Source organism: Lynx canadensis, chromosome D3 (assembly GCF_007474595.2).
Source record: "Lynx canadensis isolate LIC74 chromosome D3, mLynCan4.pri.v2, whole genome shotgun sequence".
In the NCBI taxonomy this organism is placed as follows: domain Eukaryota; kingdom Metazoa; phylum Chordata; class Mammalia; order Carnivora; family Felidae; genus Lynx; species Lynx canadensis.
In genome coordinates, this window is record NC_044314.2 from 10,767,551 (window position 1) to 10,911,729 (window position 144,179).

Here is a 144,179-nt window from a genome sequence, read left to right on the forward strand (position 1 = left end):
AGTTTGTCATTTAATTAGTATTAAAACATTACAAATTTCCAATGAGTACTTTTCATTAATTTAATATGTATTTTATTATATCATCTTATATCATCTTAGATTATATCATCTAAGCAGGATTGTTATTTTCATAGCCATATGCAAAATCTTTCATAAAATGCAGAAATGTATTAGGGATAGTATTATATTTCAGGGAACTTAAGCAACACAAAGACATGTAGTTGTGCAGTATAACTCAGTCTGCAAACAAGATGTTATGTTCTAGAATTCTCCATGATCAGCTCTTGACAAATAACATATATTTCGCATTTCATCACATACCCATTGAAGGTTGACATCCCTATTTTACCATATGATTCTATTGGGTTTTCATCTTGGTTTCCTCCTTTTTGATGCTTTAAAAAATTATTTGTGCTTTTCATTTTCAAGAAATGGTTTGGCCGGAGTCTTATTGTCCCTGTATAACTCTAACCTTAACTCAACATCTTGCAAAAGTAAAGATGATAGATGATTGATTAATAGAGATCTAAAACTAGGGGTCAAGGGTGACGATTCTACATTTCTGGGGTTATATTTCTGATTTCCAGTATTTTGAGTTGTTTGTGTATTGCCAATTAAATATGTTTTTATAGAATAGGAATTTTATTATTTATGTGCTTATTCATTTGCCACTTTCCTGTGTCGTGGGGTTTATGGGGTTTATGATGGTTTAGTCAAACAAAATGATTCCTTGGATGCAGAGCTCCAGAGTGAGATCCACTCACAGAAGAAAACAGTAACAAAATAAGACAGAAAATACGAGAAAAATAAAAGAAGAAAATATGGATACAGATAAACAGATAGATTTTAATTATATGAAACTAAGAGCTGCTGCAACTATAATTTAAAAGATAAATCTTCTAAGACACTACACATGTTATCATATTCAGTAAAATATTTCTTTACCAGGAGCCAAGTTTTACTGAGCTTGACAAAAAAGAATTTGTTCTTGTTTGAAATGTATGGAATAGCTAATGTTTTGTTTACTGTTGTTTTTCTTATCATTATTTTAGTTTCTCCTATTTATCATTGTGATATATGTGCATTCTTTTTTTTATGTTTATTTATTTATTTGAGAGAGAGAGAAAGAGCAAGCGGGGGAAGGACAGAGAGAGAGGGGGACAAAGAATCCTAAGCGCTGTCAGCACAGAGCCTGATGCAGGACTCGAACTCATGACCTGTGACATCATGATCTGAGCTGAAATCAAGAGCTGGAAGCTTAACCAACTGAGCCACCCATGCAACCCATATGTGTGCATTCTTAAAACAAGTAGGAAAATATAGCGAATTGGACTTTTAGTAAAGAATAACATCTATAAATCGTACACAGCAGGAATTATTATTTTTATTTTCAACTTTTTACACAACGTTTACAGTGAATACACTTGGTTGGCAACTAGATTCAGCTAACCCCCCCCCCCCCCCATATTTGGGAAAATTAATCTGTTTCTGTACGAACTAGTTCTTACTCCTGGATGCATGAATGGCTTCATGTTTCTCAACATTTCTCTTTGGCATAATTTGTTCAGAGATGGAGACAAATAATTAGTCAGTAAAACACAAGTGAAGTGTCTTGGGGTCTCCTGGAATAAAATTATTTACTCTTTAGCACAAGAAGAGAGAATGAGCCTCGATAACAAATGGCAATGTGAAGCCACCAGATCAACTAACCCTTAGCCTACTTTATCTTTCTATGCATGTGTCACATTTCTTTATTGTTTAAGCCTTTTTGGACATTTCCGATTTTTCTTTTTTCTTTAATGTTTATTTCTTTTTGAGAGAGAGTGAGAGTGAGTAGGGAGGGGCCAAGAGAGATGGAGACGCAGTATCCGCAGTAGGCTCCAGGCTCTGAACTGGCAGCACAGAGACTGATGTGGGGTTTGAACCCATGAACCATGAGATCATGACCTGAGCCAAAGTCGGATGCTCAACTCACTGAGCCACCCAGATGCCCAACGTCTTTGAATTTTTCTACCTTCACGCATCATGAGTTTTTCTTAAAACCATTCATGAATATAATTTTAATTTGAGACATCTATGCTCCAAGACTGTAGCGATGAGGATGTAGACTTTATGTGCTATCCTTCTGACCACAGTTGATTGGACTATGTCCACATATCTAATGAAGGCACTAGAATAGTTTATGCTGTGAAGTAAGTAGACCTAAAGTTTCTGATTAAAGGTTGATCTTCTAGGGGTGGGTCAGAACCTGAATAATGGGTGGTTTTCATCTTCTGTCCACTATTAGATCTGAACATTAGCTGCTCCAGTCTTCAGTTAGTCAGTAGATTTACATTCCTTAATTATCTGGTTTAAAAAAAGAAATCAGGGTGCCTGGGTGGCTCCGTTGGTTAAGCACCCGACTCTTGATTTCAGCTCAGGTCATGATCTCACAGTTTGTGAGACTGAGCCCCCCACTGGGGGCACTGTCAGCATTGAGCCTACTTGGGATTCTCTCTCCTTCTCTCTTTGCCCTTTCTCTGCTCGTGTGCACATACACTCTCCTCTTAAAAAAAAAATCAGTAGTTCTTTAGGGCATTGGTGAATTGTAATATTTTAATTCAAATCTTTCTTTTAGAGTAACTCAATACAGTCCTGGCTAACAACACCTGGAACATCATGCCATGTTCCTCAGACCACTGGCAGAAGACATTTGTAGAATCTACCCAGATGGCATGGAAAAGCTGACAGCTGTTTCCCAGAATGTTTGTCTGTAGTTCTCAGAATGTTTCTCTATCTATGAAACAGCATCAGTGTCTCAGGAATTACCGCCCTCCTTCATGCTTATCCTGTGGTATGGAGACCTCCCATCATCCTAGTGTAATGGCTTTGACTCTCATCTGGATAGTAATGTACTTAATTCTGAGACGTTCCATTCTTACACAGCCATGTTCCATTCACCGTTCACAATTCCATGCTCTTTCTGCCTCTGAAAAAGACTTCATGTACTTTTCCTTCTGATATGAAGAAAATGCTGTAGAGTAAGCCCTGAGCTTATACGGTGACTAGTCTACATTCTTAGTTGTGTCATAGTTATGGAGCCTGCCGGATTCCAGGCTATCTCCGGAGAGGACAAACGTTTCGTAAGTAATTTAAAACACTTTGTGTCTATGTTAAAATTGAATCTAGTTTGTCACTTTGCATAGATGTTTTGTAACATATCTCCCACTAACAAAATCACCAATCTCTATTCATGGTATTCCACCTGAAACGTATTAGTTCAGAACCCTACATTCTTTACAAAATTTACTCCCGTCTCAGTGTAACTTCCACAGTTGTGATTATCCTTTTACTGTGATAGAATAATTGGGCTGACCTGTGTTTGCTCCCTTATGCCATAACATAAGCCCTGGAACATGGTGTTGAACATACAGTCTCAGGTCGCACCAAGTGCAGTTGTGACCCAAAGTGGAGGTCAATGTGGTACCAAGACAGGAAACAATATCCCATAAAATGTGAGATTCCTACATAAATCCTGGAACACGGATGAGTCTAGAGGATGTTATGCCAATGACCTAAGTCATTCACAGAAGGACGAGTACTGGATGACCCCACTTGTATGAAGTATCTAAAGGCATCAGACTCCTAGAAGCAGAGGAGAATGGTGATTAATTAACAGGGCCCGGGCGGGCAGAAATGGGGAGTTGCTCAATGGGGTAAAGTCTCAGCTATGCAGGATAAATAAGGTCTAGACATCTGTGTTTAAAGTACACACTGGGTTATGTACTTTAAAATTTAAGAAGGTAGATCCTAAGTTAAGTGTTCTTAACACAATTTTTAACAAATGCTTAAGGAAAAAAAAGCTCATTTTTGCTTTTGACCCACGTTGCAGAGGCATCTAAGTTGTTTATGTACCAAATGGTAACTAGTAAAATATGTTGCTTATGAATTTACATATGAAGTAAGCATAAACCAGGCATCACATAATCGATTTAGTTATTACTGGCATTAGTTGTAATCCCTTTCCTACTATCCTTCCTTTGTTATGATAACAAGCAATGAACATGCATACAGTCCCAATACTGGAGAACACAAGTGGCTGAAATCTGTGTTTGTCTCCTCACAATAATTGCTTATGTAAACCTTAACAACATTACGTGTTTCAGACATCAGTTATAGTTTTAGCACTGTTTCGGCCTTAGGCCCTGTTCCTATTTTCGGACCTCTCTCATTTGGTACAAAAATACTTTAGCTGAAAGCAGCTTTAGTAATCAACAGATAGCTTATTATTACGTACTTCATAATAAATAACAATAATTATAACAAAATCTAATCATAAATTTAACACAATAAGTATATTTAGGTAATAAACCGAGGAGAAGAAAGGGATTTTAATTTAGACATTGCCCTCTTTCTGTATTTTATTTGATTCCTGAGCAGAAAGACTGACTAAAGGAGCGGCCAGAACGCACAGACACAGATTGGGAAAGCTCTTCTGTTTTTAGTAACTTTTGTGCATGTTTTAAATCGATCATTTGTTTCATCAGCTAATCCTCAAGCGGAGGGCATGTCCTTTCCACTCGCAGAAGTTGAATTCCCTCCTTATCACCTCCAGCCAATGCGTACTTTATTTTCCTTTTGCTTGTTGTTAGGAAAAAGGAGGCGGGGGGTGGGGAGGGACTGTTCATACCACTTGCTGGAGCTGTCTGCATTTTCATCCAAGCCTATGAACGGACATCTGAGTGCCCTTATGATATTTTGCACAAAAGGCTCAGTGTTCATGGCTCTGCTCAGAGAACCCAAAATAGCATCCAGTAAGCAGTGACATAGTGACACAGTGATACTAAAAGCGCAGGCATCCGCAACTCAGAGCAGTAACCCGGATGTCAGGTTGGACGAGAAGCTGGTGAAGCAAAGTAAGAAGCCTTCCTCCTGCTGTTCCTTCTGCGTTTATCACGGATTTGGAACCTCAGTGTGGGCAGACCTCTTAGAACCTGAAGATACACAGGTAAGAATGTGATAATTAGGCATATTGGACTTCTATATATTATCTCTTAGTGGATAGAGGGCCCAAAAGTACTTGAAAAGCTCTTTGCTAGTTTATGGTCCATAAGGGGAAAAATGTTCTACAATATGTAAAAGCATGACACGTATGTGAACTTTTTCAAAACCAAATATTTGTGAGAATATTTTCCATCTCTGCACTAGAGATTTGAGGAAAAATCTAGAACATTAAAACATTACATTTATTGGGGGGAAAGCATCACTGCTGTTTCTTTCCCTTTCTCCAGGATTTTGTTTTATCATATGTTTATCTCTATACTATCAGATGCTATAAACCATGAAAGCACCTTAAAGGGATGAGAAAAATATAAAGTAAATATTTTAATTAAATTAATTGTTGATTAATTAAATTAATTATTTATGATTATCAGTGTGGAGCTTTCCGCGTATCTGAATACAACTGAATGTTTCTTTGAAGGACTATCGTTTCTCAAAGTTGACATATAATTTTATTTTCTTCCCCTTTGCCAGTTGTTTTGGGTATCAAACTTTGTACTGACTTTAGAAAAGTCTTAAAGCAAAAAGCTTCGGTAATGAAGAATATTATAATAATAATACTAATAAAAGGAATCTGTTGGGCATATTATCAATACGGACACATATTCAGGAATGTGCACATTTTAATTTCAATAAATTATATCCATTACATGTGATAAAACTAATTCATCAAATGTGAAAGACAAAAATGTCTAAGTTAAGAATATGTAAATTGTAGGAGAAACTTAATATTGTTTCAGTTTTAGTTTATAACAAGCAATTTTTAGTAGGGTTACTAATTTTAATGAAACATCTCAGTGTAAATTTGCCTGAGGGATTTAGTAAATCTGTAACTACAATATAAGAAACACACAAAGAGGTAGAAACAAAAATATCTAAATAGAATGGCAACTATTTTCTTTAAATACATTTCTGTTTTAGTTCTATGAATTCATTTTTTGAATTAATATATCTGTAGAGAAGACATTATTAATGTAAAATATTTACAACTTTAGCAATATATATTTTGGATCCATTTGCAATAACAAATAATGTAATAAAATAATATACATTTATATAATATCCTTTATTCCACATTTAAAAAACTTTAGATGTTTAAATATTGCACATATGCACATATACATACTTCTAAGTTTTAATTTAAAATATTTACATTTTAATATAAAGTGTACATTTCTGTTTTCCAAATTTTGTAACTAATACAACTATTCCCAAAAAGTAATAAATATTATGAAATTAAAAGTGTAAAATTATTCAATCTTTACAAATAACCAGTTTATGAAATCTAGAAGTCATCTGATCTCTTATTCTTTACACGTGTTTTAACAATGACCAAAATGTCTCAGATCATTCTGTAAATTATATCTGTATTTTCCATTGTCAATTTTAGTAAGTTCTTGTGCCTTAATGAAATATTGAAATATTTATACTATTAGTGTCTCTCTCTCTCTCTCTCTCCCTCTCTCTCCACACACACACACACACACACACACACACACACACACACACACACGTTGTAGAAGTCTTAAAGGATATATTATCTATTTATATTTTTGGTTTTGTTTTATCCTCTGGAATCTTTCCAATATACTTATCCCCAGGGAGCTGTTTTTTTTTTTTTTAACAAATTCAATCAAATTATCATAAATTAAGATGCATTAAAATCTTTAAAATGATGTGCACACATGCTTCTCAAGCGTTCTTAAGATATCTGGTTCATCTTTCAGGAATTTGTCATAATGAAGACATATACAATTTGATAAATGATAACCTATAACTAAATATAAATTGATATTGAATATTTTTGACACTCACGCTCTTAACATGTTCTCTTTAAATATTATATTCAAAGTGTTACTGAGTAGTATTTAACACATTATTGGGTAGTAATATAGTAGAAATAAGTGTATCACATGATTTAAAAGGACATGTTGGTCTTTTCATATACTTTTCTTTAGGTTGGGATTTATTGCTCCTGACCTAATGTTTGAGAACAATGATAATAAATATGAGGAAAATGGAACATTCATATTTTGTTGTCATGACAATTTCCTCTACTATTTATAATCTTCCAGTACCTATGTCTTTGCTTTGGCATAATAGGTTGAGGGTGAAAAAGAAACAAACATGAAACATAATAACCCCACATGAATCCTTTCTTTCTAGCATTGCCTTTGACAGCTCACAGACTTGAGAAATGAGTTGCTTTTGCCAAAGTGACCAGAAAGGTGTTTGACACGTGCTTGAAAAACCCATACTCAAAGAGTTTTCAACTCTCATCACCACTCACTTGAAAGGATCAACTTAAATGTTCTAAAACCTGCTTTTCTGCAACTTACAACAAATCAATGTCTTTCTGAAATGATGCATGCTCTGAGATGATCCAGTAAGAGCATTCTGGTCTCACTTTAAAAACCACTTTAGAATTAGGAGAGCAGAAATATGTTTGTCAGAAATTCATCGCACTAATTACTCATTAAAAAGACATTCAGAATCATCAAAGAATGTTTTAAAGTTAAGACAAAGTATCTAATTGTTGGAGGCTTTGCTTTGGCACACCAAGTCAAGTTTAAAATGTTACTATAGGACAGTGACTTAACAAATTACAAGATCAGTACATCCACATTTTATCTGTTCCTTCATTCTAAGAACTTACATGATAAATGAACTTTGTAAATTTATAGGATAGTATATTAAAGTGGGAAAAATTCTGGCACATCAGTTATAGCTTAAAATAACCTAGGTAATTTTCTCTAAGTGCAAAATTTAGAAATGTCATTTCTGTGGAAATGAGCAAATTATACATATAAATCACAGAAAAGGAAAATGCCACCATTTTTTTCTGTTTTTAAATTGGATTATAGCTAAATTGTTTCCAAGGGTTTGCTACCATTTTTTAAAAAAATTCTAGTAGAGATTGACCTTTTTTTGATGAAGAGATAATGCTGCTAAATTCAGAGACAAACGTAAAATGTAACAAGGAAACTAAAGAGATAAAAAGAAAAGGGTATACATGCATCTTTCTAAAAACTTTTTAATGGTATTGTTCTTTGTTATTAAGTAAATACTTCATGACAATGCTTGAGATTGCTTTTGAACCAGAAAAGCAAAATATAATGATTTCCCCATAATATTAGATGAAAAAGAAAGGGGTCATAACATCACTTTTCAGATAGAAGTCTCTCCCTTCTAAATAAGGCTTTTGTCTTCAGGTGCATAGAGGACATTGGTTACTCTTTGGTTATTTTCTCTCTTGTATCCAGTGTCTGTAAGATATGCCAATTCTATAAGTATATCAGGATTTGACTCCAAATTAGTGGTTGATAATAAATAGCATATGTGTTTTCGTATACACACTTATACATATGTGTCTATGTATTTGTTTATGTATTTATATATATAAATTTTAAATATTCATGAATTTGAAACATATGCATGTGCACACACACACACACACACACACACACACAGTCATTTGATAATTTCAAGACCACACAAATTATTTGTTAAAATTCTATGCCTTTTCTTTTCCCCTCATCTTTTTTTTTTTTAATTTTTTAAAGTTTTTATTTTAATTCCAATTCGTTTACATACAGTGCTATACTGGTTGCATTTGTAGAATATAATAATATAACACTCCCATACATCTTCCTGTGCTCATCACAACGAGTACACCTACTTAGCACACCCATCACCTACTTAACCCATTTCCACACCCGCCTCCCCTTTGGTAACCATCAGTTTGTTCTCCGTCGTCAAGAATCTGTTTCTTGATTTGCCTCCCTCCCTCCCTCCCTTCCTTTTGCTGATTTGTTTTGCTTCTTAAATTCCACACAGGAGTGAAATCAAGTGGTATTTGTCTTTCTCTGACATTTTGCTTAGCATAATAGTCTCTAGCTCCATCCATGTCCTTGCAAATGGCAAGCGTTCATTCTTTTTCGTGGCTCAGTCACATCCCATTGTATATATGTGCCACATCTTTGTTATCCATGCATCAGTCACTGGACACTTGGGCTGCTTCCGCAGTTTGGCTGTGGCAGGTAGGGCTGCTCTAAACATTGGGATGCATGTATCCCTTTTGAATTCATATTCTTTCGTATTTTTTGAGTGAATACCTAGCAGTGCAGTTGCTGGATTGTAAGGTAGTTTTATTTTTACCTTTTTGAGAACCTCCACACTGTTTTCCAGAGTGGGTGCACTAATTTGCATTCCCACCAACAGTGCAAGAGGGCTCCCCTTTCTCCACATCCTTACCGACACCTGCTGTGTCTTGTATTTTATGTCATTTACATAATGGATTATATATAAAGTTACTTCTATGAAATTTAAATTGAAACCATTTTAAAGATACGGAGTAATGTTGTCATTGTGTGTGTATATTAAACTAATGTTTAAAACACACAGCTCTTAGGGGCGCCTGGGTGGCTCAGTCGGTTAAACGTCGGACTTTGGCTCAGGTCATGATCTCAAGACTCATGGGTTTGGGCCCCACTTCAGACTCTGTGCTGACAGCTCAGAGCCTGGAGCCTGCTTCGGATTCTATGACTCTCTCTCTCTCTCTGCCCTTCCCCTACTCGTGCTCTGTTTCTCTCTCTCTCTCTCTCAAAAATAATAAACATTTTAAAATTAAAAAAAAAACACAGCTCTTAAATCATACGTATAATTTTGATGAGATTATGTGACATTGTATTATAATGATATTATTGAGCATTTGCATTGAGAAGAGGAACAAGCAATACGTTTTTAATGCTGTATATGTGTGAGTTAAGTATCACAAATTTTAGTAAGCTATTAATTAGCTGCTTTCTACATATTGTGAAACAAAATGATGTTAGGATTGCCACATTAAGAAAATAAGGTGAAGGATTATTATGTGTAAGAACATCATCCCTTGGGGCACCTGGGCGGCTCAGTTAGTCAAGCGTCCCACTTCAGCCTGGGTCATGATCTTGTGGTTCACAAGTTTGAGCCCTTTGTCAGGTTCTGTGCTGAGAGCTCCGAGCCTGGAGCCTGCTTTGGATTCTCTCTCTCTCTCTCTCTCTCTCTCTCTCTCTGCTCCTCTCCCACCAGTGCGTGCTCTCTGGCTCAAAAATAAACAAAAATATCAAAAATTAAAAAAAAAAATTAAAAGAACATCATCTCTTCATAGAACATATTAACTTTTTACCCATTTATAAATGGAGCGGCTCATAATCTAGAGAACTTAAGTTTTAGGGAGAAAAAGGAAATTTATTCACTCATTAATTAATTCATTAATTAATTTGTCAGATTATACTGAATGCTTCTACATTTAAACACTGAAAGGAAGCATGTTTATCTTCTCTGGCATAAAATGCAGAGGAATCAAAAACTTAAAAAATCTATATCATCTTGCTTTTGAAATCCATTTTTTACATCAAATTAACTATATTCATGTTGATTTTCCTTCTTGAAATCTATATGTATTTTTAACTCATCCCATCTCTTGGAGGTACACTTTTAGCATTTTCTAGTTCTAAATATGTATCTCTTTTAATTTTTCCTATATACATTTTGTTTAGGATTAAAATGATGTACCCAAATCTCTTATTTTGGGAATCATAAAGTAGAAATTTATTTACTCTGTAAGCATGCCATTCATGTTAAAAGGATTTAAAAATCTCCCTTGAGGGGCGCCTGGGTGGCGCAGTCGGTTAAGCGTCCGACTTCAGCCAGGTCACGATCTCGCGGTCCGGGAGTTCGAGCCCCGCGTCAGGCTCTGGGCTGATGGCTCAGAGCCTGGAGCCTGTTTCCGATTCTGTGTCTCCCTCTCTCTCTGCCCCTCCCCCGTTCATGCTCTGTCTCTCTCTGTCCCAAAAAATAAATAAACGTTGAAAAAAAAAATTAAAAAAAAAAAAATCTCCCTTGAAAGGTGTTTCCAATATTGTATTTACTAAAATACATTACTTTGTCATTTTTTGTACATAGCTACTAGCACATAGTTGTAAAATGATATCTTCAAAATGTAAAATAGTTGTGTTAAACACTCCACTAAACTAGTCCATCTGGTTTCAAATTTTGTCTTGAAAATTAATTTTCATGACTATGTACTCTGAATAAACTCAACAAGATAAACTAAAAATGTAAGCTACTAAAAAAAATTGTGGGCTAGTCATTAAGTTATTTGAACTTTGTATTTAAAAAACAAAACAAAATAAATGATATAGAATTTTTGGCTTTTATGTTTTATATAAAGAAACTAAAAAAAATGAGTTTTTTATTATAAACTTGAAACTAAAATAGTTATTTAACAAAATGTACACAAATATTTTGTACCAAAATAATTATATATTCTCATTTACTTTTTAAAACTAGTCCTTTGAAATATACATTCCATACTAGGACTCAAAATTTATTATAATTTTAGTCCAAAATTTTTGTGGATGAATAAATACTAAATTAAGCTCTTAATTAATTTTTTTAGTTTTGAAATTGATTTGAGTATCATCTTAATACATGGAATAATCTGAGAGATTAAAAGTTGAATTTTCTGAATTTCTTTTTTTAACTCTCAAGTCACAGAGAAGTGTAAGGAAATGATTATAATTATATTACTATTATTTACTTATATATTGTTATTATTCATAATAAACAGAATTTACTGAGTGGTTACATTGGTACTCGGTTTATTTTTTTTTCTTTGCAACATTTTTGCTTGTTATTGCTCATTTAATTGTCCCAAAAATGGAATCTCAAACACTACATTTTCTATCTTCAAACATTCGTCTTTAACTCCAAACTTCCCAGGGAAGAGTTCCCACATCTCTCCTTTTCCTCTATTAGCATCTACTTTGAATGAGTCATCTACTCTTGGAAACCAGTTCTAGACTCTAGTCATTCTTAAATCCACTCTTTTCTGATTCCTGACAATCACTCCAAAAACTTGTCTTTAGCTATTCATGAAGACGTACCACTTTTTAGTTTGCTTTTTAATTGACAAACGGTTTAAGAAACCTAATCTGGGCACTTTGGGTGCATGTTAGTTTTGGCGCTGGGTAAATTACTGCTCATATTGATGTGGCTTCCTTTGGTGACAAGTTAAGAGAGATTTCTATTTTCATGTTCACCTGGTAACATTGATTGTTCCAATTACATACAACTCACTATAGAACTCTACTTATTAATACTGTGAGTGTTGTCCCCTACTAAATCTTTCTATTATCCAACGACCCAACAACTATCATTGTCATCGTCCTGTCTAATCTCTTTAAACATTTGAGTATATGTGTCAAAAGTTACTTAACTAGCTTTAACAAATAGATTTATATTTTTTACACAATAATATATTGGTAAACAATGTTTTGCAGCAAAATTTCTAAATAACAATTTGCTTCTTTAGGACTGTGTCCAGGCATGAGTTTAATAGATAAAATGGCGTGAAATACTTAATACTCCTAAAATATATTTTCTAATTTTTTAAAAAGTATAGTTTCAGCTTATTTTACTTGCATGAAAAGCAATTCATGACAACAAGTTATGGATTAATAAATTGGAGGTTATAGGAAGCAAGTGCATATATTTGAGAGACTTAAGAGGTAGAATTGACCATAGATGAAGCTTGAATATGTGTGGAGGTAAAGCAAATGTGGAAGGGGGATTCTTTATTCACTTATTCAAGTGCCAGTGTTTGAGCGGGTACTGATTTTGTTCAGTGAGAGACAAAACATAATAATAAGATGAACAAGCAATAAAAGATAACGGTTTCTATGTGGGTCATAGACTTTGAAATGTCTCTTAGAAAGTAGGTCTATAGATTAAGAAAGAGATAAATATGGACTGTTGGTGATCCTTTGTGATGCTTTGGTGTCTAGATGTTAATTGAAGCCATAAAATCCAAAGATAAATTATCTCATTATAGAATAAGCAAAATATTTCTTAAGAATGGGACACCTGGGTGACTCAGTCAGCTAACCATCCGACTCTTGATATCCACTCAGGGCAGGATATCACACTTTGTAGGATTGAGACTCACTTTGGGTTCTGAGATGACAGCATGGATCCTGCTTGGGATTCTCTCTTTCTCTTTACCCCTCCCTATTTGTGCATGTGTGTTCTGTCTCTCTCTTAAAAAAAAAATGGAACTCGAGTATTTAGGGAAGAGGACAATCAAATAAAATAGAGATTCTTGAGGTGAAAGAGGAACTTGCAAGTGTATAGAGCTTTGCAAGCCAAAAAAGAGAATTTTTAAAAAGGAGTGGGGTTATGATGAAGGCAACATTGTGCTGCACCACTAATTTCAAAAAAAAAAAAAAAAAAAAGAAAGAAAAGTATTTATTGAAGTTTGTTAAAGAAATAAAGGGGATCCTTCTCACCCAGGATGGGTTGGTTGCATTGTAGTATTGGGGGAAAAGCCAGATTGCATTTTTCTGTAGATTGGATGAGAAAATGTGGAGACTGCGAATGGCCACTTATTCTGTAATAATATTTGCCTTCCATTTCTTCCAGATCTACTTTTGTATGTTGTGCCTTTTGAATTAATCTTTTCAGTCTTTTTTTATCCTATTTTCTATATCTGTGCTTTGTTTTTGTACTTTCTTAAAGATTTTTTTTCCAAATTTATCTTTCAAAATTTTCTCCTACATATACCTTTAAAAAATAGCCAGGAATTACAGTTCCTGTCTAAATACTCTTATTAAGAGCAAGCTATGATCCTTTCCTGGAGGATGGAGGAAGTTTCTTTTATTTACGTAAGGAGATTTTGATCTGTCTTTCCTTTCCTTTCCTTTCCTTTCCTTTCCTTTCCTTTCCTTTCCTTTCCTTTCCTTTCCTTTCCTTTCCTTTCCTTTCCTTTCCCTTTCCCTTTCCCTTTCCCTTGCAAGGGAAAGGGAAAGGGAAAGGGAAAGGGAAAGGGAAGGGAAAGGGAAAGGGGAGGGAAAGGGAAAGGGAAAGGGCAAGGGCGGGAAAGGGAAAGGGACAGGGAAGGGAAATTGGAGGTCAGGGAATGGAAAGGTGCGGGAAAGGGCAAAGGGAAAGGCGTAAGGGAAGGGAAATTGGCACGTGAAATTTCATTTCCTTTTCCTGTCCCTGTTCATTTAACTTTTCTTTCCTTTACCTTCCATTTCTTTCTTCCCTTTCCCTTTCCCTTTCCCTTTCCCTTTCCCTTTCCCTTCCCTTTGTCCTCTACCACTCTTGGCATTTGTTTCTGCTTCTTTTCAGCTATATTTTTATGCTTTGTATTTGGTTTGGACTTTTTCTTTCAACTAGAGTCTTGCCCCAAATGGGACTTCATGTATGTGTAAGAATAAGGAATGTAAAAATTGTTTGGGAAATCTCTTTTTGTATAAGTGAGGAATGGAGTCTAAATACTGCCAGACTTCATGAAACATTTTTCTGGCAAGACCAAGGTGATTGATTTAGAGATTCTGAAATATCATTTCGTTTTTTCTCTTGAGGATATATATTTCTCCATCAAAGAAAGTTGAAAGGGGGTGCCTGGGTGGCTCAGTCGATTGAGCGGCCTACTTCTGCTAAGGCCATGATCTCACAGCTCATGGGTTTGAGCCCCACATTGGGCTTGTGCTGACAGCTCAGAGCCTGGAGTCTACTTCGGATTCTTTGCCTCCCTCTCTCTGCTCCTCCCCTGCTCTCTCTCTCTCTCTCTCTCTCTTGCTCTCTCTCTCAAAAATAAATAAACATTAAAGAAAATTTTTAAAAAGAAGGTTGATAGGAGGCAGATAGGCAGGGGAGAGAGAGACAGAGAGAGAGAGAGACTTCAACTTACAAGTTGATAGAAATCAACTTTTGTAAATCTATATTTGGAAGTTACAATGGAACTATATGGTAATGGTTTTATCCTTCTGATATCTCTGGAGTTCTTAGGTTCTGTGACTACTTATACACATTTCTACTCCCGTCTCCTGCCAGATCCTGGCATTTCACATAATGTAAGTTGGACGCCATTAGCCTTGGGTATAAAAACCTGAAATTATTTGTAATCTTTAGGATGTATTTCCCATTGTCAATTGCTGTGACATTGAATGAGCTCTTTCCTGCATGATTTAAACAGTATGCATATTGACAGTTACTCCTCAGATTTTTTTATTCTTGTAGCAATCGGGACTTACTAGTGATTCTGTTTTGTACTTCAGGAAGAGATTAATTAGAATTTTCCAAAGAAACCTGGGAGTATAAATATTTAAATAAATGGTATCTTTTTGTGACATAATTGTTACTATCTTTATTGAATATTTAAAGCATAAGCTTCAGGTCCAGCTAATTATTTTTATGTGACTTATCACAGCACACCTAGAAGTTAGGCATGTTATCTCATTTTACAGTTGGAGAAACTCAGTCTGATAGTGTTTAAGTACTTTGACTGGTGTCATGCAGCTATAATATTATAGAGGCACAAATCTTTACATTTTATACAGATTTTCCTTAACGGTCAGCATTCATTTAATAGTAAATGAAGATTTAAGTAATATAATTAAGAAAAAGAACCAGCTGGAAATTATACAGTTCATTTGACATAATTCCTTATTTCATAACCTACCTTTGTCTATCCTTAATCTGTATTACTTCTCATAACCATCTATTCTAGGTGTAATTTGGCAGCCAGAACGTTACTACTGCATGACCAGGGCATAAAGTAAAAGTTTGAGGACCCCTGCAAATTGTTCTCTTGAAGAAAGAGAAAAGCAGGATAAGGTGGGCGATATGGACTTGAATATTCAAAATGGCCACGTTTTCCGTCTTGCAGAGCAGTCTCCAAGGAAGTGACTCCCTGATAGTCTCCTATAGGTAACACAGAGTGTGCCCAAGAGGGTCAACTCAACTGTGACAAAATATGAGAAATTCTATTGAAGTTTTACCTCATACCATTGCATTTCAACTTTGAGAGTATTTTTTATGAAATATCTAGATAGTGGTAAAAGTTATAGGAATAAATGATTAGCACCTAAAAACGTATTACAGCATTGGAGTTTACCCTAAGTATTTTTTTCTCATAGGAGAATTGGGAAACTGCCCTAGAAATAAATCCTGGCCAGTATCTCCACATATATTTATGTTCTAGAATAGCATCCATATTTGGAAAATGGCTCCTGCAAGTTTAAGGGTACCAGCTCTGGAGGAAGTAAATTGCTCGGATTTAACTCTGGCCTGACCAATTATTGCATGGCTAAGCAAAGCTATTTCTATGGGTTCACTATCTGCATTTATAAGATAGCAATAATAATGGAACATATGCCATAGAATTGTCGTAAGATAAATCAGTTAAAGAATGGCACACTCTTTGTATACTAATAACCATGAGGTAAGTACCCAGTATATGCTGGATAAGATGTTGATGATGATAACGATGATGGTGATGATGGTGATGGTGAGGATGAGGATGATGGCCGTGGTATCCTTGAACTATCTGCCTTAGAATCACGCTGGAGCTGTTAAACACACCTAAATGATGAATCTGAATCTGTGGAGTGTGGTATCCACATTTCACTTAGCTTTTCGGTTAATTCTAGTGTGAATAAGGTGAGTGCATCATTTTCCAAAAATTGAGTGATGGAACCAACCAAGTTATTGTTTACTTTACACTGATTTAAAGAACAAGGGATCCTTTGCATACGTAATAAACACTTTAGGGACACCTGGGTGGCTGGGTCAGTTGAGCATCTGACTACTGATTTCAGCTCAGGTCATGATCTCGTGGTTTGTGGATATAGCCCTGCATCAGGCTCTGAGCTGACAGTGCAGAGCCTGCTTGGGATTCTCTCTCTCCCTCTCTCTGCTTCTCCCATACTTGTGTGCTCTTTCTCTCTGTCTCTCTCTCAAACTAAGTAAGGAAACAGTAAAAAAATGCTTTAGGGGTGCCTGGGTGGCTCAATCAGTTGTGCATCTGACTTCATCCTAGGTTGTTATCTCATGGTTCTTGAATTCCAGCCCGGCATCAGGTTCTGGGCTAACAGGTCGGAGCCTGGAGCCTGCGTCAGATTCTGTGTCTCCCTCTCTCTCTGACCCTCTCCTGCTTGTGCTTTGTCTCTCTCTCAAAAATAAATAGACATAAAAGTTTTAAAAAAACACTTTAAAGTAGAGAAAATATAATCACCTCCTTCATGTTTTGTCATGTTTGTTCAGATTTTAAAATAATATTACTTCAGTTGTCAAATACAGTGCTTTTGCATGGTGGCTAAAATGCTTTTAATACTTTAACCAGTTCATCTGAATCAGGTACTATTTGGTTCTATGATAGTATTTTAGGGGTGCCTGGGTGACTCAGTCAGCTGGGCATCCAATTTCAGCTCAAGTCATGTTCTCACGGCTCGTGAGTTCGAGCCCCACATTGGACCTCTGTGCTGACAGCTTGGAGCCTGGAGCCTGCTTCGGATTCCATGTCTCCCTCTCTCTCTCCCCCTCCCCTGCTTGCATCCTGTCTTTCTCTCTTTCAAACATAGATAAACATTAAAAAGAAAAAAAATTTAGAAAATTATGATAGTATTTTATAAATTTTTAAATTGTGTATTCTACATGCACACACATACACACACACACAATGAAGTATATGGCTTTAAATTTTTTTCCATTCACTAAGATTTAGGTCTTTAAAAAGTCATGTTTATATTATGCCTTTTTCAATACAAAATTATATTTTCCACACCATTTGGCAGTGGTGCTTACTAAGTATTGCTTTTGATGGTAGAATACATTTATAGCTATTATAGTCATAAAAAATATGTACTGAAAACAATTGATAATTGAAGAAAGGAACATTTAGATGATATATTTGACCATGTGTTATGTAGTTACTAATACAACATCAGCAAAAAAATGTCAAATAGAGGGTAACTGTCTTTATTTACTGTAGTAAGCAATGGCTAAAAAGATTTTCAACAAGTGAAAAACAAAATAATATATACTTAATGGAAATTGAAGACAAAATAAATAATTTTGTAATACATTCTTGGGACAGTAGAATGCATTGTTGGTAAGAAGAAAAATATTTTTCCTTTCCTTGTTTCTATGGTGATACATACATTCAATTTGCCAGATATTATTTATGTGATGAAAATAATGAACTCGCAGTGTTTCATATTTATCCAAACAATGTTTTGGGGAAAAATGTCTCCCTTTGCATAATTTTATGATTGTGGAAATTCTCATGCTTTACATGCATGGTAACTGGTGATTTTGTTAAACCATGATTTATTTCATGGTTCAAGAAATCTTCAAAAGTATACTTTGTTCATTGTTCTATGAAGCTTTTATTTCCTAAATTTGTTTTTTTAGTTATTTTTACCATTGAAAGTCATTATTTATTGGTTCTATACTATCTGAAAGCCGTATATTCATTAGAATTAAACTGATAATAAAGGAAATTTGGGATATATATTATATTTTCTAATCGGTGGATCAGTGGCATATCTGCATGAATAATAGTATTCAACCTGTATAGAACTACACACACACACACACACACACACACACACACACAGCAGAAGCCTTTAAAAAAAAACATTCTGTTTGTTTAAACATAATTTTTGTTTTTGTGTGTAATGAATGCAACTTTGATTACTTTTATTCACAGAAACTAAAAATGAATCAGATTCAACTAATTATGAAGATAAAATCTACTTGGGATCAATTAAAAATTAAATCTACTCTCTATAATATTGTATGGTGATCCAAATCACAACAGTTCCTCAATTCAGTTTATATAGGTATAATATCCTAATGCCAAAAAAGACAGTGTAGGAAAGAACTAGTAGAATCATTTTTCATATGATATTAGCTGGAAATCATCATATGCTATATAGTCTATATTATATATCTTAAAATTTATATTTTGTGTAACATATATATATATACTGCCTACAATATATACCATAGGTAGTTTGTAATATATAACATATATAACTTACACTTTATAGATTATTAAGTTTTTATTATGTATTATATACATACAAAGTGGTATGTATACATTAGGAATGCAAGAACGTGTCAATATTATTGAAACTATTCACTCTATTCTATACCCTATCAGACCAAATCGAAAGAAAGAAACCACCTGGTAATCTCAATTCATAATCTCATTTTATAAAAAAAAAAAAACAACAACACATATTTATAACAAAAACTCTTTAAAAACTAGGAATGAAAGTAACTTTTTAGCATATTAAAATATATGACAAAACCCTCAATATTTATCCCACTTAATGTTTAAATACTAAAAGCCTTTCCATGTGAAAATGGGGAAAAAACAAACATTTTGGAATTCTATGTGTGTGTGTATGCATGCATGTAATGTACTTTTATATTATTGGTTATTAGGTATCGTGAGATGAGCAAGTCCTTGGCTATTTATTTCCCTCTGTGTCCCATGTGCCCTTGGCTTTTCAAATTTTTCTCTCTGGCACTCAACTCAAGCATGTGGTTATAGCCTCTGGGCTTGAAACTGGGAATAGAAATCTACAGGACTGGACATACAAGTGTCTACGCACAATAATTCAACTAATTTTTCCTGATGTAAACAAGTTGAATTGAATCCATCAGTCAGATAATAGTTAGGAGGGTCAGATTTAACAGTTGGGTTAGTGGGCAGGAGAGGTATAATTAGAAAGGAAGAAATATAATTACTACTATTATTGGAGATTTAGGTATACCTAAAATATTTTACTCTCTAGAATATCAACATAAATAAAAGGTTAATATTTGAAATCAAAAGAAAAAATTAAGCTCAATATGAAAGAGTTTAAGTATTTGCTTCCAAAATAGTGAGGAAATGGCCAAATAATTAATTCAGTACCTAAAATTGTGGAGAAAATATCCTAAAAAAATCCAGACTGGGTTAGGTTGAACTAGAGAGGCCATGGCTTGACATATACACAGGAAGAAATTAGCTGAATTATACAGACTCTGGAGATTTGTACCCTATTTAACTACCCTTAATGTCTTAACTTGGAAATGGCTTGACTTGGGCCGCTGTCTGAAATAATGTTTTTGAAATTAATATGCAAATGTACTTGTCCCTGGGCACATCATCTTTCTCCCCCACTCTGACCCTATTCAACTTCTTGTATTCTTTCAGGTTAGGCATTTTTATCTCTTTTATTACTCTGACAAGACTTGATTCCAGCTACTATCTATAGCTGGCCTTTGTGACTCCTTTTTTTCTCATTAGTTTATATAACCCCACTTTGGCCTTCTTTCTTCTCTTTTTAAACGGAGGTTTACAATTAATATCTCACTGATTACAAAGAAAATTAACAAGAGGAAACACGAAGTACCTCTTATGGTTCCAGGAATATAGTTGGGGGTTTTATTAGGGTGCTAGGCTATGTAGTCAAGTAACTGCCCACCTTTCAGTAACCTCATACCACAAATATTTAATGAGACTCATGGGGTTACAATATTCAGTTCCACACAGTTGCCAGTGCCCCTACCTTGATTGAGGTTCTATCATCTCATAACTACAGCATCTGATTGCCAGAGAAGGGAGAGAGAAAGACAAAATAATTATTCACAGGTCCTTCACTGCTCCAGGTCTGAAGTGATAGCCATCACCTTTATTTATAAATGGTTAGAAAGCTAATCACATAACCCAGCCAAATTGTAGGAGAGATATTGGTATACAATAGTATATGTACCACAGTGACCAAAAGATGTTAGTTATTTTTTTTTTTTTTTTTTTTTTTTTTTTTTTTTTTTTTTTTTTTTTTTTTTTACTCTCAGGTCATGTTCTCCTCCTAACCATGTCAGTTTGGTAATCATCCCGGGGTTAGGGATGGATTACGTCATCCTAAAGAATTAAAAGTAAGCCTTTCTTACAGCAATGGAGTGAAAGGAAACATCCCATGGCAACAATTACAATTCTGAGTATGGAATCACCAAGTGCCTACTTAGAATCTTCACCTGTAAGTTTTGCAGGGAGATACCTTTAGTACTTCGAAGCCTACCTTTGACATTCCCTAGACAGTCTCTCTTGAAATCCAGTCGGTCATCAACTGTCGTCAATGCTGTTTCCATATTATTGATTCTGTGACTCATCTTCTCTCTTTCTGCAGACTGTGATTAGTCTGAGTGCCGGATACACTGGCACCTTGAAGTGAGGGACAAACAGTCACAGGCCTGAGTCAGTACATCCAGGGAAGCAACATCCCAGTGTCTGGAATTGCAGATGGCCTTGAAGCACTGATTCAAACATTCAAAATATTTAATTAAAAGCTAATATCATATTAAATGATTAATTTAAAAAGGATTAAAATAAATATATATATGTATGTAAGTTAAATATAAAGGCAGACATTAACATGGGAAACAACATAGTAGACAATACAGATTTCCCAAGATTTTTCAGCTGAAAGAGTACAACAACCTAACAGTTTCAAGATAGTTGCTTTTGTATTTCAGTAAGTGGACAGGGGTTAAATAGATTTCCACAAATATACAGTACCTTTTTTTTTTTTTGGAATGAATATGGAGGTGGTGTTTGACAAAAACAATTCGAGCTCAAGATATAGTCTATAACCTGTCACCAACCACCCATGCTACTGCTCTAACAGTAATTATAAAGGTACTTATGGAATAAAAGGGGACTGTTAATAGACATTTCAAAGTCTACATTTTTTTCCCCTTTTATAAACACATAACTCCTTAAATTAAAAGAAAGGTGGGGGAGCGCCTGGGTGGCTCAGTCGATTAAGTGCCTGACTCTTGATTGTGGCTCAGGTCATGATCTCATGGTTGTGAGCCTGAGTCCTGCGTTAGTGTCTGTGCTGATCGTGGAGCCTGCTTAAGATTCTCTGACTCTCTCTGTCTCTGTCTCTCAACCTCCCTCCGCCCTCTCCCCCACTTGTGTGCTCTGTCTCTCTCTCTCATTTTGGGAGAGAGAGAAAGGAAAAGAATACTTCCCCTGTAATAATTTAACTGCTCACAGCCCTCAGAGCTGCGTTTTATTATTTGTTTCACACTGAGGTTTTATAAAATTTGCTTACTTAACACATTTGGATCTTAATATCAGAAGTTAGACATGCTTAATTAAATTGTGGGAGAGAAGGGTTTTATCTTACTTTTATTAAGTAGCATTTTAGAAACCATGATTTTGAGAATTTTCCTTTTTCCCCTAAGCTTTAGGATTTCCTGACCATCGCAAATTATTAGGCTTTTGATATATCATTTTGACCGAGCCACTCAACGGTTTTCTAAAGATGGAGACATTATATTAATGGCCATCTGTTTTTCCCTATGAGGAGCTGGCTTAGTTGAGCTTAGTTTTTTAGCTTTCCACAAGCCTTTCAGAAGACATTATATTTTTATAAGTTTTCACAGATGGAATAATTATCTTTATGTAACTAAGACGAGGTCATAGAAAAGACAATTCATAATTAGATTCAGTTACCAACTGTATAAGTGCATAGATTATAATATTTTCCATCCCTTAAGTCATAATTAGTCTTCTTTGAAAACATAATTGTTCTGAGTCACGCTGGGATTGCTTTCTGCCCGTATACATCCATACACTATCACATACTATTGCAAGCATGACAATGTTTATTTGTCAGTCACATAGCCATGTTCCAGAATAAAAAAAAAAAAGACTTTCAAACCATTTGAGAATACATGTAGAACCCATGCATTACGTGCCATGTATCCTACGCATTTTGTGATGGCCATTTATAACGGCTTTTATTTTCATATGTCTGTCTTGTTTGAAGAAATAACAGCTGAATATTTTGAAGTTGAGAAATAGATTGTCATCACCCACTTATAGGTAGCTACTTTCATGTAGTTAAAAGCACTTACATAACAATAGGTGCCAGGCAATATCTAGGCGCATGGACTCATTTAATCAAGATGACTCCATGGGAGTGTCGCTGGCGTGGTCTTCGTTTTTCAAATGAGATGAGTAGGCAGCCAGAGTTTAGACTTCTGTAAAGACACACAGCTAGTGGTACGGCTGGTGTAGTCATTCAGTCCTTCCTTGGCTCGTCAACCCACCAACCTGCCTCTGGAGAACAGCCCCAGAGGCAGCCGATAGTGGTCTCTTGATCGTCAAGATGGTACTAAATAAACCCCAAATAAACTCGTGTAACATGTTTGTTTGTTTGTTTGTTTGTTTGTTTTTAAAGAGGCTCCCAGCATGGAGCCACATATGGGACTTGAACTCATGACCCTTAGATCAAGACCTTGAGCTGAGATCAAGAGTCAGATGCTTAACCGCCCTAGCCACCTGGGCGTCCCAGTCTTATAATTTATTACATAATTATAGGTAGACATGTAATAAATATTAAAATGTGATACACATGAGGAAAATTTTAATTGATCTATAATTTCTCAGTGCAGATATGATTACTACCTGTATTTGAGGGCATCGTCTTTCAGGCTCCCTCCACTGAATTTGTCAACATAAGTTTTTCCTAAATTAATGGATTCATTTTCTTTGCATTTAACTTATTTCCTTCACCTATCGAAGCATTACAGCCATATTTCCATATCGTTAAATGACTTTACAGCCCCGTATGTAATGGCTGAATAGCATGATGTTAATATGAATTTTGAAATTTGTTTTTATTCACTTGTTTCTTTGTTAACTGTGAGACCAATTTTATGTATCTCTCCAAATGAATAGATTTAGAGTATTCAGGGAATTCCCAGTGTTTTTCAATTACACAGTGAAACTGAAAGCATGGATAAATATGTGCAGTTTTATCTCCTCGAATAATGTAAGTGATATTTTGTCAGATATTAGAAGTAAAGTATTGCTTTCTCGCCCTTGTTCTTTTTTTTTTTTGCTTTGTTGTTCTATGTTATATATTTTCACAAGAACATTAAGAGAAAAAAGAAACTTCACTAAAGAAAATATTTGACTGCAGCCATACAGCCACAATATTTGACTGCAGTTTGACTGCAGCCCCACAGAAAAGTAAGTGTAAGAAATAACATATGTACATGCAGTGACCAAATTAAAATCATTACAAATATGGCAAAGATATAATTAAGTCCCATGCAGAGTAATTGCACTGGCAACGTGTAATGAAGGATACGGTCCAAAAATGGTTTTAGGCAAATCTTCGGCGCGCAGACATGTAGCAATTCAGCCTTGAAATGATGAGACATCATGTTTTGGTAGCTTGTGGAAGGTGGAAAAATGTGGGATACCAGATTTTTTTAAAACGAGAGTTTGCCAGTGGGTGTTTCATCGGTTGGAATCTGTCTCTTCTCCTTCTAGAATATTTTCACATTCAGGCTCAATTTTGTCATTGTTTAGCACTGAATATGGTGCTCAAGAATCCACAGTCCTCTCCACTGCTGAGAACAGAGTTCCTAGAAGCCAACCCAGGGATGAAATGGCTCCACGACTCAAGACATGACACAAATAGTGAATGGGGAAGGCCGTGATGCCAAAGAGGGCTTGAGAGACTCTTATACAGGCACTCTGACTTCGTATTGCTTTATCTGTAGCAAAATGCTTTTATTTGTGCCAGTCAATATGCAAAATATGTTTAACGAGAGTTTATAAATGTGACAAAGAAAGACCTTTTACGTCTACTTCTACAGAGAAAGAGTTGGCACATGTTTTATTGCAAATTTGGTCCAGAAATATCACTTCTTCTCACTTATGTATGCAAGCTACATCCACTTACATTTCTTTCTATATTTCCTATTAGCGGTTACGAGAAAGCCCTTTGAAAGCCTTTATGGGTGGTGTCACTCTATGAAGTTGCCAAGTTTCACTTGATTTTTAAAAAGATCACAAATAGGATCAAGTTTCTATATTTATCCAATCCACATTCTTCTAGCTTCAACTTTTATCTTCTCCCACACAGACACCAAATCCATCATTCTGACTTATTCTTCCCTTTTTTTGACCTCAATGATCTTTAGAAGAAGCGGGGAGAGGTACTCTAAAAGGAGATAACGGAAAACATTTTATTGTGTCTAGTTTCAAGATTGGTCCAGACGTTAAAATGCAATTGATAGATATTTTGTTAATTCAAATACGGTGAACTACCACTGACAGATGTCATGCGCATTGTTAGGTATCTACGTGTTTTCTTTCTTCCGTTCAGTAAGGCACAGTATATACTCTGTGCCCTTAAGATTCCATTTCCAGTCTTACCTCTACCGGTAAATAATTATTTGCTACTGGACAGGTCACTCAAAATGTCTCGATATAAATTTCTTCATATGGGGATGCAATACGTTAGAGAAAATACAGTTTCTAATATTCAAATTATATGATCCTAGTTGGACATAATATGTTGATACTTACTATAATACTGTTATTCAGAGATTAGTATTATTTTATTATGTAATTTTGTGTTAATAGCAATGTCATTTAATTTTTATACATTATGTATTTTGAAATATAGTTCATTCTACTTTTTACTTAATGTTTATAAATATGCCTAGGGACTGGAAATGAAATTAATCTAAACAAATTACCAGGAGACACAGTATTAGCATTTTTCCATATTGAAATATTATGCGGGTTTTCACCCCCACATTCACCTGACTGGAAAATATAACAGGACTGCAGATTTAGGGCGGAAATGTCACTCCTTGTTTCTCTAGGACCCATTTCAGACACACTAATTGATAACATTTTTCCTTATTAGCCCAGACTCTGCCTTGAACTTTTCTCAGTCTGGCCCTGCTGACAGCTGTCAACGCTCTTCAATCAGAAGTGGACCATTATTTGAAACATTTTCCCTTCCCCTGAAATGTGTGACCATTACAGACAATTTGGCATCTAGAAGAGTATAAACAAAGCCATAATATTCCATAATTCACACATACCTACTGCATGTCATTATTGTATTTGTATAGTAAGAGGCTCAAATAAAAGGGTATTCATGTCTGTTTTATTATGATTTAGGACTATGAAATAAGATAGTTTAGCTTTTAATTTTAAATTTCGTTGTAAAACATTTCAGTCATTTACTTTATCTGAAAAAATATATAAGATAGAAAAATCACCCAGATTTAATGAGTGTTATTATTTGACATATTTACTTGAGATTATTTAGAGGGAGAAAAACGTGACAGAGATTTCTCAACTTCTTTAAACCCGTTTCTTTTCCTACTGTCATGGTATAAATACCATAATAAATCTTGCATATCATTTTTCTTTTCCTAGACTTTACAAAATCTGTGTATGACAATAGTCTCTTAGGGCATCATCTTATAATTTTGAAACACTTTATAATTGGTATCATATAATACCCTGATTAGAACTTTTTTTTTTCACATATCCTTTTTCCAAATTAATCCAATTTGTATTTGCCTCATAGTGGACAAATTTGAAAGTTTCTCTATGTATAAAGCAGTAAAAAAAAATAGCTGTTAGTTTATACATTCAACTATTTTTTAATGTTTATTTTTGAGAGAGAGAGACAGAGCCTGAGTAGGGGAGGGGCAGAGAGCGAGGGAGACACAGAATCTGAAGCAGGCTCCGGGCTCTGAGCTGTCAGCACAGAGCCTGACAGGGGGCTCAAACTCACAAACACAGGTGCCCCTAAACTAATTTTTAAATATAGTAGATTTGGCCAAACTATTCCTCAAAATGATTGCCCAAATTTTCAATTTCATCAACATTGTATTGGAGTCTGTTCTTCATGCATTTTCATCAATATCTGATATTAAACTGTTTAATGATTTTTGTCCACCAAATGGATTTAAGAAGTACAGAATAAATTATTATTGTTGTTTTAGTATACAAATTTTAAATACAAGTGAAGAATAAATAATAGCTATGCCAATGCTCATGACCCAATTTCAAGAATTAATTATCAAGCCTGTGCATGGTTTTACCTGCTCCTAAATGCTCCTACTCTTTCTGAAATGCTTTAAAAAAATTCTAGATGTCATGTTATATCCAACACCAACATACTTCAGTACACATGGCATGACCAAAAATAGGGTATGTTTTTATATAACCACAAAGAAACTTCCGCAACTAATGAAATTCACAATAGTTTCTCTTTTATCATTTAAAGATATTGAATTATCATGAAATATTTTCACAGATTGATAAAAAAAAGTAACTATAAAAATAAGTTTGTACAAAAGGAACAGCAAATGAAGCCTAAAGCCTAAAGCCAGCAGAAGTGAAATAATAAAGACGAGAACAGAAATAAATGGTATAGAAACAATACTGTAGAACAGATCAATAAAACTAGGAGTTAGTTCTTTAAGAGAATTAGTAAAATTGATACACCCCTAGACAGGCTTATCAAAAATAAAAGAGAAAGGGCTCAAGTAAATAAAATCATGAATGAGAGAGGAGAGATCACAATAAACACAACATAAATACAATTATAAGAGAATAGTATGAGAAATTAGGTGCTAACAAATTGAACATTCTGGAAGAAATGGATAAATTCCTAGAAACATATATATGACCAAAACTGAAACAGGAAGAAATAAAAAATTTGAACAGAACAATAACCAGCAAAGAAATGAAATCAGTAATCAAAAATCTCCCACCAAACAAAAGTCCAAGACCAGAGGGCTTCCAAGAGGACTTCTATCAAACATTTAACAAATTAATACCTATTCTTCTCAAACTGTTCCAAAAAATTAAGATGGAAGGAAAACTTTCACAGTCATTCTATGGGGCTAGATTCCCTTGACTCCAAAACCAGACAAAGACCCCAAGAAAAAGGAGAATTACAGACCAATATCCCTGATGTACCTGGATGCAAAATTTCTCAACAAGATACTAGGAAACTGTACCCAACAGTACATTAAAAGAATTATTTGCCATGATCAAGTGGGATTTATTCCTGGGCTGTAAGAGTGGTTCAGTATTCACAAATCAATCAGCACAATACACCATATTAATAAAAGAAAGGGTAAGAGCCATCTGATATCAATAGATGCAGAAAAAGCATTTGACAAGGTACAGCATTCATTTTTAATAAAAACACTCAATAGAGTAGGGATAGAGGGAATATACCTCAACAACATAAAGGCCATGTGCAAAAGACCCCGTATGCATTAAGACCCACAGCTAATAGCATCGTCAATAGGGAAAATTGCGAGCTTTTCCACTAAAGTCAGGAGTAAGACAGGGATGTCCACTTCCACCAATGTTATTTAACGTAGTACTGTCAGCAGACAACATAAAGAAATAAAAGGCATCCAAATTGACGAGAAAGATGTCAAACTTTCACTATTCAAGACAACATGTTACTCTATATAGAAAATCCAAAAGATTCAACCAAAAAAAATTGCTAGAATTGATACAAGAATTCAATAAAGTCGCAGGATACAAAATCAGCATTCAGAAATCTGTTGCATCTCTATACACAATAATGAAGCAGCAGAAAGAGAAATCAAGGAATCGATTCCATTTACAATTGCACCAAAAAACCACAAGATACCTAGGAATAACCTAACCAAAGAAGTAACAGATCTGTACTCCGAAAACTGCAGAACACTTGTAAAAGAAATTGAAGAAGACACAAACAAATGGTAAAACATTCTATGCTCGTAGATTAGAAGAAAAAATGTTGTTAAAATGTCTATACCACCCAAAGCAATCTACACATTCGGTGCAATCCCTATCAATACAACACCAGCATTTTTCACAGAGATAGAAGGAACAATCCTAAAATTTGTATGGAACAACAGAAGACCCCAAACAGCTAAAGAAATATTGAAAAGGAAAGAAAATCTGGAGGCATCATGATTCTGGACCTCAGGTTACAGTACAAAAATGTGGTCATCAAGACAGTATGGTACTGGCACGAACACAGACACATAGATCAATGGAACGGAATAGAAAACCCAGAAATGGGTCCACAACTCTATGGCCAACTAATATTTGACAAAGCAGGAAAGAACATCCAATGGAAAAAAAGACAGTCTCTTCAACAAATGGTGTTGGGAAAACTGAACAGCAACATGCAGAAGAATGAAAATGGATCACTTTATTACACCATACACAACAATAAATTAAAAATGAATGAAAGACTTAAATGTGAGACAGGAAATCATCAAAATCCTAGAGTAGAACATAGGCAGCAATATCTTTGACCCTGGCCACAGCAACTTCTAACTAGACACGTCTCCATAGGTAAGGGAAACAAAAGCAAACGTGAACCGTTGGAACTTCATCAAGATAAAAACTTCTGCACAGCAAAGGAAACAATCACCAACACTCAAAGGCAACTTATGGAATGGGAGAAGATATTTGCAAACGACGTATCTAAAAAGGGTTAATATCCAAAATGTATAAAAACGTGATACAACTCAATACCCAATAAACAAATAATCCAGTAAAGACATGGGCAGAGGACATGAATAGACATTTTCCCAAAGAAGACATCTAGATAACTAACACACGTGAAAAGATGCTCAACATTGCTCATCATCAGGGAAATACATCAAAACCACGGTGAGTTACCACCTCACACAAGTCAGAATGGCTAGAATTAACAACACAGGAAACAACAGGTGTTGTTGAGGATGTGGAGAAAGAGGAACCCTCTTACGCTGTGGATGGGAATGCAAACTGGTGCAGCCACCCTGGAAAACAGTATGGAGGTTCCTCGAAAGGTTAAAAGAACTCTGCTACGAGCCAGCCATTGCACTACTAGGTATTTATCCAAAGGACACAAAAATACAGATTCAAAAGGGCACATGCACCCCAATGTTTATAGCAACATTATCAACAATAGCCAAATTATGGCAAGAGCCTGAAGGTCTATCCACTGATGAATGGATAAAGAAGAAGTGGTATATATATACAATGGAGTGTTACCATGCCATCAAAAAGAATGAAATCTTGCCATTTGAAATGACATGGACAGAGGTAGAGTGTATTATGCTAAGTGAAGTCAGTCAGTCATAAAAAGACAAAATACCATATGATTTCACTCATATTTATGATTTAAGAAACCAAATAGATGAACATAGGAAAAGATAAAAAAAGAGAGAGAGGGAGGCAAACCATAAAAGACTTTTAAATACAGAGAACAAACTGAAGATAGCTGAAAGAGAGGTAGGCAGAGGGAGGGGCTAAATGGTTAATGGGTATTAAGGAGGGCGCTTGTGATGAGAACTGGTATAACATGTCAGTGATGAATCACTAAATTCTCCTGAAACTAATATTACACTATATGTTAACTAAAATTAAAACAAAACCCTGAAATATTAAAAAAATAGGTTGGTGCAAATCAGGTTCTAGATAATGTCCTTTTTTTATACTTATTCTTGTGTGTTTTAAATATCTTTGAATCTAGTACAGCATGTTTCCTAAAACCCCTCACTTTTTTTCTAGATGAATGAAAATATAATAACATAAAGTTGACATAAATGTATTTACCCAACACTATAATTATAACTTCACATCACTGTTAGTGATACTTTTCCAAATTTACACAAAATAGCATCCTCATTAGGAAACTGAGCTTGTTCTGACTGCTTTCATTATTTACTGGGTATCAAAAATATAGATTCACAATTTCTAAACAACAGACATTATTATTTGGATTTCAAATATTCAACATTAGGATGAAATCCATCTTTAGTTTTCACATCAGTTGAATTTCATGACCTTCATTAAGTAAATATATAACGAAGAAAGCATCTGCTTGAAGGAGAGGCACCACAGAATGCCCATTTATGACAATGTGTTCTGTCTTAATTAGGTGTTTTTTAACAACTCTTCTAACAAGAGCCAAAGCCCTAAAATATCTCTCAAGGTTGTTCAAAAATATGTGGAGAAGATTCAAAGTGAAATCATACAGGAAACTCGTAACAGAAATAGGGAGTCTGAATTTTCTGTTGATTGTATAGTGTTAAACTCTTTGTAGATTTGACAAAATTATTTTTCTTCATGAGTCCCAAAGAAACAAATCCAGTTTGGTTATATCGAGGTGCTATGTCAATGTGGTAAGTGCAAAGATATTCCATTTCCTATAAGGGTGAGAATTACCAGTCATTTCAAAGAGAATTGCATGATCAGTATCCATTAAATAGAAAGTTTTACCTGTAAAATTCAATAGTTCAGAGTTTCTCTTTTAATATTTAAATAATAGAAGATATCTTTCTTTTTTTATTATTTTGAGAGAAAGAGAGACAGCTCAAGGAGGACAGGAGCAGAGAGAGAGGAAGACCGAGAATCCCAAGCAGGCTCCACTCTGCTAGTGCAGAACCCGACATGGGACTCGATCCCATGAACCTGAGAACATGACCTGAGCTGAAACCAAGAGTCAGATGCTCAACCAACTAGATGCCCCTAGAAGATATCTTTTTTCTTCATCTTCTATATCATAAATAATCAGACATTTGTACTCAGACACAATATTTTTGTATTTATTTTCTAAAAATAGCATCGTCTCTTTGTTAAGATGAAAACCATTTCATACCCTTCGTAATATAAAATGGTAAATATCTTGCACGGGTTTTCTATTCAGAGTGTTTTTATAACTTCAGCATAACCGATTATGAAATCCTCCAGGTTTCAAGATGAGTTGTCATTTTGTCTAGTTAATACTAGATAAAATGCTATAACTTGGGAAATTGGGTAAGAAAATTTATTGCTATTGAAAAAGGGGAGGAGAAGATTACATTTTCCCCCTGCCTTGACTTGTTTTAATGGGGTAGTTTGAGTTTTACGGAGATAGAATTTTTAAATTAAAGAAAAAAAAATCTAATTTCAGTATCAACTGTCAATCAAGGAGATTGCCAGATCAACTTTTCAACCTTCGGGCAGATTTATGACTACAGCTTAAAATGGACAGTGCTTGGGCAGAAGTTTCTAATTATGCCATTCAAATTATTGCTGAGCTGCAAAATATAACAAGCGTAATTGGATGATAAATTAAATGTATATTGTTGTTCCTCCTTTTATGGATGCAAAAGTTATATCCTTTCTTTAGCAATTATGTGAGCAAATGTTATTTTAAATGTAAAATTTTGTTGTGTTTCTTGTTCTTTCGGAATATGTAAGATACCTAACGCGTAAAAAGATTCTAAGGGAACACACAATTTTTGTTTGCAGCTACTGTTTCCTCCGAAGAATACCAGTTGGAATCAAACGAGCAGAATGGATTATTGCTTATTGCTGCCTTTTACGTTGGGAATTTCTCTCCTATGGCCTTGCTTTATGGCAACAGAAATCTCTCAAACAGAGGAAGTTAAGCACCCAGCGGATTCTCATTTGAGAGTGAAGCGTGGTTGGATGTGGAACCAGTTTTTTGTACCAGAGGAAATGAATAAGACTAATTATCACATTGGCCAGGTACTGATTTTATCAGAGTGTTACAGGAAATACTATTATGTAAATCTAAATGGATGGGTTGAGGAAGTTTTAAGGCATTTGATGCGTCGTACATTTTCTCGGTGGAACCCTTAGGAAGCTTTAGCCATAGGCCTAATTAATTGTTTCTGATTTCCAGGCACCTAAAATACCTGCAAAACTTGAGGAGGAAGGAAACCTCTGATTTTCAAATTTCACTTTTGTCTCCCATATGAAAATAGAGCCCTCATTTATCAACATCTGGAAATGTGATGGTGTTATTTTTGGTAATGGATCAAAGCAACCACACTGAGAATAATAACGTTTACCAACAGTATTTAGCCTGAGTTTCTATTATGCTCAGTAGGTGTTGATTTACCCATCATTAATTTTTCATGAAGCAGATTAATACCAAGCCCTTTTACAGTTAAGTAGCTTCAAGAGCATACACACTTCATTTGATTATGAAGTATAAAGAATAATTATTTTTACTTTCTTGTAAGATATATGTATATATCTTTAAGATATATATATATATATATATTTAAATTTCCTAATGAGATAGAATGTTCCCTATTTATGTTTTTGGTTTTTATTATCATTCAATATTCTCTAAACAGAGGTAATTACAATAACGTGTCCTTGTTCTAAGGATCTTTCTCTAGATGAATGAACTGAAATAAGTTTAACCACTAATTAACTGGCACTAAAATTTAATTGGGCCCAAAGGGTGAAGCACTCAAAATTCATGAACTCCCTTTCCCTGGCCCTTTCAGGAAAGCTTCAGTGTTAGCACGATGTCCAGATTCCAGAGGAGTTCGTCTATCACCTCCGGTGAATGTGTATGTGTATACTCCACCAAAGGCTTAGATTGGGATCTTATGCAAACAGATTTCAAACATTTGTGCATGTATGTGTTCCTGCTGTGAGTCAGATTTCTCATCTCTTTATTCTCTAAGATGACTCCAGGTAAATCACAGGCAGGATGGCACAAATGAGGTCCGCAGTTAAGTGTCTGCTGGTTAACTGAGTCTCTAGTCGCATTTGCGGTGGAGTCCACGGAGTACCATATGCTCTGCCATCAATGAGTGGGGTGACAGACTCACACAGACGGGGAACTTTTAGTGAATGAGACTCTGCAGGGAAGTGCCTCAGTACAGTCAGAGCAGAGACTACCTCCCTGGCTAACTGTCACATTTTCTAGTTTGTGTTTTTGTGCTCCCGGTGCTCCCGGCACATCTCCTGTTCCGTTCACGTGGTGGTTGGTTTTGCCTATTTTTTCATTCTATAAAAATACTTGTGAAAATATTCTAATGGATGTTTTGCCTTGAAACACTGTCATTCGACTTAAATAACCCACAGGTAACTGCTTTAAAAGAGAGTAATAATGAATACCTAGGTGTTATCATTAAAGAGCTGGTGAAAATTAAATGTAGCTGATGTGTCCAAGATGACTTTCTTTTTGCACTATTTGTTAACAGAGATTAGGTTTGGAAAGCACGATTAAGTAAAAATGTAAAGGCCTACTGATTTGCCAAATCAATGGTAATTGCCTGGTTGAAAAAAGTAGTTTTGAATAGAAATATAGAAAATATCATGACACTGGAGGGGCGCCTGGGTGGCTCAGTCGGTTGAGCGTCCCACTTCGGCTCAAGTCATGATCTCCCACTTTGCGGGTTCAAGCCCCATGTCAGGCTCTGTGCTGACAGCTCGGAGCCTGGAGCTACTTCAGATTCTGTGTTTCCCTCTCTTTCTGCCCCTCCCCTGCTCACGCTCTGTCTCTTTGTATAAAAAATAAATAAAAACATTTAAAAAATTAAAAAGAAAGAAAATATCATGACACTAGAATTCATGAAATTGAAATATCTTTAACTTATGAATTTTGTGACCTTAAAAGGCAGATACTTAATATATATTCATGTATATTTAAGTAAATATATATACTTTTTTTTTATTTTTATTTTTTTACTTAAAATGGGTCCATGAAAAGACCAAACTCACTGATCCGTGAAAATTATACTGTGCAGATACTTGGAATACATTTACTCATTACTAAATTTGACTTTCATCATCCTAATATTGAATCAAATTTTCAAATTATATTAAAATGATACCTGAAAAACATAGGACATACATAACTTTCCTTTGATATAATTATTGGAAAGGACACTGTTTCCCTTAATCTCTTATTAGTAAGTCATGGAGACTTCCTTTTTATCTTATGAGTAGTGAAGAACCATCACATTAAAAGAGCTATAGCTCTTTTATTATAGCATTATTATTATTATTCCCAATCTGTTTCTTCCATTGAATAGCCATGTTATTCAACACATTATTAAAATTATTAAAATTAATTGTTGTAGCTACCTTCAGGTATTCCACACAATCACGTAGAAAAATATTAATTAGTCCATTGTACCTTGAACTATCAGAAAAGTTATGAATTTGTTTAAGATTGTGTTTCTTGGTTAGCTTTGTGAATTTTCAGGAAGCTCTTACTTTAAAGAAGGGTTTATTTGTAAATGATGAATCAAGAAAACCAGGGATTCACAATAATTTCAGGATGATGGCATACTTCTCTTTATGTAAAGGTAATTTAGATATGAACAAGCAACCAGTGTTGCCTATATCATAATAACCCTTGTGGTTTTTTTTTGTTTTTTTTTTCAACGTTTTATTTTTGAGACAGAGAGAGACAGAGCATGAACGGGGGAGGGGCAGAGAGAGAGGGAGACACAGAATCGGAAACAGGCTCCAGGCTCTGAGCCATCAGCCCAGAGCCTGACGCGGGGCTCGAACTCACGGACCGCGAGATCGTGACCTGGCTGAAGTCGGACGCTTAACCGACTGCGCCACCCAGGCGCCCCAACCCTTGTTTTTATATATCAAATTCAGAAGTCCATTAACATTATGAACGAACAAATTCACTTTGCTTTTAAACATAAAAACAATTAGGGTCCAAGAAGAAAAGACATATTTGACAATTGAATAGAACATGTTGGGAAGAAAGAGTTAGATCTAATTTGGCAAAACTCAAGCCATAAAAGACCATTTTACTTAGTGATTTGCAGGAGAGGCTCTTGGGGTCAGACAGACCTGTTGTCTAAATCATAAACTTATACAAAACCATGACTCTGTGAACGTTTAAAAATTTTTCAGTCTCTCTTTCTCTGTAGAAATGATAATGTCATAGTTTTTATCTCATGATCCTATGAGGATAAACTGGGAAATCATATAGAAAACGATTTGTACATTTTATATAGCATGTTATAAATGCCAAAATGGATGGCTCAGCTATCATTACCTTCCCAACACGCTCCCTTATTTTCTTGGTAATATTTTCCTATTTCCTACATGTTTTTAACCTAGAGATAGAATACCACTGTTCATCTAGACTGTTATCTGCCTATCAGTCTCTAGGTCCCAATCTAACGCAAATATCTGAGAGCGTGGTTTTGGTGACTCAGAATGTAATCATAGAGTAACCATGAGCCACCAACTTTGGTGTGCATCGTTTATGAAAGGCACTTTGTTTTTCAATTATTAGTGTCTAATTAGAATAATCTATTTAGAGTAATAAGATCTGTACAGTTACTTATACTGAAATACCAGACTCCTCTGCTTGATGACACAATTTAATCTTAAAATTAATATTTCACCTGATTTAATATCCTATGGGAATTACATGGGGTTATTAACATGGGGGAAAATGAACAGACAGGAAAATAAAATCATTAAAATTGATTTGTCCATTTAAATATGTCTGGAAACTAAATTATCCCTCTTTGCACTTGCAGCTAAGATCTGATTTAGACAATGGAAACAACTCTTTCCAGTACAAGCTTTTGGGAGCTGGAGCTGGAAGTATTTTTGTCATTGATGAGAGAACAGGTGACATTTTTGCCGTCCAGAAGCTTGATAGAGAGGAACGATCCCTCTACACTCTAAGAGCCCAGGTAATAGACAGCACTACTGGAAGGGCTGTGGAACCTGAGTCTGAGTTTGTCATCAGAGTTTCGGATATCAATGACAATGAACCAAAATTCCTAGATGAACCTTATGAGGCCATTGTACCAGAGATGTCTCCAGAAGGTATTGCATATTAATTTACATCAAAGATATATTAACAATTACAACAGATTGAAATTTTTGAGCTAATGTTTTGGAAGCGAATTAGTTAAAGTTCAACACTCGTACTTCCCTCTACAAACATGTTAAGTCAAATAATTTTAAAAATTAGACTATCATTTAAATTTTGTAAACAATGGTACTATATTTTAATACATTAGTTGTCTTGTTAAAATATCTCAGTCTTCAAGGCAATAGAAGAAAAGGGTTAAATATGTGGTTTTTAGTGATTTATAAAATTCTTTAGCTTATTCACTTACTAGTTTCTCCATTACAAGAAGGTATTTTCCAAAACAAGATATAATTTTGTCTCTGAAAAAAGTATGCACGGCCATCTGGAAAGATATGCACGTATAAATCATAGAATCCAATTTATAAGACAAAAGTACTATATGCTTCAAAGTCATGGAACATAAAGACTAAAAACAAAAAAAGGGGTCGAACGCCTCTGTGCAACTGTATTTATTTTCAAAGTTCCTTTCATACCTACTGTTATTTTTATAAATATCTTAAATATAATGCCTGTAGAAGCAAGTGGTTTCCATAAGATATAAGAACTGACTGCACTGAAAATCAGAAATGTCTTTCTAATAGAGGGGAATTATGGTGTGGCTGTGCAAAGTTTGTCCACTCATTCATTCATTCAGAAAATGTTGGCAGCACAATATATAGTAAAATTAAGTTCATAGAATTTTCTTAAGTGTAATAAATTCTATTCAATAATGGTCATTTTAAATTATATTAACATGCTTTAAAACTGCTTTACCTAACATCTGATTGATTAGCCAACAATTCTAAAAGTGTATATTCTACTGTATATTTTCCTGATTCTTTGTTTTTTAACAGTCCGGGAAGCAATTTAAAGACTTCTTTCTACGTGCATTCAGAACATAGGTCTTTACAACATAAACAAATTTAGCTGTGAATATGTATCAAGACCGATTATTATTAGACGTAAACGACACATGAATATTGCATTTGGTAGCCAGGCAGTGAAACATTTCATTTCTCTCCTCCTCCTCCTCCTCCTCCTCCTCCTCCTCCTTTTTTTTTAAACAGCATACATTATGGACCTAACATTTACTAGCAAATTTTGTAAAATGTAATTTTGGAAGTAATTGCTAGTATGAAACCTATATCTTAGTTCTAACACAGCGAACAATAACTATTTTAAATAAGGTGACCCTTGATGCTTTCCATTATGAAAGTGTTAATTATGAGTGAAATATGATGATGATTAATTGACTGGAGAAGGTGGGACTTTTAGGAAATGATATTTGAAGTGGATTACAAAGAATACAGTCATGCCATATTCTAGAAAAAGATTCACATCGGGGTAGGATAAGAATTGCCTATATCAATATGGGAGTGATTGATAGAGCGAGTCTGTAAGCATGACGATGGATGAGATCCCCTTGGCAGAGAACGTAGGTAGAGAAGAGAAAAGCATACTAGGTGAGCTGATTAAAAAGGGGGTTGACTGGGAAATTAGAATGAATGAGATTGGTCAGTGATAGAGGACAAAGAAAGACATGAAAAGAGGTGTTACAAAGGAAGAGATCCTCCAACTCTGTTAAATAAAATCAAAGTGTACTGACTGTAGTGACTTTTGATTTGGCAAGTAAGAGGCTCCTAGTGATTTTGGTTGAATTGATGCAGCTGCAATATTCTGAAGATTATTCTATTGTGTGAATGAATGGAGAAGAGGAAATTACAGCGAATTTAGCCAACTTTAAAAGATGTTATGCCACAGGGAAAAAATAGAGATGTAAGGCACTAGGTAGAAGGAGATAAAGGTAAAGAGGATTTTGTTGTTGTTACTTATCATTATTTAATCATTTATTAAGGTGGGAAATTTAATATCACAGTGATATACTATAGGGAATGATCCAAAGAAGAGTATTTTTGAAGAAAAATAAGGGGGCTTTATCTGCTGGGAACCTATTCTCTTTTTTTTTATGTTTATTTTTTTATTTTGAGAGAGAGAGAGAGAGCGAGCATGAGGGTGAGGGGCAGAAAGAGAGTGAGAGAGAATCCACCTGTGCTGTCAGCACAATGTCTGATTCAGGGCTCTATCCCATGAACCATGAGATTGTGACCTGAGCCAAAATCAAGAGTCAGATGCTTAATGGACTGAGCTACTCAGGAGCTCCTGGAAAACTATTCTTGGGAAAGGAAAGACCCATGGAATCCAGGGCAATAATAGAGGAGACAGATTTCAATAGGTTAACACTTTGGTTGATATCAAACCAGTTCATAAGTGATTGTTTCTATCCATTAAGTATGAGACAAAGGCAGTAATTGAGAGCAAAGGGGTGGATTTTTAGATACAGAACAGAAGGTACAAAAAGGCCAGTTTGTAGAGTTGGAAAGTTGGCCTACAAAGAGATTGCAGTGTGTGCATACAGTATTTGCATCATGACATCAAGTGTAGCCACGAGGCTGGTTGATTCAACAGAGATCACGAAACTTTGGTTTGTTCTATATGGTATTTGGCTAGTGCATATCTCTTTGCTTTGCAATTCAAGGTTAATGTGCCTATTAACTTAGTTCATCTGTGTAATTCAGTATATCCTGTGAGAGTGCCAGTCAGGGTTCAGACCCGGTATGGAATCATAGTAAAATCAATGAGCACTTTTTATTCCTTTCTGTGGGAGGAAGGGACAAAGAGAACAATAGTCAACTGTTATCAGAAATGTCATCTACTATGGAGAGAGAGGAATATCCCCATTGTCGTGTCAACTGTTGGGTAGATGGTTTCCCTCTGAAGCATTCCTGTAATTATTAACTTTGCCTTGAAGAAACCACTTAGAAGTATATGCAATTTTTTTCTGTTTTTCTCAATCTCAATGCTTAAATAATGAATAATATGAATTACTTTACCTGAACCTATACTTAGTTCTTCATGTTCTTTCCATATCATTGCCATTTTATAGGTTCTTGAGTTTTGATCTTGCTTCCAAATTCCCTACTCACCTATTTCATTCTTCACAAAGCAACAGGTGCAAACATTTTATCTGTTGTCTTAACTATTTAGTATTGTATTATAGTCGTTTACCAATTATTATATTTGAATCTGTACTTTGAATTTATTTGGTGAAGCACTGAAAGGAATCTACATTTGAGCATTGTCATCATAAGGGAGAACCAAGAAAACTACAAACTACTTGTTGCTTATTAAACACATATTTATTCACAAGTAACAGTGGACTTTTACTGATTACATTTCTATTGGAAATGCAATTACTCTCAAAACTAGAACTACCAAGTAGAATTGAGAAAAAACATTGTTTTTCTACTTGTCGGTCTGGAATTATAAAATTATTATCCTTCTTCCACACAAAAAATACAAGATCTAATAGGCTAAGAGTCCCACAGTACCTTAAGTTTGGGGTGATTGAGTAAAAGAATGAGTACATGGATAGGTGAAAATGCTACAGAAGTGAGTAGATGAGGTTTGGAAGATGAACAGAGATATTGGTAGATATAAAATCCAAGGACAATCTGTGGGTGTGAGTTGAGGCACACAACGATCAAAAGTGCTGCAGATAGCCTTCGGATAGTGATGACTCCATTTTGAAATTTCTTAGTGCAGAATTCCTAGAAATATACAACCTACCAAGACAGAATCATAAGAAATAGAAAATCAGGGGCACCTGGATGACTCCAGGTTGAGCATCAAGCTCTTGATTTTGGCTCAGGTCATGATCTGATGATTGTGGGATCAAACCTTATGTTGGGCTCTGCACTGGGTGTGGAGCCTACTTAAGATTCTTTCTCTCTCTCTCTCTCTCTCTCTCTCTCCCTCCCTCCCTCCCTCCCTCCCTCCCTCCCCCTACCCTACTCATTCCCACTCTCTTGCCAAAGGAAAAAAAAAACAAGAAAAAAAATCAGAGCAGATTATTAGTAAGACTGGATCAGTAACTAAAAACATTCCAACAAACATGAGTCCACCATAAGTTGGCTTCACTGGTAAGTTCTACCAAACATTTTAAACAATAATTAATACCAATCCTTCTCAAACTCTTCCAAAAACTTGAAGAGGAGGGAACACTCCCAAACTCATTTTACAAGGGTGGCATTGCTCTGAGACCAAAACCAGATAAGGGCACCACAGGAAAACTACCTGTCAGTATCTCAGGTGAACATTGATGCAAAAATTGTCAACAAAATTCTAGCCAGCCCAATTCAACAACACATTAAAAAGATGATATAAAGATGATATAAAGATGAAGTGGGATCTATCTCTGGGACGCAAGGATGGTTCAACAACAGCAAATCAAATATGATATACCAGCTTAGTAGAATAAATCATATATAAATCATATATATAAATACATATATAAATATAAATCATATAATCCTCTCAACAGATGCCAAAAAAACACTTGACAAAATTCAACATTTTTTCAGGATGAGAAAGGCTCTCAGTAAATCAGTTACAGAAAGGACATACCTGAGCATAATAAAAGCCACATATGACAAAACCCCAGTGAAAATCATACTCAATATTGAAACACTGAAATATTTTCCTCTAAGATCAGGAAAAAGACAAAGATGCCCACCCTACTTTTTTTGACATAGTACTGGAAGTCCTGGCCAGAGCAATACTCTGTACCTAAGTATACTCAGTGGGGAAAAACAATGGTCATTTCAACAAATAGTGTTAGTGTTGGGAAAACTGGATATTCACATGCAAAAGAATGAAATTGGACCCTTATACTACTCATAAAAATGAACTTAAGGACTAAAGATTGGACATGAAAGCATAAGAAAAAATGTTGACATTGGTCTTGGCAATGATTTTTTGTATATGATACCAAAAATAGAAACAATAAAAGGAAAAATAAGCAAATTGGACTGCATCAAACAAAAAAGGCTTCTGCACAAAGAAACAATCATCAAACTAAAGAGGATACTTCCACAATGGCAGAAAATATTTCTACACCATCTATCAGTTAAGAGGTTAATATCCAAAATATAGAAGGACCCCCATACAACTCAATAGCAATCCCCCAAAATAATCCAATTAAAAATGAGCAGAAGGTATGGATAGACATTTCTCCAAAGAACAATACATATGGCCAACAGGTACATGAAGAGATGCTCAATATCACTAATCAGTTCAGGGAAATGCAAATCAAAACCACAAGAAGATATTACCTCACACCTGCTAGAATGGCTATGGTCAAAAGGACAAATAAGTGTTGGAAAGAATGCAGAGAGAAAAGAGAAACTGAGCGCTGTTAGTGAGAATGGTAATTGGTGCAACCACTATGGAAAAGAGTATGGAGGTTTATAAAAATTAAACATAAAACTACCATATAATCCAGCCAACTCACTTCTGGGTATGTATCAGAGGAAATGGAATCACTGTCTCAAAGAGATATCTACACCTCCCCGTGCATTCCAGCATTATTTACAATAGACAAGACATGGAAACAACTTAAGTAAGTGTTCATCATGGATGAATAGATAAGGAAGATATGGTATATATATATACACACACACATATATATAAAGAGAGAGAGATAGATATATATACACACAATGGTATATTATTCAATCATAAAAAACATGAAATATTGCCAGTGGTGACAACATGGATGGACCTTGAGGGCATTAAGCTAAGTGAAATAAGCAAAAGAGAGAAAGACAAATACTATATAATTTCACTTATATGTACACTTTTTAAAAAAATTTCAACTTGTACAAACAGAGTAGAATGACGATTGCTGGGTCTAGGACTTGGGAAAATGAGGAAGTGTTGGTCAAACTGTAACATTACAGTATTACATATTGGAAGGTTACCAAGACATTAGGTCTTAACTATTCTCACCACAAGAAAGTAAAATTGTAATTATGGAGGTATTAACTCACTTTATTGTGATAATCATTTCTCAATATATTTGTGTATATCATTCATCACATTGTATGCCATAATTGACACAATGTTGTATGTCAATTATATCTCAATAAAGCTTGTAGAAAAAGAAATTCACTTTAGTAACGTTTACCATCAAAATGACATAAATATGTTACCCACTATAACAAAAAAGTGGTTGAAATCAATTTAGATAATTTTACTTCTTGACCTCATAAATTATAATAATAAATTTCAACATGTAGCAGAGAATTCTCAGAAACACAAACACCCTGATTTCTTAAAATATATCGAATTTGAAAATTAAACTGTATGAAATTTATATCTTTGGACATGTGAGTTTGAATGTGATTGATATTGGGATGGATTACTCTTTGCTCTCTGAACATATTGTTTGCTTTCTTAAACACAGTTTATTTATTTGACTTAAATTTTCTAACATTATGAAAAGTAGAGGTGTCAAAAATACAACACAAGAATAACAAGAATGACCTAATTTTCAGGTTCTTGTAGACAGGAAAACGAAAAAAAAAATATTTGAAGAGTATTTTTCACATTTAAGGTGACAAGTGGGAAAATGTCTATTTTTTGAGTTTCACTTGGAGGTTCTAGATTGTAAAAGTAATTGCATCTCAAATATAAACACAAGAGGGATGGGCCAATCAGTCCCTGTAAATAAATAATGATCCTCATACTAATAAAATAAGTTCCCAGTGTGAAACAGTGAGCACATCCACGATTAGAACATTATTTCTATCATGAATTTGAATTCTGAACATTATAATTTGACTAAGTTATCTACTGTCTTATCTGTTTTAATGTCACAAAAATCACAGAATCAGAATGTAGGTCAAAATATTATCACTTCCTTTGGTCTTAAGATTGGCCATTATGCAATTCAACATCCTCTCAGTAAATTTGCTTCAGAGTAATCAAAGTGTACTCATACTAGAACTGCATGTAAAAATAGCTTTCCTATTAGACAATTTATATCTTCATTCTAAGAAAAATCTGTTTAATATTTTTACCACTGAACTTAACGCACCAAAATTACACACTAAAATAAATGAGTCATTTTGAAATCTACCAGTTCAAATCTTGGCATTCAAACATATATTTAACTAGGGCACACTGTTTATTGAGTACTCTAGAATAAATGGAAACTTTGTATATAAAATGTCCTTGTCACAAGTTGCTGTCTTTTCTACTGCCTACATGATATCTCAATTAACCTGCATATCAAAATTTATCACTCTTTTACATTTTTATGGATATCTCCCATAATCTCTATAAAGAAGATAAAGTATTCAGTGTGAAATATGAGATATCATCTAATAAAGTTTTGTTACTAATATTAAACCAAACTTCTGAATGAGAATCATTCAGTCCTCTGTAATACCTCTGCTTAATACTGAATGAATTCCACATAAATCAATATTGATGGGGTTATACTATTCTTACATTAGGTTTTACTCTTGATGGGAGAATAAGTCTAACATGTCGAGAAATCGTATTCATGCTGTCAATAATGCTTTTGACCTTCAAAAATTTTACATAGACTTGTAAGTTTTAGCACTTACGAATAATTACAAAGTGTCATTTCTATGTAGGTTCTCACATACAATAAATATTTTGTCTTATGTTAATATGCCGTTATCTCACCATAATTTTGTAACTTGTGTCACAGCAAATGAAGTATATTGGCAAACTGAAGTATATTCCCAGTTCCCACGGTTTAGACTACTAAACTACGATTTTCCTCTCAAGAATTTAGTACAAGTTTACATCCTGTGTTACCTATGTAATAGTATATTTTTGTAATATAGTATTGCTGAGAAAATGGGTAAAGTCAAATATTGTGTTAAATTTTTCATAAAGTCCTTTTGCAAAAAAATAGCTTTAAAGAGAGGATTTTAAACATGCCTGATTTTCCATGGAAACTGCATCTGGCTTAACCCAAGGTTTCCCTGGTCACTGTGTGAGCCAGGAGATTAGAGAAGCTGAGCATTGTGTATGAATAGATAATGATGAAGGGCCACCTTTCAAAGGTCATGATATGCAAGACTGAGCAAAAGGACATGATATTGAATGGAGGTTCCATCTCCCTTGTAGTGCACAAGGAACAGTTGGTGAGAAGAAAATATTGAAATATAAAGCAGCAGATGAAACTACTAACAAATAAAACTACCTTGGCCAAGTAGACTAAAGTCATGACCCAGACTTTAATAGATTTGAATGACCCATCAGTAGGGTCTGTTGCCCCGTACGCCAGACTGGGGGATCCAGTTAAGGCAGCCAATGCCCTGTACCTTAAAGGTATGGAAGTCAGGGGACATCGCCATTGCCCCAGTTCTCACCTTGAATTAACATGCTGTGCTTCTGAAACACTAAACCCCATCATGCCTAAGGAAAGAGTTGTTTACTGGAATTTGCCATGAGATGTCTCACCAGGATGGGTAAATTACTCCACCCCTCTGGTTGAAGGAAACGATTCACTCCTCACTGGGATACCATTGTCCTGCTGCAAGCCGGACCAATTGAAACAGAATATCCCTGGAATGGAACACACACCATTAAAAGAAAGGGAAAGGTTAGGGTCCTGAGCTGGCATATCCCACCACCAACTCATCTCCTTACCTCCCCCCCCCTTCCCCCCCCCCAGCTAACATGAGGTATGCACAGCCAGGTCAGTTTCCTAAAGCTGCCAACCTCATTCTCAAGGCCAGGTGGGCACATTGTTTCCCCCCTAGTACAATCATTTGGCTGCCTTTTTTGTTCCCTCCGTTGGCCTCAAGGACGTTATGACACATAGAGGCCCCTACTAAATTTACCCAGCAAGGCTTGAAGGATAGCCAGAAGAGTCTGCCCTTATTGAATACTAAAATATCTCTGATGATAAAAGCTTCCCACCCACCGCCCCCCACAGTAAAACAGCCGTGCACATTTACAGCCTCGCAAGGAGGCACCTGTGCCATTATTCAAACAAATGTTAGGTGCTCATGCCTGATGACTCTTGTGAATGTGCCATATTCATTAAATCACATGAAGATATAAGTGCGCTGACCCCAGCTCAGAGGACTTAGTAAATCAATGGTTCAGGTCATGGGATTCTTGGTGGTAAGAGCTGTCACTTATTTGGGAATTATTGTCTTAATCAGTGTTTTTCTTGAATGTGCCTGTATCACCTGCCTTCGGTGCAGCCAGAGATACCCAATGAGCCACCTCCATGCTAGTGAAGCCCCTTGCTGATGGCTGAGGACACGCTATGGAAGAGGGGAGCGTATAAGATTGTAAGAGTCAGTCGTGAGGTTGTGGACAGTTGAGGGAGGTCACTGAGAGGATGTGTCTGCCATTTGACCTGCATGCCGGACATGGGAGATCGGAGGCTCCTAAGCCCCTCCCCTGTCCTTGAAATGTGACTTCCACTAGTGTTTTCCTCTCCCAGAAGCTACCCCAGGAATCCAGCTTTGAGATAGAAATGCGGTGTTGTCACTGTCTGGATATTACATAGGACTGAAGCTATATATGACTGACTAAAAGCCTTTATGACTTTCAAGACTTGGTGGGCAGGTCGAAAAAACTACTCGTCTTGAGGACACCCAAAACAAGCCTCAGGAATGAGTTCTCTTGCTCAATACAACTACCACCTGCCAATCTGGAGTGGCATGTGTCATGTTTGGTCTCCTCCTGTCCTCCTTGTTCAGGGGCCGGTTTCAGATTACAGCTAGGAAGATCTGGAGGAGTTTGTGAAACTAACAGTGACCAGACCTCCAATTTTACCCAGGACAACTCTGCTTAATCCTGTTTTGTTGTTGTTGTTGTTGTTGTTGTTGTTGTTGTTGTTGTTTTTCCCTGGCATTTTGTCCGGAAAGCACTTGGCCCAGAATGTTTTTTTCTTTTATTATTATTAGTAGGTTCATTATAATAAGCCAGAGTGAATTTGGGAGACATTGACTTTGTGCTTGTACCTCTTAACATGGGGTGTGACAAGTAGTGTCCGAGGCGTGTGGCTAGTGAGTAAAGTGTCTCCTTTTAAGACATGATTAAATCTGAAAGGCGGCTAGTGATAACCCGGGACACTGTTCATAAAAACACAATTAAGCCAAGAGGCTGATTAAATAATGCAAATACATGTGAAGAATATCTATCTGGTGATATACTTAATGTGAAAATAATCTGTATAAAGCATTTTTCATTAATGTACATATATATATCAGTTGTCCTTTAGAAATAACTTTATTACTAGGATATACTTTAAAGAAACTTTAATTAATTTTTTTTTAGTGTTTCTGTGTTTTCCAGAGGAAGAGAGACAGAGAACAAGTAGGGGCGGGGCAGAGAGAGAGAGGCAGACACAGAATCTGAAGTAGGCTTCAGGCTCTGAGCTGTCAGCACAGAGACCGATGCAGGGCACAAACCCACGAACTTCAAGATCATGACTTGAGCTGAAGTCGGAATTAACCGTCTGAGCCAACCAGGTGCCCCGAGAAACTTTAATTTTTGATCCATTAGTGTAGTTAAACTGACTTTGTCAGGTTTTAGTGAGAGCACAGTAAAATGTTGATGAAAGGAATGGAGACGCTAAACAGGTTGGTTCATACGTAGGGCATGTACCACCCTTCTTGCACTGATGAATAATGAATGCGCTGTTAACAATAATATTCTACTGAATTCCATTTCGGTAGGGTTAGAGCAACCTGTGCAGGCTGGGAGAAAGGCATCAATGGGTATGTCTAAAGACATAAAGAATTTGTGCCTTGAGACAAATATCAGGTTATCAATCACCCAATCCTAATCAAGAAAGGCTGGCTTTTGTTTTCTTCTTTCCCTGATGTCATGCAAAATAATTCCTATCTTTATGGAAGTTTCATTATTCTATTTTTGTTATACACTTCTCACCTTTATATCTAGAATTTATTTTAAGCCGATTTTTGTGAATGGTGTAAAGCAAGTGTCAAATTCTAGATCAAAAGAGAGATGACTGATGGATGGCTGTATAAATGGACGCAGATACCCAGGGGACCCGGTAGCATTTATTGAAACGGTTCTCCAGTGCTCACCTGTGCCATCCTTGCATGAGTGAGCTCTCCATATGTGTATGATTTTGTTTCTGAATCTCTAGTCAGTTTGTCTTCTTTTGTTCTTCCAGGGGCTTATGTTCTATTGTCTTTATTGCCATAGTTATGTCATAAGCCCTGCTTCCTGTTAGTACACGTCTTCCAGATGTTCCTTATCAGAGATGTCTGTCTTGCTTAATCCTTTGCATTTCCATGTATATTTCAAGTCAGATTTTTAATTTATCCAGTAAGACAACTTGCTAAGATTTTGATTAGGATAGCATTTACACTATGGATCTGTCTGTTGGTATTTCTAGATGGTCATTTCATAAACCCAGTATTTTGGTCCATGTTTGATCATTAATGTCTCTTTATTTTCTTTGTTGAGGTCTTTAACAACTTTTGTTTAGATATTCCTGAGTATATTTGTTTCTTATATATATTAGGTATTTAATTGAACTATTTTAGAGATATATATTTCTGGTAAAAATAAAAATGGACTTTTGTGTACCTTGTTGTGTTCCTATGACCTTCCTAATGTAATGATTTAATATTCTCTAAAGTTTTTATATGTATATTCTGCTTGATTTTCAAACAAAAATATTGTTTTTGAATCACTAAAACATTTTTTTTATTTTTTTTTTTTTTTTTTTTTTTTTCATTTTTGAGAGACAGAGAGAGACAGAGTGCATGCAGTGTGAGGCAGAGAGGGAGGGAGACACAGAACTGGAAGCAGGCTCCAGGCTCTGAGCTGTCAGCTCAGAGCCTGACGTGGGGCTCGAACTCACGAACCGCGAGATCATGACCTAAGCCAAAGTGGAATGCTTAACTGACTGAGCCACCCAGGCGCCCCTGTCATCATTTTTAATCTTTCATTTCTATATGCATGGCATTGCCTCATTTCATTGTCTAGGAGCTTTCCTACAATGCTGCCCAAAATAGCGTGATAATAAACTTCTTGCTTTTTAACTACCTCAGAAGGAAAAGTTTTCACATCTCACAGGTAAATATGATTGCTGTCAAAGTTTAAAAATGCCCTCCATCAGACTTAAGAAGGTGTCTTTTTCTTGTAATTCCCTGAATTTTTATTGCAAATGGAACTGGGATATTTTCAGATGTGTTTTATGTATCTAATGAGAATTTTTGTCTTATGTTTTTCTTTGTTAAGCCTTTAATGCCACGAATTATATAGGTTCATTTTCTAATGTTAAAACATCCTTGAATTTTTGTAATGAAAAATTCAAAATGCCTTCTCCTATGAAAATAAACATTCTAGGGGCGCCTGGGTGGCTCAGTCGGTTAAGTGTCCGACTTCAGCTCAGGTCATGATCTCGCGGTCCGTGAGTTCGAGACCCTCGTCCGGCTCTGTGCTGACAGCTTAGAGCCTGGAGCCTGTTTCAGATTCTGTGTCTCCCTCTCTCTCTGACCCTCCCCTGTTCATGCTCTGTCTCTCTCTGTCTCAAAAATAAATAAACATTAAAAAAAATTTTTAAAAAGGAAAATAAACATTCTAAAACAGTTCCTTAAGCATGCTGACTTGGGTCTCTCTGAACTATGTTCTTATCTAGAATAGTCCCCGTAATATTTTAGAAGCAACTTAAATTTATAGTGATGGGTGGGTTGTTGTTGAGAAACGGGATGGCCAGGAGACTGGAGCCACAGTCTTCATAAAACTGACCAGAGCGATTCTTGCAATAAACAATAAGCATGTCATAAAAGCAGTGATTATGTAAGCCTGGCAAGGCTGCTCTATGCGAAAGGGCATCTTGGTGCTATTCATTTTGATTTCAAATGTGAGTAATGCAGCTCTATGATTACTGACAGATAAAGGAAGAGTTACACATGTTTGTATAAGAATGAGTAGAAACTGGAAAGCTATTTGTTTAAATCACCCAGTATCCCTTTACCTATATTTAACTGGTAACAGAAGGAGGAGGGGACAGGGGGACTTTGGAACAATTTTGATTTTTTTCACTGAAGGACACGTTATTGGTCTTATAGTGATATTTTGCTTAAATTTTGTGTATGGCTAATTCCTAACTGCAAGTGCATGTACACATGTGTTCTCTTACAAATGACAAGGAAAACATAAATGGAAAACATATATATATAAAACATATCAATTTTTTTTAATTTCTTGACTACTCTGACGTTTATTTATTATTACAGTTTATGTTACTTGACTAGTGAAGATTTCTGCAGTATTTAAATTTCTGATTAGGAAAATATGTAAGCTTCTCTCTTTTGACTTTATATTTTTTTAAATGTTTTATTTATTTTTGAGAGGGTGAGCACTAGCAGAGGAGGGGCAGAGGGAGGGTGAGGACAAAGGATCTGAAGCAGGCTCAGAGCTGACAGCAGGGAGCCCATGTGGGGCTCGAACTCATGAACGAACCCTAAGATCATGACCTGAGCCAAAGTCAGCTTCTCAACCAACTGAGCCACCCAGGCACCCCTCTCTTTTGATTTTGTTTTAGAAAAACCTTTTAGAAAATATCTAAGAAGGTTTAAAGTGGTTTAACCTGTATTTAATGAATTGTGATGTCATTGAAAAAGCAGCAACTAAAGCAAATAAAACAAAATCAGATAATTAGAATGATATTAACATTAGATAGCGTTGATAGCATCTTCAACACATCATATCCTTCTGTGTGTGTGGGCGGGGAAGATCATTTAAGATCACGTCTTTTAGGAACTTTAAAGCATACAATACAATATGGTGGCCTAGAGTCACCATGCTGTGCACTTGCTCTCCAGAACTTATTCATTTCCTAACGGCAACTTTGTTGGTTTTGATCACCATTTATCCAGGTCTCCCAGCCTCTGTGAGTCAGCAATTTACCCTTTGTTTCTAGAGATCAGCTTTTCTAGATTCCACATATACGTGATATCTTTGTCTTTCTCTGTCTGCCTTATCTTGCTTAGCATAATGCCCTTAAGGTCCATCCATGTCATGACAATCGAAGGGAACGTATTGTAAAACACTTGAACCTAAGGTGTTTACATTTTGAGTGATTGTGCAGTACAAAGCAAGTGCTAAATGACTAATAAAATACTACGACGAAAGAGCAGATACTACATACATTTGAGGGCCACGGTAAAAGTTTCAACAACTTTATTACTGACAAGTAGAAGGGCTTCCCATTAGAATGTCTCGGTTTACAAAACAAGATTGTAATGGAAACGTGAATGATGTTGGTAGTACAGGAAATCGCATAGACTATTTGATTCTGTGATATTCATGTTGCCATTCTTACTGACCCAGAACATGATGTTTCCATAAATGCAGATTTTCAACAAGACCTATAATGCTATCCCAACTTTACATAAAGATGATTAAAAAGCTCAATACTTTTAAAGGAAGATGTTTAATTTAAGCATTAAGTTTAAATGTACAGATACTTCTCATTGTGTTTTACTGATTGTTATTGAATTTCAATTAAGAACATTTTATGTCATCAATATGTGACAGGGTTTTGCTTTGTACTATACCAAAAAAAAAAAAAAAAGAATTCTTCAACGTAAGTATGTTATAGAAGGGAATTAAATAAGGAAGATACTTGTGCCCATCCTCAACTTGATACTATTGCAAGCTCATTTCAATTTTATTCACATTTTATCAACATTCTGTGACTTTGAGTCACAGTTCACAGAGTGATGTTTAAAGTGAACTGCTTCCAATTTCCTTTTGATTCTTCCACTAATGATATAACACACTTTTGAAAGATCATGAAATGGACATTGTAATGCATTGTTAAATAATTATATTTCATTATAGCTTAGATCTTTGTTTAAAATTCTATATTATATATAGAATTCATATATATATATGTGTGTGTGTGTATATGAATTCTATATACAATATAAAATTTTAACAAACATCTAAGCTATACACACACACACACATATATATATACACATATATATACATATATATGTATATATATGTGTGTATATATATATATATACACACACATATGAATTAGGGCTCTTTTGTATGAGATTATATTCTCTTGTCTATGCAGAATGATATCAGTTTTGTAATTCTGAACAAGGAGGGCTAGGTTTTCATTGTATGTCTTCACCTTGCTTGCTAAAGAGAAAATGCCGTATAGAACTGAATTCATTGTTCGATAAGACCGCAGTCTTAATTTCTTGTTACTATTCATATTTTCTTCAGGAACATTAGTCATCCAGGTGACGGCAAATGATGCTGATGATCCTTCAAGTGGCAATAATGCTCGTCTCTTGTACAGTTTACTACAAGGCCAGCCCTACTTCTCCATTGAACCAACAACAGGTATTTCTAAATGAAACAAAGTGCAGTTCAGCAGGATTCTAAGTAGGCAAATGTCAGAGCAAAAAAAAATCTGCTTCCAAACGTGCTGTACAGTAGACCTGAAGTTTCCAGAAATAAATGGGTTGTATTTTAGACACTTAATTTTTTTTAGTCCTTTAGCTGATTTTTCTAACTTTCAGAGATTGAATTTCCAAATCCACACTACAAATCACTCGTATATAAGGTATAAAACATATGCAAAGACTATGACAAAACACTTAGAAAGAGAAAAAAAAACAGTTTAAAAATACGGTGAAAGACCTTTAAAGCAGTTGACCAACATTTGATGTACAGAAAGCCTACAAGCATATTAAAAATGCTCATCAACCCCAGTCGTCATGGAAATGCAAACTAAAACCACAATGAGATTCACCTTCACTCCCAATTCTCTCTGGAGTCAAACCTAGGGAGAATACTGGCAGTGTCTCTTTCATACGTTCTATGTTTTCTATAGGGATTCATATAACAGATTACAGTTATAAAACACTTCAGTCCACAATTCAAATGCTATCACAATATGGTCCAACTTATCTGTTTTTGTATTTACAGGTCTCACGATTTTTAATGAACACTTTTCCACAGATACATTGAGGATTGGCCATTCTCTTTCTTATGTTTGTGTTCATGGTCCCCAAATCTTTAGCCCAGCATCCCGTTGTCTTCTGTTCTGCCCTTTCCTAGTTTTTTTTTTTAGTGATAATAATTTTTTTACTAAGTAATTTTTTAGAAAATTTTCTATAACATTTTCTAAAATGTAGAATTTTATAGAATAAATTTATAGAATATTTATTATATTTATTATAGTCCATCTTGAATTTGAAAATCTGTTTATAGATTGATCTGTATTATGAACAACTGTCGGTCAAAAACAAATCCTTCTTCATGTATCATAACTTAAAATAGACTTTAACATCACAGGTGCACAATATATCTTGCATACATTTGGTGTTGTAATGTACGCATTTACTTATAATTAACTTCTTTCAAATTTAAAGGAGAAGTTAACTGTAGCACACTAACATTATGTTAGAGAAGATAGCAGAAAATCGTTTGAGGTAAAAATAAGACATTCCTCTTTTTTACCCAAGAGTATATGAACATAGCATTTTATTAGGGGTCTACTAGTGTTCTTAGTATTGTGTTGACTACTCTAAACTCCAGGCAGAGTTGGTATTTAATTTATTATTTTATTGTTATTTATGCTCTCCAGGGCAGTGTCTAGCACATTGTAGTCATTTAAAATGTATCAAAAGAATGAGTGTATGATGGAATTCTTAGGAAATTAACTGGAAAGATGCATGGTTAATAATGAAATAATAATTGAAGTTTTATTACATGTTTTAAGGAATCATAAGAACATCTTCTAAAATGGATAGAGAACTGCAAGATGAGTATTGGGTAATTATTCAAGCCAAAGATATGCTCGGTCAGCCAGGAGGACTGTCGGGAACAACAAGTGTGTTAATTAAACTTTCTGATGTTAACGACAATAAGCCTATATTTAAGGAAAGTAAGTAGAAAACACCGTGAATTTTCATTACAATAAAACTATACATGTGCTAAATACACACAGATGTTAGGGTTTGCATCTAAAGCACCGCCACAGCACTATATAAAATAAATGTATTAATTATTCGAAGGTGTGATTATTTTCATTAGTGTGAAAAGTCAAATACAAATGAGAAGGTAATGTGTTTTTTTTTCTAATTGCTTCCGTAACAATTTCCACAAACCTCGTGCCTTAAACAAATTGTTACCTGAATGAAATATGTCACAGATGTCACCAGATTAAGTTCAAGGTGTCTGTAGGGCTATTTTCCTCTCTAGAGGGTCCAGGGGAGAATCCATTTCTTTGGATTTGGTTATTGGCAAAATTCAGTTCTTTACGTTTGTAGGAATAAGGGCTCTGTTTCCTTGAAGGCCGTCAGCGGCAGGACACTGTTAGCTCCGTGAGGCGTCTTTCTGGTTCTTGAATATAACTCACACACCTCAGACACATCAAAAGGTGTCAAATCCTCCACACGTCGCCGTCTCTCCAACCCACACTTTGCCTCTTCTTCACTTTCATGGAGTCATGTGATCAGATCGAGTCCCCTTGGACAAACCAAGACAATCTCCACATCTCAAGGTCAGCTGAATAGCAGTATGAATTCCACCTGCAGCCTGGATTGCTTTTTGTCCCTTTACATAATATATTCATAGGTTCTGGGGTATTAGAACACGGGTATTTTGAGGAATTCATTTTTCTACCTACTACAAGTGATGATTTCAAATGGTAATTATTTTTTATGTTTTATGTTATCTTTATTCACTATATTTAGACTAAGAACAGGAAAAAAATTTGCCCATTTCTATATTCACCTATGATTTATATTACATATACGTATATGAAATTTCACATGTAATAGAGATCATATGGTATTTGTCTTTTTCTGACTTATTTCACTTAGTATAATGCCCTTGAGACCCGTTCATGTTGCAAATGACAAGATTTTATTATTTTTTGTGGCTGAATAATATTCTAGTGTGTGTGTTTGTGTGTGTGTGTGTGTGTGTGTGTGTGTGTGTGTGTGTTTGTCTGTCTGTCATAATTTCTTTACCCTTTCATCCATTGATGGACACTTAAGTTTCCACATCTTGGCTATTGTGAATAATAATGCAATAAACATGGGAGTGCAGCTATCTTTTCTAGTTAGTGTTTTTATTTTCTTTGGCTAAATATCCAGAAGTGGTATTACTGGATTGTATGATATTTCTATTTTTAATATTTTAAGACACCTTCATACTGTTTTCCATTACTCTTTTCCATAATGGCTGCACCAATATACATTCCCACCGACAGTGCACAAGGGTTCCTTTTTCTCCACATCCTCACCAACACTTGTTATTTCTTGTCTTTTGAATAGTAGCCATTCTAACAGGGGTGAGGTCATATTTCATTGTGATTTTGATTTGAATTTCCCTGATCATTAATGATATCAAGCATCTTTTCATGTACCTGTTAGCCATCTGTATGCATTCTTTGGAAGAATGTCTATTCAGATATTCTGCCCATTTTTAATATTATCATTATTAGTATTAGTAATAGTAGTAGCATTTGATATTGAGTTGTATGAGTTTCTGTATGTTTTGGATATTAGCCTCGTATCAGATGTATGATTTGCAAATATTTCCTCCCTTTCAGTAAGTTGCTTTTTCATCCTTTTGATGGTTTACTTTGCTGGGCAGAATTTTTTTAGTGTGTTATAGCCCACTTATTTTTTTTTTCTTTTCTTGCTTTTGCTTTTCGTAGCAGGATAAAAAAGCATCACTGAGACTATGCTGAGGAGCTTGTTGCCTGTTTTCTCCTAGGAGTTTTATGGTTCCAGGTCTTAGTTCAAGTGTTGAATACATTTTTAGTTATTTTTGGGGTATGGTGCAAGACAATGGTCCAGTTTCATTCCTTTGCATTTGGTTATCCAATTTTCCTAACACCATTTATTAAGGAGACTGACATTTTCTTATTGCATATTCTTGGCTTCTTTGTCATAAATTAACTGACCATGCATGTATAATATGTGTAGTTATTTTTTACTTATGTATTATGAATATGCCACACCTGCTCTGACAATTCAAGTACTGAATACAAGCTAAATCATTTGGTATGCTCCAGAAGGGATTTCTTCGGAAATTCTTAGGAGAAATTCTTTTTTTTTCTTTTTTTAAAGAAGTTCTTCCCACCCCCTCCCCAGGGCATTCTGTCCTACCTACAGAAATACATTTACAAGCAATTCTGGAAATCATGACCAATTATCATGATAGGGAAGATGCATATGCATGTGTCAAAGAGAAAAGTAGATCAAACACACGCATACAAATGCACACCCACCCAACCCCCCCCCAACACACACACACACACACACACACACACACACACATGCAGATACTGTTCAGTTCAGCTATTTTGTGCCAGGCCCAGAGTTAGCAGATCTTCTGAATTTTCAAGAAATATTAGAGAGGCCCCTGGGTAAAAAGACGATGAGCATTTTTTGTGTGTGTGACAAAAATCTTAAAGTGCGTAAATGTGATGCAGCTTTTAAAGTGTCTGAAGACAGGGGCACCTGGGTAGCTCAGTCGGTTAAGCACGGGACTTTGGCTCAGGTCATAACCTCAGGATTTGTAAGTTTGAGCCCTGTGTTGGCCTCTGTGCTGACAGCTCAGAGCCTGGAGCCTGCTTCAGATTCTGTGTTCCTCTCTCTCTGCCCCTCCCCCACTTGCACTCTGTCTCTCTCAAAAAATGAATAAACATTAAAAAAATTAAAGAAATATTACATATCTGAATGCTTATTTGTATGCTATTTTCATATTTAACATTTTCAGTATAATGCCATTTTTAAAAATAAAAATCATATATATTTAATGTATACAGCACGATGGTTTTTCTCATGTTTATGTATTTATTTGAGAGAAAGAGTGTGAGCAGGGGAGGTGCAGAGACCGAGGGGGGTACAGAGGATCTGAAGTGGGCTCCACGCTGATTGCAGAGAGCCTGACATGGGGCTCAAACTCACAAACCATGAGATCCTGACCTGAGCCAAAGTCAGATGCTTAACCAACTGGGCCAACAGGGAACCCCAACGTGATGTTTTGATCTCATACGCATAGTGACATAATTATTACAGTCAAACTAATTACCCATCTACTCACATCATTCCCTCATGTGCAAGTGTGTGGTAAGAGTGCCCAAGGTGTTCTCAGAAAATTCCTGTTATACAGTATAGTATTATTGGCTGTAGTCACCTTGCCATACGCTAGATTGTTTTTAATACACTAGATTTTTAAATGTATTCATCCTACATAATTGCAAATCCAACCATTTGAGCAGCACCTCATCGGTCCTTTGAGTCCATGAAACAGCTCCTCCTTAGATGGAATTTAGGCAGCAGGGCAGTAGTTTGTGACTTGCTTCTCCCTGTTATGAGAAGTATTATGTACGTGACTATCTCTACAAAGTGTGGGTCCTAAAGACAAGAAGATCGTGGGTAATTCTATTTGAAACATGCAGGACTTGACAAAAACGATTCTCAACTAATAAATGTAGAAAAATAGTAGGTTAACGTGTGGAATACATCTCGTCTGTGTTTTAGCCAGATGAAGGGAAAATCACAAGTTCAAGACTCCAGAAGGCAGAACTCACAAGGGATTTTTATTGAGACTAAATGCCCTTCAAACTTCTCCCGCCATCCTTATTTCTTTTAATTTTTCTCAGCTTTAATTTTGTTTATATATATATAACATATATGTATTTATATATATATAACATATAATATATATATATATATTTCGTTGTGCATATGTAATTATATAAGTGTTATATATAATATATAACTATATATAATACAAAACAATGTGTATATATATATATATAACCATATATAATCTCTATTAACATTGATAAACATAAATAACAATGTATATATGCGTAGAATTTATATATATCCAAATGAACTAGAACATTTGAAATAGTTTTTAAAATTTTTGTAGATACCCAGAATCCTCGTGTAAGGTGATAACATTACTACGTTCACATTTGAGTGTAGGTGAACATGATTCTGGTACCATAAAGTCACCTCACTCTTTAAACAGCTTTCTCTATTTCTTTCCCACACCATACTCATGCGAAAATATGTGTGTTGACTACGCTTCCAAAATCAGAGCTTTCTGGTCTCCTTACTCGTGTTCAGGCTGCTTTCCGTAATTGGAATCCCATTGCCCTCGTCTGAACATAACTATGTCATATCTCCTCTGATATGCCCAATCTTCCCTGACCTCTCAATCAAGGGCGTCCACTCGGCCCACTAATTACTATCAGCATTCACACTGTGATGGGTGCTGTTGTTTTCATCTAAAAAACAAAGTAAAATAAAATAAAATAAATACATTATTGACTCCACTGCCGTATCCATCTAATCATGCTTCATTTTCTTTCCTTTAGAGAAGACAAGTTTTAAAGAGTTATCCAATGCATCATCCTATTTACTGTCTTTTAAACTCTCTGGAGCCCACTCCAGTCAAGGCTTTACCCGTACTACTTAGCCTAACGGATCTGGTCAATTCTATCAATATCTATGTGCAGCTAAATCCAATCAATTCTCAGTCCTAATATAGTTTGATTTCTCAGCAGCATTTGACAGCGGTTGCTCTATCCTTATATGCTTTTTCTTCTGTCTTCCTAGTCACTTTTAACAATCTTCTTTGCCTTCTTTTCATCTCTGCATACTTTAAGCTTTGGTGTATTTCTGGTACCAAGCCCTAGGGCCTCATTTCTCTTCCCTTCGGAGTCACTCCTTTGTGTTTCCCTATAGCCACCTGACTTTAGATGCCGCTTCTATGCTGACAACTCCCAAATATATAACTTTAGTATGAACCTCTCCTGTGAACCCCAGATTTGTATATCCAACTATCTACTCAATATCTTGATTTTTAAGTTATATACATTTAAACTGGACATATATTTGACTTCCTGGTCATACCTGCCTCCTCCTCTAACCCTCTTTTTACAGATTTTCCCCAGCCTTCATATCGCTCAGGGCAAAATCTCACCCATTCAATTCTAATTCAATTCAATTCAACTGATCCAACTCAGATTGCACTGCGTCAAATTTAGGTCAATTCTAATTTCTAACCCAGAGTGAAATGATGATCAATCCTGCATGATTTTCAATATTCTGTGAGCGCGCGCACACACACACACACACACACACACACACAAATGTACACACATACAATATATCCTGATAATAGAAACTTACTTTGTTTAAGATTTTGAAAGTCACCTTCCCTTCTGTTCTTTCTCATATCCAAAACTCAATCCTCTGCAGATCCTTTTGGCTCTACCTTTTAAAAATATCCATAATCTGAACATTTCTCACCAACTTCCATTTGCAACCTTCAATCATACCACCCTCTTAATCTGGCCCCCATCTAGCCTCTCTGCTTCTACCTTTGTTCCCCTCTTCTCTACTCTCAGCACAACTTTAGTGATCTTGTCGAAATGCATACCAGATCATAGCACTTAAACATTTTACGGCGTCACAAAGAAACAGTCAGAGGCCTTCACATAACCTCCATTGTCCTAAATAATCTGCCATCATCCAGTCTTGTTCCATTACGTCTGGGAGCTCTTGTGTTAGCGCTCTAGCCCTTGCTTGTGGACAAACCAACACCAGGCAACTGACCTACTCTCGGTCACTGGCTTGGTGGCCTTTTGGCTTGCTCTTCCCTCTTCCTGAAATTATATTTTCTCAACTATACATTTTCCCGCAGCGGAGGGGAAAAAAAACACTGCAGCACAATTAAGCTGTTACTTCCTGAAAATAGGAAAAGTATTGACACCTTTTAAATCACATTTCTCCCATGCCCAAAAAATAAACAAAAAGGGAGGGACAATCTCACAAGGCAATCTGTGAAGTGACTTGCTCTATACGTCTAAAAATGTCAAGAATCTGTTTTTTTTTCATTTTTTTTAACGTTTATTTTTGAGAGGGAGAGAGAGAAGGACAGAGCACAAGACAGACACAGAATCCTAAGCAGGCTCCAGGCTCTGAGCTGTCAGCACAGAGCCCGACGTGGGGCTCGAACTCACAAACTGTGAGATCATGACCTGAGCCTCAGTCGGACACCAAACCGACTGAGCCACTCAGGCACCCCCAAAAGACAAGAATCTCTTTAAAGAAACATTCTATTACATGCTCTTTTTAAAATTCTACAAAGTTTCATTCTTTAGAATATTGACATATATGATTATTTCTCACATTTTAACAGAAATCACAAATAATAATTTACAAATAGCTAACTCCTTATCAGTTTTATGCAAGTCAATTCTGAAAAATAAACAGAGCTCAATTACTTATATTTATATCTATGTATTTCAAATATAACTGCCATTGTTTTCACATGACCAAAACCATAGGGTCATGTGACTCCAGCATGGTTGTCTTACCACATCCACTCACCGACTCCCATGGATCTATCTTTTTTGTTTGTTTGTTTTCATTTCCACTATGGCCAAAGCACTCAGGCTCAGAATGTAAAAATCAAACTATTACACTTAGAGTTCACTTATTTGTTTTAGGCTTTTCCAACTTTAATCCACACTTACATTTACTGATAACTTTAGATATCAGAGAATGCTTGAGTGAAATTGAAAACTCTTTTTTATCAATTCGGATGGTTGAAGGATATAATAAAAAAATAAATTCAAAACTATTGACGAAGTATGCATATGGATAGAAATTTGGAAATTATATGTACTGGTGATAGGACTTCCAAGGGTATATTTGAGAGAAAATAATAGATGCTCAAGTAGGATATTAGGGAAAATAAAATACAGATTACAAAAATAAAGAAAGTATAGATAGCCCAATAGATCGATCGATAGATATTGATTTAAAAAAAAAAAAAAAACAAGTGACTGGTGGAAAGTGAGGGTATGGGTTTTCTCATAGTCCACACAAAAAAAGGGTGCTATATTCAGGAGTTTCTTATATTTATTGTTTGTGTGATATCTCTTGAATTTTGCTTTTAAAGGTTTTTACCGTTTGACTGTCTCTGAAGCTGCACCCACTGGGACTTCTATAGGAAAAATCATGGCATATGATAATGACATTGGAGAAAATGCAGAAATGGATTACAGCATTGAAGATGATTCTCAAACATTTGACATAATTACTAATAATGAGACACAAGAAGGAATAGTGATATTAAAAAAGGTAGCTGTATGAACAATATTTACTTTGCAGCATAATACAAATTCAAATCAAAGTACATGAAATCATTTTGTTTAGCCAGTTAGTTATTGCTTTATTAAGTAATTGAAATGAGAACCTGTGATTTATGATTTAGGGAGCAAAGGAGCTGAGAGATGAGAGAGAGTTATTGCAGACTCTCAAATTACTCAAAGAACAGTCTTTTTTTAATTTTTTATTTTTTTTTAAGATTTTTAAAGGACAAACTTTTGGGAAAGACTTAAATTCTCAATTCCGTAAGAAATTTATGAACAGAAAAGTATAATTTTAATCCTAAATTAAAAATAGAGCTATTATTCCGAAACATTAGATGTAAATAACAAAACACGTGGCAGGATTTGCTATGCAGCTGCTTAATGATACTATCAGAGGGATCCTACCAACTACCTAAAGAACGAAACCTAACTAAAAAGCAACTGAGACTTAATAACCCAAACTTTTTTTTTCCAAGTAATGACTTAGGTTACTGAAGCCATTTCTTCTTGTGTACGCTGTATTTCTTTGTAGAAAGTGGATTTCGAGCACCAGAATGACTATCGTATTAGAGCAAATGTTAAAAACCGCCACGTTGATAAGCAGCTCCTGAAATACCATGTGGAAGCTTCCAGCACCCTCATTAAGGTCCAGGTGGAGGACGAAGATGAGCCTCCTGTCTTCCTCCTCCCATATTACCTATTTGAAGTCTTCGAAGGCAGACCGCATGGATCATTCGTAGGCACGGTCTCTGCCACAGATCCGGATCAGAGGAACTCTCCAATCAGGTATGTTTGGAAGGCTAGTTCTGGCTTCCTAAATGAGTGAATCCAAGTTAGCTTGAAGATAATGTAACAGAGATGGATCTCTCTTTCTCTTCTTGGTACTTTTCAAATTCGCAACAGTTTAACCTTGTGAAAACAGGGAGCTCACTATTGATAAAGTTGCAGTGAAATAAGCAACTGCAGTTGTGCAAGAAATAGGCAATCCCCAACCAAACTTCAATGCGATCAGCTCTATTGATTGGGGGCAAGTAGGTGAGGGAAAAGAAACCATTGACTGCATCAGTTCAGAAGCAAAGCCGGTGACCTATGGTCCATTCAAATACTATTTAATTTGGGACGCCTGGGTGGCTCAATCGGTTAAGCATCAGACTCTTGATCTCTGCTCAGGTCATGTCCTCACGGTTCATGAGATCTAGCCCCGTGTCAGGTTCTGTGCCGACAGTGTGGAGACTGCTTGGGATTCTCTCTCCCTCTGAAAATAAATAAATAAACTTATAAAAAAATAAAAAATATTATTTAATTTATTTTCCAAAATTGAGAAAGCCTTCACAGGATACCACTTAAAGTAGTAAAAATGAAATCAGTCCAATCAGTTAGAAATAAATATTAAACAGTATTTGCCATCTATTAAACTAGTCTATTTTCAGGTACTATACCTTCATTTTTTTCCCCAGTATTTGTGCTGTAAGCCTCGTTAGACAAAACAACAACAACAACAACAACAACAACAACAAAACCTGTTACATGTTTCCTTCCACCACCTTCCCTTACTCATCTGCTTTCAACTCTTCACAGTTCAGAGAATTATACAAACTTCCATGTACTTAGTAGATGCTGGTTACTGCTTTGCACTTTGTAGGGGCTATGATACAAAGAAGAAACTTCTTGAGAAAGAGGAATGCTCCCACTTTTCCACTGTAATCCCTAACACTGCCTTCTAATATGTCGATATAGTTCTTATTTAGTAATAGTAGTTTGAGTTATAAATGTAAGTATATATGTGGTGTTACTTATATGTGTATACAGTTATACCCAGTAAAGGAATGTAGATGTTTTTAGAAGTAATATATCTATTCACCTACATATTGTTCTTTTGAGAATACTGAAGAATACATAACTCTAGAAAATGCTTTAAGGATCAAGATATTTATATATCATAATTCATAATAAGTGTTGGAAACAGTGATCTAATTGTAATGGTATAATTAAGGCAATGGATGATAAATGCTTGACAGTGATGCTTATGAACATAGCTAAAAACATTGCATGTGGGAGAGGGGCAGAAAGAGAGAGAGACAGAGGGAGGGAGGGAGGGAGAGAGAGAAAATCGCAAGCAGGCTCTGCATTGATAGCATAAACATAAAACTCGATCTCACAAACTGAGATCATGACCTGCTCCAAAATCAAGAGTCAGATACTTAATTGACCGAGCTAGCCAGGCACCCAAAAAGACTATCATTTAATGTCTCTAATGGATATTCTTTCATTTCGAGGTACCTTTTAAATAAGACTGCTTTTCATATGTTTGTTAGGATGAAAATAGCCCCTTGAACACATTTCAGTTGGTACTCATCCCTTTCTTTCTTTCTTTCTTTCTTTCTTTCTTTCTTTCTTTCTTTCTTTCTTTCTCTTTCTTTGGAAGCACAATGTCCAAAAAAATGTTTGAAATCAAATACTAAATGATTTCAATGTGAGTTTTAATGGGGTACATCTTCCTTAATACTCATTCCATGGCAAGCCATATGGATACCAAAGGAAATGATAGGGCATTCTATTTTACCCTCAGCAGTGTTCCATTGTTTGGAGGAAAGAAATTAACACATAGTAAACAGATTAAATTATACATAATTCTAATAACTCGTATTACTTAGTTTTTCCTTCCATGTAGGAATTACCTGTTATTTCTCTGAAGGGTGGAGATTCCCAGGCCCAGTTTCAACAAGTATTGGGTGAGATAACTGGCTTAACAAATTGTTCTTGCCAGGTTGTCATTATTAAGGACAGAAAAGCTTGCGAAAATGTGCCTTGATATAAATTACAATAATAAGTTATGTGGTAAATGTTTAAGAAAAACCAGGGTGCACGTATGAAGAAAGAATGTATAAATTAGACCTGAAAGGCGGGTGATGCGGTTGTTTTAAGGGGCCTCGTGTGCTAGGAATTAGAGTCCAGAAATTGTCTGTGATAACATTTCCACCCCAAAATTAATGAAGAACTTCATAAGGAATTTCCCTTAGGATTTTCATTTTTATCCCTAAGACTATGTATTATCGTATTGTTTAGGGTCCACATATAGGGAATGTACCCTTTTGCCACTTCTGTGTATGACTCATTCTTTGGACATTATTGAAGTTTCCTTTTAACTGAACCCATGGTCAAAATCTGAAATATTTTATCAATATCACAATGACACTATATTCTTTTCTGATAGAAAAACAAAAGCAGGTTCAACCCAAAGCAAGCGGGGGTCAGAGGGGAGCAGTGGTGGTGAGGAAGGAAATAAAACACAGCAGAAGCAATGACTTTAAAAACAATAGAGAAATGCAAGGAAACCAAAAACTGATTCTTTCAAATGTTTGTTTTTTTATTAACATTTATTCGTTTTTGAGGGGCAAAGAGAGACAGAGCCTGAGTGGGGAAGGGGCAGAGAGAGAGGGAGACATAGAATCTGAAGCAGGTTCCAGGCTCTGCGCTGTCGGCACAGAACCCAATGCAGGGCTTGAATTCATGGACCCAGAGATCATGACCTGAGCTCAAGTGTGAGGCTTTACCGACTGAGCCACCCAGGCTCCCCTAGAAACTGATTCTTTCAAAGCACCAGTACAATTGATCAGTCTTTAGCAAGACAACCAAGTGGGAAAAAAGAAAGAATGGACAAAAGTTACCATGGTCAGAAATGAAAGAGGGAACATGACTATTGTCCCCATAGACATTGAAGGATACTATAGGGAAATACTCTGAATGACTCCAAGCCCCTGAATTCAGACCCATTCCTTGAAATCCCTCCAAGGAAGCTACCGCAATTCAAGTAAAGAGGAAAAACAATCTGAGAAGTTATGTCTGTGAAAAACAGGGAGAAACAGGAAGAGCTTTGGGGGTATCCAAGTGTCAGGGGTGTTCTCCTGTAGAAGGGGACTGTCTTTCACGTTTCAGCTGTGCGCTAATGGAAGCCCTTAATCCTTGAAAAACCCAGGGGAGCTGTAGCCTGGTTGGAAAACTCTGACTTTTGTGTATGGGGTTGGCTATTATGTGTCTCAGTTGCTTTGTCTGTGACATGGGGATAGTACTTCTGTAGAGCCACGTGAGGATTAAGGACGAGAGACACAGGCATCTGCAGAAGTATGCATGGAACGGGCCATTTGTTTATTCCATTTAGGCAAGAGCTGTTAGCAATGGCAAACTCATGCAGTGACATTTTATTCATTCAGCACTTTTGTAGGAATAAAGAGTTCCATAAAAAGGAATTCTGAAATGAACCAAAGATTGATCTTTTACACATCAAAACTTCACATTTTAAGCTTTTTTTAGCTCCAGCTCTTTCTAAAATCCCTTGCACACATCTTTCCTTTCCTGAATGGTATGTATTGGCTATTATTTAAAATGTTACTGATGACTCAAGGTCATCATTTTTAAAAACTTTTATTTGAAAATTTTATTTCAAACATTTGATCGGTTTTATTTGGAATGCATTATTATAGAAACGGGATATTCTAGATGATTAATACAAAATATTAACTGTTAAACTATGGTTGCTTTTTTTTTAATGTTTATTTATTTTTGAGAGAGACAGAGATAGAATGAGAGTGGGTTAGGGGCAGAGAGAGAGGGAGACACAGAATCCAAAGCAGGCTCCAAGCTGTCAGCACAGAACCCGACGCGGGGCTTAAACTCACAAGCTGTGAGATCATGACCTGAGCTGAAGTCGGACACTCAACCGACTGAGCCACCCAGGCGCCCCATACGGTTGCTTTTTGTCAGCAAATCTCTTAAGGAGGAAACGTGACCATTTGGGGATATGTAAGTAAATTGCTTATTGAAGGTTTAAAAATGAATAGAGTTAAAACCAAATTCCTCTAAAGCTTAATTCTCTGTAATTTCTATTTTAATTCTCCCCTGAACACTAGTCTACAAATCAGTGTGATATTTTTAGAGACCTGTCAATTCGAGATTAAAATATTCTCATCTCTTGCCACATAATTATGGAAAAACTTACTGATGTCTCATCAAAGTCTTCAGAAATATACATGCAATGAGAAGTCATCACTGAACCCAAGTTATTACTCTTCTTTAATTTTTATTATTAATCATTTGCAAGCAGATAAGACATGCTGAGTACTTCAAAGGCTTCTTTCATTGTGGAGTTTGAGATCATTTTCCAGGCTTTGCATGAGGGAATTTTATCATCTGGCTTCTTTCCATGCATGCTCTAACAACAGCATATTCCGTCTATTATCATTACTTTATATGTGTGTATAAATATATGCATATATATGTGTATACATGCATATGTATATATACACATATATATAATTTTTTAAAAAGTATCAGAGTGTTTCCTTTAAACAAACAAAACCAAACATTTCTCATATGTCAGCAATCAAGTAATTAAAATATGACACACAGATTTAGCAAGCCGCTATATGGTGTAGGAAAGAGACTCAGAGCAGCCTAGGGTGAGGATATGCTTTACATGGCTTCGAGGGAAAAAAACAAAGGTTGGCAAGCATTCATCTTTACCCATTTATTTGGATTTGTTAATTTTGCAAATGACATTTTCCCATTTATTTATTTACTTTTACGTTTATGTACTTATATTGATAGGGAGAAAGAACAGGGGAGGGACAGAGCAAGAGAGAGAAAGAAAGAGAGAGAAAGAGAGAATCCCGAGCAGGCTATGCACTGTCAGCGTAAATCCGGACACCGAGCTTGGTGCTGGTCTCGAACCCATGAACTGTGAGATCATGACCTGAGCAGAAATCACGAGTCCAATGCTTAAACCAACCAAAGCACCCAGGCGCCCCCTTTTACCATTTATGTTTAACTAAGTCATTCACATATTAAAGTTGTCTTTTGGGAATAAGAATGAATTACATGTGTTTAGACTTAGCGTACATAAGTTCGAACCTGAGACTATTTTAGTTTTTTTTTTTTTCTTTTTTCCTCACTGAGTTAAATCTTAACTATATTCATGTACCTTTCTAAACACCGTTTGGCATTATGTCATTTAGCTGTATGGAGCATGCATTTAATTTGTCTTATTGCCTTAAAATAGCTTAAATATCACAGTTCCAAAGGCAAAATAATAAAATTAAGGAATACTTTTTTGTTGTTGTTGTTGCAGGTATTCTATTACGAGAAGCAAAATGTTCAGTATTGATGACAATGGCACAATAACCACAACCAACGCTCTTGATCGAGAGATTAGTGCTTGGTACAACCTAAGTATCACAGCCACAGAAAAATGTAAGTACTCGTTTAGGAACCACATAGCGGTTCACCGAATATTTTAAACCATTCGGTAATCTCCAAATGTAGGGGGAACAGCTAGCTTAAAACGTTGTTGGAATTGGACTTAAATGATACATAATATGTCAAAATTCATATATGTGTATTTTATTTTATTATTTTAGATTACCAATGTCTGTCTATTCCTTTTACAGCTTATGTTTATAGTTACCACTAACTGATTTATTTTGCTTAGCATAATACCCTCTAGCAGTCAGAGAAAGGCAAGTACCATACGATTTCACTCATAGGGGGAGCTTAAGACACAAAATCGACGAACATAGGGCAAAGAAAAAGAAGGAAAGGGAGGCAAATCATAAGCCACAAGAGACTCTTAAGAAAAGAGAATAAACTGAGGGTTGATGGAGGAAGGTGGTGGGGGGAATGGGATAATGGGCAGCAGTCATTAAGGAGGACACTTGTTGGGATGAGCACTGGGTGTTACACGTAAGTGATGAATCACTAGAATTTATTCCTGAAACCAATATTACACTATATGTTAACTAACTAGAATTTAAATTAAAAATATGAAAAAATATACATATATTTGCCACTAAATACTTTAAGACTTTTTATTATGACAAATTGAATATAATTTTTGCAATTTTTTAACTGGGATATGGTTAATATATATTTTCTGTGGGTCCTCTTATAAGTTATGAGTTTAATGAAAATAGAAAGTCTTATGTACATTCCACACAGAAAAAAAATATCCACCCTTAAAAAAATTCTTATGGGTGGAAAGAAGTTGGAATTTTATTGCATAGGAATCTTTCCCTTAGAGCAAATTTTTTTAATTTAGAGAAATGTTTAATTAATGTTCTACATTATTTTACTACTATCCAAGGAATAGTAAACCTAATGAGTGGGAATTAAAATTTTAAATTTAATGTTATTTAAAACTGACTAGTAATATCATTCCATTTAACCATAATCAGTTTAAACTGACTCTGTTAGTTCACAAGGGGACTATTCTAGAAGTCACATACAGGATGCCCGTGCCTTGTTCTATTTCTGGAAGAAAATGTTCGCTATACTCTTGGACACTAGGGACAGGATAGCACTCCAACACAGCCTTTTAGAACTTAGGCATTTAAAAATAATCATATATCAATGAAATTATGAGAAAGAATATGAAGGATTCCAACAACAAACATCCATTGGTACATTGCAAACAGTAACATGTTTCCAAATTAAACACATAGTGAAAGTCGTGTTGATAGTCACATCTTCAGGAATTGGCGGTGACCAGTATTGTTTGTGGTATGGCGTCGTCGTTGTCGTCGTCGTCGTTGTTGTTGTTTTCAGACATAGGTAGATGATTCCATTTTCAGGTTGTAAAAATTAGATAAAATCATCCTAATTTACTGCTTGGATAGTGTCTTCACGATGATCAATTAATTTGTTATTATTAAGTCAAGCATTTTATTTCAAGCTCAAAGGAATAGATATAATGCAATATAAAAGACTATCAAAATCATTACTTTAATCCAATTGATAGGTTTCCTATAGTTCAGTAAAGAATTAAATTTGTGAATATGAAATGTTCTAGAATGCATCCTTTAACCTGTTTTGCATAATTTTTAATAATCTTGTTTGCCTCTGTGGCTTGTTCTTTTTGAAACCTTTAAACGTATATCTGATTCCTCACTTTATTGAGCAGTTGGCAGGTGATATGGTGGAGTAGAGAGTGGAAAGTGTCTGTTGCATATTTTTTTGTCTTGCATTGAATAGCTCTATGGCAACACAGCAGGGGAACGGAGTCTGGGTTTTGAATTTTCCATTTAACTTAACAACAAAGGATGAGAAGCAAATGTTACAGGGAATACACGTCTGCTGCAACAGAAGAAATGCCAAGGCTCTTGGTGTCAGAAAACACAAAGATGCTTATTCTAAACCAAGAAGGTTTTATTCATTGGGCTTTCTGAGAACAAATTATTTATAATATCACTATTTACCAAACTATTGAGGAAAAGAATTCAAATCAGTTCAAGGGAAGAGTGGATAGCTTGGAAAAAATGTGTTTCTCTATAAAATAGTTTTTTTTTTTTAGCTATTATAAGAGCATGTTTTAACAAATTGGTAGAACCTGTAGGCTTATTTTATATATAAGGGATAATTTTTGTAAAGATATATCATTTACTTTTTGTTAAATTAGAAGTGCTGCCATGTGAATTATGAGAAAGCAGAATCTTTAAAATAAAATGTATCGTGTGTATTCTGAGACACAAAATATTCTAATATTTTATGAAAGAATACAAAAAAGGATGAATGCGCGATGGATATCAAAAGTTTGCAAAATAATCCAATGAAACCAAACCCATTAATTACATGGTTACTTTTTATCAAAAGGATGCCATGAAGATCTCTAAGGAGATATTGTTTGATGTAACTTTTTTGTTGCCCAACCCCCCCCCCCGCCCTTTTTTTAAGAACATGGAAGTAAATGATAGCATTACAAAATGAAGCAAAAACAGTACACAAATCTCTGGGTTGCAAGATCACTGCTGTCCATAAAAATTATTAATTCAACATATATATGTATATTTACATATATACTACAGAGTATAGTATCTAATCAATTTAATTATGTGACAGCATACATACTGTGTTCAGAGGTGATACATTACTTTTATAATGCCATACGCATATACACCTTGTGTGAAAGTACATTTAGTAGCACTTTTACGGCTCTTAATAAAAAATTGAGGCCACTTTATTCCTATTTCACAGAAGACAAATCTGAAACTGCAGTTTATTTGCCCAACTGCTAAATGATGAAGCCAGGGACCGATCACCATTAGATCTTATTCCCAAGCCTATGTCTAAATCTCATGCCACACTAGGCCACACTGTCTCTTACTGAGAACGTGAAAAATGGTACTTGCTCTCAGTATTTTCTGATGTAAATATATGCACAGTAATCTCGATCAAATTTGATTTTTTTTCATTTTTACTCTTAAAAAATAAAGTTTAGGGACGCCTGGGTGGCTCACTGAGTTAAGGGTCTGACTTCGGCTCAGGTCACGATCTCGTGGTTTGTGGGTTTGAGCCTCGCATCGAGCTCTGCGCTGACAGCTCAGAGCCTGGAGCCTGCTTCAGATGCTGTGTCTCCCTCTCTCTCTGCTCCTCCCCGGTTCATGCTCTCTCTCACTCTCGCTCTCAAAAATAAATAAACATAAAAAAAAATAACGCAGTTTAATTACAAAGTTATTTCGATTACTCAAACATGGGGTTTAAGTCTGTTTGTGTTGTACGACTTCCTCAGGGCCACCCACTGATCATCTCTATCAGTATGTTAGCCAAATTCTCCTTTGATACTGATTCTGACCGTGCTCTGAGGTTTGCTCATCTCATTCTGTACTGTTGTTTCGGCCATTTGTTGTTTCATTTGTTGATGAAAGCATGTGTGGTTGGTAATTGCTGGGCTGGTCATTGAAATGTGCGGTACAGTCATTAAAAGGGAGTTTGGAGGATGAATAATTTTTTGAATAGATTTTAAAGAACATTGTCTTATTGGGCAAAAGTATGTTAAAACATATTTTTTAAAATAAATTTGCTCTTGGAACATTAAAGTCAGAACCTATTCATATCATAATAATTGTTTTATGTTTGAAGATGGCGACATAAAATACATGTGACATTGAAAAACAATAAGTTAGTGTGGGCTTGAAAACATTTTAATTCTGTTGAGGAAAAGCAAGTAAATAGGGTTTCAAATAAATTCAGGTAAAAATAGAATAAAACAACAGATTTATTAGATATGTAATTTTAGATACAGAAATTCATAAAATATGATTAGATCAACATTGAAAGCTGATCACTTGATGCAAAAAGTACCAATTTATTTAGTAAATTTTTACACTTAAAATTTTGTGGATCATAGAATATTGTATTAAAACAAATAATTATAAATAAAAGAAGATTAAAGTGCAGTCAAGGAAAACAAAGTTGTAAATGCCTGTGAAAGGCAAACTGAATATAAACTGAATATATTTATTTTACACAGAATTTAATACTTAGAAGTTAATCACTGTTTCAGAAATAAGTGATTAGAAATGTTATCAAGAACAGGAATTATACAGTTCATGCTGATCTGCTCTTGGCATTTTAAATCAGTTTCTTAGACTAAAATATATACATAATATACATACATAAAATATATGTATATATTTTAGATAAAAGAGACTTGATAGTCCCACTGTTATTTTTATTATAAAGCTAAAAATTACACGATTGGGAACAAAATGGCAAAATAAAATATAATTAGATAAACCTTTGCAGAACCCCAAAGTTAGTGTATATTTAATTCATCCTTCAAGATGTGTTTGAATATTTTTTTTCATTTTTTTTAATTATCTAGAAGGAACTTTATAACCTCAAGTAACCAATTATCACATACTTTTTCTCTCTCTCTGGCATTTTTTTCTTACTCCACACAAACACATGTTACACAATTTTGGAGAAAATGTTCATAGGTGCCAAATTCTTATCAATCTAAAAACAACTGTTTGACCATATAAGTCTCCACAGTAATACGAACAGAACACCTGAATGTTGGAAAACCGGGAAGTCACAAAATCGTTACCGTGAACATTTGCTGTGCAAGGTATACAGCATAAAGCTTACAATGTAACAGTTATGCTGATTATAGGAAAGAGACGTTCCATTTTAACATTTGTTTCCCAGCAAATGAAGGTCATTGTGCTTAGTCTCTTTCCTGGAAACATTCCCAAATTAAGCACCAAGCTATTTATCAGTATGCCAGCTAAGTGAATAAAAGTCCTAACTACTCTTAAATGAATTTATGAATATATATATATATATATATATATATATATATATATAAAATAGTAGTTATACCAATTACCAATTATACCAATTTTGTAGTTATACCAATTTTAAACCTGTTTAAACGGATTTTCCAGGAAAAAAAGATAAAAACCTTAAATGAATTTCTTACTACTTTAAAAAAAATGTAGCAGAAGTAGTTTTTCTGTTTTACTTAAACAAAAATTTGTTCTGTGGCTATATATATTACATGTTTAAGCCATAAAAAAATGTAAGCTCTATTTTTTTAAGTTTATTTATTTTGAGACAGAGAGTCAGAGTGAGAGAGAGAGTGAGCCCAAGCCGGGGAAGGGCAGAGAGAGAGGAAGAGAGAATACTAAGCAGGCTCTGCACCGTCAGTTCTGAGCCCAAGGAAGGGCTAGATTCCATCAACCATGAGACATTGACCTGAGCTGAAATCAGGGGTTGGAAGCTCAACCAGCTGAGCCACCCAAACACCCTAAGCCTTAATCTTTGAATAGTTGTATCTTGAAATATCTAGAAATAACTATATCATAATGTTTTATTTATTTATTTTTATCCTGAGCATAACAACAACAGAGAAGAATCTTGGTGATAATTCTTAGGGTAAGCCGTCACCATCCTAAGGTGATAAATGGTAGAAGCTGGATTTTTTGGTATGTCATAAACCTGGCAAATTATAATTTTAATTAATTAGAAGTTACGCTTTTTATCATAATTGCAACTGTCATTTATTGGAAGAAATAATTACAGAGTCTCATCCCAATCCAGAAAGCAATCCATCATAACGGAATAGAGAGAAACCAGTTTTATCGTTGAAAAGCATTAAACCAGGAATTTCATGTGCATTAGAGAAATCTGCTGAGATTTCCAAGACCGGAAGAAATTTTGCCCTATTATAGAATCAGACATCATGTTCTCAAGATAACCAAGTACTAGCCTTCATGTAGGAAGACTTCACACGACGTATCACGCATTGTTCCCTCTGTGTTCACCGGGTAGCTGGCATGACCATCTGTGTTTGCTGCCCAGTTTTATCCAAAAGAAAACTAAAGTTCTCATACTTTGAGGACAAGAGGGAGTTTTGGACTTGGGTCAAAGCCTTTGCTGAAATTGGTTAGGCTCCTACCCTCCAACAGAAACTGGGAGTTCTATTTTCCTCTATAATTATATTTTAAAGAGTTGGCTCCCACTGCTTACGAAGATAGGCCTGAGTTGAAAGTTGGCAAGACATTTATTTAATAGCTTTTAAAGGGTTACGTACATTTCAAAGAACACAAAACAACACAACAAACAAACAAAAACAGAGAACACAAATTACAAGTTTCCTAAAGTAAATACTTTAAGAAGAGGAAAGAGGGAAAGTCTTTCCCGTTATTTTCAACCGGAAGAATTAAGCCTCATTTTTGTTTTTTTAATGTATTTGTCCTTACAAATGACAACTGCAAATATAATGCTTTTCAAATAATTAACATGATATTACAAAGACATTAAAACAACAGAGATACCTTCCTCCCCTTGTTCTTTAATTATAAGTATCTTCCCACAGCATTAAAAAAAAACATTTAAGATAATGATATGCAAATATACAGTATATCATGCTGCAATTTGCTTTATTATTATTTCACAAAATGTGGTGTCTATCACTCCTGATTAGTAGATAAATAAAATAATAATATTTAATATTTACTGCTTATGTATATCGTAAGTAATTTTATAAATACTTTATATCTTTTAATTAATCTTTATATCAGTTCTATAAGGTAAGTTACTAGTATCTTTCTCATTTTACAGAAAAGCCACTGAGACAGTGGCTTTTTCTCAAATTGAGAATCAAGATTAAAATCTATTTTTATAGCTCATGGACACTGATACATTTATTACCTTAACTCATCCATTTTTAATAAGAACACACAATTTCATAGTATGGTTGTAATTTATTTGTCAATTCCCTTTTGATATGCACATGGATAATTTCCAGTTATTTGAGATGCAAAAAAAATGTAGAATAAATGAATTGGATCCCCTACTCTTTCTTTGTATGTATTAGTACCTTGGACCATAGCACAGGTTTCCCTAAGGAATTATGGGGTCAAAGATACCTGTAGTTTAAATCTTACCATCTACTGCCAGATTAGATTCTGGAAAAGGTTTACATCCTTGTTATTTTTCAGTACTCCTCCAGCACTGTCTCTGTTTTCCATATTTAACATAGAACCCATGGACTAAGGCATCATTGTCCTCACTGCTGGTGAGCCAGAGTGTTTGTTAATATTACGATAGAGCAGTGTTTCAAATGTGCACAGTTTTGCCTCCTAATACCTTTGACAATGTCTGAAGTCAACTTTGATTGTCACAATTAGGGGCATGGATGCTACTGGCATTTAGTTAATGGAGGTCAGAGATGATGCTAAGCACAGGACAGCCCTCTCCCACCCTCACCCCTGCAAACAGAACTGTCCAGTCCAAAATATCAGCAGTGATGAGGTTGAAGAACCCTGGCATCGATTATTTGTATATTCTCATCCACAAATTTCTGGTTTGTGGTTATTTCCCCCCATTTTTTTTTCATATCGACTGTCGGAATTTGAAAATTAGAGCTATTAAAATTTCACGTTATGATGCAAACATTTTTCCAGATCAATGGTGTTTTGTTGTTGTTGTTGTTTTTACTTTTTTTGGGGGGGGGCACATTTAAAAATGTATTTAACCATATATTTCCATCCCTTCATAGTTTCTGTATTTCTTGACTCACTTCAGAAAATCTTCCCAATTCAATGTATACATAAAACTTTACCTAGATTTTATTGTAATTATTTTCAAATGTATTTAGATCCTTATTCTTTTTTTCTTTTTTTAATACTTGACCAAACAGTGCTATTTAGAGACCTTACTGCTGGCTTTTTAAACTGCCTATTCTACATCAGTTATAACCTTAGGCCAACCATTTAACTGTAATTTGTGGAACTAAATTCTCAATGTTTTTATCAGTAAAGTTGGGGAGGATTATATATATATATATAATTAATTATATTTAATTTACATTTAATTTAATTTATTAAATTTAATTAATTTAATTTACATTTAATTCTGATATATATATCAGAATTAAATGCATTGATATACATATGTTCAACAGTTACTAGAGTTAGGAAGGTGTTCCTATACCTGCCCATCTTTTTCACTACTTTTTCTCATCAGCTCTAACTAGAGTCCTTGGCAGGTAAAAGGCACTTGATTAGTATTGGTTGAGTTGAATGTGTTGAGGACATTTTTTCCTCGGCTACTATTGGTAAATATATGATTGATAAATAGATCGTGTGCTTGGATGTCTTTTATTCAAGGAAAATAAAAATATACCACCCAGTCTCTAATGCAGTTATCATAACCATTTTCCCCCCTAAAGAGAGCATTAACATTCTTTATTTTCATTCTGTTTAATCAATTGCAGACAATGTGCAACAAATTTCTGCAGTTCCTGTGTATGTGCAAGTTCTTAATATTAATGATCATGCTCCCGAGTTCTCTGAATACTATGACACATATGTTTGTGAAAATGCAGACCCTGGTCAGGTAAGGACTTGCAATACATTGCTAATGTCTAAACATTGCCATATATTATATATAATAGCTTTTGTCACTATTCCTCCCATTTTGAAATGATAAAAGTAAGTTTTATTTAACTGTATGAATTACATGCTCTTATGTCATAAGTTATGTATAATTTAAATTTCTTTTTAAAAAAATAAAATGTAACCTTCAAGCTTTCCACTTCCAGATTCCTCAAATTTTTGAAAAATCTGCTAACACTGGGAATTCGTAGTAAATCCTTTACATTTTGTCAATGTGATAAAGAAATGTTCTTTTTTTTGTAATTCTATAAATAAATAATCACATATTAATTAATTTTTATTTTTTCATTCATCATGGCATAAAGAATCATGATATACAGATATAAACATGAAGAGAAAGTGCTGGGATTTTTCTGTAGCTTATAACTGTTATGTCAGACATATCAATCCCCCCAAAAACCTAATTTCAATTTAATTGCTAGCTATGTAAAGAATAGAAAGAATACTTAGTTTGAGATATATCACCGTTACTTTAAAGTCCTTCCCTCCCTCTTTCTTTCTTTCGTTCGTTCGTTCGTTCTTTGCTCATTTATTTTTACTTCACTATTTATTTCACATATTTTCTCTTGTGGAACTCGCTCTTTTCATTTGCAAAAAGTAGAGCTAAAAACAGATGGTTCTTTGTTTTCAGTGCCACTACACAATAACCTTAAGTATCGTTTGCAACTGTGGGAGCTTATTAAATGTCCTAAAACATTTTTAAAAATATATAAACTAGTTTTCACAATACTGAATGTATGTACGTGTGTGTACATATGCATGTATATATGTATGTAAGCGATTATATGTATATATATTTACTATAAAATCAATTATTTCAGTAGATTCAAATTTATCAACAAAGCTAGTTGAAGACAATTTGGATCTTACAAAGATCGAAATTTTAATTTTCTACCAATAAATAATAATAGCCAACATTATGCTTTATATTCAGATACTTAATATTGTAAGAAATAGGCATATTTTAAGAATTAAGCTTTTCTGAATTGTTATGGATTGTTCAACGGTAACATAAAGGAAATCATTAGTAGCTCTTAAAATGTGTTCTGAAATTTATTTGGCTATGTTTATTTTAGAATATGTTTTATTCCAGAAATAATTCTCGAGTCTTGCCTAAAGCATATCCTAATTTTAAGATAATAATAAAATTATAATAAACATACAAATAAATTTAAACTTTAGCTACTTGTTTTGAATTGGTTAGGATCCAGGGTTTTTGATAAAGTAAAAGGTTAATATAAAACTTTCAGAGAGACCCTGCCCCCAGATCCAGAATCAAACTAACTTAGAAACCTGTGAACGGACAGTATAGTTTAAAACGAGTCACAGAAACAGAATGCAAATGACCTGCTTGCTACCCATGATTCCTATAGAAACTGAGTTTAGACATTTCTTTGAACTTGGCATTATAAATAGATTATATACTTAGAAATTTAACATATCTGCTTTTCTCAGACTTTTCAAACACATCTGTCTACCTGGACACATCAACACACATCATAAACTCAAAATTAAAATAATGTTGGAAATAATATATCTTATAATTTTCTAAATCTCTACATCTTACATTTCCGTATTTAGGATAACTTATATTTTTACAATTATTATAAGCACGATTACAGTTTGTAGTTACTGTAAGTTCTTTAAAGTTTAAATATCTTATGACTTTACATAAGTGCGCATGTGTTCAGAGTGTCCCCCTGATTAGACAGCTATTTCCAAACTTAAAAAAATAAGCTTCACTTACTGCATTTTCTATACACTTATGTCTATAAATGTCCAGGGTGGTAACTCCACTTACCCAGTAAAGCTGCATGTTCATTGATCTCAGCTGGGCTGAGGTGGAGGGAAGATTTGGGAGATAACACAGTTCACATCACAAGAGACTTGAGACCAGCGCCCCAGCCTTAGGTGATGAACACGTCTAGGGTGATGCTACTTAACTCTGATGATGACACCAGCGCCTTTATTCTAACTCCTCAACTGTTGTTTGTAACAACTGTCATCAGTCACGTTTATAACAACCTTTTCAGTTTTTGGATCATGTGAGAAGATGGAAATACACATTGCTAGTAGGAACTGGCCCCCTCCACCATTGCATTAGAGTTTACTCGTGTCTTTACTCTTTGCCCAGATTCTGGCTCAACAGCAAGAACTCAGAAGTCAGTACACTTGTAATATTGTGGAATACTCACTTCTTTTGAGAAGAGTATTTGTGGTTTGGTGTCGTTTTGGTTTCTTTTTTTTTTTTTTTAATTTTTTTTAATGTTTATTTTTGAGACAGAGAGAGACAGAGCATGAACGGGGGAGGTGCAGAGAGGGAGAGGGAAACACAGAATCCGAAACCGGCTCCAGGCTCTGAGCTGTCAGCACAGAGCCCGACGCGGGGCTCGAACCCACCGACCGCGAGATCATGACCTGAGCCGAAGTCGGATGCTTAACCGACTGAGCCACCCAGGCGCCCCTTGTTTTGTTTTCTACTCACTGCTCAAGGACAGTGGCGCCATGATCACAGGAGGCCCCAGGCATTAGGGCAAAGACGAATTCACAGAAAAGGGCAGAGTAGCTGGAATTCCCTACAGCACAGTTTTCTGACTTCAGTGCTTAAAAATATCAATGGATTTTCCAATACCGGCACATGGAAGTGTAAAACTCACTGGCCTGGTGTTTAACATTCTCTTTGATTTAGCCACAATTTATCTATCTTACTTTGTAAAAAAAAAAAATGTAGATACTTTCCTCTTCATACTCTGAATTGCTTGTCATGCAAAATAGAAATTACAGTTTCTACTTCAGAGTTTTTTTCGTATCAAATCTTCTTTCTGGAATGCCCCTGTCTATTCCTATTGGAATTTTAACTGTACTGCAAAAGTGAACTCACATGCCACATAATCAAACTGTTTTAGAGAAACCAAACAGATAAAGATAGGGGAAAGGGAAAAGAGAGACGGAGAAACAAAGAGAAGCAAACAATAAGAGACTCTTTTTTTAAAAATTTTTTTAATGTTTATTTATTTCTGAGACAGAGAGAGACAGAGCATGAGAGGGGGAGGGGCAGAGAGAGAGGGAGTCACAGAATCTGAAGCAGGCTCCAGGCTCTGAGCTGTCAGCACAGAGCCTGACGTGGGGCTCGAACTCACAAACCATGAGATCATGACCCGAGCTGAAGTCGGTCGCTCAACCGACTCAGCCACCCAGGCGCTCCAAACCATAAGAGACTCTTAACTATAGAGAACCAACCGACAGTTACTGGAGAGAAGGTGGGTGGGGGGTTGGGCTAGATGGGTATTAAGGAGGGTACTTGTGATGAGCACTGGGTGTTATATGTAAGTAATGAATTACTAAATTCTACTCCTGAAATGAATATTACATAATATGTTAACTAACTAAAATTTAAATGAAGATTTGAGGGGTGCCTGGCTGGTCAGTTGCTTAAGCGTCCAGCTCTTGATCTTGGCTCAGGTCATGATCTCTCCGTTTATGAGATCTAGTCCCACACTGGGCTCTGCACTGATAACGTGGAGCCCACTTGGGATTCTCTCTTTCTCTCTGCTCCTCCCCTCTCAGCTCTCTCTCTCTGCCTCCTTTCTCTAAATAAATAAATAAACTTAAAAAAAAAAACTCTTTAAAAAAAACTTGAAATACTAAAATAAATAAATAAATAAATAAATAAATAAAATACAAATAAGTATATATTTACAATGTCCCAGACATGATTCTAGCAACATCATAAACATTAAACCAATCCTCAAAAACTTGAAAAAATGTGAGGGAAATATATCATTTTCCAGGTGAAGGGGCCCAGAGAGGTTGTTACTTCCTAAGAGAGAGAGATTTTATCCCAAGTGTTTGGCATCAGAATAGATGCATAGAACCATTATATTTTGTTGCCTCTCTATTCCTAGTTTGAATAGACCTTATATATTTGTGCAATGTGTCATCTCTAGTTTAGCATGTTTCCTGGATTCCAAGATACTTGTGAACAGTGAGTGAGTTTATTTTTGTATTCTCGACATGCAGTGTGGTTCCCAATAATAACTACTTGAATAAATGAACAAAGCATGAAGACAATAGTTCTTGAAATAAAGAGTATTTTTTCTATAATTCTCTGGGGATATACATTTGAATTTATTAGCCTTGCATAGTATGTTTAAAACGTCGCAGTATGATGAGATCCCTTTAGGAGAAAGTATGGACAGAGTCAAGAATCAGTCTAAAGACTGAAACCTGAATGCTCCAATACTGGTGTTTGGGGGTCGGGGCGCACTAGAAAATGAAATTTGCAAGGAGCAAACCAGGAAAATATGATAACATCGAAACCAAAAAAAAAAAAGTGTTCTAAGGAGGAAAGGGTTATAACCTGTTTTATTTTCTGCTTATAGTTCAGGTAAAAGCAGAAGAGAAAAGATCCCATTGAATTTAACAGTAGAGATTTTAGACTTACTAGAACATTTGTAGTCAATATTTGTCACGTGCCTAATGACACCCAGGAAGAAAATATAAAGTGAGAGTATGAAAGAACGTAGGGCAGAGCCTTTGGGAATGGCAATATTGAAGGATTCAGTAAAGAAAGAGAAGACAGCAAAGTAGACTGAGTAGGCATGACCCGTCATGTAGGAAAGAAACAAGACTGTTGATGCAGAGGTGCATGAATGCAACATTTTTTGAGGAGGAAGTGTCAGTAGACTTCATTCCCACTATTCTAGGAAAGAAAAAAAAATCATCCTCATAGTTTACCATATGGTCAAATTTATTCTTTAAAAATATGTAATTTGTATAAGTAACTCACAGCTCTATAAATAAAATGACAGTGCAAAATAACTTTATTAAAATGTGGCAAAGAGAAATCTCACTGGATGCTTGTTAGGAATGGCAAATCATGACAGAATTTAATGGTAAATCATATTACTGCAATAAAGGCCAAGACTATTGGAATAGGGGAGACAGATGCACTTAACTTTGAAACAAAACGCAGGAGAGTTTTTAACACTGGGCTGAGTTAGTGAAGAGAAGGACTAGGGGACACATTGGGGGAAGGGGAGGTTGGCCCATGTGATTAGGCCGTCTGTGTAATTGGCTCTTACAGAAGTTAACTTCCCACGCTCCCATAGAGACTGAGAGATAGGGGTCCTATCTTAATGGATGTCTACATTTCAAAGGGATGGTTTTCAGGGTGTTAAGAAAGACCAGCCTGATTTCTAAAATTGGAAGTTTGGGAGAAGATTTATCTACATTACCAAGGGGCAGAGAAAGAATTTGCAAAAAGAAAGAATCTATTGTAATTGGTCTAGGAAAATAGAGGGCAGGAGCCCCTAGTCAGGAAGAAATGTGTCGAAAATTGAGTCAGGCTGAAGGCAATGCTATGGTCCTCTTGGTCAATGTTAACAAAATATAAACATGATAAATATGCATTTGTGGCTATGTAATACTTCAAGAAATTTAAAATATCTTTCATAGCTCATATTTTTGTTGAAGAAAGAATGGCTATATTCTTTCCTCCATGATTGCAAAGCATTTAATCTTTAGATTTATAAACAGCAAATATAATAATCACTCTAGTTAAAGAAAATTTCCATTGCATTTCCGTCCTTCCGGTTACATTTAGATACATTCTGCCTTCAGTAGTTTTCCATTTGCAGGATAAATCAAGTCGATTTTGGTGCAAAACACTTATAAAAGACGAAAAACTACTGTCCTGTTTATTTTTAGCAAAAGAGAACGGCCCAGATTCTTATCACAAAATATCGTGTGATGAAGTCCTTCCTGTTGAATGACTAAAAGGATGATTACTATATTTTCCCTTTATCCTTAAATTCATATTGTTCATTTGCTGATTCTTGATTTTGAGAATATTCATCTGTTTTATCTTCATCTGACAACTCAGTCTCAAACACTCTTTTTTAATACGTGATCAGTTTCTCCATCGTCTTGGGTCTATAGTGCTGGTTTCTGCTTTTGGGTTTCATCTATTCACAGATTACTGTGAGATGACTTCCTCTGTCAGTTTTTTCCCTCTGTCATTATAAATGTAAAAGGAAGCATTTCGAATTTTCAACTGTTTTTAAAGAAAAAATAAAATCAAACTAAGAAGATAGTGTATAAGTTTTTTGATGCCTTTTTGAGCGATGATGTAAATAAGCAACACATTTAAAGAACAGGAAGGAGAGAATGATACAATGGGGAAGATTTATTTCATTATTATATCATCCTTCCAGGCCATTCATCTTGCAAGTTACATGTAAGTCTTTTAAAAGCACATTAGATTAGGAAATATTTACAAGTAATGATGAAATGATTTGCAAAGATGATGAAATAGCAAGATGTTCAAGGCATCAAAAGGATCACTAAGTTCCTTTAATGCATTCTTGATTTACAAAAGTGTCCAATGTACCCCTTCAGTAATGGAAGGTAAGATTAGTTATTTATTTCATAGTAAGTTAATGTTTCCTTATTATTAGGAACAGTTCTAAATGAAAAAAAAATGAAATACCAATCTTTAAAAACTAAGTAGAACTGCTCAACAAGAAACTCGAATGCTAATTTTTGATGCAACAAACTTGAAAGGTATGTTGAGAGTTGAACTCTGTGGAGGAAGAAATATGTCTGTCGGATGTAGCGGCATGGAATTCTTATGTGACTTGCTAGGGGTTAAATGCTATATGGGAAATCTACGACATGCTATACTTTTTTATAATTTTACAGATGTATAAAAGTGTGGTAACATTTTCAACATCATGTAGCTTAGGAGAGATTGAGCAAGGATTATAATTTGTGTCTGTGTCCAAGAATGATGCTTCTTTTAATGATGCCCAGATAATTATAGAGACTAGCTATCCTTAGATTATTTGCACAATACAAAAACCAATAGAAAACACGTGGTTTTCTAAAAAAAAATTCTGTACTAATAAATAATTACCTCCAATTTTAATGACAAAAATAAATGTGAAATCAATACAACTGAATCTCGGCTCCTTTCTAGGATATGCATAGTTCAAACACAGAAAAAATGACACTGGTCAGTGCTATTTCATAATCAGTTCCCTTTAAGGAGGAAGGCCAAGAATCATCAAAGAAGTCAGGAAACTCCTATGTGTCACTATTGAATTTAGAAACTTGTCCAAAGTCTTTAAGTACCTGAAAGAATGATACACAGCATGGCTACTTGCAATGGTCCTCCATTCAAATCTAAGGGGAAGCCAAAGCCCCCCCCCCACATTGTTACACACACTGTGGTTTATAAATTGAAATCAATGTACAGATTACGAGGGCTGCAGATATATCCAACAGTACCATAGATATTTTCTTCTTAACACATGGTGGGTGATGCCTTATTTAATAATGTGGGTGTTAGGGCGCTTATGGCTCCTGAATTGTCATCGTTTGTGCCACGTTTACTCAGACATTACATGTGGAATCGATTGAGTTGGGCTCACATTTCTTGTTTGAAATTGACTTGGTAGGCTTCCTTCAAGTACAATCGAAGCCAAGCACCTAAGATCGATACGTACCTCCCTCTTTCAAAAGTGCTCTTAATCTCTTACTTGTTCCTAAAAAATCAGATAGCAATGTGCGAAACTTACAACTTAATGGAGTAAGCTCTCAAAAAATATTTGCTTTAACAGATAATAAAGCATATCCTGTGTAACTGAAATGATTTGTATGCAGACAACATAATTATTTTTAATTTAATAGTGTTGATAAGCAAAATATTAGAAGCATTCAGTTTATTTTTTTTTATTATTTTTGATGTTTATTTATTTTTGAGAGACAGAGACAGATCATGAGGAGGGGAGGGGCAGAGAGAGGGAGACACAGAATCCGAAGCAGACTCCAGGATCTGACTGTCAGCACAGAGCCTGACACGGGGCTCGAACCCACAAACCGTGAGGTCATAACCTCAGCTGATGTGAGGAGCTTAACCAACTGAACCACCCAGGCACCCCAGCAGAGGAAATGCATTTTACTCTATTTAAAAATAATAAAGAGTTGATTAATAAAGTAAGAAAGCAGCTACACCATCAAAACACAAGTTGGCAAATATAAGTCACATAGTATGAATTCTTGACTAAGCCAAGGAAAGACGCAGGAGCAGAATGTACTTCTCCAGATTGCAAACAGGAAATTGGGGTGTGGAGGCAGACAGGAAAGAATCTCTTCTCTGGACTCAGGAATGAGAAAGTGAATGGAACGCAAAGAAAAAAAGGGACCATCTATGATGTACCTCCTGACCTGAGATATCCCTAAGTAACTTCCAAAAAATAAGGTGGGATAGAATGAAATATGGAGAACATAAAATTTGGAAAATGGAAAATTTGGAAAATTATGAGGAGGTAACCTCATAATAGCAAAATTTGAGGGAGACTTTGTGCCAACAAAGATGGAATGTGGTGTGAATTTGTTTACATTAAACATCCCAAAGTGAAGTTCCCTCTTTCTTCTCCCACTCTCTCCTTCCCCTCAACAGGCCTCTGTGATGGTCAAAAATCCCCACACGGTATAGTTTAGAGAATGCACACCTGTGCTCACCTATGTGTACACACATACACACGTGGAAACGAAACAACAAGATGTAAGCAATCTACATCACAAAGAGAATTATAAATGGACCAAGAATGGTACGACAAACAGATCTTCAGGCATTCGTATCAGTTTCTGTGTACTTTAGACATGACCCATTAGTCTTTGCTTTCATCGTTTCTGGTACAGCAATATGTCCTAGGCTCCGCCATTCATTAATTTATTGCTTTGTAGCTTCACAGTCATCCTTCAGTACCTGCTTAAAAAGTACCTGCGCTGTGATAGTGCGATAACGAATTGGTCCCTTTAGAGCATTTCTTTTATTGTGAATGCAACATTGAGCCTTGTCAAAGGAGGGCACTGAATGAATGAACACCGCAGAAGAAAAAGGGCTGCTCTTCCTGGCTCCCGTGTACAGCATGTTTGAGTTTCCCTCTCTCATGCTGCACAGTTGGCTTTGTCCAGCCACAAGTATAGTCCCAAAGGTCCCGAAGGTATATTCCCTCGGCAACCATACAAGTCTTTCCCAGGCCTGATGAGTTCTCTGCCGCCCTCCCGGCGCGGATGCTGTGAGCTCTAGACCTTGCACCTGCAGTGACCTCCCGGCTTTTTCTGCATTTCTGTCCACCGGCATACGTGTACCCTGGAGGTTTGTTCTGCTTGCCTGGAGAATGTGGACTAGCTCCGGCCTCGGCCACCCAGTGAACTCCTTTGTCCTGAAAGCAAGACGCTGCAAGCATACGTTCTCCAAGGAGACCTAAAGCTTGTTTTGGAGACAGCCTCCCTTCCATACTTGTCCGTCTGGATAATTTCACTGAACTTCCAAGGACCCTTTGGAGTTATTCTATCTTTATAGTTACTCTCGTATGGTAGCTTAATCATTCTTTATATTAATCTTCCTCCTTTTAAGTTGCTGTGTGCTTCCTGTCCCTCAATTGGACCCAGACTGATACTTAAGCTCGTCTTTTTGTATTTCCTGCCTCATATTCGGAAGCAGTCATTTTCCTAAGATTTTGTGATATTGCAGTGGAGTGTTGCAGAACATACAGATAGAATGGGCAGTAAGTAAAGCTGAGATACCCACCCCAGAAAATCAAGAAAAATCCTGCTTCCTCTTCCTCTCTTGCTCTCACTACGTAGCTCCCCTATTCTCGGTCTTTCAACAATGTGGAAGATCACTCTAAAGGAAACTCTCCCACTGTTTGCTCTTTCTTTGTTCATTTGCTTCACTTATTTAAAATCATGTACTTTCGAGGGACACAGATATGATAACTTTCAGAGGGCTTTCTTTAATTAGAACTATTACAAGTATTCAGAGGTAAATAATTTTCGCTCAAATTGCAAATTATAAGCCCACCCATCATTCATGAGTTGGGATAGTTCTGTCATACGTATGTGCATGTGTGCATAGAGGCATATATATATGTATGAACCTATGCAACACTGTGGCACATGATGCTTTTTTTTAACCAAATACTTTGAATTTCTAATACAGACATGCATCCTAGGAGTAGTCCAGAACTCATTACCTTAAATATGATTGAATTAATGCGGACAATATTTATTTATTTAAGTTTATTTACTTAGAGAGAGAGAGAGGGAGAGGGAGAGAGCACACAGGGGAGGGACAGGGAGAGAAGAGAGAGAGAGAGAATCCCAAGCACACTCCAAACTGTCAGTGCAGACCCCGACGTGGGTCTCAATCCCAAGAACGGCGAGATCGTGACCTGAGCCGACACCAAGAGACAGATGCTCAACTGACCGAGTCACCCAGGTGCCCCTAATATGGACAATATTTAAGGGTGACAATACCAAAAAGAGGCAAACAACGATTTTAAACATCAGAAGTGTCAGAGAAGACCGAGGATGCCAAAACGAATTCAATAAAAAATATAATGCTTGAAAGCAGTGTCGAATTTAGTAAGTCTTTTTAATGACCAATAATTATATTCATAAACTCTATACCTTTTTCTTGACATCAGTAAATTTTAATGAAATATAAAGCCAAAATATAGATGGGGAAATAATGACTTGCAAAGACCTGAAAAAGTCATTCTGTTATTATTATACACTTGCGCTTGCTGGTTGATAAGAAATCATCTTGTTTAGCAGCTGGTTCCTTGGTATTGATGTAGTAAGTGATCTTTCAGAAATACTATGAGTGAGCTTGCCAGTGAAGAAATATTCACCTCCATTATACCCATTATAGATGACACGTTCATTATTTCTGAAAGTGAATTTTCTCTAGTATATGTTGATCCTACTGTGTTTACCCAAATCATTTTCTATAATTTGCTTTACGTAAAAATTGCATAATTTTTATTTGTTATCAAGTACTGAATTCTATTAGTCCTTTAAAATAGAATGTCTACTGCTTATATTCATCAAGAGTGAGCATTTTTAATAAATTGATTTATAGAAAACATATTTATGAAATTATTTATGGGTATAGAAATACAAACAAAGTAAGTAGGTGAAAATGAGTATAAAATAAAATGTGCACATGTAGATGATCTTACTTAAGTTAGGAATAACAACCAAAGTAAAAGGTGTTTGGGGATGCCAATTATCCAATAAAGCACCTTAAACCCAATAAAGGGAAAAGCAGTCTTTCTTTTATTTGTTTTTTATTTAATGTTTACTTATTTTGGGGAGAGACAAGAGTGTGAGTGCAGGAGGGACAGAGAGAGGGAAACAGAATCTGAAGCACACTCTAGGCTCTGAGCTGTCAGCACAGAGTCCGGTGCAGGGCTCAAACCCACGAACTGCGAGATCATGAACGGAGCTGAAGTTGGACGCTTAACCGACCAAGCCACCCAGGCACCCTGAGAAAAGCAGCCTTTCAATTGGCTCCTAGATTAGTAGAACAACCAGATTAATGAGTCTTGAAATCACACAATTTAAGGCAATTAGATTCCAGAATAACCGATAAGTTATTCTCTAAAAGCAACATTCTCCCTCATCACCTTCATTTTGGCACCAAAATTATCAGATTTTTTAAATTTGTATTTACAAATAATTAGGGTGAGACACTTTGAATTGTGACACTTGTTTTTTAAAGCTTGTGATGTGACTATATGTGTGAGACTTTATAAGATTGTCCATGAGCTAAGCTGGTTCACTTTTATAATATAAATCTATGAATAAGTGGGTAGGGCAAAAGTGTAGAATTTTAAAAACTTAAAAATTTTCCAAATGCATTTCAGTGAGGATCAGTATGTCTTAAATCAATGTTCTATTATATACAATATTGTTTTAGAATTATTTTAGATAGGATTTTGCTTCTTTCTTTCCAAAATTTTAATTTCCTTTCTTTTTTAAACTCCAAATAGTAATTTCTTAATGACAAATTTATTTGGGAATGTTGGAGATTGACTGCTTGACTTCATTAGAACATTAGAAAACTAAACAATAAGTCACTTTTTTTCTACTTAGTTATCATTCTTGGCACCAAAGTGATCAGAGTTAAGGAAAAGATAGGCATTTGGTCTTTCTCTTTCTCTCTCTCTCTCGCTCTCTCTTTCTTTTTTTTTGTAGTGATATTATCTACTAACCCTTTAATGTAGTCTTAAGCAATACAAAGCACACAGCTTTCCAATGATAACTGAATGTATCTGTGTGAATTTGATGAATTTGCCTCTTTACCATTTGAGAAAAATTGACAGAATAGGAAAATAATTTTCCTCCCCTTATTTGTTCTTTAAATGTTCCCCTTGTTTTTCATCTGTGTGGTTTTGTCCCAATGTTTAGAGAGACAAAGGGTACTTTAGAGAGTAATGCAATGAACATTTGCTTTCTGGTATTAATTTGGGGGCATTTCGTGGGCTAACTGGTATTCTTCATTATTGTCTAAAAATCACGTATGTAGAAAACCGTGGTTTTTAATTCAAATATGTTTCCCCTCGTGTGGGAGTGAAACCTCAAAAACAACAGTAAACAACAATGGCAGAAAGATTGCCTGATATAATAGCAAGAGAATTTTACTAGCTCACACACTCCCCAGATTAGATGATGATCTCACCACACTGACTACCGATTTCCTCATTTCATTTGAAAAAGAAACGTACATTGGCCCTATAATTCCTATCGTGTAAGGAGTTAGTAAGGATAAAATATTATTAAATGAGAAAATGGGTAGCATTGGCCTTTGTTACAAATAATTTTGTTACTATTAAAATGAACAGTTAAGAGTAGTTTTAGAAGTTCTTAACATGGGGCTCATTTCCCTTCTAAAGAGATTCTAAATGAGCTGTAAGGTGTCTGTGCACATGTGACATTACCCAGAAACAAAACTGCCAATGCGGATTGCTAGATGAGGGTGCGAACAGATTAATAGTGTTTCATTCCAGGCTTAAAGGAATCCGTTATTTATAAACTAAACGTTAAAAAGTTACAAATTTCAATATAAACACTATTGTGGTTGGTTTGGTTTTGTTTATTGGAGTTTTGATTTTGTCAGATTCTTGATTTTTTTTTTTATTGGTTTGAAACAGATTAAGTTGTTGCTTTTTAAATCTTTGGAGCAATAGCTCAATAAATTGCATTTGCCATTTTTTTTCCTTAAAGTAATTAAATACTTCTCTTTTTGTTGACCAGATTATTTATTTGTAGTACAAGAAAAATGAAGCCTTTGAGTATGCTAATGAAAACAAACGAAATAATAATTAAATCAATAGGGGTACAGAAAACCCATATTTTATAATACAATATTTGTGTGTTCTAAAAAATGTGGAAATCTGGATAACGTGAACACTATTGCAGAGAAAATGCATAGATACATATAAATTCTCTAGTCTTTTCAACCAATTTTGCTGAGCCAATTAGATATTCATAGGAAAGAAATAGAAAAATCCACCTAAACCTCATACCTTATACAAAAGTTATTTCAAAATGTATCATACATTTATATGTACACCTAAAGCTGTAAAACTTTTAGAAAGAAGTAAACACATGAAAAAACTATTGTCTATGGCTACACAGAGTTCTCAGATATAGCACCAAAGGCCCAATCCATAAGAAAAAAAAAAAAAAAAGTATTGACTTTGTAATAATTTAAAAAAATGTGGAAATCCCTGTTAAAAGGATTAAAAAAACAATCTACTGATTGGAAGAAAATATTTGGAAACCAAAGATTACTCAACGGATTTATATCCGGACTATACAAATAACTCTTAAAACTCATCAGTAAAAAATTAAATAACACAATTATAAAATAGGCAAAAGACATGACAAGACATTTCCCTGAGAGGTTATACGGAAAGCAAAAAAGCACACGAAAAGATGTTGACCATCATTAGTTATCTGGACAATGGAGTTAAAAATTACAATGAGATGTTACTACACACCGACCAGAATGGCTACAAAAACAACACCCGGTGACATCATCTAATGCTGGGAGGTGAGGGGGTGGACGTAAAAAGTGAATTATAGTTTGACAGTTTATTATAAAACTGAGCATGTACTTACTGTACAATCTAATAATCACACATTTGGGCGGTGTGTGGCACACGTCAGAGAATTACTGACATTTAAATAAAAATATTCATGGCAACTCTATTCTTAATACAGCCGAAACTGGAAATAATCCACATGTCAGTTACCCGGAGAACGATTAAATAAAGCGTGATACATCCAGAAAATGGAATACCACCTGGCCATAAAAAGGAACAGATAATGAATACATGCAGAGCACAATGGATCTCAAGGGCATTATGTTTCATGAAAAAGACAATACCCTAAACCTTATGTGCTTTATGATTCCATTTCCTCCAAAAGGAAGGAGTGAGGGTGTGTGACAAGATGTGCTTTATGATTCCACTTCCTCCAAAAGGAAGGAGTGGGGGTGTGAGACAAGAAAGAGGGGTATGAAGGAGTTCACCTGTGGTGACGAAACTCTTCTGTATCCTGATTGGGTGTGGTGACACTGGTCTTTACATGAGATCAAACTGTTTGAGTTACACTCATGCCAACACACACACGCACAGGTACATGGATGTAAGAGCCAGTGAAAACCGACGAAATTTTCTCTTTAACACTATTGTACCCATCTGAATTTCCAGGAATTGAAATTGTACTACAGTTATGGAAGATGTAACCATTGGGTTCACTGAAACAAGTATTTAAAATACTCTATGCGGGGCGCCTGGGTGGCTCAGTCGGTTAAGCGTCCGACTTCGGCTCAGGTCATAATCTCGCGGTCCGTGGGTTCGAGCCCTGCGTCGGGCTATGTGCTGACAGCTCAGAGCCTGGAGCCTATTTTGGATTCTGTTCTCCCTCTTTCTCTGACCCTCCCCTGTTCATGCTCTCTCTCTGTCTCAAAAATAAATAAATGTTAAAAAAAAATAAAAAAAAAATACTCTGCACTGATTTTGAAATTTTCTGAGAATCTACAGTTATTTCAAAATGAAACTTAAAAATCATTTGCTGGAATGAAAGATAATAAAAGACAAAAGAAATGATGTAAGAAAAATAACAAGAGTTTCAAAGAATAATCATTAATATTATTGAGAATACTTGAGGCCAAGAAATCCACGAAGTTGAATAATATCAAAATTATAAATTACAACTAATCCCTATGCTATATAAACTTTCCCAAAGCATCCAAAACAAGGGAGCCTCCTCAGGTTACTTTAAATAGCTTTACTCATAGTAAAAAAAAAAAAAATGACAGAATTAAATACCTGCAAACATAAAATCAAACACAAAACAGTTATTAAGAATACGGCTGTCTGTAAGCATTATATGTGAATTGCAATTAAAAACAATTTATTAATGTATTAAGTGCTGATACACAGCACAGAAACGATATCCTTAGGAGAATAACAAAAAAATTAGATCTATGAATATTTTCCATTATATCAATATCTCAAAGGAACAAAAAGATACACACCAACTTTTCATTTGATGATGCTAAGAAGCCCTTTGATAAAATTAAACTTAAATTCTGGGTAATGAAATGCAGCCATAATAAGTATCGTAAGAAAAAAATGATAAAACTAACACTCAAATCAATAGTCAAGATCTCAATATTGAAACAAGTGGGGTACCATACTTTAAAACAAGTATGAGGGGCACCTGGGTGGCTCAGTCGGTTAAGCGTCCGACTTCAGCTCAGGTCATGATCTCGCGGTCCATGGGTTCGAGCCCCGCGTCGGGCTCTGGGCTGATGGCTCAGAGCCTGGAGCCTGCTTCCGATTCTGTGTCTCCCTCTCTCTCTGCCCCTCCCCTGTTCATGCTCTGTCTCTCTCTGTCCCAAAAGTAAATAAACGTTAAAAAAAATTTAAACAATGATGGAGAAGAAATTTCTGCTTTCACACTGTGATTTTTCATAGTGTTCTGAACCTCAGGTCCATACAATAATATGTAAAATATATTTTAAAAATTACTGAAAAGAAGGACATTTGTTTGAGGAAGTGAGATCTAGTGCAGGACTGTAAGGAAATATGGTGGACTTTTAAGCACTTGAAGTCATATTTAAAAATGTAAAATCAGAGTGTTGCTGTTCAACCTGTATAAAGTGTTGGTTATACAAGATGAGTCTGTGCCTGTAGTTAACAATGTGGTGTTGTGTACTTAAAAATTTTTAAGAGCATAGATCTTAACAATGTTCTTAGCAAATTAAAGTTTCAAAATTAAAAAAAAAAAACAAACAGAAATAACTCACTGCGTATTTCTATGATATCTACCGAATGCTATCATTTTCACAGGTAATGAATTAAAAATCATTAAGGAAATATTTTATGTGTTTTCTCATACTGTGAAGATCATTCTTGGTCTTATTTCCCACAGGCTTAATTTCTGGACAAGATGACAAATTAAAAAGTGTCTCTGTGCTTTGGATAGGTCATCCATATATTGTAGAAAATCAAAATGCCAGAATAGGTGCCCTCGATTCTGGAGAAAATCAGGCATTTCCTTGATGATCCACATGGTTCTGTTTTTGTTCTTGGTGTGTAAATGCCCAGGGTGGGGAGCAGAGAGGGGAGAGAATACTCAGTAGTTTGCAGAATATGAATATAATAAATGAGCTGACATTAGGGCAATTTGCCTTTCCTGTTTGGTGGAAATAGTTCTAATTTTTCAAATTAATGATTCCCATTATCTTGACTGATACGAAATATCTTTTTGAGAAGTAAAGTATAATTATCAGTGATGTTAGATTCTTTGATATCAATATTCTATCTAATGTAAAGACATGTTGTCTCCATGTAAAAACTTTCTGCTGCCTAAATTTCCATGATCCTACATTATAATCTGGTTTTCTTCTCACCTTCCTTTCTTTCTTGTGTCCCGTCCTTTTAATTTTTTTTTTAAGATCACTCTTTCATGATAACTTCTAGATCTTTACGCCTGTTCTTTCTCCTATATTTCAAGCTGTATGCCCAGTTAAGTAGAGAGTTCCGCTTGTATGTCCTAAGGTTACACCACATTTTCTTCTAAGCCTGCCCTGTTTTTTTCAATATCCCTTGCCAAATTACCATAACTCATCAAATTGTGCAGGAAAGATAGACGTGTGGACATCATCCTTAATTCAGTCTGGTCGTTTCTTCTTCATATTTAATCCGTCATTAATTCTGTTGATTCCATCCCCTGAGTACCTCCGTACTTTAGCCTCACTCACCCTACCAGAGACCTAACATACCTTCTGGAGTGAATCATGGATGGTTCTGCTGAAGGACCATCCTATAAAATCAAATTTCTCTTCCAGTCTCACAGCTCACATGCAGGGATACACCACAGTTGTTGCTGTTATCAGTTAAGTCTGAGAGCATGGAGACAATTTCCATGGCAGTTTTTAGTGGTGGGAAAATAGAAGAATACATCGTATGCCCTCTTGGAAAGGGTGAAATGTTACGTTGATGATGTCAACATTTCCTATGGGAAAGTTGGAGTCTGGGAAACCTTCACCTGAGAGCATGCTGTTACCATCTTCAGTTTAGGCAAACACTTCAGCAATCTCCATATAATTTCTCATTTAAAATAACACGTTCCGTAACTGTGGATGTTATTGTCTTTATGTATCACATCAGGAGGTTTTGAATACAAACCAAATGCTCCCCTGGATCATGGCAACAGCTTGTTAACGAGGTTCCCTATTTCCAGATCCACACTAAAGGTGTCTTCAGAATGAACATTCTAAAATGCAGAAATTTCCCAAACATTTGGATCATGGGATCTCAGATAAAAAATAAAATCTTTTTGGGGCGCCTGGGTGGCTCAGTCAGTTGAGCATCTGACTTCAGCTCAGGTCATGATCTCACGGTCTGTGATTTCGAGCCCCGCGTCGGGCTCTGTGCTGACAGCTCAGAGCCTGGAGCTTGCTTCGGATTCTGTGTCTCCCTCTCTCTCTACCCCTCCCCATGCTCATGCTCTGTCTCTCTCTCTGTCAAAAATAAATAAACATTAAAAAAATGTTTAAAAAAATAAAAATAAATAAAAATAAAATCTTTTTTTTTTCCAATTTATAACTTGTGAGTGGACCTCGGTATAAAGTACAAACTTGGTGATATGCCCTTCTAGAACATTCATGGCATCACCACTGCTCACCTCTGAAGTGTAATCTTTTATTTTTAGGTTAGATGCCAGGTCCTCTGACCCCCAAATGTTTAAGTATTATGTGCTTTGGGTGTTTTATTCTGCACTTTTATTCTTCAGGTATTACATCCCTCTTCTCCATTAGAATGTAAACTGTGGTGACAGAGACACTTGGTCCTGGCCACTGTTGCACCCCCAGGGCCTGAGATGGCTTGGTGTGTTCCAAATGCCAATGAAATATTTGCTAAACAGATACCTTTGGGATATTAGTCAAATATTTTTATACATTAATTTTTTTCATTTATATATTATGTTATATGAATTTTTAGAAAGTATGTTTTTAAAATTCATTTAACAAAAGGAATATAGATATAGCTATAGATATACTGATATACAAATTTAAGAAAGTACAATTTTTAAATGAATATAAGTAGATATCTATAAGTAAACATCAAAACATTATATATCTATGACATTTAAATGCGTATAATTTTGTTAAAAGTCCTTTTTAGAAACGTAGAATATCTCTGTCTCTGTCCAGTACCAAAACATTAGAATACTATGAGCTTCTCAACATTTTCTCCTAATAACATGCTAAACAAAGAAAGAAAACAGACCATCGACTAGATTTTCTTGTTAGCTCTAATTCTATTACTGTATTAATTAATACTTTGGCCTTTTGAACAGATATTCAACAACAATTTCGAATCCTTTATTTTCTCAAAACAAGTCTAATTTGTAATCATGTTCTCAGTGGAGTGGTATAAAAAGTGACAGTCTTACGCAAATTTGTTGACTATATTTCCAGACAGTGGGAGAAGGAATTTGCATTTATAGCTTGATGCAAGGTACAACTACCTAGGATAACTAAATAAGCAGCAATTTAGTTGAAATTTTAAAAATCCTTCCATGTATTCATTTAGTGCAGATCTCACTTTTTGTTTAATGTGCATTAATAGAAATTGCTTATTAAACACATTCCAAGGAATTCAGAATTTATATCAATACTCAATACCTGTATTTTGATTCATCATTTATTTTTTTAATTCATCGTTTATAATCTTATTTGAAAATTCCTCAGCTAATCCTGGAAGTAGATTTCACTGAGATCTACTGTTCAGGTAACGAAACAGACTCAAATGTATTAACTGCTCCAAATCCATGTATAATACTTATTTATTTGCCTAGCTATCAAAAAATTGCATGTTTAATAAAGGCCATACCTATATTCTGTGTCAAAAATGAATGTTGTACTGATTTTTTAAATCAGAATAATTAATCTAGGAATGGCATTTTAGTAAGTTGGCCCATGTGTGCCTCTTTTTTTTTTTTTTAAAGAAGTCATTATGCATGGTAATTGACAGGTGCAAAATGATTATTTTTTTTCCCATGATTATCTTTAAAGTCAAATACCATTTGTAGTTCTATAAAATGATTACATGGAAACTTATGCCAATATTTAACTACCTTTGACCTGTAAATGCAAATTTCTTTCATTTCTACCTAATAATATGTTCTCTGTCTGCATTCATGGTTTTCGCACGGTATTTCTTTGTCTAGATCACACTTGCCCCATTAATTCATGTTTTTTACTCAAGTATTCGTTCACTTCCACCTTGGAAAATCATTTTCTTTCTCCTACATTAATACTCAGATTATTTTCTTCTTTTTTTCCTCAACCGTTATTTTTAGTGTCTCTCTTTTCTATAGGAATTATATTACTTATTTCTGTGCATGTCTCTGTCTTGTATGAGACTTCGTTTTGTTTGCTTCTTGTATGCCACATCCTTTACAGTGTTTTGGGTTTTTTTTTGTATGCAAACTTCAGGAACAAGAACAGGTCCAGGGCTTGAACAATGTGTTCTGTGGGGGAATAGAAAATGGTGGCCAGGGGCTTGGGGGTGTGAGATATAGGGAGAGATTGGTAAAGGATAAACTTTCAGTGATAAGATGAATAAAGTCCAAGGATCGAATGTGTAACATGGTGCCTATGCTGATAAAACTCTATACATTTGCTAAAAAAGTAGAACTTTGAAAAATGATAAAGATGTAAGGTGATGGATGTGGTAATTAATTCCATGGAGAGAATCTTTTCACAGCGTATATGTATATCAAATCATCCTGATGCACAGTTTAAATATTTTCCAATCTTATTTTTCTCAATAAATCTGAAGAAAATGTGCTCTGAGGCCCACGTTCGCTACTCATTTCACACTAGTGGTAGTGTCAGCTTGCATTCAGATTCTGACCCAACCGTTTTATTTACCTGAGATCCTTAGGTGACCTGAAGCGAAATATAAATAAATATCAAACGGAGACAATAATAGGATTTATCGCATAGGATAATTGTGAAGATGGCCTACGGTGATATATAAAATAATCTCAGGCCCTTAGGTGAGTTCCCATTGAGATATGGTTATTTTTAGATTTTCTAGGCTGCCACACTGTTTCCATTATGGATTTTAAAGTGTTATAAATGGAGAATCACACGGATTGGGTCAGAAAAAAATTTGAAAAAACTCTACCCAAAACAAAGAGGACTTTAAAAATCTGAGTTCTCAGAATTTGTCATCACATGGCCATTCTTCTTTGTCTAATCTTTGCTTTTTGATTTGTCTCGGCCCCTCTCATCAATGTATATGACCATTGATAGGCTCCAGGTAAGTAGTTAGAAGGAGATCATTTAGAAATCTAATCAATGCAAAAGATTTTTTCTTAGAATTTTATTTGAAAATGAAAACCAAAACCCTCCCATTGTCGTATGAAAAGGAAAATTGAGATCCTTAGTCAAGATTTTTGTGTTCAAAAATGTTGGCCCTGTTTGAGAAATGTGTGTTCTCAAGAATAATGTACATGTTCAGGGTAGTTCAAAAGAATTAATGATACCTACTATGTGACTGATTCTGTCAGTGGCTTCCTATTTTTGTAAAGTGGTTCATATGTAGCTTCAATTTATAAAGCAAGTTTAAGTGGAGGCACATACATTAAAAAGGGACCAGGGTTGGGGCGCCTGGGTGACTCAGCCAGTTAAGCGTCCATCCGACTTCAGCTCAGGTCATGGTCTCACGGTTTGTGAGTTCGAGCCCGGTGCCAGGCTGTCTGCTGACAGCTCAGAGCCTGGACCCTGCTTCTGATTCTGTGTCTCCCTCTCTCTCTGCCCCCTCCCCCAACTCACACTCTGTCTCGCTCTCAAGAATAAACATTAAAAAAAAAGGGGGGGACCAGGGTGCTGAAACCTATGCATATTCGGTTTGCCTATACATATGTAGAGAGTAGTTTCATTAATTAAAATTATTTAAGAATATATATAAAGTGAAAATCTCACCAGTGTGCTTCAGCCTTCATTCACAAAAGGGAAACATATTCAACATTTAGTCCGATGCATGTATTTAATACAGAGAGTCAGGTAGTGAGATACATTATTCCTTGTCTAAAAATCAAGTCTGCATATGGCAACAAGATAAACATGAATTTTTGCAGTTTGCTATCAATCTTAATTAAACAAATATGCATATAATGAGATTACACACAGTATTCCACAGGATACCTCTTTTTCTGTGCAAATCCCAGTAAGACTATGTTTTCATGAAGAAAACGCACATAAACACATACTGATTGTGTGAAAAGCACTTTGACAAGCTATGGCATATAATTCTACATTTTTTTAGTGTTTGTTAATTTTTGAGAGACAGAGAGGGAGACAGGGTGCGAATGGGGGAGGGGCAAAAAGAGAGGGAGACACAGAATCGGAAGCAGGCTCCAGTCTCTGAGCTGTCAGCACAGAGCCCAACATGGGGCTCAAACCCACGAAACAGTGAGATCATGACCTCACCCGAAGTCAGATGCTCAACTGACTGAGCCACCCAGGTGCCCCATGACATATAATTCTAAAAACGCATCCTAAAAGTTAAGTTAGTATCTCCATTTTTTAAATATAAAAAACTAGTCAGTGGCAAAGCCAGGGTTCAACATATCCGTGCTTCAAGTTCCCCCTCCCTTTACCCTAGCTATGATGATAATCCAAAAAAAAGCACTACCCTAATACAACCCACATTTATTATTATAGGCATGGATTGAATGGAACTATGTTTTTTTGCATTAACACTGTATGATTATGATTTAATTAGGAATGTGTTATACAGAAAAAGATAAGTCAAGAAATAGAGAAATAATGTACAAATTATGTTAGCTCTTTAAGCAGGTGGATCTGTATCTATTCTTTGAAGTATAACATTATAAATTTTGGGCCTGTCATCTTGCAGCTAAAGATATTTCTGTCTGACACATGGTTAAAAGCACTTTAATTCTAGAAAATTCAAAACAATAACTTCTATAATCAATTTACTTTAATTTCCAGAATGAATCACAATCTCACTATGTGATCTTGACAGCATATCTCTTTTTTGACAATAATGAACTACTTGACTGACACATTCATGTCTGGAAAAAAAGAATTAACTGTGAACTGATGTGTTCAAAACTGCACTATTTTACTTTTTTTTTATGATCTGAAATAGGAATTTACTTGATGTGGAACACTTTTGCCATAATCTTTATGGGTCAAAGGAAATCATGTACATTGCCCCTAAGCTCTAACTGCATTATTTCCTCAAATCAATTTAAAAACTCATTAGTTTAGCTAATACTTTAGTAAGACAATAAGTTTACCGCAGCTATGCTCTCAAATAAGCAGGGAATATATAACTGCAACAAATCATAATGGCCACTATTCAGAAAAGGAAGGGAGAAGAAAAAAAAAAGGAAGAAAGGGGGAAATCAGACAGAGAACATGGGAGGGAATCTTGATTTCTAAGCAGTAATACTTTGAGAACTTGTAACAAACTTAACTGGTGGAAATCATCTTATCCATCAAGACTAATTTATTATGCAATATCAAGTCACTCTTTTAAAAGGTACAAGTGAACTTATTTATAATCTGAGAAAATATTGTAATATTCTCCCAAATTTGAGTTATCTTCTGCAATATCCATAAAAAATTGGTAAAACGGTTTTGATGAAAGCTAATGATGATGATAATCTTTCTAACAGTAGTTAGTTTCTGGAATCAAAAGCTAGCAACCTATTTCTGTCTTTTCTAGGTAATTCAGACCATCAGTGCAGTGGATAGAGATGAATCCATAGAAGATCACCATTTTTACTTTAATCTGTCTGTGGAAGACACAAAGAACTCAAGTTTTATAATCATAGATAATCAAGGTAATGGCATTCGTCATAATGGCCTTTTATCCTTTCTTTGAGAAATGTGTTTGGTTTTAAGGGAATTTATAATTCTGCTGCTTTTTATATGGTTCTTGGGATATGATAACATTGAGAGAGTAGGGAGTGGCAATGAAAATGGTAAACAAAACTCAAAGTCAAGTTCTGAATACTAACCCCATTTCTCACTGGATTCCTTTAAATGAAAAATCCTTTTTCAAATCATCAGTGTCTATAAGACCTTGCAAACTCTGAAAGACCCTGCAAATATAATTGCATTTCTGACAGAATGGTTCCTTTCATGTCCTTGTATAACTCAAATTTTAAATTTATGTCTGGGGAAGAAAGTGATATGTACTTATAGTCATGTTAGCTCGATTGATCCACAGATATTTGGAGTCATTAATTAGAAGCTATAAATATATAAAATTGGTTTAAGATTATTCCCTTCCTTTCAAAATGGAACGATTACATCAATCTCAGGACACAATGTTCCCAAGGATTTTGTTTGGAGAGACAGAATATTTTATCTCTCCATACAGATACAGAAGTGGAATGACTTTGTATAAAGCAGCTCTGTTCTTTTTTCCTTCCCTTCAGTAAAAGTTTTTCTTGTCATCCTATGGATTTCTATCTTAATTTTACTTTATATCTTAAAGATAGGAAACACCACAGGATTTATTACACAAGCTTCCATAGTCAAATACCTGTAGCTGTCCTTTCTCACAACTGAGTTTAAGCTTCGAGCTAGGGGAGATGTTTATTTAATTTTTAAAAATGTTTACTTATTTATTTTGAGAGAGAAAGAAAGAATGAACATGAGCTGGGGAGGGGCAGAGAGAGAGAATCCCAAGCAGGCTCCGTGCTGTCAGTGCAGAGCCCAACGTGGGGCTTGATCGCAGGATCCCGTGAGATCATGACCTGAGCCAAAATCAAGACCCAGGTGCTCAACAGACTGAGCCCCCCACCAGGCACCCCTGGGGGAGATCTTTTACAGGAGAATAAATGCAGACATGTTCTCCTCCTCTCCTCCTGGTCAAATTCTCCAGTGAAGGAAACTCAAATACTCTTAGGATAAAAAATGCATATAATAATATAAGAAATTAAGTTTCAGCTTAGATTTACTTACATTAATATAAAATAAGTTGCTGAGGAAAAAGAAGTATATTAAAATGTAAAGAAAATAATTTGATTCAATGTTTGTGATTACAAGTAATCTAATAAAATATATATGGAAAAATGTAAACTTTCTTACCTTTCCAATCTGCCAAGTAAATAAAATAATATCACAAGAGTTTTACAGGTTCCAAGTACATGATGGAGAATTTGCTTTTAAAAGATGATTTGGGAAAAGTCGTTAGCAGGCACACATTTTGAAAGACTTCCGTTTGTTTGCATTTTACTGATTGTGTCTTCTGAGGTTTCATTGATACAGAAAACATTTGGGTGGATGACAGGCCAAAAAAAAAAAAAAAGGGTTGGGGCGGGGGGAGAAATATCGTACCCAGGTACAAGGCTGCACCAAAAAAGATTACTTAGAATATTTTGGGATTCAGGGAAAAACAACTTCAAAAGTGTTGGAGTATATATTGTTCATCTTTGTTAAGCTTTTAAAAATGTTCTATCTAGATGAGTGATCAGTACTACTAAGGTTTAACTATTATCTGGATTTTATATAGAAAATGGGTTAATAATGTCAAAGTGAAATGAAACATCCCAACAGAATTTCTCCTAACAAGTAAAACTAATCGTTTTGTCTCATTAGTAAATATATAATTTGAGATCACTTGCTGTGCTACTTGTAAATGACTCTGAAAATCTTGTGTATTTGTAGTAGTTGTGAAAATAATGAGTTTCTACTAGAAAAAGAACTGTGTCATGAGTAAATAACCCAAATGAAACTGACTGTCAACATAAATTTAATGCTGGTCCCCCTCTAGAAAATATTGACATCTCATTAAAAAGCTGCTTTGTTTTCTGTGTTCCACATTTATGTTTTCTACCTTTATCAAGGACGTTTTGGAATTGATTGGTGTAATTCACCTAATTATGTAATTAGTGTTAGGGCCAAGTCAAATCGATAATGACTTTTTGAGTGGATCTTTTGTCTTTTTATCAGAAATTTCCTCTTTGTTTTTTGTTTTTGTAACCTCATATGATACATCTATACCATGACTTCTAGTACATGTGACTGGTGTGAATTTCTTTTGTATTATTGAAAAATGATGCACATGGATTTCTGTTTTAGATAACACAGCTGTAATTTTGACTAATAGAACTGGTTTTAGCCTGCAAGAAGAGCCCGTCTTCTACATATCTGTCCTAATTGCTGACAACGGGAGCCCATCACTTACAAGTACAAACACCCTTACCATACACGTCTGTGACTGTGATGATTATGGCAGTACACAGACCTGCAGGAATAAAGACCGTATGCTTTCTATGGGATTCAGAACAGAAGTCGTACTTGCAATTTTGATAAGCATTATGCTAATATTTGGTAAGTAGTGCTGAACAGAACCTATCTTCATTTATTGAAACTAAGAAATATAAAGAATAGTTAATTCCATTATCACGACACAGTATGGGTTTGTGTGTGTGTGTGTGTGTGTGTGTGTGTGTGCATGTATGTGCGTTTAATTGCTCTTCTGGATGTGTTGCAATTCTTAAACCAGTGGAGTAAATAAAAAAAATAGAGTGACTGTGGATTTCAAGATGAAAACCAATGATCCTTGAATTCTATGAGTGTGTCAGCATGGGTGTCCACTTCTGTTTAGGGATGTTTTTGTCACAATGCATTTCAGCATATACAGTTATATAACAATCGGTCATAATAATGGTGACCTTCTGCTGAGTGCTTATTACACTCCAGGATATTGTCTTGAGTGCTTTACACACAATATGCAATTTGATCCTCATAATAACCTTATGGAGTAGAACTATTATCACCTGCGTTTTATGGATGAGGAACGTGAAACTTAAAGCACTAAGTACTTTGCAAAGGGTCATGTAGCTGGTACACGAGGTGCTGAAATTTCGTAACTGCACACAACTCCCTTCGACCCTATACTGCAACTCACTAGGGTCCTGTGGCCATTAAGAAAGAAAGTAAATGTTAGTGTGGACGAAGGCAAAAACAGGGTTTTACTAAACACGTGCTAAACATGAAAGAAATTCCAATCAAATAGTTCCCTTTTTTTGTTTGTTTGTTGTTTTCACAAGCAGGTAAGTTATACTCATTTTACAGGTGAGGCAAATGAACCCCAAAATGTTTTTTGTCAGGCTTTCAAGACTAAAAAGAATTCATTTGGCAAAACCTTTTCTCTTTCTTTAACATACCCGTGTATAATCTAAACCCTCTCTTGCTTCCCATGTAACTTCATGTCAAAAGTCAACACAACTTGACTGCGTGTTGAGGGCAATCCCATCAGCCACTGGGTCTGCGTCCCAAACTCACGGCTCAAATTGACATCTGTTTCAGGACTTGCTTGGCTTTCACTCTCGTTTTTCTCAAAGCTTCAAAAATCATGCCTTTCTCTTTCCCATACAAATTACCATTATTTCCTACCTCGCCTCAGTCTTGACAATAATTTTTTAATGGTCTTTGATCATAAAACTGAAATGAGAGTTACAGAGCTAGGTATCAGAATCAAGTGAAATATGGCAAGTACTGATATACACACAGGTACAGACCTACACCAAGTCTCAAAACCCTATAAGGAAACCAAGGGCAGCCTCACAGTCAAGGGCATGAGTAATATTTAGAGGGTTGGAAATATGGGTCAACCAGTAGTCAGTAGTTTCCTTTGAAAGTTTTGTGAATACTCGCTCCAATTCACAGATTGAAAAATTATTTATTAGCTCCCTTTCTATAACAACCATATATCTGAGCTGCATTTCATAGTACCTGGATTCAAACCTAATGGCCTTATTTCAAGAACACGACTTCAATTTTTTTAAATGTAAGGTTTATATAAAATATTGCCCAATGTATTTCTCTTTATGATAATATGGATAACATCACTTCATTTTTGTTTCAATTCCTATAGATGAAATTCTGAATACATCCAGGGCTGTGAAAGGGTTGGCTAGCCTTGACACACACACACACACACACACACACACACACACACAATTTTTATTTACTAAAATAATAATAATAATAATAATAATAAGCATTCTGAAATTGTTCTATTTCTCCATGATGTTAAAATTATCTTAGGTCACAAACATTGATTGTGGGCATCCCAGTGTTATGATTTTTTTTTTAACGATAGTTCGGGATTTCTGAAATGAATGTGGTGTCACAGAGCACAGGTAGTAAACCAACTATGGTGGCATATACTTTCTAGTCAGGAAATATTAACTTAGAAAATAATTATGCCGCAGAATTTTCCTCAGTGGGGAATTTCAAACTGCTCCGTTGTGCTTACCTTCTCTTAACGTGGATCATTGGTTACTAAAATTGACCAATGCATATAGGTAGGAAAATGTTCCCTTTCGCTTCTTTTCTTTTAGTTTTCAATATCTAAAAAATAAAATTTTAAATTATCCTCAAAACACAGTTTGCTATATTTTTATGGTTTTCTACTCCAGAAAGATTGTTAGGCTGCCTTGTGTCCTCTGGCCTGCCTCTGTTGTAAATTTTCAACAGCTAATACTGTATTCAAGTTTGGAGGGAGTCAAAAGTTATATGGGGTTATTCCACTGCCCAGGAGAGGAAGTCCCCAACCCCTGCATTGTTCAAGGGTCGACCGTATGTTTTGTTGTCTTATAATCATAAAATCTAAGCTCATGTCTGAAGCTTATAACAAAAGCAAGGATTGTAAAGTTTATTATAAATAAGATATTAAATGCTATGTAATTTCTGTAAACACAAACTTATAAGTATAAACTCATATTAACGTATTATACTAACATATTATATTGTTACATTAATTATACTATACGATTATATATTGTATTATATATTGTATTATATTATATTAATAATCATTATAAATATTTATAAATCATTGTGAATGATTATAAATTATTATATCATGGGTTAATGGATATTCTGGTATGCTTTCTTTCTTTGTTAGGGTTTATCTTTTTGATCCTAGGTCTAAAACAGCGAAGAAAGCAGACTCTGTTTCCTGCGAAAAGTGAAGACTTCGGAGAGAACATATTCAGATACGACGACGAAGGGGGAGGAGAAGAAGACACCGAGGCCTTTGATGTCGTAGAGCTGAGAAGCAGCGCCCTCATGCGGGAGCGCAAGGTGCAGAGGACCGCTACGGCCGAGATCAGGCGCCTGTACAGGCAATCTTTGCAGGTGGGCCCCGACAGTGCCATTTTCAGGAAATTCATTCTAGAAAAGCTCGAAGAAGCGAATACTGATCCTTGTGCCCCTCCTTTTGACTCCCTCCAGACCTACGCTTTTGAGGGAACGGGGTCATTAGCTGGATCCCTGAGCTCCTTAGGATCGGCAGCCTCTGATCAGGAGGAATATTATGATTACCTTAATGAATTGGGACCTCGCTTTAAAAGATTAGCATGCATGTTTGGTTCAGCCACTCAGTCATATAATTAGGGGCCTTTTATTATTAAAAAGTTGTTAAGAATGCTAATATGTGTTTGGGCACACTGGTGGTCACTTGAGTAGAGTGGTGTTATCTGGGGGGAATATATAGATACATATAGAGCATCTTCTGATTTCCTTGGAGCAAATACCCCTCGGTTATTTCAAGCTACCCACAAGCTGTCAGTGAATGCAGATATGGAGTGATGCTAACAGTCGGCTCTCCGGTACATGTAACCGAAATATTCCTCTAGCATTTTTCTCACTACCGTCCAATACAAATTCTCAACATTTGTGGATGTTTAATGTGAGAAAGGCCCTGAACTACATCAACTTAATATTAGTTCATGTATCCATTTTTTTTTAAGTCTTACCAAATGAGAGAAAAATGCTTCTCTATTTTAAGTTCCGATGCTATATGGCTATATGGAGATAAACACTTACAGGGAATCCGGATGATTATATAAAACTTTTAAAAACTGTTTCTTGCTAATGAATATGCAAGTTTCTGGCTGAGATTCTAGGATGATGGGTAGTAGTTTGATGTTTGAAAATCATTGTTAAGACCTCACTTGAAAACTGATCTCAAATTTAGACAGATACTTGTTATATGTTACTTAATCAAGGATACAGTGTAAATTTGTATTATCTTTGATATTACAGATTTGTATAAAAAAGGGGGCATGAAAAAATGTTTGGGAGTTTTCTATAAGTTATTTTTCCATGTAACCAAAGTAGAGCTTTGGCATGTCACAATACAACAAAATATATGTCGACGTTTACACAACATCCAATTTAAACTTTATTATAATTGTGGAAAGTGTGAAAAACTGTTAAGTGAATTTTATTGCTACTAAAAATGATAGCAATAAATGAAAGGAGTATTTGATTCAAAGTTGAATTACTATTCACCCAAAATATTATGATCAACTGCACGGATTCTCACCACTCACAGAATAAAACGTGATAAGATTCTCAGCATTTCCTTTTCTATTAAGAGCTTAGACTGTAACTGGTTCTTAAGCGTCATATTTTTATTATGGAATATAAAATTAGGTGCAATAGTTACTTTTATTGTAACAGTATGAAGAGAGTATGGTAGGCTGCCGGACCTGGTAGCATCCAGATAACAAGATTTATGACAACATTAGATAATAAGGTCATAAAACACCTTAAATTTAATGAACATTTTAAGAATGATCCTTATTATTCTATCCCAATGAAGATGGAATTCAAAACTCATAGGTTGAACAGAAAGAAAAGAATGAATAAAATGTCCTCAAAATTGTTTTATATCTTCATTTCTTATTAACAGCATGTGAAAATGAACTGAACCAAATTGACCCTATGTATTAAATAAAATATTTTGGATTATTTTTAGCTGAAGATAGAGGAATTGAATGGCTATAGTATTTTGCTTTCTCTGCACTTTCAGACATATGCACCATACCATGTAATAGGAGAGTGGTTTTTCATCATTGTCAATTCAGGTACCGTTGTGTAGGCAGCATAGAGATCTTGAAAAAAGCCCAAGACTGGAAATCAACAATTTAGGAAAATATTAAAAGTAGATGAGAAGTCATAAGCTGTAGAAAATCCTTATACATTCATATTGTTATTTACTTAGGGAAGTGTAAGAATAGGAAACAAGACAGAATGTTAAAACAGAAAACCTTGCAAGTGAAATAGAAATGTATGAGTTGAGAGAACATTTGCATTTCTATCATATTGACATAAAAATTGGAAGAGTATAGTTAGGGATATTTTCAGGAATTATTCCATAGAGGATTACTCCTTGTATTTAAAAAATAGTGCTCTGTAATCTTGGTTGAAGAAATGGCAAGTGTGATGAACAACAGATAAATGAATCTGTGGAAAATGGGCGAGAGAAAAAAAAATAGGGTTTCTGAGGATCTAATAGGTTCTGTCATGGATGCAAGGCTTATGCACAACTTACCAATTTTGGATGAAGACTTTATAAAACGTACATCTGCATTGACAGGGTTTCAAGTTCGAGTCCAATGGCACAAAGCGGATGTGTTAAAATAAGTTCTGGCTTAGTTAATGATAGGATTGTTAATCGCAGGTACGTAGGAAAAGCGCATGCATGGAGCTCTAGCAAATATCCACCCGCTAGTCTCCAAAGTGTCCTTTTAAGGTATATCAAAAATACTATCTGATTCTAGTAGAGAAGTTGCAATTTCCTGGAAATTATACTTGGTCATATTTCAATAAAACTTAACCTTTTTGTGGTGTTTCAGGAACAGGGCTGTATCCTAAGCTAAAGACATGGCATTAAGATCTCATCTTTGTAAATTTTAATAAAGGCTAAATCAATGCAGATATTTATGAAAATAGCACAGCTTCACGCTAATAGCTGCAGGGCTTCAATATCAGCCTTAGTTAACTCACAGGCTCACGTAGAAGTCTTCAATTACTGACAGTTGAAACCAGAAAATATGTAAAGTCCTTTATAGGGATCAGAAAACCGCTAGTGATACGAGGTGTTTCTGAAGCATGTGAGGTTGAGCCCGCCAGAGCTGAGCATGAATGAGTTCACTTTTGTTTAAATCACCGTGTGAACTTTGTCAGACCGCCTTCGGCTTCCAGATCAGAGATTGCAATCTGGAACATAAGGTCCCATCCACCTGTTTCACATGGTTGTTGTGACCAATGAGTCAAAATAGTGCCAGCAGCACCTGACCCAGTAAATAACCCCCTCGTGATGATGGCTGATGTCATTCTGCTGGAACACACAGACCCCTTTATCTTCTAGGACTGAGGGATCTCGCCGGCTCCACGGCATGTTGGAAATAGAAACCAACTTTCTGACCTGACATATGAGGTCACGTGGTATTCTGTCCTTCCCATTTCTGTATTTTCTTAACTCTTCTGGTCTCATGTTCTAGGCCTGAAACAATCTGTCCCCAACATTTCTCCTTTTCATTCCCGCCCTTCGTTCGGCTCTGTGATCAATGGTGATTTTCTCTGAAAGGCCTGCCTGACTCTTGTCCTCTACTGTGGCCCATGCTCTGTCTTGTTTTTATTCAAATCACTTAGCCACCTGGTATCATAATAATACGTACATTTTTTTACTTGTTATGTCTTTATCACTGATTAGAATGTAAACCCTAATGGGTAAGGAATTGTCTGTCTCGTTCATTTGTTCTTGTCTAAAATTGTTTGTAGCACATGGTAAGTGGACCAATAAATATTTCTCAGTATAACAATGAATCCCAATCTGTTTTACTTGGTTATGTATAGAAGCCATATTGGATTTTGTTAAATAATAATACGGAATTAACAGATTTTTTTCAAAATAAGTCACCACTGGGCAGTTCTTGGGTACGATAAGATTTTTCAAAATGTTTCTAGTAATTATGTGAGTTTGGAATTTTAACTTGTTGGGACATACTGGTATTATCCCCAGGGAGGAAAAAAGATAATGACTTTAAACTGTTCAGTGAAAATGGGTCCTATCATGAAAGCTGTGGAAATTCTCATATGACTAAGTTCCCATGATGTGTCATGAATATGAAAACATGTGCAATGCATGAACATTCTGCTTCCTGTTTATAAGACAAAACTTAATAGCAAATGCATTGTTAGACTTACAAGGCTACTCAAAATCTCCAAGGTAGCTCCGTGTTCTTTTATATGATGTAAAAGGACATTGAATAGCAAAGGCTGGGAGACCAACTAGAGAAATAAATAGAGGAAAGGAATATGTGGCTTTTATGTTTCCAGTTATCTCTGTCTGTCATCTACCTACCAATCATCTATCATCTATCTATCTATCTATCATCTATCATCTACCTACCTCTATCATCTATCATCTATCATCCACCTATCTTTTATCATCTATCATCTATCTATCTTTATCATCTGTCATCTATCATCTACCTATCTCTATCATCTATCTATCATCTATCATCTACCTATCTTTATCATCTATCATCTATCATCTACCTATCTCATCTATCATCTATCATCCACCTATCTTTTATCATCTATCATCTATCTATCTTTATCATCTGTCATCTATCATCTACCTATCTCTATCATCTATCTATCTATCATCTATCACCTACCTATCTTTATCTATTGTCTATCATCTATATCTATCTATCTCTCTATCTATCTATCTATCTATCTCATCTATCACCTGTCTATTGAGATAAATTGTGATTTCCCAGAGGAAGGGGGACTAGTATCTCAATCACAAAGCGGATCCTTAGGACCTGTTAGAATGTGTCACTGCCTTCTTTTCTGAGAAAGCTCTCATGTTGGAGGGCTGACCAAATGGTATGAAATGGCGAACAGATAGAGTTCAGGAGCTGGACAAAATGCAGTTCCTAGCTGTCAACAAGGCAAAATTTCATGAATTTCCCATGGGTTAAGAGGTTACAGCTGTAGAAACTTTCCACAGAAGGTAGGAGCCGAGAGGGAGCTGAAATCAGTCATCCAAAGAACATATAACACAGGCTAATGACAAATGGGAACCGCAAGTCCTTAAAATGTCTCCAGATACCCCAAGCATTAGCCCACGATAGAGCGCCAACAGTCGCATGCCTGACGTCACACAGGACTCTGGCTGTGAGGTTTTGGAGTCATGTTTATTCTGCCCCTTCCCTCTGTCTCCAGACAGCAAGTGTCCAGAAGCAGCACAGCAAGTGGGAGAGGGTGCGACAGAGCACTTTATATTGGATGCAGGGAAAAATTAATTAAAACGATGTTTTGGACAGTGAACAGAAGTTATACAAACTGTCTGGGATTGGGCCAAGGTAACCATCAGAAAGATCAATGCAAACGTGTGTAAAAAGTGAATAGTATAAAACATTTTCATGATGTTTCTTTCAAGTTCAAACTAATCAATAACCCAGCTGGATATATTAACATACCAAATCAATTTGGCATTCCATATATTTTAAATAGTTCAGAAATCAATTTCCTCATCTAAATCGGAAGCAAAATACAAAAAATGAGTCTAATTTATAGTGTTCTTAAAACATTTGTGAGCATATGAACATAGTTTATACCACTTTATTTCATGCCATTCTTTTGAGCTTATTCACTTTAATGCTTACAATGTGATATGTTCTATTGAGTTCTGCAGTACTAAGTGATTTATCTCAGCAACAAATAAGGTTGGACATGGAAAATATCCCATATCCATGATTACATAAAGGTACAGAATTACACACAATGTTTTGTCTAGAAAAGGGAGTGGGGCTGAGGTACGTATTCACATTTCCATAATATTATGTCCTTTGGATGCTAGGGAGAGTAAGTGGTCTATGAAGTACATTTTCAATTATTTTCCAGTTGCTAGCATTTCTTTGTTGTGCAAACTTTGATGAATTATTTAAAATGTTCTCCTTTGGTATCTTTATTTATACAGTGGGGACATTAAGAATAGATAATCAGACTATCATAGGAATTAACTAAAATAATACATATAAAGAATGAATTATGCCTAATGTAAAGAACGCATGACATTTTATCTGTTATTGTTAACGTAACAATTATTGTGATATTATGAAGTTTATCTTTGGAAATGCTCACAGACCAAGCTCATTACTCTACAATTAATATGGACAAGAGGAAAATGAATTAATGCAGGACAATAATTAGCTTGCTGTTACTTAACTGCCTCCCCACCTTGACCCTTCCAAGGTAATGTTCCATTATTACCAAAGGAAAAAATTAATTGCTCAAGTCATGCATTATGTATGAGATGTTCTGATTGAAAATCACTCCCCTATGACATTTATTTGGGGGGAATATACTCTGCTAAGTTATAACCACAGATCACGGCAACTTTTTCTAGGTATAGATATTTTAGGGAAAAAAATATCCAAAAAAGAAAAGGGTTCACTCACTTTGTACCTAATTATTTCTATGTTATATTAGCTTTACATGAAAGAAATAAAAGACACATGCTAATGGCTCCAAAAGAAAGCTTTCAGACCTGTGTTAATATCTAACATCTGATGCCCATAGTTCTAATTTTATATTAGGAATTTAAAATTAAATGACAAAGAAGATTGTTCTCATCACCTCTTACACTACAAAATAAAAACCCACCCTTGCCTTTTACCTACATTCCCCTATCCTCTCTCTTTTGGAAAAAACAAAAATTAAGAACACATTGCCATATGTTCTCTGCTGAGTAAATCTTCATCATCTTTCCTTTTTTTATCCTATCTTAGGGCTCAGGCAAGTTCTAGGCAATTGTCCAGTTCATAATGAGACCTCAGTTTTCAGAAATTTCATTCTCATTCCAGGTGACCTTTCCATTATTCTGGAAGCTTCCTCTGTCTACAGAACTAATTATCTAATTTTACCTTTCTTTAAAACTTACCACATAACCTGCACTTGATTAATTCAATTTACGTAGAATCCCCCCGCCCCCCAGTTTTTGAAAATGTTTTTTTACTAAATGTGTAAATAAAATTAGACGTGGATGCATCACATAGTGTATTTATTCCTAATAACTTATCACTACCACACATTGTTAAAATAATTTGTCTGCACACAGTTTTTAAGAGCAAAATCTTCTTCTCTATAAAATATTGTCTACAATATATTTCTATAAATACCTGAAGATAAAATCCACACATGCTAAGAAAAATTGTGAACTATAAAAATGCTACGTATTTCTCCCTGTTGCATTCACTCGTTCTCAATAAGTAAATGAACAAACACGGAAGATTTTCTCCACTAGTAGTATCTACTGAGCATCTCTAAGTGGAGTGCTATGTAATAAACCCTGAATAGAATCTCAGCAAAGAAAATATCCAGGTCCCAGCCTGAAAAATATCGGTGAGGAACACTTGGAAGTGAAGGCGTGGCTTTTGACCAGAATGACAGGTTCATGCAAACAGGAGACTTGGTGACGAGTGCAGCTCTCCTCCAGGCTTCGCAAAGAGTAGCTGCGTCTTAATGGTCTTATGAGTTATGCTACTGGCCAAACAAAGCCAAATATTAATGATGGGAGGATTTGTATTCTTTCAAATGTTTCTGAATATACCAAAGCTGTTTCCCTAAATCTCTCTCACTTCTCGTTGTTGTTGGTTGGTTTTTAGCCTTTGTATTTCCAGGTCCTATGCTCGGTGTTTTTCTTTTTCTTTCTTTCCTAAAAGTGTGTGATCTCATTTAATCCTCAATTAAAGGAGAAGCTGGTGTTATTCCCGGGATACTAAAAAGGAAACTAAGGCAAAGAGAGACAGAGATTCACCTTAAGTCATACATGTAATAAGTAGTAATAATGTACACCTGGGCAAGCTAGTTCTGGTTTCCATTACACTATGCTGTCTCTCCATAAACTTCAGCTCCGTAGGTTATTAACCTAGGAGCTTTATAATATGACTTATATTTTTCTCTCTCCATAGTGACGATCCTCCTATAGAGGGTATTCAAGTAAATACTTGTGTGTGATATTTATATCATCACGATTAACAAATAAATAAGCAAAAGAAAGAAAACTGAGGCAGGAATATATTTTTTAAAACCCCAGTAAATTCACATTGGAGTATTCACGGCACCTGCCATTCGTTTGCGTTGCGTTTTTAAAGTTTATTTATTTATTTTGAGAGAGACAGAGAGAGAGAGAAGGAGAGCACGAGCAGGAAAGGGGCAGAGAGAGAGAATCCCAAGCTGGCTCCGCACTATCAGTGCAGAGCCCCACGCAGGGCTCCATCTCACAGAGAGACCTCACAGAGACATCTCACAGAGAGATCACGACCTGAGCCCAGATCAAGAGGCAGATGCTGAAAGGACCAACCGAGCCACCCAGGCGCCCCTCATTTGCCTTGCTTTTGAGATTCACGGGGCCAAGAACCAAGCACTGAGACTCCCAGGACTGGTGAAGGATTCTAATGTGTGGGTAACACAAGGTGAGCATCATTAATGTCAGCCCTGGTTCCCTGATTTATCTTTCAGCAGTAATCTGTGTCCCAGGAACAAAAGCAAGATAATAAGGCCAACAGGTTCCTTTAACTTTTCCCTGCTGATATCAGACTCCACGGTCTCTATCTTATCAAGGAATGTAGTATTCCTTGATTAAAGGAGACAGCAAATGGCCAACAGTTGACCCAAATACCAATGTAATAGGCACCATCACTAGAACCTGAGGTCAAGGCTGTTGATTCCTCTAGCACACGTCTACTTCACTCAATGATAAACACTAGGTGGAGGTTCCTTTTCCCCAACAGTTCACGATATAAAATGAACACATTGGGAAGCATATTAATCACCCCCATGTTTTTGCACATCTGAATTGTAATTGATTCTTAACCTTCCTACAAATATATTTGAATGTGGTATTGATTTTTAAGGCAGCCGACTTAGAACAATAGAAGTCAATTTAATTTGCATTTTTAACGTGAAATTCTGTATTTGAAAATGTCTCCGGGTCAGATTGGGGCCAAAACATGCAAATCTTTAAAATAATAAACCCAGGGAAGAAGAAAACAAGAAAGAGAGAAAATAAATCAGGAAATGCGTATCTCCACCCACTTAAAAAGGGCAACTTTGCGTAAGTAACTGCTTTCCATGCTTTCTACTTTTCTTGTTGGAAAGCAAGGGGTCTGAAATCCTTTCTCTGTAATATTTTTTGAGAAAATATTAGAATATGGGGGTCGGTCTGTAACACAAAATCACTGATGTATTCCTTACCAGGCAGTTAAAATACCTTGTTGCTACTGGTAAACTGAGGCTTGACTCCTCTCTGACAAAGGCAAGGTTGACAAGCCATAAGCAAGATCTCCACCAGGAGTTGCATTCCAGCCATTTGTACTTAGAAGACTGTGCCTCTGCTTTGTGCCAAGGCACACATGAGCATCGTCAGCTCAGAGGTGCAAAGTACAATTGAATATAAGACAGTAGCACCAACCCACAGAGAATTTTATATTACATCAAAATTCTACATTTCTTAGAGTTTCGAATTCTGCTTTATTATTGGTTTGCAACATTAATAAAAATTAATACATTTATTGACATCGATTGAGATAACTAGAACTGGAAGTCATAGTTTAGACTTTTTGAGTGAATCATCTTGGAGTATTTAACATTCCAGATGGCAGCAGGGTTTCTGCCCTTGTAAATCATGTGCTACTTTAAAATGCGTTCTCTTTTCTAATTAAATTGATGGCACCAGGCGGGTGAAGCCTTGGGATTTGAACTCAAAGAGCATTATGGACGCCGAGCTATTCATTGCCAAGCTGGCACCTGTTTTGTCACTTGCCAAACAATTCAAAAAGCCAAATGCTACTTTCTACGGCATGTATGCTACTCCCTAAGGTAGACTTCAGCCCCCAATTTTCCCTTCCCTAATCACTTTCATTTCTTTTTATACGGTATATAACATTAAGTAAATCAGAGTATTCCATTACGGCCTCTAATTGCTTTTCTGATAGGTAGGATGCTTAAATGTATTAAATATGTTAAACATGGCAACAGTCCCACGGAGAGACTTGGGATCTCAACAACATCATCACCTTTATAAAGCAATTGCAAAGGCTTCTCTTTTTCCAGGCAGTTCTTTAATTCAAGTAGAAATGATCTGAGATGTGGCTTTTATAATTAGCCTTTGCCTTAAGACATTGCCCCAGATGAGAAAAGATCAGAATAATAATGAATTTTTAAATAACATACCTACACTGCTTTGCATTAATAATAGAAGAGTCAAGGGATATTGGTTTGGAATACTCAAGTATTTAGTAGATATCCTTTGGAAATATAATAGCATTGTTAATTTTTTCAAAAGTTAAATCTCAGACAGTTAAACCACTGTTCAACCACCTGTAAGTCAATATGTCCCTAAAGTGTCCCTCAACCACTAAAAATATCGAGGTGAAAATGCAAATTTTAAAAGGTATTTTACTACTTAAGCAATTATTTTCACCAAAGATCCTTTTGAAGAATACCATTAAATATCTTTAAAATGTGATATCTAGGGGCGCCTGGGTGGCTCAGTCGGTTAAGCGTCCGACTTCGGCTCAGGTCACGATCTCGTGGTCCGCGAGTTCGAGCCCCGCGTCGGGCTCTGGGCTGATGGCTCAGAGTCTGGAGCTTGCTTCCGACTCTGTGTCTCCCTCTCTCTCTATCCCTCCCTCGTTCATGCTGTGTCTCTCTCTGTCTCAAAAATAAATAAACATAAAAAAAAATTAAAAAAATAAAAAAAATAAAATAAAATGTGATATCTAGGTGATCCCTATATCATTTCATTTTTAGGATGATTTGGTTCTGTACACTAAGTAACATAAATGTACACACACACACACACACACACACTTAGCCTAAGTACTACACAGAGCTGTGCACTGTAAAATAATGTTACATACATAGTTGGGTGCTGAAGCCACAGCATAAGATAGTGAGAATCTATTCTGATATATTCTCCTCCTAGGAGGAGCCCTCTCGTTTATTCAACTTCCATTTTTAATCCCAAGCAGTACATATTTATTGCGTACCCGTCATAGGGCAAGCACTTTAGCGGATGCTGAGAAAATCAAGGAGAATAACACAAAGTCTCTTAACACCAAAAACATATTCTAAATGAAGGAAGGTAGGTGCACAGCAATACAATTATCAGTCCAGATGCTATTGGAGGGAAGTATAAAGTGGACTTGGAACATGGTGAAGGGAACCACTCACTGGCTTATTATGGCGGTAGGGGATATGGCAGAGGAATGTAGTGAGGGACCACTTTGCTTCACAAGAAGGTGATATTTGAGCTTGGTCTGAAGAAGACTGCTAAGGATATGGTCATTCACATGATCTCTGCAGATACCATACTGTACCTCTCACACATTTACCTCCAACCCAGTGGAATTTCTTTGGATGTTAGAATTTTCTTGTGATACCTTGCTCAATTGGTAGGGACACAAGAGTTACTGCAAAACTAGGGCTGCACCAAACACACAAGTAGTGAATACCAGTCATGGTGCAAAACAAACACCTTTTACATAATCCCTTTAGAGATCATAATCCCCCTGTAGAAAGAGAGCGCCATATTGCCCAACTCTAGCGGCACCATTTATTTTTCAGTCAGTGTTACGTAGCGTTTGATTTATGAGGCAACTCTGGCTACAAATACCTGTTTGCAAGAACATTTTGAATATACTTACATTAAAAAAACAATTTTAGATTGACTGAAAAGTCACGAAAACCGTATAGTCTTCCCATAAGCATGTGCAGTTCCCCCTAGTATTAACACTTTACATTTAATATAATTAATGAACCAACAATGATACGTCATTACTAAAATTCATAATTTATTCAACTCTCCTTAGACTTTACCTGATGTCTCTTGTTCCAGCATCCCATGCAAGATACCTACCACGTTACTTTGTTTTCAGGCTCCTTCGGCTCCTCTTAGCTATGACAGTATCTCAGGCTTTCATTGTTTTTGATGGCCTTGACAGTTTTGAGTAGCTCTGGTTGGGTATTTCATAGAATGTCCCTCTATTTTGATTTTTACTGGTGCTGTCCTAATGATCAGACTGGGGTCATCAGTTTGGGGAGGAATTGCACTGACGTAAACTGCTATTTTCATTATAGGTTAAAACAAGGGTGCATACTATCAGCATGGTTTATTACTGCTGCTGTTGACCTTGAGTACCTGTTTGAGGTAGTGTTTGTCAGTTATCTCCACTCTAAAGTTATTCTTTTTTCTTCCCTTTCCATACTATATTTTTTGGAAGGTTGTACCTACCTGTAGCCCACACCTAGGACATGGAAAATTATCCTTCCCCTCATTGAGGACAGAGTGAGTGCCTAATTTTTAAGGTAACTTTTATGGGATATGTGTCTATTCTCACAACATATTTACTTATTAATCATTGGTTTATTTATATCAGTATATACTCATAGATATCTATGTTATATTTTGGGTTATAATACCATAGTACTTTATTTTGCAGCTCAAATGTTTCCAGCTTTGGCCATTGGGAGTTCTTATCTTTGGATTTTGTGTCCTTAGGACATAGTTCCATGTATGTGTGTGTATGTGTGTGTGTAGCACTTCCTCACTTTTTAGCACTACTAGATGCTCTAGGCTTATCTTGCATATTCCTTCCTCTACTCCCAGGAGTAGCCGTTTCTCCAAAGAGATATGGTAAATTTTATTGGAGAATGGTATTAGAAACCAAGATTTGGGCAATAGGTGCTGTTATTGCTATTGGGATATTGTTGCTTTCCTATTAGGCTTTTTCAGCTAACAGAGCAAGGAAATATATGCGTGTATTTACTGTTATTTGCATATACACATATCTTAATCATATTTCCATACATTATTATTTGCATTTGCATTAAGCAAAATATGAGTTTATGCTCATGTTTCCAACACTAAGCCACTAGCTCATATATCATTCTAGCCTTCCGCACTTGCTTATTGTATCTAAACTGTGCTCCAACAATAAGAAAACTGGCTTCTTATATCTGTCATTTATTTACTTGACTATTCAATTCTAATACACATTTACAGCAATGTTAAGATTGTGAGCCAGTTTCCCCTTTGGGACAAAAGGGTTATCACCTAGATTATAGGCCTTCTGTATAACTTCTTTTACCTTTAGTTTTACAGATTCCAGTTATTTCCATAGTTACTTGGGTCAGCACTTCCCCCACCCCTGCATCTTTCAGTGAGGTTGTTTCATGGTGTTTACATAGTTATATCATACACTTGTATTTCCTGTCACATGCTGTATTTAATTCTGAGATGCCCCCAACATCCTGAATATTTTTATTTGCATATATTAAAGTTAATTCTATGCTATACATTCAGTGCGTTTTGACAAAAGTGTAGTGTTTTATGACCTCAATCACATCATCACACAGAATAGTTTCCTTGCCCTAAAAATGTCCCTGTGGGTTTCCTATTTAACCGTCCTTCCCTTTCCCCCCAAATCCGGAGGCTGTTGGTCATTTACTTTCTCTATAGTTTTCCCTTCTCTAGAATACCTTATAATTTGAATCATACAACAGATAGTCCTTTAGACTGGCTCTTTTCACATAGCAATGTTCTTTTATGGTACCTCGTATCCTTTTGTGCTTTGATAGCTGATTTACATTATTGCTGAATAGTATTTTATGGAGGTACCACAGTTTGCCCATTCACCTGTAGTGGCACTTGTTGGTTGCCTTCCTTTCTTACTATCATGAATAAAGCTCATATAAACATTCCTATACAGGTTTTTGTGTGGACATAAATGTTCAAATGGGTTGTGTAAAAACCTAGGAGCACGACTGCTTGATCATATGGTAAGACTATGTTTAGTTTACTAAAAAATACCAAACTGTGTTCGCAAATGGCCGTACCATTTTGAATCTCCACCAACAGTGAAGGAAAGTTCCTGCTGCTCTTCCCCTTCACGAGCATTTGGTATCAGGAACTTTTGGATTTTAGCCATTCGAATAGGTTTGCAGTTGTATCTCATCATTCGCATTTCCCTAATTATAAATTATGATGAGCATCTTTTCATATTCTTATTTGCCAACTGTACATCTCCTTTTGTGAGAAGTCTGTTCAGATCATTTGCCCATATTTTAATTAGGTTGTTTTGTTGAGTTTTAAGCCTTCTTTCTTCTGTATTTTGGGTAAAATACAGAAAAAAGAGCTCTTTCTGTATTTTGGATAAAATATATTTTTCAGATATGTTTTTCAAACATTTTATCTCAGTCTGTGGCTTGTCATCTTATTTCCTTTACACTGTCTTTTGCAGAGTGGAAGATTTTATCTTAATAAAGTATATCTGATCAATTTTTTTCATGGATCTTGCTTTTGATGTTGCATCAAAAATTGATGAAACAATCCAAGGTCACATAGATTTCTGCAACATCCTCCTCTAAGATTTTTGTAGTTTTGTATTTCATATTTATATTCATGATCCATTTTGGAATAAATTTGGGGAAAGATATGATGTCTTTGTCTAGGTTTATTTTTTTCCATGTGTACCTCTAATTGTTCCAACACCATTTGCTGAGAAGACTATCCTTTCTCCACTGAATTCTCTTTGCTCCTTTCTCAAACATCAAGTGAGCATATGTGTATTTCTTTCCCCTGGGCTCTCTTTTCAGTTCCATCCATCTATGACAATACCATGCCCATTAGCCGCATAGAATGAGCATAGAATGAGTTAAGAAGAGTTCCTTTTAGGGTGCCTGGCTGTACCAGTTGGTAGAGCATGTACCTCTTGCTCTTGGGGTTATGAGTTTGAGCCCCATGTTGGGTATAGAGATTACTTAAAAAAAGAGTTCCTTTCACTTCTACTTTTTGTTGAAGAGAAAGTAGAGAAATGGCATCATTCTTTATTAAATATTTGATAAAATTCACAAATGAAATAGTTTGGGCTTGTTGTTTTCCTTTTTATAATGTTATTAGTGATTCAATTTCTTTAATAGATAAAGACCTACACAGAGTATCTACTTTTTCTTGTGTGAGTTTGGCAGTTTGTGTCTCGATGAATTGGTCTGTTTTATCTAATTTATCAAATCTGTGGTCAGAGATTTTTACAGTTTTCACTTATTATCCTTAATGTTCATGAATTAAGACTGATAACCCCTCTTTTATTTCTAATATTTATAATATGTGTCTCCACTTTTCCCCCCTTGGTTGTCCTGCAGAAATGCGGTAGTTGTATTGATTCTTTCAAGAAATCACCTTTCTTTTGGGGTGCCTGGGTGGCTCAGTCAGTTGGGGGTCTAATTCTTGATTTCAGCTCAGGTCATGTTCCCAGGTCATGGAATCTATCCTGTCCATGAGCTCCGTGCTGAGCATGGAGCCTCCTTGGGATACTCTCTCTCCCTCTGCCCCTCTCCTGCAATCACACTCTCTCTCTCTCTCTCTCTCTCAAGGAGAAGGAGAAGGAGAAAAAGAAGAAGAAGAAGAAGAAGAAGAAGAAGAAGAAGAAGAAGAAGAGGAGGGAGAGGGAGAGGAGGGGGTAGAGGGACGGGGGAGGGGGAGGAGGGGGAAGAAAAAGAAAGAAATTACCTATGGTCTTACTGATTTTGCCTATTGTTTTTATGTGTTTTTTTCAATTCCACTGATCTTTTTTAAACTGATTTTATGATTTGCTTGCTTTTGTCTTAAATTGTTCTTTGTCTAATTTTCTAAGGTGGAAACTCGGATTATTGATTTTATGTCATTTTTCATAACATTTAAATTTAAATTTCATTGAAATGGTATCTTTATTTCACTTCTGTTAATTTTTAAGATTTTTTGAGATTTACGGGGCACCTGGGTGGCTCAGTAGGTTAGGCATCCAACTTTGGCTTGGGTCATGATCTCACGGTTCATGAGTTCGAGCCCTTCATGGGGCTCTGTGCTGACAGCTCAGAGCCTGGATCCTGCTTCAGATTCTGTGTCTCCCTCTCTCGGTCCCCTACCCCCACTTGCGCTCGGTCTCTGCCTCTGAAAAATGAATAAACATTAAAGTAAATTTGAAAGAATAATTTTTTTTGAGATGTATTCTTTGTCCCATATATTATTTAGAAGTGTGTACTATGTTCTTCAAATATCTGGGAATTTTCCAGGTATCTTTCATATAGACTTCTCTTTTAATTCCATTTGGTAACAAAATACACTTTGTAGGATTTCTATCCTTAAAGGTTGCCAAGGTGTTTTGATCATCAAGATTGTTGCCATCTTAATGAACGTTCCATGGGAGTTTGAGAAGAATATGTATTCTGCTGCTGTTGGATGGCATAGTCTATAAATGTCAATTTGATTGAAGGATAAGGCTGGTCAGGCCAACTATATCACTTCTGATTTAATGCTGCCTGAACTGTCAATTACTAAAAGAGGGTGTTGAAGTCTCAAAGTAAATAATGGACTTGACTATTTATTCTTTAACTTCTGTAAGTATTTTCCCTTCCTAGGTTTGTGTTTTTTTTTTGTTAGAGGCACACACATGCAAAATTATATTTTCATGGAGAATTGACTTATTTATCTCTATCAATCTTCTCTATAGATATAGATATATAAGCATATAATTATTTATATAGAGATATACAGATAAGTGTACACATCTATATATCACTATCTATCTAAAGATATGGAGGAATCTGTCTATAGCTCCCTCTTCACACCTGGTGCTTTTCCCTCTTCTAACGTCCACTTTTTGTGAAATTTATATACTGATTAAAGAGATTTTGTTATTAATATTAACATGGTAGACCTTGTCATCCCTTTACTTTTAACTTATTTGAGTCTTTACACTTAAAGTAAGTTTCTTGGGGCACTTGGGTGGCTCAGTCAGTTAAGTGTCCAAATTTGGATCAAGTCATGGTCTCCCAGTTTGTGAGTTTGAGCCCTGCATTGAACTGTCTGCTGTCTACACAGAGCCTGTTTTGGATGCTCTGTCCCCCTCTCTTTCTGTCCCTCTCTCTCTCTCTCTCTCTCAAAAATAAGTAAACATTTAAAAAAATAAAGTGGGTTTCTTATATATAACATGTGGTGGTTTTTTTTTTATATCCACTCTTACCTTTTGTTTCTAATGATTATATCATACACGTGAAAGTGATTACTGACATATATGAATAATATTTGTCATGTTAATAGTTGTTTTCCATTTGTTTCAAATTCCTCTAGTGTCCTTTGGGTCTCCTTACATAAAGCCAATGCCTTGTGATTATTTCATCTGTAATCCACTTTCATTTTCTGGAGCTTTGATGAGGTGGTGATAAGGTGTGAAGGAGAGGATGCATTCTATACTGTTAGGATTACATTTCAGTGTATGATTAATCTCTTTTTATGGCTTGTGTCCCTGTGCTGTGACCTTCACAACGATTTCTCAGCTCTGTCTCCCTCAGGTGAGATAGAAATCTAGGGAGAGTTAGAGTGACAATGCCCTTGTCTCCAGGTGGGTGTGTTTCTGGTAAGGTCTCCCCTGGAAAGGAGACATGGTGATAGGCCGCTCCACAGGGCCATAAAGAACATTCTGGCTATAGCTTCATATGTCCCACGGCCAGAAATACAAAAGGGGTCTGGGTCTTTCAGTCGGTTAAGCATCCTACTCCTGATTTCGGCCCAGGTCATGATCTCAGGGTTCCGTAAGGTTGAGTTTGAGCCCCGCTTTGGGCTCTGTGCTGACAATAGGGAGCCTGCTTGGGGTCCTCTCTCCCTCTCTCTCTGCCCCTGCCCCTGCTCACATGCACACACTCCCACTCTCTTTCTTTCTCAAAATAAATAAACATTAAAAAAAAAAAGAAATACAGGAAAGCTTTCTTCCTTTCCTTCTATTCTTTATTCTTTCCTCCCCTTTCCCTTTCCTTTTCTGTTGTTTGGCTCTTTATCCTGGGACCCAGAGAGGAAATCTCCAAAAGAATGCAACTCCCAGGACTTTTAGGCTCTCCTGCTGGCCCACAGGATCTCCAGCAATTCTTCCAATTACCTTGTAAGCCCTCCAGGCAAGCAGAAGGAGCTGTGACTGACTGGGTTCACCTGTCTGCAGATTTCAGTGGGGGCAGTCTGCTTGCGAGATTCCCTGCGGTGCAGCTCTCTGATAAGAGAAGTCAAGGATTTGTAGTTGGCTTCATTTTTGTTGCCGTGATTGTCACAATAAGGGTGACATCGTCCAAATTCTTGACCCTTTGTTGCTTGTGCCAGATTTTTTTCCCCCCCAAGTTGTTGGCAAGGCAGCGGGGATGCATCAAGTTGGTACTGGCTGGAAAGAAGACGAAGAAATGGTGGTTCCCACCAGCCTCCCTCTCAGGAGCACAACGACAGGCCCTGACCCTCAAGCCTTGGCTTTAAGGTTAGCAAATGAGCTTCTTTCGCGGAAAGTCTGGGAGTTTTCAAAGGGCTCCTTCAGGCTTGGCCCGGGGGCGTTTAGGCCCTTTAAGAGAGGTTTCTCAGTTCGCTGTTATTTGCGGGTCTTGTGGTGGCTTTCAAAGCTTATGTTTTGGCGGCTCATCTCTCAGGTGTGGAACTTAAAAGTTGGGGTGCCCCGTGTGGAGTTTAAGCCATTTACTCCTCAGGGAGAAGCTCCGGGTTTTGAAATCCTTCCGGATTGTGAGCTGCTGCTTTTTACTACTATTGTGTTGTAATTTGAAATTGCTGGCAGCTCTCGTGGATTCCAGGCAGTGGTCAGCAAGTCTTTCCTGAAAGGACCAGATGGTCAATGTCACAGGTGCCCTGTACAGATGGTCTGTAGGGTTGCTTTTCAACATTTCCTTTCGTGGTACAAACCAGCCACAGACAACACAGAAGTTAGTGGATGTGGCTATGTCCTAAAAAAAACATTACAGTATTTGTGAAATCGGGCAGGTGGCCCACAGGCCGTGGTTTGCCAACCTTTGTTCTCAGATAGTCTTTGGCAACGCGATAGGCTTACCGCTATGTGTTAATACTGTAGTGCTTTAAATCGTGATTTCTTTTCAGTGTCCTAAGAATTAAACAGTCTGTGGAACTTTCCTGGATTATGATGGGAGAACAGGTTCTAGTATGAGCTCTATCACATATGAACAGGCAATTTAAATTTTCTGCTTCAGCTTATTCGTGTGCAAAATCAAATATAGTCTATCTGAGAGAGGAGGACAGAATCGAGGAAAACAAATTAGATTGTCATAGCTTCCCTGTGTCTGTTACAGTTGTTTGTAGGAATTCATTAAACACGCCTGCTTTACATACTTGGCTATTTTAAGATCAAATAAGAAAACGTGTCTGAAAATCTATTGTGAATGATAAGATACTCGATACTTAAGATTTGTTATAATTTGACAACTAGCAAAAACATTCCGTCTTTTGATATACAGGTAAATATTATCTAAACTTGCCACTGGATATATTCAAGGGAATTGATGCACTATCTGATCTATTTATTGATCAGCAATTACTCTTTCATTGTGGGTTCTCTGGTATGTTCATCCCTTAATGGAGACAGATACTGGTGTCGTACTCATTGGTCAGATTTGCTTTAACTTGACTTGGTTCAGAGACGATTGTATGACTTTGAAATAACCTAGATTTCACATCTAACTCCACATTTCATTGATAATTTCTCCCAATGCGGCCATTCTTTTGAATGGACACTTTTGGTAGAGTGATTATCATATACAGTGCTTCCCGTAAGATAGTGATCTTCTTTAAGTAGTGGCCATCCCTGTCATTTCTTTAAAGCAAAAGCCTGTAGATCATTTTGTTCTTTTATAATTTAACAGTGAAGTGAGTTTAATGCTTTACTAAAGAATTATGGAAACTTTTGTAAAACATGAATTTGTCAGGATAAAACTGTATATTTATGGGCAATTTTATTTTGAAACATAGTCCGGTGCGAATCAGCCTTCTTCATTTCAGAATTAACACCAGTGGAGCATATTCTGAAATGGTTTTAAAGCACTGTTTCCATCCACATTCACTTTTGGAGACACTTGTAAATGCATAGAGAGTACATTTAGAACGGGGATTAAATTCAAGTCACTTCATTTGCAAAGTCCCATTGTGACACTTCACAGGACATAGGAAGATATAGTGGTTACTTATCTTTTTATTTCTAGTTCACTTCGATTTTTTTACTCATATCTGTTACTCCTTCCTGAATTGATCCTAATTTATCACACCAAAAAGTTATCTCTTTAATAATCACAGGGCAGAGTACAGAGCTGAGTGCTTAATAGGTCACCAATGAAATCATAAATTAGGCTCTTAGGATAGGTATAAATTATTCTTACAAAATTCACTTATTCAAAAAGCAGAATGGTTAAAACTGGGCTGACAGAGATGATTGCTCTTTTTGGGTCATAGATGCCTCCTATTTCAAGTTAATAAGAATTAAATGAACTGCTGCAGCCTGAATGCTCTCTTGCATTTATATTGCGTGAATTTACACCAATATTATTTTGATATAGTCTTATGTCAAACATAAGAAAAAGTGCCAAGCAGGTGAAAGATCTCCCGGGACTTCTTATAAATTAAAGTTTTGGATCTGGCAGGTGTCAAAATAAACTTGAGTAGTAAACTGGAGAAAATCACAAGGCAAAGAGAATTATTAACGGTATACAATTTATTCTTTCAATCTCTCAGCTTTATGGCATCTGATAATATGATAAAATATCTCCTACTTTTTTTAACGTTTATTTATTTTTGAGACAGAGAGAGACACAGCATGAACGGGGGAGGGGCAGAGAGAGAGGGAGACACAGAATCGGAAGCAGGCTCCAGGCTCTGAGCCATCAGCCCAGAGCCCGACGCGGGGCTCGAACTCGCAGACCGCGAGATCGTGACCTGAGCTGAAGTCGGACGCTTAACCGACTGAGCCACCCAGGCGCCCCTATCTCCTACTTTTTGATCAAAGTGTTGGACGAACATTTGGAGAGTTTAGAGTTCAACGGCAATCTATGAAAAATCATTAGTATCGCACGTTAGGGTCTCAACTGATGAACAATACAGTCCGATACTCTCTTTAACATGCAAACCTCTTCTAAAACAATATCATCGAGCCCATATCATTCAGAGGGATCCTTAAGAATACCATTAGAAGCACTGTCAAGGTGTGGTTATTTTTGTTGTTAGTATCTGGATGATTATTTTCTGACTCTATGCCCTAATCTTGTAACAGTTAAATATAATTTACGGGACTGGGTGATGAGTCTATTGAAGTTTACAACATTCAGGGTAAGCCAAAGAGAGAAAAGGTCACTGGAGGAATTAAATGCCTGATAATTACTGGAAGAATTGATTTGTAAAAGTCTGGTAGGGGGGCGCCTGGGTGGCGCAGTCGGTTAAGCGTCCGACTTCAGCCAGGTCACGATCTCGCGGTCCGTGAGTTCGAGCCCCGCGTCGGGCTCTGGGCTGATGGCTCGGAGCCTGGAGCCTGTTTCCGATTCTGTGTCTCCCTCTCTCTCTGCCCCTCCCCCGTTCATGCTCTGTCTCTCTCTGTCCCAAAAATAAATAAACGTTGAAAAAAAAAATTTAAAAAAAAGTCTGGGAGAACCTTTCCTAGGTCGTTTCCTTTTAGTTTTTAGGAAATCAAAACAAACAAACAAAAAACACAGTTATCAAACTAGCAGGAAAATGCCAATGATCATAGGTGCCTATAGTACTGGACAGAAACTTTGTGGTAAAAAATAATACTAAAAGCTGGAGGAGCTGCAGAATATTACCTCCTTGGAAGCCCACGAGTCTGCCCACTACTATGGAAGCAATTGCTTTTGTTTAAGCTTTTTGTTTCCAGCTCTCACACAACTACTTTAATTTTTTTTTTTATTGTTTATCTTTATTTTGTTGAGACAGAGAGGGACAGACCATGAGCAGGGGAGAGGCAGAGAGAGAGAAGGAGACACAGAATCTGAAGCAGGCTCCAGGCTCCGAGCTGTCAGCACAGAGCCCAACTGGCTGGAACTCGTCAACTGAGAGATCATGACCTGAGCCAAAGTCGATGCTCAACTGACTGAGCCACTCAGGAGCCCCTCACACAACTACTTCTTATCAGTAGAGTTAGAATGGAAATAATGCAGTCTGGGGGGAAGTTCAGCCAATCTCTGATTTGGAGCTGAGTTTAGCCAGTCAGAAAAAAAAAAAAAAAATAGAAACCACTCTTTTCTGCAGATGGATATTTCATACAAGGAATTTTATTTTTATTTTTTAATGTTTCTTCATTTATTGAGAGAGAGAGAGTGAGTGCACAGGGAGGGACAGAGAGAGAGAGAGAGAGAGAGAGAGAGAGAGAGAGTCCCAAGCTGGCTCCCCTCTGTCAGCACAGACTCGGGGCTTGATCGATCTCACAAGCTGTGAGGTCATGACTTGAGCCTAAGCCAAGACTCGGTCGCTTCACTGACTGAGCCACCCAGGCACTCCAAGGAATTTCATTTTTAAACTTCCTTTGGAGTGCTGGAGAGGTCAAGGCCTGGAAAAGCATTCCTACCTTTCAATTTCAGTCTTCGTTTTTAGAAAAATCAGTAATTTGTGAAACACAAGGAAATTTGTCACAATAATTGTCATTGCCTATAGCAGCATACAGGGACATTTTTAGGGGAACGCCAGAAGAGCTTCACAAATTATGCCTGCAGAGCCCCGGTTGATGCCTGAGACCAGGAGAATATGGGTTTTAATTCTCTTTTGCCGTCAAAGTTGTCTTTGCTTTTCTCCCTTTCCAAGTTTCTCACTGGCAAAACCTCAAACCTGAAATGTGCTGTCAGTGACTTCTTTCCTAATTCGGGGAGTGTCGGGGGATGTTGAGGGTGACCTGCCAGTTGTGCATAGAATCTTCCCCATTTCTTACTCATCCACACATGGCCCATCAGCAAGTTCTATTGATTCTACATCTTTATTTTCTAATGCTTATTTATTTTTATTTTTGAGAGAGAGAGAGAGAGAGAGAGAGAGACAACAGCGAAGGGGCAGAGAGAGAGGGAGACACAGAATCCAAAGCGGGCTCCAGGCTCCGAGCTGTCAGCACAGAGCTGCATGAGGGGCTTGGACTCATGGGCTGCGAGATCATGACCTGAGCTGAAGTCGGGCACTCACCCGACTGAGCCACCCATGTGCCCCGGTTGATTCTACTTCTTAAGTAGATCTCAAATATATTCACTTATCTCCACATTTATCATTATCCTCTTGTTACCAATCACTGTTCTTTCTTACCTGGACTATTGCAATGATTCTTAATGAGTCTCTACACATTTCTAATATAGAATTTGTCTTCTTCAAATTTGCTCAGCAGGCAGAGTCATTGTTCTAAAATGCTCATTACATTATATCCCACCGCTACGCAAACTATTATTTCATATCTGCCTTTGCATTTCAAATGACATCTAACTCCTTAAAATAGTGCCAGCAATAACATTTGTTAAATATTTATTATGTGTGATATATGCATAGTATATATATATATATACTTTATAATCATATTAAGTTTTTAGAACTATCATTTAGGCTATAGAGTATTGCTGCATTTTTGTAGGGAGAGGCTTAGAGATGAGTAAGTTTGAGAACCTCTTAGGGAGGAGCTGATAGTTTTCATCACAGGGCAGCTTTATGGTGGTGTTCAGAAAATGAGATCTCTAAATTTTCTTTTTTTTGCATGGGAGATGATCACTTACTGTGACAGGCTTCGGGGTATGATCCTGAGAGCGGGTGGGTAAAGTGGAGAGTATGAATCATCTGTATTAAGACCGTAGACATCCACAATGCAGTAAGATTTAGGTAGAAAGAGAGATGCAGTGAAAAACGGGATACAGTGACCATAAAATTGGTGGACAACAGTCAAAAGAGGTAGAAGAGGTAAATAAGCCAAATTTCCACTCCGCAAATGAAGGTGGTAAAAGGGCTGGGTGAGAGGTAGTTGATTTCTGAGCAGCTTAATAATAGAGTTGACTTTTTTTTTTTAATTTTTTTTTGGTTAACGTTTATTTATTTTTGAGACAGAGAGAGACAGAGCATGAACGGGGGAGGGGCAGAGACAGAGGGAGACACAGAATCAGAAGCAGGCTCCAGGCTCTGAGCCATCAGCCCAGAGCCCGACGCGGGGCTCGAACTCACAGACCGCGAGATCGTGACCTGAGCTGAAGTCGGACGCTTAACGCTTAACCGACTGAGCCACCCAGGCGCCCCAATAGAGTTGACTTTTAATTAAACAGAGATTAAAAAGAGACTGAGGAATCAATGCATGATTTAGATACTCCACAGATGGTCCATCATCATGGATAACATGATGTGAGCTTTATTCACTTTTTTTTTTATTTATTTGAATCCAAGGTAGTGAATATATAGTGTAATAATGGTTTCGGGAGTAGAATTTAGTGATTCATCATTTATATGTAAACCCAGTGCTCATCCCAACAAGTGCCCTCCTTAATACTCATCACCCATTTGCGGATTCTCACACCTCCTCCCCTCCAGCAACCCTCAGTTTGTTCTCCCTGAGTCTCCTATGGTTTGCCTCTCTCTCTGTTTTTATTTTTCCTTCCCTTTCCCATTGTTTTGACGTGAGCTTTATAATAGGTGCTGAACAGATGTGGGTAAATGAATAAATTCGTTAACTACAAGGTTATCCCCTTTAACCTAATACTTTAGATTTAGTCATTTTAATATCAAGACTATATAAATTTATCTCGCTGAGATTTGAACATTCTTTGTGTATTTTATTAAGTATTACTATTGTCCACATGACTGAAAGCATTTGATAGTGGCTTGACCTTGGAAACTGTCCAAAAGTGGTACCCAGTTTTTACAGTAGAAATGGTGGCTATTCATATTTAAGCTGGGATTTCAATTTGAAGTTTGAAGTTTATCAAAAGCATGGTATGAAAATAAATGAAAATATTGTGAATTACTTCTATGAGAGCATTCTTCATACATTACTATATTATGGATACTGAAATGATTTAGGTTAGTAAATGGTGTTCATATTTGCAATGGAAAAACACCTTAGTTAAAACTTGGAGGTCAATCTTTATAAATTTCTAACATTCAAAACTTTTACACACAAGAATCACTGTATTAACCATATTAAATGTAGTGCATAAAATGCAAAGCCAAAAATGTATTTGTTAATTTCAACAAGAGTCATTCAACAAGATGTAAATTGAAAGTACTTTCTATAAATGAAAACTGAAAAAAAGAGGGGGAGGCGCCTGAGTGGCTCAGTTGGTTAAGCGTCCGAATTCGGCTCAGGTCATGATCTTGGTTCGTCAGCTCAAGCCCCGTGCCCAGCTCTGTGCTGACAGCTCAGAGCCTGGATCCTGCTTCAGATTCTGTGTCTCCTTTTTTTTTTCTCTCTGTCTCTCTCTGTGTCTCTCTCCTGCTCTCTCTCTCTCTCTCAAAAATAAACATTTAAAAATTTAAAAAAAAAAAGAAAGAAACTATTTTCTACGGCACCTGTGGAGTCTCATAGCCTGAATGTGAACCCAGTTCAACTATTTCCAGCTTGAGCACGTCTGAGTTTCTCTGTGTCTCTGTTTTCTCAAAGGTAGGAGGGAACTAATAACAAATCTACAATCATTTGGGGACTTACTGTGTGTAAAGCAGACAAACAGTTCTTGGGAAAAAATACTATTTTATGAGCATTGGTTATTTGATGTAGTTTTGAAAATGAGTTATGTTTAAATTCATCTATATTATTATTTTATTTGTGTACACTGATTATTGCACATAAGCGACTACATATCTCAGATTTATTTGGTAATGGAGATAATTTCGTAAACATGATTGGACTAAGTTGACTTAACCTAAATATTCATGGAGACATGAAAGAGTGCTCAGTTTTAATCATCAGGAATACTTGCCAAAATTTGTAAGTCCACATGAAAATTAATTAGAATCACTTTTCCCCTAAAAATAGTATTAAAAGTGAGAGATGTGCACAGGAATCGGGGAAGGAGGAATTAGAAAAACATGGGGGTGGAATCTTAGTATTTCTTTTTCAGATCTTATGGCTATTTCTTTCAGCTGCATAGAATATTTAATATAAAACTTTCTTAGGTTTGTAGAAAAATTATAATAAAGGCAAAGAATAACTTTTAAAAATTGTGTTACTTATTTCACATAAAAATTTCATTGAGTCCTGCTGTGAAAATACGTCTAAATAAGCACCCATTCCCTTTCTCTGAATGTGATAAATTCTGGTAGTGTTATTCAAGTATTTCTAATAAAAACTAGTAAATAATTCATGGTATAAACATGGCCAACTTGCGGTAATTGTCCTTTATCTCAAATTTATTTGCCAAGATGCTGAAAAGTTTGAAAAATTCTAACTCTGCCAAATACAAATTCAAGAAACAACAAGATGAATCATCATCTATCTTCTAATTTTGAAAAAGAGAGCCAAAACATTGTCACCAGGACTTACATGTGAAGTTTGGATTTAGGCTTTCTCAGTAACAAGGCAATAATACGACAAATGCCATCATGTTAAAAGTTTGAAGGCCAAGAGAGTTCATAAAACCCAATACCACATGACTTGCTTAAAGGCACATTAAGTCAGGTGGGTGGGATGGGGGTACATTTTTGTATGTAATGGCCCTTCAGATACGTAGATCCCATTGTCAACCACCATGTGCAATTTTCTCCTCAGATCAAGTTTTGTCTTCTGCAAATAAAGTGGGTACCATTCTCCAATAATATGTCACATACAAGTGTTTGCTATTCCTCTGACTCTCTGGAAACAAACTATGATCTTCTCTCTCTAAGGTGTATTGTACAAAGCTAAATATATAAGACAGGCATAATCTCATATGTTGGAAGAAAAATGACAATAGCCTCATTCTAACACACAGATGGATGCAGACAAACATCATTTGTTTCTGGAGTCAGATCTTCTTGTCAGTTATTTTGTTGCGCATCACCTTAAATAAAAGTGCTATATATTATTACTGGTAGCAAACCTAAAACACATGTCACATTCCGTTTTAGGGTAATAACTGGAGGGAGTTAGAGTCATTTCTATTAATATTCTTAATCTCCTTAAACATAATCCCTTTCTTATCATTTTACTTAATATAGTTTTAAATCCCTCCAGACATCTTGTCCTCTGGAAATTTTCGGTTTCTTCTTTACAAGCAGATTATACATTAAAGTTAAAATAGGGACAGTCATCATAAAACTGTCTATATTTGTACATGCCCTGACAGTTTAGGTAGAAAAATCCTATGAAATTGACAAAAAAAGAAGCTACTGAACCTAATGTTTGGTAAAGCTATAGAATACAAGATTAATACACACAATCAGCTATATTCTATATATGGTATCCATGAACAAACAGGAATTGTTACTAAAATTAAATAATTTACAATATTATCAAAAATCAAATACCTAGGAAAACTTCTGAGAAAAACGAACACTTGTACGCTGAGAACTAAAAATAGTGTCGAGAAATACTAAAGATGACCTATGTAATTTTTAAAATTTTTCTGAAGTTTATTTATTTCAAGAGAGAGAGAGAGAGAGAGTGAGCAGGGGAGGGGCAGAGAGAGAGGGAGAGAAAGAATCTGAAGCAGGCTCCATGTTATCAGCACAGAGCCCGTTGCAGGCTTGAACCTACAACCCGTGAGTGAGGTCACGACCTGAGCCAAAATCAAGAGGTGGACGTTTAACTGATTGAGCCAGCCAGGTGCCCCAATGATCTATATTGAAGGAGATACATCCTATTAATGGGCCAAAAGATCGGTGCTATTAAGCTGCCCAATATATAACAATTAAAATGAAATACATGTTGGTATCTTAGTCTGTTCAGGCTGCCATAACAAAATATCATAGATGGCATGGTTTACAAATGACAGAAATTTATTTGTTTCAGCTCTAGAGACTTGGCAAGTTCAAGATCAAGGTGCCAGCAGATCCAATGTCTGGTGAGGGCCTGCTTCCTCCTAGCCAGCCGTCTCACTGTAACCTCACATTGTAGAAGGGGCAAGCTAGCTCTCAAGGTTCTCTTTTATAAGGGCCAATCATGAGGCCTCCACCAATGTTCTATTCACCTCCTAAACACTCCACCTCTTAATACCATCACCTTGGAGTTTACGATTTCAACATATGAATGCTGTGAGGACACACATTCGGTCCATAGCAGATGGCAATATATGCCATTTCTTCAATCTTGTAGCTGGAGGTCAAATTGCCTTGCCATTAATTATTAATAAAACAATGTTTAATTTTGATAAAACTGGTGATGACAAAATATATGGCTACCCAAATTTTGAATAAAGGAATTTGGAATTGTGGACTTTAAAGACCAGTGCATTATATCAAAGGTTGTTCTGTGCCTACATGGCCTATTCTTACTTGACATTTTTATTATTCATCATTTATTTTTATTATCATTTATTATTATTATTGTTATCATCATCATTATTTTATTTCTTATTATTTTTATGAACTTTTAGGTGTAAGTAGGTTTGGTAAGCCTTGAAAGGCTTGGTCTCATAAAGGCTAAGAAGAGAATATACTTTTAATTGGCATAGCATGTGTAATCTCTTTTCTTCTTCCTGCTTTCCTTTCTTCTTTATTTCCTACCTACTGTCAGATCCAACTTTCTCTCTTGCTTTGAAAAAATGCAAACGATGGCATTTCTTTTCTCCCAGAAAAGTAACGTGTTTTGTGTTTGTTTGTGATTCATTCATATTGTTAAGGTCGTTAGAAAATCAACCAGTGCTGAGAAAATGATACCTCCTGATAGCCTGTGAATAGATGGTAACATACTCCAAACAGAATGTTTTTTCCCCTGAAATGTTGCAAAGAGAAATCATCATTTGAGAAATGGGATTGGTCATCTGCAGAATTTAGCATTTGGAGAAATTGTTATCAATATTCCGTTTTGTGGTTATGGCTCAAAAGGACTACTAAAGCTGAGCATTTAAGTTCACATAATATTCCCTTCAAATTGGAACCTCATCGAAATAACAGTGTGTTTAAAAAGATTGGTAGGTTTTGTGTAGAGAAAGCAGGAAATCACTGAGAAACGATAAAGGAAATAGTTTCTTCATGTTTCTTGTTGTTTCTAGTTTAACATAAAATTAGGCCTGAGTGTACAGAAATAATATATATATATATATCGTTTCATAGAGATATTCTTTGGTGGTCTTATTTTTTTTTGTTCTATTTTTTTCCTGTCATTTAGCACCATTCTTGTCTTTAATTTGGTCTCTGTCAAGGATCTTCTTCCAGGAGATAGTAGCATGAATTAACAGAATACATGTCTCATTCTAAATTAATAAATTAATCTTCTTTGAAATAAATAAATAACTTGGGATTTGGGTTCACTACGTTAGTGTTTTTTAAACACTAGATAAAATGGGATAAATGACATTGCATACATGTGGCTCACACTTGATTTGGATTTGCTCCAATAAATGTATTTCTAATTTTTAAAATCCATGTAAGGGACTAAACTTTTCTCTATACGTTTTATATCCCTGTAGTTTCAATATTATGCCATGTAAATTAAGGAAATCCAAGGGTCCCACTTCGACTCAGGTCGTGATCTCACAGTTTGTCCAGCTCTGTGCTGACGGCTCGGAGACTGGAGCCTGCTTCGGATTCTGTGTCTCCCTCTCTCTCTGCCCCTGCCCCGCTCACACTCTGCCTTTCTTTCTCTCTTAAAAAAAAAATTAAAAATTAAAAAAAAAAAGAAATCCAGAAATCCAGAGATTTCTCTTTCTGTGCTGTATTGTTTCGTTCTCATCCTCTTGAGTTTGCATCTGAACACTTTTCTCTTCTTCAAGTTAAGCTCGATCTGATTTGGTGTACCTGGTTAGGTGTATAAGGAAATCTGAATCTGGTTATGTGTATAAGGAAAAACAGTCATGAAGTTTTACTTTTCATTCCAAGTCGGGTGACCTTATCTCAATGACATAAACAGAGGTCGTGTTTACCATTAGTAGAAACAAAAAGTATTCCCAGTGTCTGTAGGTCATGCAACGGAGGTCATTTCAATGTATTCATTTATGATATTAGATGGTGAAATAACAGTGCATTTTTGGTACACTTAGTTTCTTTTACCGAGGATGCTGATACTGATTTTGCAGATCTTTAGTTCATATTTATATCCCGTTTTCTCCCATATTGTATTTCTACCTTCAGAGCAACAAAAGTCTTTCTGCTAATTACTAGAAAATTACCACATAATTGCTAACACTGGTTCCTCTATACACCTACTTGATTGCATCCCATATGGTAAGCAAATGAAAAGCTAAAAGAAATGTTTATATATTGGTAAAATTTTGTATAGGTTTAAGTCATGGAGTTCATTATTTGCAAGTGAAGTTTCATATTATTCAGCAGGGTAAAATACTGCCACGTGATAAAATTTTCGTTGACTTACACGTCCTTACTCTTTCAAGTTAAAGCATTACGTACCGAAAGCATATTTTGCCTCTTGAAGATGCAACTTTTATGCTTCCTCCCATGAAAACATGGCTTGAGAAAAGAACTTCTAAAATATTAGCTTAAAACAAGGCAAGTCCACTTCAGTATATTAGAGACCTACTAGTCAATTACATCCTTACAAACTTAGGGTTGTTTACTGAGTAAATGTTTAGGGGACCGGTTCCAGTGCCTCTTTGAAAAGTTTATTCAAGCTTCTCTTTCTGGGAAGAGAAAGTTGATAATATTGAAAGTACCAGATGGTCTAGCGCACCATAAATACTTTGCACTTTGTTCTGTTATTTTATTTTCCTGGCTTTGGTAGTATTCTTCAATTGAGACAAAGGTGAAATTTACATTATCATTTTCATATGTGTGGCTAATAGACTATGACAAGAGCAAATAGTTTTGAAAGAAACCTCTTCTTCAAGCACTGTAATATCATCCAGGTTGTATGTGAAATGTCACTTACTAGCAGTGTTTGACTTTTCTGTCCATATTCATCATGGGCCTTCCGTGTTTTCCTATTTTAGTATCGAGCACCTGAAGGATATAAACAAATTATAGATAGGCAACACTATAAAAATGCTATTTTCAAGAGCCTGTGATCATTTCACATAGATCACTGGATTGAACATATGGATTACTTCCTTTGCCTCAGAAAACCCCCCTAAAATGACAACAGTGGGCTTGTTAAGGAGATGACTCCACACAAAAAAATGAAAAATATAAATGAAGAAAAATATGGGGCCCCTGGGTGGCTCAGTCGGTGAAGCGTCCGACTTCAGCTCAGGTCATGATCTCACCATTCGTGAGTTCAAGCCCCGCGTCAGGCTCTGAGCCTGGAGCCAGCTTCAGATTCTGGGTCTCCCTATCCCTCCTCCCCTCCCCTGCTCACACGTTGTCTCTCTCTCAAAAATAAATAAACATTAAAAAAATTAAAAGTAAATGAATGATGAAAACAATAAAATATCAAAAGCCAGAAGGCAGTGGAATAGTCCCAGCTGACCTGGCAGATGCAAGTAAGTGGAACCCTAAATTCATAGTGGAGAAGGCCACGTGGAACCCTAAATTCATAGTGGGGAAGGTCAAGATGCTACCTCATTGAAGAAGAAAACTCGCAAAGGCTTAGGAATGGTGGCCAAAGTTGTCCCTGGAACTGAGCTGAAATTGTGCAGAAAGATAAGGCAAATATCTATGAAGGAAGAGTTCAGAGCCTCAGATCCTTTCCCTGTCTGGTACCTTGAAGTCATTTCACCCTGCCTGAGGACTAGCCCGTTTTTCTTACAGAATGAAAAAAACCCAGAGAGTCTGTGGATTGAAGCTGCCGGGGATGGAAGAGAGTGAAGTTATCATACTGCACACAGGGCAGTGAGTGGGTATCCATCAGTTCGAATTCTGCAGGATAGGCCAACAGGCTGAACACTTAGAGTTGATGTTGCCAATCATGTGAAGTCAGTTTGTTGGGACACTTCCCTCCTGCTCAGGACATCAGTCTTTATTGTACTCGGGTCTTCAACTGATTGATGAGGCCCACTCATGGATGATAATCCACTTCACTTGAAGTCTACTGATTTAAATGTTAATCTTATCTTTAAAAAAATCTACATAGAAATTTCGAGAATGATGTTTGACCACATATCTGGGTACCATGGCCTGGCCCAATTGACACATGAAATTAACCTCTCACATCAGGTAACATTTTCATTTTCAGTGTTGTCATGTCTCGGCCATCCCTCTGGAAATTGTTTAAGGCATTATTTTATTTTATTTTATTTTATTTTATTTTATTTTTTAATGATTATTTATTTTTGAGAGAGAAACAGAGACAGAGCAGGAGTAAGGGAGGGACAGAGTCCAAAGCAGGCTTCAGGCTCTGAGCCGTCAGCACAGATCCTAACAGGGGCTCGAACTCACAAACGGTGATGAGATCATGACCTGAGCTGAAGTTGAAGGTTTAACTGATTGAGCCGGCTAGGCGCCCCAAGGCATTATTTTAAAAAACGAAGTTATCACAAATAAAATCAAGAGAGGTAGAAATATTTTGAATGAGAGATAATTGTTTTAGGTTTCTAGTAATTCTGTAGCCAGTATGCTTCAGGCTACTTGTAGATAGGTATGTGGTAAAGATGCATGAAAATTTCATTCGCCAATATTAATTTAATATATTTACTAACTGGTAGTAAAATAACAGGATTCAAATGGATGAAAACTTCCTGGGTACAAATTCATTTAGAAATTTGAAATAAATATTTAAAGTTTTCATTTTTTCTTGGCGTTTTATAAATGGTATTTTGTGTAAAACTTTAATCACTATTATGTGTACCAAAGCCACGTCTCATAAAAACAGAACAAAATAAACAATGTCGCTTTAGTTTATTTAAGTTACTTTAACATTGATTAATAGTAGAAAAATAAATCTACAATAAGTAAAAGGCAAAATGGAGAAAACATCAATACATCTTAGCCATGACTTTCAGCCATACTGGGTGTGAGAAAATAGTGTCACATTTTGTATTTATTTTTATAAATGAATCCATACCTCTAGGCTGTTTTGAATTTGTCAGTGATTATTTATTTTTTCTAAATGAAAGTGTGATAAATATTATGGTGCAAATCATTTTAATAAAGAAATGCATATTATGTATATTAATATTTCTTGTTCCGGAATAGTCCATTAAATATAGCATGACTTAATTATAACTTATAATGGGGCTTGATAAAATACTAGGATCTCATAATCAAAAGTTAATTGCTTAGACGAGTTTTAGTGCATTTTTTTCTGTAGTCTCAAGAATATTATCACTTTGATACAGAATTTTCCACATCATAATTTGTATCCATCAACTTTAATTCTCTCATCTGGGATTTTATTCTACGCTTCCAAAAGCTCTTACAAGAGTACCCTTTTGATTACTTAAAAATAGTCCTTGTGCCCACTCCCACTCCCCTAACTTTTTCTTCAAGAGGTGAAATTAATCATCATCATCATCATCATCTTTTGTTTTCCTCGCAAAACCTTGGGGCACATTCTATGTTAGTTTGTCATTTATTTCATACCTAACTCTCACATTGCAACCTAAAATTCCAATAATGAACTAATTCTCAATTCTCTTCCATCTCTCTCTAACCCTTGAGCAATATAGGAGTTAGGGGCCCCCAAACCCTGTGCAGATAAAAATCCACATATAAATTGCGACTCCCCCCACACTTTACAACTAATAGTCTACTTTTGACTGGAACCCTAACTGATAACACTGTCTACATGTTTGTATGCTATATGTATTATATATTTTGTTCCTATACTAATCCAGAGGAAAGAAAATGTTATTCAGAAAACCAAGGAAGAGAAAATCACTTCCTGTACTGTATTAATCTTATTTTTAGTACTAAACTGTATTGAAAAACATGCTCCATGTGAGTGGACCCACAGAGTTCAAGCCTGCGTTGGTCAAAGGTCAACTGTATATATGTATATGCATACATGTGTACATAGATATCTAGTATATGTATGTAGATTTTGATAGAGTGTGTATAGTAAATTCTATCTCTCTCAAATGATTTCCACAGTTCATATACAAAAGCTGAGATCTGGAGAGGACTTACAATGTGGTCAAAGTTCACATGCCTACTAAGTAGTAGAACTAGGGCTCAGAGAAAATTGTGGTTTCATACATAACAGTATTGATTCCTTTTTTTTTTTTTAGTGTCTATTTTTGAAAGAGAGAGAGAGCATGCAGGGGAGGGACAGAGAGGTGGGGTGGGGCAGAGGATCCAAACCAGGCTCTGTGCTGACAACAGAGAGCCTGATATGGTGCTCAAACTCACAAACTGTGAGATCATGACCTGAGCCTAAACCAAGAGTCAGACGCTTAGCGGACTGAGCCACCCAGGTGCCCCAACAGTATTGATTCTTATCTAAGTTTTGCTCATCGGCCCTATCACTTCTATTTTGACATTTTGAGACGTAAGGTTTGCAGGGCAATGCTTTCCACTCAGGAGTGGACCCCTACCACCTCTTTTGGCCACAGTCCAATGATGAGGTCAAATCTCTGCTGGCATGACTGAAGAAGCTCTGTACACCGTAGCATGCACACCAAAACAACTCTAGTAATTCACTAATATCAATCATTAATGACTTGCATAGCATGCTTGTGAGTGGACACCAAGGGCTATAGAATAACAGGGAATGAGAATTTAAGTCTGCAGAAAGGACAATTTGTTGATCTAGGTAAGATGACTCTCTTTTCATTTAGGATTTTACTTCCTTTCTCTAAGACCAGTCACCAATCATAATAGACTACTAGGATGATCCTGGAAGCTTGGAATGGCTCACCTTAAATGAGTAAAAATATAAGAACTCCCTTGGCAGAGTGTGGGGAAAATGATCAAATAATTCAGAACGCGGACATGCAGGGATGGGTCTGTTGTGTGAGGGAACCCACAAGATGACTTCGTTCCTTGAGCAAGCCAAACAGTCCTCTGTTCACTGAGCTTGTGAGAATGTTGCTGGTGAAACGCACTCTGACTTTGTCGTTTAGGTCAGTCTATGGCTTGTTTCCGCAAGCCACAGCTGATAGCAGGGACACCATTGTGAACTCAGGCTTCCTTTTGTCAATGGAGACGATAGCATTCTTAAATACAGGATGTCAAGTTGTATCACTTAAACTCTACCAGCAAAGTGGATGTAATTATTGTAAAGGTGGAGAGGCAATCAGAGGTTAATAAACCACGCTGTTTCCAAAGATAAAACAGATGGCAATGTTTTAAAGAATTAAAGATTTTTTTTTCTTGAAAACCACTAAATAAATGTTTCACTTGCTTGAAAAGCTTGTCTCTCTTGTGATGGCCAACTGCAGTGTAACCGTTACTGCCATTCAAATATCAAAATTAAATCTGCAGTGAAGACAGGAGAGTAAATCGGATACAGAGAATAAACACATTTGTTGGAATTGCTTTGTGTCATTGTACCAGTGTAGATCACTACTTGCTAAGATGAGGTGTGATTGTAATTGTGCAGTTTATGTGAAATTGTCCAAAGGAATTTAGCAATACAAGCGTGGGGTATGCAGGCTCACCTGTTGAGAAAAGGCATAGCAGGAAGATGAAGGAAGTAAAACAACAGATGGAGAACCGCATCCCCATGACAGTTTTCCCAGAGTACTAGTAACGTGCACTATGTTTTAAGTGAGGAAGCCTCATGACATTCTATTTGGCAAAGCTTTGCTAGATATGATACTAAAAGCACAAGCAAGAAGAAAACACAAATTGACTATATTGAAATGGGAATTTTTGTGAAAAGGTAACCCACAAAATGGGAGAACTTATTTACAAATCATGAATGTGTAAATAATCAATATCCAGAACAGATAATGAACTCCTACATGTCAACAGGGTACACAAGAGAACAACACGGTGTAAAAAAAAAAAAAAACAAAAAACGGAGAAAGGACTTGCATAGCCATTTTTCCCAAGAAGACAGACAAGTAGCCAAGAAGCACATGAATGAGGCTAGACATCACTAATAATTTGGACAATGCAAATCAAAACTACAAAGAGATACCCCTTCAGATTCACAAGTATGTTTACTACCAATAAACAGGAAATAAGCACCGGCAAAGACGTGGAGAAATTGGAACCTTTGTGTACTGTTGATGGGAATTCAAAATGATGCAGCTGTTATGGAAAATAGTATGGCAGTTCCTCAAAAAATTAAACAGAATAACCATGTGATCCAGCAATTTCACTTCTGGGTACATCCTCAAAAGAATTGAAACCAGAGTATTAAAAAGATATCTGTATGCCCATATTATTGCAGCATTGTTTGCCATAGCCACAAGGTGGGAGAAATTCAAGTATCTATTGATGGAAGAACGGATAAACAAAATGTACCCTATGCATACAACTGAATAGCACTCAATGTTAAAAAGGGAGTAAATTCACTATTATAGTATCATTGACTGTATTCCTTGTGCTGTGCCTTTAAGTATAAAGTGATCATTATTACACCTCACTTATGTTTGTTTCTTTGTAAATTTTTTTTGATGTTTATTTATTTTTGAGAGAGACAGAGAGAGACAGAGCATGAGCAGGGGAGAGAGAGAGAGAAAGAGAGAGAGAGAGAGAGAGAGAGAGAGAATCTGAAGCAGGCTCCAGGCTCTAAGCTGTCAGCACAGAGCCCAGTGCGGGACTCAAACTCATGAGCTGTGAGATCATGACCTGAACCAAAGTCAGACGCTTAATTGACCGATCCACCCAGGCGCCCCTGTTTATTTCTTATTTCTAAGGTTAGATTAAAATATCTGTGTTATATTAAGAAAAAACATGGGATTTCTAGGTTGCACCTGAACTAATGGAGACATACTAGCACATAGTAAGTTACCCAATATGCATGCTGTATATGTAGCATATACATACATACATGCATACATATATATACACAAGTATACATGCATGCACATATGAACACATATTCATATATATGTTGGATATACAAAACTAGTCATATTTCAAGCATAGTTACAATTGTTATTTCAGATATTCATTCCATACAATTATTTAATTATTTAGATACAAATGCATATATGTGTATATAGTTTTATAACTTAACATGTGTATGGTGAGCTGTGGTTTATACTTTTCCGTATGAAAACTTCGCAAGAATTTGGACCCACCACTCAGGGACAATATAAGTGGTCCTGACAGGGACAGATGACCTTCATGTTTATAGTGATTTCATACTTATGATAGTTACGGATGCCATGCTTGACTGTCAAGATTTGTCCTTTAAGACTGAGACATTTGTTTCTCTAGGTGGTAGAAGCAGTGGCATGTCAGGGCTCTTAGCCAAATCATTCTGTGGGAACTTTCTCAGCCTTCTTCAAGCTCGTGCCTTCTTCTTATAATAGCCTATATTCAATGATTAGTCAATGTAGAGCACATAAAGCTCACCACTTGCCTTTAGGTGGGACAATTGTGAAGAGATATACCACTTCTAAAAGATCTTGTAGATCATCTGAAGTCTTTGCTGCATCTACTGGGGTTTTCAACAATTTTCCCCCTCCTGTTTCCTTCCCTTCTCCACAGGCCCTCATTACAAAGGAAACTCCCAATAAACTTCCTGTACACACCATCTCCAGATCTTTTTTTTTTTTTTTATAGGGAACCCAACCAAGACAAAGGTTAAGCTAATGATTCTCTAGATATTTCTGTGACCGTCTCTCCCAGCTTCTTAATAAATTTTCATGAAGACATAGAGAATTATCTAAAATACTAGAATGAACCTGGGAAATTGATAAAGCACAAAAACATTGACCAAAATCTGGGGGATTTTTTTCATGAACTTCAATTTGAAGTGATTACTTACAAAATATAATCCCATAAAATTTCAATATTTTGGCAATAGGACTAGAAAATTGGACAGTTAGGACTTCGATTGGAAACGATTGTCCTCTAAACTCCAGGCCTAAAGAAAAGACAAATGTCAGAAACTTAGCAACTGCATTCACATTATTTTACAAGGAGATAGTTTCAAACTTTTGCATTTCAGTCACTTTTGAAAGAACTTACCTTTCTAGTTAGCTCGAGATCAGAGATGCTGCTTGTTGTATACATAAAGGGAAATCGTGGGAAGAGAAGGATGGTGATATAATGCAGTGTGTGTTATGAAGCTAATTCAAGCAAATATCGATGATAAAGATGGACACGAGTTCACTAATCTCTCCTCCCACAGTCAACACACAAATGATAACTGAAATTAAACATTTTATACCAGGTACAATAATGATAGAAATATTTCAGGTATGCTTATATTTGGTGTATTCCCAAATATTTTTCCAATATATAATGAACTGTGTTTATTTCCAGAGTTAGCGTGGACTCTCTCTGTTTGCAGCTGAGCCATGGACAATTTACTGGAAATCGAGAGAAAAGCTTTTTATAGTTGTTCCCATATGCCTACATATTTTATGCTTTTAGTTGCATTTTATTTATGTTGTTAACAGATGCTTGCCTTTAAATGTGGAGATCATTTGATACACTTCAAAAGGGCATTATTCCCTCATTGCGTCTGAAAATGGAGGTTCTTGAAATAATGTGTGCGGGACAGTGACACATCTTCTGCATCTACACTTCTGATTTTCTTACTATTGTCTTTAGTTATAACTTGGAGAATTAAAATTTAAGACAAGAGTAAACAAAATAAAAATGGCTTGTCAGTTGAACTGTGATAAATTCAACGATGGAGGGTAGTTACGGCAGAATGTGCAATAGATTTTTTGTGTGTAGGTTTGATTTTACTTTCTCTTTCATGCAGCAGACCAAACCTATTTGTTGGGTGCCATTTAAATTGAGGAGGAATGCCTTCAATGTAGGCTAATATCGAAATATTTTTTTCCATAACACAATGTGTAAGGAAAGCCGATTGTTATACAATGATTTGAGCTAAAAATACATGTCATAAAAATTGAGGAATTTGTCATAAAAATAAAAGTTGTTGCAAAATGGACAAAGCCAAAAAATCAAAGCCTTCATTCTCAGTCCCCCTTTCATGCAGGTGTGACTTTTTGCCAAGGAAATACAGTGTAGGCAGGAGTGTTCGTTTCCGACTGAGGACTTTTATGTCATCAGCATACTACCTTCACACCTCCCCTTCCATTTTGCCTTCTGCAGCCTAGACAGGGCACCCAGGTCTCAACCCTGCAAATAGTGAGTAAGCCCGGGGAGAGAAAGGAGTAACCAGGCGGATGGTTCCTGAGTCTTTTTTTTTTAATGTTTATTTTTGAGAGAGAGAGAGAGAGAGAGAAAGAGAGGGAGAGAGAGAGAGCACAAGCAGGGGAGGAGCATAGAGGGGGGGCAGAGGATCTGAAGTAGATTCAGCGCTGATAGCAGTGAGCCCGATGCGGGCCTTGAACTCAAGAACCATGAGATATGACCTGAGCTGAAGTTGGAGGCTCAACCAACTGAGCCACTCAGGCGCCCTAGAAGGGTCCTGAGTCTTAATCAACGAATGAAGGAGAATTGCCCACACACTGAAGCACATATGTGAGAAAAATGATCTTGTTTGAGTATCTCATGTCAGAGCAGGTTAGCACCCCTTCACTAAGGTAACAGAAAAACAGCAGAGTATGTGATAAACAGTACATTACATGATATGATTATATGTCAGACAATAGTTTCATAAGCTGGATTCTGAAATCAATGGGTGAAGTCAGGATTGCATAAGAGGACTGATTAATCATAAGCATGCCCCAAGTATAGTTTCTGTTACATATCGCCACATTTTTTTAATGCAAACTTGATCATGTACACACATTTTTATTTTGGATATGCGCCAAAAATGTTCTATCGGAACACTAGGCATGTTAAAACATGGGAGAGTCCCATGTAGCCTAGAGTGAACACTGAAAGCCAGAATTTAAGATGGCAACAGAAGCGAAAATGTATAGTATTGCACTTGTAAATAACCTAAAAATAGCAGTTCTCTCAGTCATCAGTAGGAAAAGAAATGTAATACATCGATACCATTAAAACTCACACTAAGAAATAAAAATATAAAAAAACTTTCTTAAGGGGTTTTTGATTACAAAATATTTTTCATCCATTACTCATCAATATATTTTTTTCATAGTTCTCCTAAGAAGATTTTCCTGTTAATGCTTTTTGAGGGAGCGCCTTATGGAACCACCTTAAAGTGATTTTACTGTAATTGTTCCCTTTATCTCTCATAAAATTCAATTTCAAGTTTCATCTGCTTCCTCAATTTCCTGGGGTTAAATAGAAAAATGTATTCTTATCTTCTAAAAAATGTACGGAAATCAACTTCACCAAATGGATAGTTTTGCAGGATACAATCCATTTATTAAGGAAAAATACTAAAAAGCTAAAATGATGTTGGTAACAATTTTGTAACTGCAGTGATTTGTATCACTTTATTGTTTTATTTTTTTTTCCTTTCCAAGATTTTATTTAAATTCAAGTTAGTTAACATACAGTATAGTGTTGGTTTTAGCAGTAGAATTCAGTGATTCATCACTTACATATAACACCCTATGCTCATCCCAACAAGTGCCCTCCTTAATGCCCATCACCCATCTAGCCCATCCCTTCAATCTCCCCTTCAGCAACCCTTAGTCTCTTCCCTGTACTTAAGAGTCTCTTATGGTTTGCCTCCCTCTCTGTTTTTATCTTATTTTTCCTTCCCTTCCCCTATGTTCATCTGTTTTGTTTATTAAATTCCACATATGAGCAAGATCATATATTATTTGTCTTTCTCTGACTGACTTATTTTGCTTAGCATAATATACTCTAGTTCCATCCACGTTGTTGCAAATGGCAAGATTTCATTCTTTTTAAGGACTAATATTCCAGTGTGTGTGTGTGTGTGTGTGTGTGTGTGTGTGTACATTCT

At 35.9% G+C, this 144,179-nt stretch overlaps 1 protein-coding gene across 1 annotated transcript; it reads left to right on the plus strand.

The window, feature by feature from the left end:
* The first annotated feature begins 4,834 nt into the window (after positions 1-4,834).
* On the plus strand, positions 4,835-107,208 carry CDH19 (cadherin 19). Its single transcript, XM_030337030.1, has 12 exons — positions 4,835-4,987; positions 32,006-32,245; positions 36,040-36,334; positions 51,492-51,611; positions 52,996-53,160; positions 60,219-60,400; positions 60,944-61,197; positions 66,536-66,657; positions 74,963-75,084; positions 98,294-98,411; positions 100,660-100,911; positions 103,496-107,208. Exons 2-12 carry the CDS (start codon positions 32,051-32,053, stop codon positions 103,984-103,986), a joined length of 2,316 nt encoding a protein of 771 aa, XP_030192890.1. The 5' UTR covers positions 4,835-4,987; positions 32,006-32,050; the 3' UTR covers positions 103,987-107,208.
* The last annotated feature ends 36,971 nt before the right edge of the window (positions 107,209-144,179 follow it).

What these genes read in the sequence shown, in the direction of transcription:
- CDH19 (XM_030337030.1), top strand. Translation starts at nt 32,051, where the DNA reads ATGGATTATTGCTTATTGCTGCCTTTTACGTTGGGAATTTCTCTCCTA. An exon ending in CTCCATTGAACCAACAACAG is followed by an intron (nt 51,612 to 52,995) that starts GTATTTCTAAAT and finishes ACATGTTTTAAG; the next exon opens with GAATCATAAGAACATCTTCT. An exon ending in AAAATGCAGACCCTGGTCAG is followed by an intron (nt 75,085 to 98,293) that starts GTAAGGACTTGC and finishes TGTCTTTTCTAG; the next exon opens with GTAATTCAGACCATCAGTGC.